The sequence below is a fragment of the Mesoplodon bidens genome (assembly GCF_964165515.1).
Source record: "Mesoplodon bidens genome assembly, contig: HAP1_SCAFFOLD_574, whole genome shotgun sequence".
NCBI classification, from domain to species: Eukaryota; Metazoa; Chordata; class Mammalia; order Artiodactyla; family Ziphiidae; genus Mesoplodon; species Mesoplodon bidens.
In genome coordinates, this window is record NW_027672205.1 from 3021 (window position 1) to 147199 (window position 144179).

General features: G+C 40.9%; 1 protein-coding gene across 1 annotated transcript; it reads left to right on the plus strand.

Moving 5' to 3' along the window:
* The first annotated feature begins 3607 nt into the window (after window positions 1-3607).
* Window positions 3608-65142, plus strand: LOC308610478 (putative helicase senataxin). Its single transcript, XM_081259602.1, has 24 exons — window positions 3608-4098; window positions 5333-5543; window positions 7515-7624; window positions 11140-11359; window positions 12133-12252; window positions 14913-15084; window positions 15219-15306; window positions 15804-18968; window positions 28483-28582; window positions 35317-35490; window positions 37808-38040; window positions 39101-39268; window positions 39950-40100; window positions 45272-45373; window positions 45563-45678; window positions 46877-46948; window positions 48647-48796; window positions 49972-50079; window positions 53347-53534; window positions 54156-54248; window positions 55936-56100; window positions 59559-59657; window positions 60260-60347; window positions 64354-65142. Exons 1-24 carry the CDS (start codon window positions 3922-3924, stop codon window positions 65101-65103), a joined length of 7020 nt encoding a protein of 2339 aa, XP_081115728.1. The 5' UTR covers window positions 3608-3921; the 3' UTR covers window positions 65104-65142.
* The last annotated feature ends 79037 nt before the right edge of the window (window positions 65143-144179 follow it).

Here is a 144179-nt window from a genome sequence, read left to right on the forward strand (position 1 = left end):
ACATTGTGTCAGGGGTTACCAACACGACTTAACCACTGGTGATGTTAACCTTGATCACTTGGTTTGAGGTTGTGTTTGCCAGGTGTCTCCACCATAAGTGTGATTTTCACTTTGCATCCTTTCTTATTTGGAAGTGTTTCACCAAGTCCAGCCCTCGCTCAAGATAGGGTGGGATTAAGCTCCACTTCCTGGAATGGGGAGTATCTGTATATATTATTTGCAATTCTTCCATAAGGAAAGTTTGTTCCTTCCCCCACATTTGTTTATTCATTCATTTGTATCAGTATGGATTCATGTATATTTATACTGTGGGTTATAATCCAATATTACATTATTTTGTTACTCAGATTGTTTCAGCTTTGGCCGCTGGGAGCTCTTCAGGTTGGTGTCTATTATGTCCCTTTGACATGCCCCCATCCTTTTGTGTTTTGTGCACTTTGTTTCTGTTCCGGGCTTCCCTGGTGGCTCAGTGGTTGAGAGTCTGCCTGCCAGTGCAGGGGACACGGGTTCGAGCCCTGGTCCTGGAAGATCCCACATGCTGTGGAGCAACTGGGCCTGTGCGCCACAACTACTGAGCCTGCGCTACAGAGCCTGCAGGCCACAACTACTGAGCCTGTGCTCTAGAGCCTGAGAGCCACAACTACTGAGACCGCATGCCACAACTACTGAGGCCCACGCACCTAGAGCCCGTACTCCACGAGAGAGGCCACCGCAATGAGAAGCCCACACGCCACAACAAAGAGTGGCCTCTGCTTGCTGCAGCTGGAGAAAGCCAGCACGCAGCAACGAAGACCCAACACAGCCAAAAATAAATAAATTAACATTAAAAAAAGTCCCCCACTATTATTGTGTTACTGTTGATTTCCGCTTTTATAGCTGTTAGCAGTTGCCTTACATATTGAGGTGCTCCTATTTTGGGTGCATATATATTTATAATTGTTATATCTTCTTCTTGGGTTGATCCCTTGATCATTGTGTAGCATCCTTCCTTGTCTCTTGTAACATTCTTTATTTTAAAGTCTATTTTATCTGATATGAGTATTGGTGCTCCAGCTTTCTTTTGATTTCCGTTTGCCTGGAATATCTTTTTCCATCCCCTCACTTTCAGTCTGTAACTGTTCCTAGGTCTGAAGTGGGTCTCTTGTAGGCAGCATATATATGGGTCTTGTTTTCGTATGCATTCAGCGAGCCTGTGTCTTTTGGTTGGAGCATTTAATCCATTCATGTTCAAGGTAATTATTGATATGTATGTTCCTATTACCATTTTCTTAATGGGTATGGGTTTGTTTTTGTAGGTCGTTTTCTTTTGTGTTTCCCACTTAGAGAAGTTTCTTTAGCATTTGTTGTAGAGCTGGTTTGGTGGTGCTGAATTCTCTTTGCTTTTGCTTGTATGTAAAGCTTTTGATTTCTCCGTTGAATGTGAATGAGCTCCTTGCCAGGTAGAGTAATCTTGGTTGTAGGTTCTTCCCTTTCATCACTTTAAATATACCGTGCCACTCCCTTCTGGCTTGTAGAGTTTCTGCTGAGAAATCAGCTGTTAACCTTATGGGACTTCCCTTGTATGTTACGTGTCGTTTTTCCCTTGTTGTTTTCAGTAATGTTTCTTTGTCTTTAATTTTTTGTCAATTTGAGTACTGTGTGTCTTGGCGTGTTTGTCCTTGGGTTTATCCTGCCTGGGATTCTCTGCGCTTCCTGGACTTGGGTGGCTATTTCCTTTCCTATGTTAGGGAAGTTTTCGTCCATCATCTCTTCAAATATTTCCTTGGGTCCTTTCTCTCTCTCTTCTCCTTCTGGGACCCCTATAATGTGAATGGTGTTGCATTTAATGTTGTCCCAGAGGTCTCTTAGGCTGTCATCATTTCTTTTCATTCTTTTTTTCTTTATTCTGTTCCACAGCAGGTGAATTCTACCGTTCTGTCTTCCAGATCACCTATCCGTTCTTCTGACTCAGTTACTCTGCTGTTGATTCCTTCTAGTGTATTTTTCATTTCAGTTATTGTATTGTTCATCTCTGTTTGTTCTTTAATTCTTCTAGGTGTTTTTTCTTTAATTCTTGTAGGGCTTTGTTAAACCTTTCTTGCATCTTCTCGATCTTTGCCTCCATTCTTTTTCCAAGGTCCTGGGTCATCTTCACTGTCATTTTCCTGAATTCTTTTTCTGGAAGGTTGCCTATCTGCACTTCATTTAGTTGTTTTTCTGGGGTTTTATTTTGTTCCTTCATCTGGTACAAAGCACTCTCTGCCTTTTCATTTTGTCTGTCTTTCTGTGAATAGGGTTTTCCTTCCCCAGGCTGCAGAATTGTAGTTCTCCTTGCTTCTGCTGTCTGCCCTCTGGTGGCTGAGGCTACCTAAGAGGCTTGTGCAGGCTTCCTCATGGGAGGGACAGGTGGTGGGTAGAGCTGGGTGTTGCTCTGGTGGGCAGAGCTCAGTCAAACTTTAATCTGCTTATCTGCTGATGGGTGGGGTTGTGTTCCCTCCCTGCTGGTTGTTTGGCCTTAGGCGACCTAGCACTGGAGCCTACCTGGCTCTTTGGTGGGGCTAATGGCGGACTCTGGAAGGGCTCCCACCGAGGAGTACTTCCCAGAACTTCTGCCACCAGCGTCCTTGTCCCCACGGTGAGCCACAGCCACCGCCCCTCCTGCCTCTGCAGGAGACCCTCCAACACTAGCAGGCAGGTCTGGTTCAGTCTCCTATGGGGTCACTGCTCCTTCCCCTGGGTCCCAGTGCTCACACTACTTTGTGTGTGCCCTGCAAGAGTGGAGTCTCTGTTTCCCCTAGTCCTGTCAAATTCCTGCAATCAAATCCTGCTAGCCTTCAAAGTCTGATTCTTCAGGAATTCTTCCTCCCGTTGCCGGACCCCCAGGTTGGGAAGCCTGACATTGGGCTCAGAACCTTCACTCTAGTGGGTGGACTTTGTGGTATAAGTGTTCTCCAGTTTGTGAGTCACCAGCCCAGCAATTATGGTATTTGATTTTATTGTGATTGCACCCCTCGTCATTGCAGCTTCTCCTTTGTCTTTGGATGTGGGGTATCTTTTTTGGTGAGTTCTAGTGTCTTCCGGTTGATGATTGTTCAGCAGTTAGTTGTGGTTCCGGTGCTCTCGCAAGAGGGAGTGAGTGCACATCCTGTACTCCGCCATCTTGAACCAATCTCTGAAATTAATTTCATTTAACCCTTTTTACTTGAGTTTGGATGGTGGAGGCTCTGATGGTAGTATAAAACCCCAAATTGGAGACAGTTGAAAACTGTAAGTTTCAAACTTAGTAGGAATAGTTTTGTAGCTATTATATTTGCAGCCATTACAGTTTATACTGCCTTGACGAGCAGTGAGTTATGGGCAGCAGTTCATACACACATGTGCAAATTCATGTGTATATATACTTCCAAACCAAGAGAAAATTCTTCTCTATATGAGTTTTTGTTATTGGTATGGACTAATATTTGGGGATTTCTAAGGTTTCCAGGGATTTCGGGAGCAGGGCCTCAGGGAATGTGAAAGGTTTCCTGAGCTTTTCACTTGACTCCAGTACATGATTAGAACACTCCAAAATCTGTACTTTGAAAACATTGATAATTCTATGTCTCTGTATATAATTTCCCATCAGTACTGTATAGTTTTGAGCCGGCTTTATAACACAGCTGTATGTTGCCTTATGATGTTTATTACTAACTGCTTTCATTTCATTATTTTTCATGTGTCACAGGTAAAGTTTTTACGAGTAAGCTCAGATTGAGTTTAGCCAGTGATTGATAAGCTGGCCAGCAGAATGTTCTGGATGTGGTCGAGGCACATTGTAAGTTGAAGACATGATCATTAGTAGGAAATGTACCCATTCTCCACCAGAATAGGCCTGAAGTGTTGTGTGTTTTTTTTTTTTTTCTTTAGTCTTTCCATGTCTTCTTTTCTGGATACAGGTACAGAATGAGCACATGTTGTTGGTGTACACCAGGTGGTATTTCCACCATTGACTTCCTGCAACGCTATGCATCCAAGACCCACTCCAGTGAATTTCAAACAGCTGATGAAGACCTCTGCTACTGCTTAGAATGTGTGGCGGAATACCACAAAGCAAGGGATGAATTGCCATTCTTACATAAGGTACTTTACATTAATTGGGCAGTATTTTTCAGAGCTTGATAACTAGGAAGAGAATAAATTTAAACTCTGTTGGAAGCATTCAGGGAACTGAAAACGTGATTTAAACTGTGAATGCTAATATACGTGTAGTATGTAACTCATAGCCTGGTAGATAGTAGGTGCTGAATAAATGCTTATTGATTGATGGAATTGAATTGAAATCTAAAGCAGAATTTTATAATCCTCCACTTTTAGACATTTTGATGTGAAACAGTTTCATGAAATGAAGTGACGTATGGGGTATTTTTGGGTTCATGTTTTAATGTCGTTGTGTTTGACTTTCTTAACAACCAGGTATCTGAATGGCTTGGGTTATTCTTTTATTGGCTAATAGTTCTCTTTTTCCCCTCTCTTCATTTTTTAATGTTAAGTGCTATAAATCAATAAAGACAAACATTTTTTTCATTCACAGGAACCAAAGTGAAACATATAATTTTAAATATGTGGCTTTGAATATTGGTTTATTATATTTATCTGGTGAGAAATGGAATACAGACCATAGAGTTACGTATAATAATATAGAAGAGAGGAGGGGATGATAAGTTATGAACATTTTGAGGAAAACTTTACGTTTACAAAGTTGCCTAGCGATGAAGCTAACCAATGCCTTTATGCTAAAGCTGATGTTTCAAGGTAATTACCTATGGCTGGAACATAGGAGGGAAGTCAGAGAAGGCCCAGCTTGTGTAAAGAAGCTCCAACTTCTCATTTCCTTTTCAATAGAGTATAGTTGACAGTGCTGTTGATAACAAAACTCTGCAAGAGCAATGTTGTAAACATCTCATGCTCTATGTACTCATGTTCATGTATCATAAAAGCCACTTTTATGTTCAGTGACTGTTTTCTTTAAATCTAATATAATTTTTTTTTTTTTTTTTTTGGTACGCAGGCCTCTCACTGTTGTGGCCTCTCCCGTTGCTGAGCACAGGCTCCGGACGCGCAGGCTCAGCAGCCACGTCTCACGGGCCCAGCAGCTTTGCGGCATGTGGCATCTTCCCGGACCGGGGCACGAACCCGTGTCCCCTGCATCGGCAAGCGGACTCTCAACCGCTGTGCCACCAGGGAAGCCCTGGTACTTCTTTAAACTTCTGAATTTTTATGCTTAGGAAAAGGCTTTCTAGAAGGATCGTCACATCCAGTATATTTTGTTGCTAATAAGATATAAAGCACACTGCCCGTTTTTCTTTTCCTGTAGGTTTTATGGGAATTAGAAACCTCACGTCTCATAAATCACTTTGAAAAGGCCATGAAGGGAGAAATTGGAGACGATGACGAGTTACATATAGTAGACAACAATGGAGAGGCACAGCTGTTTGACCTTACTGGCCAAGACTTTAAAAATAAGCTTCGAGTTGCTCTTCTTGAAATACTGAAATATCCTTATTTGCTTTTACATGAGCGTGTTAGTGAGTATCTTGGGTGTTTCACAGTTGTATCATTTTTATATTTTAAGAATTGTAAGAATTTGGGTTTATCTATATTGAAAATCTGTTTCTTAAACATATACTTAGGATACTTTTTTTTCCAAACGTTTTATTTTGAGCATTTCCAAACCTAGAAAAGTGAATTACACAGTGAATACCATATACACACCACATAGATTGTACAGCTGCTGATATCTTGCTGTATTTGCTTCATCACATATTTATTCTTCTATCCATTCAATTAATTTTCATTCTTGGAATTTGTCTGTAGCAGGGTTTTTCATACTTGGAACTGTTGACATTTTGGACTGGATAAATCTTGGTGTGTGAGGGACATGCTGTTTATTGTAGGATGTTTAGCAGCATCCCTGCCCTCTCTCCACTAGATGCTGGTAGTGACTTGCTCTCCCCATTACCCTAGTTGTGACAAGCAAAATTGTCTCCAGATATTGCCAAACGTCCCTTGGGAGTTGGGGGTCAGGGCCAGTGGGGGACAAAATCGCCAGGTTGAGAACCACTGGTCTGTAGTAGTTTTCAGTAATCACAATGGCATAGCATATTATGTCTGCCTAGATTTTGGCCATTTATATTTGCATTTCTTAATATGAATCTCTTGAAGACATTTTCCTGATCTGTCAAATCTAACGAAATAACAGTACCTTTAAGGCACCCACTACTGTATCTAGTCCACATTCAGATTTTCCCAGTAGTTGCAAAATGTGTTTTTTGGATGATTTATTTAAATTAGAGTCCAATCAGGGACTGTGCATTTGGTTCCATTTGGTTCCATATTTCTTACATCTCTTTTAATCCAGAATAGTTTACTTTTACGTATGTGTGCACAGGTATAGATATAGTTAGATAAATAGATAGATGGATAGATAGATAGATAGATATTTTTTTTGTCATAACTTTGACTTGCTGAGACCAGATGGTTGCCCTAAAGAATAATGTGCTTCCTGGACTTTTCTGATTTCTTCCTTGTCATGTTATTTGACTTGTTTCTCTATCCTCTGTATTTTCAGTAAATTGAAAAGTATATCTAAAGATTTATTAGATAAATCAGTTCTTTCTAAATAAATTCAAAATAACTAGATTTTTAAATTCGAACAAGTCATTTTTCAAACATTTATTAAAGAGTACCATATCCAGAAAACTATATAAGCTTGATTTTTCATAAACTAAGCATACTTGTGTAGCTGGCACCCAGGTCAGAAACAAATCATCATCAACACACCAGAAGCTCTCCTCTTACTTTTCCAGTCATTGTCCCTCCTTCCCAAAGCTAACCACTGTCACTACAATATTCTTTGAAGCTTGACAAAATAAAGTTGATTCATCTGATATGGTAAACGTATGAGTCTATTCAGTATACTTTTGAAAGAGTGATGAAGAAATTTCCATGAAGCAACAGGGATTAAGATAGTGCTGGTACAGATAGACTCATGGAGCAGTGTAGAGACTCCAGAAGTAAACCGAATATATTTGGGGAATTTACTCTTTGCTGATGATAGCATTTCAAACCACTGGAGAAAATGGATTACTCAGTAACTGAGAGTAGGACAAAATAGCCATTTGTGGGGCAAAGCTGATTTTATCCCTGGGGTACAAGATAAAGTCCTCATGGATCAAAATGTAAAATGCTAATGGAATTGGACCTATAGCCATACTTCTAAGAAGGTGCTCTCTGGAGATAATTATGCCCAGTGTGAAAAAAGATGTTTGTACTAGGAAAGTCAGAGCAATTCATAGGCACACACTATGATCAACCTACCGGTCTTTCAGCAGCTAAATATCATTCCTACATTTACAGCAATTTTATGCCTCAGTTTAAAAAAAAAAGGAGCAACTTTTCATTTACTTACAGAGCAACTGAAGGAGCCAAATTTAGGGAATCTTGATACGTTGATAAGATTTATGTCTTATGTTTACTGCCTTATTTTTTCTATTTAGATGAATTATGCGTTGAAGCACTTTGCCGGATGGAACAAGCTAACTGCTCCTTTCAGGTTTTTGACAAACATCCAGGGATCTATTTGTTTTTGGTCCATCCCAATGAAATGGTGAGTGTGAGTGTTAGGCAGTGGAAGAGGGGATATTTTATTTTTGCACCTATATTACAGATAACTATAATAGAGGTTTTTGATGTGTACTTTGTTTAAAATATTTGCCAAAGTTATTCTCTTGTTGTTGTAACATTACTGTAGTTCAGGAGGGGGTGCTGGGGGGCTCAAAGAAGAGGGTTAAAAGAGTAGGGAAACAGTTCTGACAGGTGATGCTTCAGTTTAAAAGACAAATGAGGGAATAATCTGAACTTTCAGTGTGTTGACCTGAACTAACGAAGAAGGAGAGTTCTCTCTTGCTTTTCTTGCTTGCCTGCCCCGCTCCAAGCACATGGAAATACCAGTTAAAACACTTGAAATAATTATTTTGCTAATAGATGAGATTTTTAACAGGTGATGGGGTAGAGGGGAGAACAAGGAGATTCAGTTCTTAGGTGCCAAACAGGAAGAGGAACATGAGAATCAGAACAGTAGGTAGACAGAAGCAGAGAGCAACACCAGAGGCTTGGAACCTGACTTTGAGCTGATTGCTCGAGTTTGAGGACTTAACATCATGTGGCGAGGCAGCGTGTGCAGTAGGACCTGTGCACATTGGCCTCTAGAACTGAGTTACAACGTTAAGACAATAGCCACGAAGGGTTGCTCTGCCAATAGAAGGATAGTAAAGAGGCTTTTTTTTTTAAGTGGCGAAGAAAGAACACGGTAATGGGGTTTCCAGTCAGAATGGTGGTGAATTTCTGTCTCCTTTGTGCCAAACCCAAACAATGATAGAAAAGAATTCAAAAAGTGGAATTCTAAAAGGTATAGTCCCACTTTTTAAAGGGTAAATGTTTCTTTGGACCAGTAATGGAACAGAAATACAAAGTGATACATGGTGGAAACCTGTATGTCGGCCTGGGTGGCTGTAGGTAGCAGGGGACTGAGTTTGTGCATGATAATAAGAATTACAAGTCTACTCCAGGCAAGGGTAGAACCAGAGTCGAGGCCTGTGCTTAAAATAAGGGTGGGGCTTTCCTGCCTGTGAAAGAAGACTGACAGAAAGTACAGCCAGCTGCTCTCCGGGACTGGCTTTCTTAAAGCTGCAAAGCAGTAGAGGAAGCAGGTCCAGCTGAGCAACCAGGACCTGGGCCAAGAACTTGCAGACTGGGTGACTGGGTCTGCAGGGCCAGGAATGACTGTATTCTTCATTATATATGTGTTTTTGTAGGTGAGGAAACTGAGTCAGGAGACTTAACCACAGTTACACAGGCTAGTATGGTGACTGGGATTTGTATATAGGCAGCCTGATCCAGAGCCCTAATGCTTTTTTTAAAGTTTTTATTTGAAAATACTTTAAAATTTTCAGAAAATTCTCAAAAATAAAAAAAGTAGAAAACACCTGTATATTCTTTAGCTGTATTCACCAATTACTAATGTTTCACTCCATTTGTTCTATCATTTGCTTTCAGTTAACTACAAAGCTGTTTGTTTTCTGACCATTTGAGAGTAGGTTGCATGTATCATAGCCTTTTGCCCCTAAATACTTCAGTGTATATTTCCTAAGAATAAGTATATTCTCACAATATTATAAACTTCAGTGACTTTAACATTGACACAGTAAGGTCTGTTTTCCAGTTGTGTCGTGTGATCCAGTGTACTTTGTAGCATTTTCCCCCTGTACTCCAGTATCCAGACCAGGATCAGGATTTACATGTAGTTGTGTTACATTAGTCTCCCTTAATCTGTAACATTTCCGCAGCCTATCTTTGTCTTTTATGACAATTACATTTCTGAAGAATAGTCATTTCTGCCTCCCTCCCATTTACAAAAAATAGAATGCTTTTCATTTTGGGTTTGTCTGATGCTTGCGCATGGTTAGGCTTCGGTTATATGTTCCAACTGGAAAACTACATAAGTGAAGGATGTTATGTCCTTCTCAGGCTGTCAGATATACGGCATGCCATATCATCCGGCCTCTCATGGTGATGTTAATTTTGATCATCTAGTTGAGGTGTTGTCCAGTTTCTTCACTGTACAATGTCTATTTCTTAAGTACTCTAAGATCACATAAATACCTTACTCCTCACCAAAATGTTCTCCTAAATTTAGCATTACCTGATGGTTCTTCCCTGAGCCAGTTTTTCTAAGATTGCAAAATAGTTTCAACCCCAGCACTTTACACGTTTACCAGTCAGCACTTGACATTGATTATACTATAATCAAGAGCCATTTTCCCTGCTCTTCATTTATTCATCTGTTTATCATAAGTTATAGACTCATTGATTCCTTTGTATTTTTTTTCGATAGCTTAAAATCCATTACTTAATTATGTTGGCATAGAGCCCATTCTTTTGTCCACTAGTTCTATGTTTTGCAAACTTTTCTGCCCATAACCTAAGTAAAAATATTCTTCATCGAGTTCACACACATATAGACATACGTGACCTAAACATTTCACAAAACAGTACTTACTGTTACTATGAAGGAAGCCCACTGATTTTTTTAAAAAAAATTTATTTAGTTTTTAAGGTTGGTTGTGATCACTAAATTCAGTTTGTAGTGCAGAATAAATTTAAAATCACTTCCCTATGCTATATCGCCATGTAGAGGTGACCTTTGATTTCTTCTGAGGTTTCTCTTTTCATTTTTCCTTTTTTAACTTTCTATTATGGAACATTACAAACATACAAAAATAGATTGGTGTAGTGAACCCCCATATATCCATCACTGTGCTTCATCTGTTATCAATATGTGGTCAATATTCTACTCCTGTTTAGTTACCGCAAATCTTAGACATCAGAGCATTTCATCCATAAAATACTTTAGTTCGTGTATCAAAAAGGTAAGTGCTCTTTAAAAAGAACAATTACATCGACACACTTATAATAATAATAATAATATATTTCTAGTCAGTATTTGAGTGGAAGTTACTCTCTCAAAAATGCTTTATCAGGGTTAGATCAAATCAGGATCAAGTAAGGTTCACATGTCGCATTCCAGTTGACCCTTGAGCAACAGGGGTTTGAACTGCATGGGTCCTCTTATACACAGATCCTTTTTAATAGCATGTAGTATAGTACTACACAGTTCGAGGTTAGTTGAATCCATGATGCAGAACCAGGATATGGAGGGCTGCCACCTATGTTATATTCGAATTATATTAGTGTATTCAACTACGCAGAGGGTAGGTGCCCCTAACCCTTGTGTGTTGTTCAAAGTTCAATTGTAATTAGTATCTTCCGTCTTTTTTTTTTTCTGTCATCATGGACCTTTTGGTTTATTTCCTTTAAATGTCTGAAAATCATGTATTTTTCCTAAAGTACTTTATTCTATATGATAGTTTTTTTCTTCCAGTTTTATTGAGGTATAATTGACATACAGCACTGTATAAGTTTAAGATATACGGTGCAATGATTTTTTTAAAGTATTTGATGTATCTTGTGTCCTCTGTAATCTGTAGAGAATCTTATTTTAACTGTATTCTTTCTGTAGACAATTGTGTGTTAAATGAAGTAATGAATGTGCTAAACTTTTAGGTTTCACGTTGGGCTATCCTGACAGCAAGAAACTTGGGGAAAGTGAACAGAGATGATTATTATGACTTACAGGAGGTTTTGACTTGCCTTTTTAAAGTTATTGAGTTGGGGCTTTTCGAAAGTCCAGACATTGATACTTCTTCTGTCCTTGAGAAGGGTAAACTGATTCTTCTGCCTTCACACATGTATGATACTGCCAACTACAAAAACTATTGGTTAGGTGAGTATTGTTCCTACACACATATAATTAGTATTTTCCAATATTTCTTACGATTATCCTGCAAGGGAAGGGATCTCTTCTGGTAATCTGATCAAAATTGCTAAATAAAGGATTTCATAGTTCACAATTCTTGTTCTGTCATTAAATTGACTATTACAACATCTTGTCTTTAAACATTTCTTATCCTAGAAATCATCTGTGTAAGAGGTACATTTTCAAGTATGGCAAATAGATCTTTTATTTAAGGCAGTATTAGATGTTACCGTATTAGCACAGCAGCTGAACTTAATAGGGTTTTGATCTCTTGAAACAGAGGTTTAATACCTCTTTTCCCATCTGTAAAATATTTCCTGGGAGAAAGCGATACTAACTTTGGTTTTCATCAAGTTGTATATTGACTTAAAGTAGTTCTGTCCTACTTCATTGATTCAGAGTCTTACAGTCATGTGTATATTTGGCAGTGACTGGTACTTGAAATATAGTGATCTTAAAATTTAAGGGGTCTTTGATATTATGAGATGCAAATTGTGTGGTAGTCATTTTGGAAATGGTTTTCTAACCAGGTTCGTGCCATTTTCCCTTTTTATTCAGTCTAAAGTTCTGTTCTTAGGAGGAGGAGTTGTATATGAATATCTCAGACTTCAATGTCTGAGGCACTGGATACTGTTTGGTTTCATCTTACTGTCTTGTTATTCTTTTTGCCAACTAAACTGGAGAAGACATTAGAACAGTTTTATTTAATCAATTCAAGAAAACTATACGTGATCTTACAGGTATCTGCATGTTGCTGACCATTCTTGAGGAGCAAACCATGGATTCACTGTTGTTGGGCTCAAACAAACAGAATGATTTTATGCAATCAATACTTCACGCCATGGAGAGGCAATCAGATGGTAATAAACTTTATTTGCTGACTATTGTGATGATGGTGCACTTTGAAAATACTAGTGTCACTGTAAGAACTTGGGTGTATGATGTGGAGGAAAGAAAGAATGACCGTTTTATGGTTTTGGTCACAGAGTCAGAATTTTTAATTGGAAAGGACCTTTAGAGTTTAACTCAGCACGTTACTTTCATAAAAGAAGAAACTGAAGCCCAAGGAAGTTAACTTACTTTTGAAAAAAATAATTAATTAATTTTTGGCTGTGTTGTGTCTTTGTTGCTGTGCATGGGCTTTCTCTAGTTGCAGCGAGTGGAGTCTACAGATTCCTTCTTTAACATCTTTATTGGAGTATAATTTCTTTACAATGGTTTGCTAGTTTCTGCTGTATAACAAAGTGAATCAGCTACACATATACATATATCCCCATGTCCCCTCCCTCTTGCGTCTCCCTTCCACACCCCCATCCCACCCATCTAGGTGGTCACAGAGCACCAAGCGGATCTCCCTGTGCTCTGTGGCTTCTTCCCACTAGCTATTTTACATGTGGTAGTCCATGCCACTCTCTCACTTCGTCCCAGCTTACCCTTCCCTCTCCCCGTGTCCTCACGTCCATTCTCTATGTCTGCATCTTTATTCCTGTCCTACCCCTGGGTTCTTCAGAACTTTTTTTTTAAATTCCATATGTAAGTGTTAGCGTACAGTATTTGTTTTTCTCTTTCTGACTTACTTCACTCTGTACCACAGACTCTAGGTCCACCTACCTCACTACAAATAACTCGATTTCGTTTCTTTTTTATGGCTGAGTAATATTCCATTGTATGTATAGCCACATCTTTATCTATTCATCTGTCGATGGACACTTGGGTTGCTTCCATGTCCTGGCTCTTGTAAATAAAGCTGCAGTGAACATTGTGGTACATGACTGTTTTTGGATTATGGTTTTCTCAGGGTATATGCCCAGGAGTGGAATTTCTGGGTCGTATGGTAGTTCTATTTTTCGTTTCTTAAGGAACCTCCATACTGCTCTCCATAGTGGCTGTATCAATTTACATTCCTACCAATAGTGCAAGAGGGCTCCCTTTTCTCCACACCATCGCCAGCATTTGTTGTTTGTAGATTTTTTGGTGATGGCCATTCTGACTGGTGTGAGGTGACACCTCATTGTAGTTTTGATTTGCACTGCTCTAATGATTAGTGGTGTTGAGCATCCTTTCATGTGTTTGTTGGCAAACTGTATATCTTCTTTGGAGAAATGTCTGTTTAGGGCTTCTGCCCATTTTTGGATGGGGTTGTTTATTTTTTTGATATTGAGGTGCATGAGCTGCTTGTAAATTTTGGAGATTAATCATTTGTCTGTTGCTTCATTTGCAAATATTTTCTCCCATTCTGAGGGTTGTCTTTTCATCTTGTTTATATTTTCCATTGCTGTGCAAAAGCTTTGAAGTTTCATTAGGTCTCATTTGTTTGTTTTTATTTCCATGTCTCTAGGCGGTGGGTCAAAAAGGGTCTTTTATGTCATAGAGTGTTCTGCCTATGTTGTGGCAGGCGGATTCTTTACCACTTCACCACCAGGGAAGTCCCCTCTTTAAGAAACATTCCATAATTGTCTTCACCTAACTAATGACTTTCTTCCTTATTTGAGAGCTTCCTAGACATAAGACAGCTTCAGTAGAGGATAAAAAAGTATATGAGCAGTTCTACACGAACGACTATGATAAAAAAAAAAAAGTAGACTCTAAGAGCCCTGAGGGAAATAAAGCAGAAAGTTCTAAGGTTGACAGTAATTGGGTGAGTTAGAGCACTTGCCTCCTAAGAATACTGCGGAAGATGACAGGTGGTGCTAACAGTGAAGCCATTCTGGTTCTCACTTGGAAAAAGCCAGCTATCTGTTTTTTTCTGTAGGTGGTGTATCTTTATGTGAGTGTCAAAAATAAATCTGGAAAGAAAGAGTAAGATCTTACAGATGCTTGACTGAGGGCTTCTAATTTCCTTAGAAGACATTAAGGAGCAAGTGAAGGTCTTTGAGCAGGGCAGTGTTTTGCCCCTGCATGTAGAGAAGAGGGGAAGGACCGGGCATAAGAGTGTGTGAGTAATGGGAATTCCTGCCAGTTGGATGGAATGGAGATAACAACAAAGCCTTGTTGAGAATGGATGGATAAAGAGTATGTATCTCTGCTTATCCAGTGGATGAGGGGTTCAGTCCTTTATTCCAACTGAATGACACACACAATTCAGGATTTCTCATATCATGGACTTTGTTTAGATCTGAAAATACCAAGTTTTTCTTTCTCTCCCTTTTTTTTTTCTACTTTACCTCTGTTATTTATTGAAGGATGGGAGTATAAAGGTCTGGAAGAAGCAGAGGAGGAACGATTCTTTCAGGTTGGCAAATAGGGTGAGAAAGTTGAGTTTATCTGGACTATCTCAGTTTGTTCCACACAACAAGATTTCTTAACAGAGGTGTATTGCTTTAAAAAAAAAAATGCAGACATTATTTAAAAGTTTGCCAGGTTTCTAAAACCTGTAGTTGACAAGACTTTACTTTAAATTACTTCCTGCTTTGCTTTCAGTTTTGTTGCTACCCAGGTAAAGAATGCTTAATTCTCAATATATTTTAGTCCCTTTCTCTAATTGTGTTGTAATTTGGCAAATTACTCCATTGTGTTTCAGATGATAGTGTGGATCCTTTCTGGCCAGCGTTACACTGTTTCATGGTGATTCTGGATCGTCTTGGATCTAAGGTCTGGGGTCAACTGATTGATCCTATTGAGGCATTTCAAACCATTATCAACAATGTGAGCTACAGGAAAGAGATCCAGAACATACGGAACAGCTCTGTGAGGTTCGTTCAGTTCCTGTGTCAGGATTTCCAACAATCTGTATGAGGAAGTCTACTATAATTGACTTTAACAGTAGGATTTTTCTCTTCTTTTTACCCTTCATTTCAGTAATTTCTATTTGTTCTTAATATTTAAGGACCAAGTCAGAACCGGAGTCATATTTAGATGATATGGTGACTTGCAGCCAGATGGTATACAATTATAACCCTGAAAAGACCAAAAAGGTATAAAACATTTTGAGAATTCAGATGATATTGTATTGCCTTTATATTGTATAGTCAGTGTTTTACGTGGTTAGTTGCATTGCTGATTTTATGATATGTAGCTATTCTGAATCAACTGTTGCATAAAACAGTTTCTGATTGAACAGTAGCTCATGAGGAAAAATGGTCTGTAATGAGAGCATGCACAGTTTGAGAGATTAATTTTTAAGTACATTTTGGAAGGGTAGAACATTTATGGCATGAGGGAGATAAATCACATGACTAGAAATCGAAACCAACTGAAGGAAAGAGGTCCAGAGTACATGGAGGTTTTGTAAATTTAACCTTTTCATGAAAGCTTCACCTCAAAATTGGACTGTTTTCAATTTCTTGGGGGTCCATATATGTACATCAACACAGGAAAGTTGAGCAGTGTATTTTCTTGTTGGCAACTTTTGTGTTAAACCTGTCATGAATGGTGCTTGTTTATCTGAATGTCAGTATCTCTTTCATTTTAGGATTCAGGGTGGAGATCAGCCATTTGCCCAGATTATTGTCCTAACATGTATGAAGAAATGGAAACATTAGCTAATGTGCTTCAGTCAGATATCGGTCAAGACATGCGTGTTCATAACAGCACGTTTCTGTGGTTCATCCCCTTTGTGCAGTCCCTCATGGATCTTAAGGATCTGGGTGTGGCTTATATAGTGGAGGTTATTCATCATCTGCATTCTGAAGTCAAAGACGTCCTCAACCAGACGGACGCCGTGTGTGACACAGTCACTGAGTTTTTCCTTCTGATTTTGGTGTCAGTGATTGAACTGCATAGAAATAAAAAGTGTTTGCATTTGCTGTGGGTTAGTTCCCAGCAGTGGGTGGAAGCCATCGTAAAATGTGCCAAGCTTCCCACCACCGCGTTTGCTCGGAGTTCTGAGAAGTCATCTGGAAACTGCTCCAAAGGCACAACAATGATATCTCTGTCACTGCATTCAGTGCCATCTAACTCTGTACAACTTGCTTGTGTGCAGCTGATCAGAAGTCTCCTTAAAGAAGGCTATCAGCTTGGGCAGCAGACTCTTTGTAAGCGATTCTGGGATAAGCTCAACTTACACCTACGAGGAAATATATCTTTAGGTTGGCAGTTGACTAGTCAGGAAACCCATGAGTTACAAACTTGTTTAAAGCAAATTATTAGAAACATAAAATTCAAAGTGCCTCAGTGTAGCACTTCTGTGGATCTGACTCCTCCATGTAAAACACCTCCTGCATCTTACAATAAAGAAGAAAGTGAACAAACAGGGAAGAAGTCTAAAAAACAAAGGCACTGTCTGGAAAACTCCAGCCCAACATTCTCTAAAGAACCGATGAAAGCTGATGCATGTGAAGTGAAAGAGAGTATTTTCAGCAAGGCACATAATGCCATAGAAGAGGATAATGAGCAAACTTATCTAAAAGATTTGAAACTCAAAGACCATCTCTCAGCTGAGTTGTGCTTGAAGCCGAGTAGTAAAAGGCTTGTGAATGAAAGAGCTCGAGGCCAAGTTAAAATAAGTACAGGGAAGCATATGTCTGTAAAAGAGAATTCCTCATATACCCCACAGAATTGTACTTCAAGAAATGGTCCAGAAAAGGTATTTGACAGAGGAATAATCACATCAACAGGTTTGTTGACTGATTCTAGCAATGACTCTCTGGAAAAAGTGTCCACATCAGATGAGGATTTATCTTTAAAGGATGATGCTCTTGGCAAAACCTCAAAAGCAAAAACTAAGGCACATAAAGATGAAATCTGTGCTAAGTTATTGCATGTAATGAAAAAGCAAGACAGGAAAAGTACCACTTTAGAGGAAAACCTGACTGTATCTAGCATTGAAAGTTTCTGTTCAAAGAAAGATACAGGAGCTCAGAAAGGAGATGGCTTCATACACAATCTCTCTTTAGGCCCTAATGGTGTTCTGGATGATAAAAATGGACAACAAAAACCTGAAAACAGTTTACTGCTGAAAAAGAAACAAGTACAGGAAGAAGAGTTGGGCATTTTCTCCACCCCTGATATCAGTTGTCAAATACTAGAATGTCATGTTGGTAATAAAGATTTGGTCTCATTCACAGAAATGACCAATATTTTTGTGGAGAAAACACCTCCCTTTAAAGATCCTGTGACTGGACTTGAATCAAGAGATATGGGAATTAGCAAGAGTACTGTTGAGTTTTCTTCTGATTTAAGAGAACAGGTCCTTAGCATCAGTCCTAAGTCTGACCCTTTAACAGATTCTCAGATAGACAGAGACCTCCACATATTATCTTTAATAGTTCAAGCCAGTGTTATTAAGTTCCCATCAGGTTCAACCCAAAGAAGTTTATCCCAGCTACAAAGAAAAGTTAAAGATGATAGAAGATGTTTGACAGCCAACCAAAATAGTGTCAGGGAAACCTGCTCTGGACACGTCATTATTATTTCAGAATCTGATGAAGATGATGATGATGATGAAAGAATTGTGGGTTTTAAGAAACACATTAAACAGGGTAAGACATGCATTGAGAAAGGATGTCCAGAGCATCATACTTCAATAGCTAACACAAATGTGGAACAGAATGTAATAAAGGAAGAAAATACAAGGTCCCTTTTGCGGTTTGAGGAATCGGATTCTCATTTTTTTGAGTTTGAAAGTCCATGTGAAGTGTTTTCAGTTCGGCAAGATCAGAGACCAGACAACAAGAATTCAGTTCAAGAGAATGAAGAGAATTCGTGCTTGACTCATGTAGAGGATATCACAGATGATTGGGGTTATGGTCCAGCTTATGTACCTGAAGAGGTCATTAAAAAAGCAGCAGAGGCAGCTTTGAAGGAGGGAGAACCTGAATCCAACAGTGACATAGAGGAGGATAATATATTTTTAACACAATGTGATCCAGAAGATATGGATTTATGTTCACAAATGGAGAAAGAGAATGATGAACTCATTGAAGTAGTTCATGGAAAAGATACAGTCCAGGTAGAAGAAGATTCTGTGAGTCGGCCTCAGTTGGAATCTTGGAGTAGCACAAAATGTAAATACAAAGATTGTGTGGAAACACTGGAAAACCAGGGTGAATACTGTTCCAAACACTCTGAAGCTAAAGCAGCAGATGAAGATACATTTCGTAGACCTGGCTTGCCTCTCTCTTCATCTAAACCTTCGAGACCTCCCACTGCTAAGATATTTACCTCCAGTAGTACTTCACGAATTGCTGGTCTTTACAAGTCTTTGGTAAATACGTCAGCGCTCTTACCAACTCTGCAAAATAAGTCAAGTGGGGTACAATCTGCTTTGAAAGTACCACAGCCAGTCTCTGTGGTGTCTCAGAAGCCAGTGGCTGAAATGAAGGGTTTGTGCAACGTTCTCCAGTCTCATACTCCAAATAATTCCAACAGGCAAGGCTACAAAGTTCCATTTTGTGAAAACAGATCTTTTTCACCTTCCTCTCCGGTAAACGTTTTCTTGTCAGCACAGTCCATCTCTGACACCTTCGTTAAAGAGGTCTTAAAATGGAAATACGCAATGTTTGTGGACTTTGATCAGTGCGGACCCCCTTCAACTCTTTGTCAGTCCATCACAAGACCTGTGCCTGTGAGATTTCAAGATGGTAGAGATTATTTTAATGTGTTTTTCCCTTTGATGATCCTGAATACTTTTGAAACTGTAAGTATATGTTCTAATCGTATACCTTCAGACTTTGAAATTACGTTTCTTTACCATGCTGAGTACGGCTAAAATAACTGATCGCATTTTGATTTAGATGTAGCTTGTAGATTTCATGTTGAACAGACATTGTGCCCCACACTGTTCTAGATGCCGGTGATACAGAGGAAACCCTTAAACTCTGCCCTTCTGGAGCTTACAGACACAATTCAGAGTGCTAGTTTACCAAGTCCAGAGGTGGCACAGGAGGAGGAAACGTTTTTCGGTGTAAAATAAGGGAAGACTTCTCAGAGGACATAGTCTCTCATCTGCGTTTATTTTTTTGAAAAGTAGTGTAAACCTTTACTGAAGTTTTCTTGAGGAGGTAGCAAAGGGCAAGTTACACTGGTCAGCACAAAGCAGTAAATCCCAAATTTCTCATCTGTCTTCCCAACTTCTTAGGCCTCATAGCAGCCTTTAGCTGCCCCCCTACCCCAACACATCCCATTCTGGTTCTTCTCTCTTTCTTACTGCCTGACTGGGATTGCCAAGAAAAATATAGGATTCCCAGTTAAATTTGAACCTCAGAAAAACAGTAATTCTTTAGTGTAAACATCCACCTGCACTTTGAAGGATGTTTTTGGTGTTCTCACAGCAGGTCGATTTTTCCTTTTTTTCAAATTGGTTAAAAAACAAAAACCCAAAAGGTGAGTGTGCAACAAGACTCTTCAAAACCAAGAGCACTGAGGTAAATACCCACGTATTCAGTCAGCAGATCCTCGGGTGCCTGATACTTGCCCAGTATTATCACAGACCTGGCGGGGGTAAAGTGGTGAACACGACAGACAAGGCCTCTGCCTTCTGGGAATGATCATTTCAGATCGGGACAAAAGGCTCTAGAGTGCTCTAGAATGATCTAGAACAAAAGGGAGCAGGCACTTGAGACTGAAAGGTGAGACGGCCTCTGTGAGCGATGGTATTCACACCGAGACCAGAGTGAGCAGAAGGAGTTGGCCATAGGAAGTATATCGCAGGCAGAGAGACTGCAAAGATCCAGCTTAGAATTGTTAAAGGCAAAGGAGATGTACTGCACAAAGAGGCAAGTTGGTGTCAATTTATGCCCTAAATTTCAGCCATTGTCGTAAGAATTATTTTACTGGTGTTTCAGAACCATTAGAAACAACTAACTGATAAAGGCTCTTCAGTCTCTCTCCTTAAGAACAATGTGAAATAGTATTACAAGAATGATTTTCTTACCTTACAAAATCGTTAGTTCAGTGAACAGTGTATACAGTTAAATAAGCTGGGGAATATACAGAGATTTTCTTCATCTTGGAGCTTATTTTTTTCTTGAACGTTTATCCTTTCCAGAAAACACTAAATTGCTTAGAGGCCATTCATAGCCCTTAAATTTAGGACACATTTGTGATTTTATTTTTCCCTTAGTTCAGAAGTATTTATATGTTTATCTTTAAGATTTCTTCCTTCAGGACATTTCTGTAGCCAGAACCTTTTCAAAACAGAATGAGCACAAGTTCCGTTTGTATATACACAAAGTTTAAGATAGTCAAATACTTGTGGAAGGCCCATTATTAAAAAAAAAAAAAATCAGCCACTCTCACCTCCCCAAGTAATTATTTTTGATCCTTGAGGGATCCTTTTGTTATTTACTTCCATATTTCTAAATAACATGCCACTATTTTGACTTGTTAATTTTTCAGTACTAGACATTTTCTGTAATTACCCACTACAGGAAGTACCCTCTCTTCCCAGCCCTGTGTTCACACACACCTCTCCTGTTTTCCCATCCTCACTATGGAGTAGTCTTGTAATTTTTAGGTCAGTATTTGTTATTATTTTGACGATATAAAAGGTGTCCACTGGGCTTCCCTGGTGGCGCAGTGGTTGAGAATCTGCCTGCTAATGCAGGGGTCACAGGTTCGAGCCCTGGTCTGGGAGGATCCCATGTGCCGTGGAGCAGCTATGCCCGTGAGCCACAAGTACTGAGCCTGCGTGTCTGGAGCCTGTGCTCCCCAACTAGAGAGGCTGCGATAGTGAGAGGCCCACGCACTGCGATGAAGAGTAGCCCCCGCTTGCCGCAACTAGAGAAAGCCCTCGCACAGAAACGAAGACCCAACACAGCAAAAATAAATTAATTTAAACAAAAGAGAATAAGGTCTTTGAATTAAAAACAAAAGTGTCCGCGACTAAGTCATGTGGTAGTTGTAACTACTTTTCGTTTCCGACTCTTTGCTTTCTCTGGATTTATTGTTTACTTAATTTTCTATGTACTTATTACTAATTTAGCTTCAGGCTGTCTCTTGGATGTTTAGGTCTCTCAGTATGATCAGGCACATCAGATAGTTGATAAATTTCATCTTCTTGGTTTAGGATGGTTAACCTGAAATGCTCACCATCCTCATCCTAGGGCTTGCATTTCCTTCTTTCCTGTGTTGGATCTTTGTCTCCTGTACCCAGGGTTGTCTGTTTTTGTCACCCTCTCATTTTAGTAAGGCACATCCTTCAAGCTTCCTGAGAAAAGAATGTGTAGGAGATAAATTTTGAAACTTTGCATGTCTTAAAATTTCTTTCTATTTTGCCATCTCTGTCTTTGTTGTTGTCATCGTCATTCTCCTTCCTTGGAGACTTTCTCAGCGTCCAAGTCTATTGAAAAAAATTTTGAGCATATTTTTAGTTTCACAGTACTCTTGTCCTCTCATTATTCCTTTTTATAGGATTGTGTGCTTTCTTCATGTGCACAGTATTTTTTACTACCTGAAGTTAATTAATGATAAGTTTAAAGTTAGTTGAAAGTTTTCTTCTCTTTTCATTGTCCCTGTTTTCCCAGTTGCTTTTTTCCTATTCATTTTAGTGTCTACAGACCTTTCATGTTAACTCCTTTCTTCACATGTCTAATGATTTTTGTTGGTTTACTCACATTTAAGAACAGGATACTAACAAGCAGATGGGAGCATTGTTCATAATAGCCAAAAGTTGTAAACAGCCGAGATGTCCATCAGGAGATGAATGGGTAAACAAAACATGGTATATGCCTACAATGGAATATTAGTCTACTATTAAAAGGAATGACCCGTTCTATGTACTTTTACCTGTTCTTTGATGAGCCTGGAAAATATTATGCTAAGTGAAAGAAGCCAGGTACAGAAGGCCACACATTGTGTAATTCCATTTATATGAATTTTCCAGAATAGGCACATCCGTAGAGACAGAAAGTGGATTAGTAGTCGCCAGGGGATGGGTGAGGGAGGGGTGTGGGAATTAGGACTGACTGCTAATAGGTATAAGGCTTGTTTGGGGATGGTGGGAATGTTCTGGAATTAGATAATGGTGATGGTTACACAAAATAGTGAATGTACTAAAAACACACTGTAGTGTGCACACTTTAAAGTGGTGAATTTTATATTGTGAACTATATCTCAACTTTTTAATGCTATAAGAAAAGAGGATGCATTTAAATAATGACAGGTCAAAAGAGATGCTTAGGAAAAGAGATACTTTTACTAAAATGGTCCTTTATTATTTGCACTGTGGAAGTCAAATGTGATCTGAAGGACACCATCACATGGTGAAATCCAAATTAGTTTCATTCTTTATATTAAGATTACATGCTTAGGTATAGTTATAATATATATTTTGTTACATGTAATATTTTAAAACCGATTAGAAGCTCTGAGTGAAAGGGATAGGCTTGTTGACCATTTGGCATTTTATTGGGAAGCCTCATCCCCACCCTCATGTCACTGTTTTTAGTCTTTTCTTTTCCCCTCTTAGTGAGGTCAGATTTCCCCAAGAAGAATCTTCAGATCGACTGCCTGGAAAGCATAGGCTTGATGGGGAGCTGACTGTGGGGTGAGGGTGGGGGCAGAGGGAAAGGTCCAGGCATTCAGTATCTAAATATTTGCTTAATTCCCTGTTTAAAAATTATTTTATTTTATTTTTAAAATTATTTTATTTATTTTTGGCTGTGTTGGGTCTTCGTTGCTGCACGTGGGCTTTTCCCTAGTTGTGGCGAGGGCTTCAGTAGTTGTGGCTCAAAGACTCCAGAGCGCAGGCTCAGTAGTTGTAGTGCATGGGCTTAGTTGCTCCACGGCACGTGGGATCTTCCCAGACCAGGGATAGAACCCGTGGACCCTGCATTGGCAGGCAGATGCCTAACCACTGTACCACCAGGGACGCCCCCCCCCACCTTTTTTTTTTTTTTTTAAGTACAGTATCCCCTCTCTATCTGCTGCCCCACAGGCAGAGACGGTCACACTTTATAGAAGTGAAACCACTCTAGCTTTTTGCTAGGAACAGGGATGGGCAGTCTCCCTTCAGCCCTCCTCCTCCTAGAGGTGTATGTCAGACACTTCCTTCTTAGAGTTCAGCTTCTTGGACTTGCTGAGTTAGTTAACCATTCATCCATCTGCTTACCAGCTTCCCAGATTTTGATACTCTTGCCTCGTCTTCTGTTCTCTTCATCCTAATGAATTAATCCTGTTGTGAAAAATCCCTTGGGTGTTTTAGTGGGGTTTCAGGGGAATGAAAGGAAATGCCTGTGTTCAATCTGTCATCTTTACCATGAAGTTTTATCTTGTTCTTTTTTTCTTATTTTTGCAATCTTGTTCTTTTTCTTTAACCATGTAGTGAAACAGCATTGTTTTAGCATTTCTAGTTTATATAGGCCAACATTTATTAATGGTATTATTAATATACCTTGATTCCTTTTTTTTTTTCCCACTGTAACGTGTGGCTTGTGGGATCTTAGTTGCCTGACCAGGGATTGAACCTGGGCCCTCAGCAGTGAAAGCACTAACAACTGAACTGCCAGAGAATTCTCAGATACCTTGATTACTTTTAATGTTTATTCTTTCTTATAAGCCAGAGACTGTGGCATCAACCACAGTCTTGGGCCAAGGCTTCTTATCCTCATTTGGATGTAATTTGACTTCATAATATTGTTTGTTAATGGAATGCTGAAGTGTGTTTAGAGTCCTTTGACAGAAATGTGGTTGGTATCCTATTTAGGACATGAAACGCAGTGTTTGGTTATCCAGTTCTTATGTCTTATTGCAGGTGGAATGCAATGACATTGCGTAGAATTATCCCTTGCCCCAAAGGGCAAACGAGCAAATTCAACTTGTAGAAATATGAGTCTCTTGAATAAAAAAAAATTCCCACAGGACTCAGAGGCAAAAAGTATACAAGTCAATTTTCACAGCAAAGTAAAGGAGCTGTTACAGTGGAGGATTCCTGGACTGAATGTCAATATTATGACATAGTATGAGTCTGTTTCGTGTTTGGTAATTGCAATCATTGTTGCTTTTGTTGTGGTCATCCATTTGCAATGCTTGGTGTCAGTTTATTTATCTCTTGTAAAAATAAAATACAGTGTGTGGGGGGAAAAAAGAAATATGAGTCTTTTGTGCACTGATGTGACTGATAGAGGATATATTAGTTTTTAATCCTTACGTTTAACACACAAAAATATTAGATAAATGTGCACTATTTTGACAGGGACCAATTGTTTTGGTCAGTTTTGGCAAATACTCTATTTTCTTAAAGTTTTGGTTTGCTGGCTCTGTCTGCAGTCCCCTTCGGTTACCTGTGTGTGCGTGCACGTGTATGCAGAGTGTAATTGGCAGCTGCTTTTTAGGTTGTGTAGACAAGGAGCAGGCAGAAAGGGGGCCCTTCTGGAGTACCAGCTGTGATTCTTAGTGCCCACACCCCTTATAGGGAGAGTGCACCATTTTTAGCTAATTTCCTGTTATAATTTGTTCTGTGAAGGAAACAAAACAGGTTGATATGATGAGCGACATTGGGAGGCTGCTTTTGAGATCGGGCTGAGAGCCAGGAGAGGAGGGTTTTGTGCAGAGGAGGGGGGAGGGTCAAGACTATAATGCTTTGAAGTAGGCCTAACTGAGCATATGTGAGCAAAGAGATTAGGCTGATGTGACTGGAGTGAGGTAACTTAGAGGTAAAGGGAAATGAAGTAAGATTGCAGAAATCAGTCAAGAGCTGGATGGTATACAACCCTGTAAGTGCAGGTTGGGGTTTCATTCTCAGTACAGTGAGAAGATGTTGGAGGATTTTTAGTTGGTTGGTGTTTAGGCTGGGGGAGTAGCAATATGTAATAGTTTACTTTTTTGTTTTAAAGAAAACATTCTTAGTTGCTCATTAGAGAATAACTGTAGAAAGGTAAGCATAGATGCAGTAGACCTGTCGGGGGCTATTATAATAGCCCAGGAGAAAGATGATGGTAGCTTGATCTAGGTGGTAGCTATGGAAATAAAGAGAAGTGAATTCATTGGGCGTAAATTTTGGAGATAGTACTCAGTACTTATCTTTTTTAAATATATATAGAAATTTATGTGATTCATTTTTGGCTGGGTTGGGTCTTGGTTGATGCACACAGGCTTTCTCTAGTTGCAGCGAGCTAGAGAACCTCTGCATAGCATCCCCCATTATCAACATCCCCTACCAATGTAGTACATTTGTACAACTGATGAACCTACATTGACACGTCATTACCACCCAGAGTCCATAGTTTTCATTAGGGTTCACGCTTGATTTGTATATTCTAAGGGTTTGGACAAACGTATAATGACATGTATCAGTCCTTTAATATCAGCGTACTTTCACTGCCCTAAAAATCCTCTCTGCTCTGCCTGTTCACCCCTCCACAGTCTCAACCCTGGCAATCACTCATCCTTTTACTGTCTCCATAGTTTGCTTTCTCCAGCATGTCAAATAGTTGGAATCACACAGTATGTAGCCTTTCCAGATTGTCTTCTTTCACTTAGTAATGTGCATTTCAGGTCCTTCTGTGTCTTTTCATGGCTTCATAGCTCATTTCTTTTTAGCACTAAATAATATTCCATTGTCTGGTTGTACCATAGTTGGTTTATCCGTTCACCCACTGAAGGGCATCTTGGTTGCTTCCAAGTTTAGGCAGTTATGAATAAAGCTGCTATAAATATCCATGTGCAGGTTTTTAACGTAAATATAAGTTTTCAGTTCATTTGGATAAATAGTGAGGGCACTATTGCTGGATCCTACAGTAAGAATATGTTTAGTTTCATAGGAAACCACCGAACAGTCTTCCAAAGTGGTGGTACCATCTTGGGAATTTCCTGGTGGTCCAGTGGTTAGGACTCTGCACTTCCACTTGCAGGGGGCACAGGTTCGATCCCCGGTCAGGGAACTAAATCCCACAAGCCACGTGGCTCAGCAAAAAAAAAGAAAAAAAAAAAAAAGGTGATGGTGCCATTACATTCCCACGAGCAATAAATGAGAGTTCCTACTGTTCCACATCCCCGTCAGCATTTGGTCCTGTCAGTGCTCCAGATTTTGGCCATTCTAATACGTGTGTAATAGTATCTTGTTGTTTTAATTTGCATTCCTTTGATGACATAAGATATGGAGCATTTTTTCATATACTAATTTACGGTCTGTATATCTACTTTTGTGAGGTGTCTGTCCAGGCCTTTTGCACATCTTTTTCATCAGGTTGTCTGTTTTCTTACTGTTGAGTTATTTTTTTCTTTTTTAAATAAATTTAGTTTATTTATTTTTGGCTGCATTGGGTCTTCATTGCTGTGCACAGGCTTCCTCTAGTTGCAGCGAGCAGGGGCTACTCTTTGCGGTGTGCGGGCTTCTCATTGCAGTGGCTTCTCTTGTTATGGAGCACGGGCTCTAGGCATGTGGGCTTCAGTGGTTGTGGCATGCGGGCTCAGTAGTTGTGGCTCACGGGCTTAGTTGCTCTGTGGCATGTGAGATCTTCCTGGACCAGGGATCGAACCTGTGTCCCCTGTGTTGGCAGGCAGATTCTTAACCACTGTGCCACCAGAGAAGCCCTTCTCCTTCACTTTTAAAGGATAATTTTTCAGCATTCCGAATTCTAGATTGGTAGGATTTTTTCTTTCAACAGTCTAAATATTTCACTACTCTCTCCTTGCTTGCATGGTTTCTGAGGAGAAGTTAGATGTAATTCTTATCCTTCCTCCTCTATAAATAAGGTGTTTATTCCCACAGGCTTCTTTCATGATTTTTTTTTCCTTTATCTTTGATATTTCATATTCCTGAAGGTTGAATATGATATGCCTAGGTGTAGTTTCTGGCATTTATTCTGCTTGGTCTTGGAGCTTCCTGGATCTGTGGTTTGGTGTCTGATGTTAATTTTGGAAAACTCTGGGTCATTATACCTCAAATACTGCTTCTTTTTCGCTCTCTCTTCTTCTCGTATCTCCATTATGTGTATGCTGCATCTTTTGTCATTATCTCACAGTCTTGGATATTCTGGGGTGTGTTTTTTTTTACCCATTTTTTTCTCCTTGCTTTTCAGCTTTGGTAGCTTCTATTGCTGTAGCCTCAAGCTCAGAGATTGTTTCCTCAGCAATGTCCAGTGTAGTAATGAGGCCATCAGAGGCATCCTTCATTTCTGTTACAGTGTTTTTGATCTCTGGCATTACCTTTTGATTCTTTCTACTTTACATCTCATTCATTACATTACCCATCTATTATTTCATGGCCTCCTTTTTTCATTAAACTCTTAGTATATTAACTATAGTTTAAAAAAAAAAATCCTGGTCTGATAATTCCAGTATTCCTGCCATATCTGACAGGTTTTAGTGCTTCTTTATTCTGTGCAAACTGTGTTTTTTGCCTTTGAGTATGCCTTGTAATTTTTTGTTGCAAGGCAGACGTAATCTACTAAATAAAAGGAACAGCAGTAAATAGGCCTTTAGTGATATAGAAATGAGGTATGGGGGAAGGAAGACCATTCCATAGTCCTATGATAAGGTGTCACTCTTTTAGTGAGCCTTTGCCTCTGGACTAAGAACTTTACACCACATGCTTCTTAGTTTCCCCCCACCTCCTTGGGTGAGACAGGATGGTTAGAATGGGCTGGAGCTGGTTTTCTTCCCTCAAGTAGTTTAAGCTCTGATAAAATCCCAGCAACTTTGACTCCGGTAAAATAGCATCTCATAGATCAGGCCTTGTTAAGAAGGTCAGGAATGCTCTGGTGTATTACACAATGGTTCCTTTACCCCAGTCCCCACCAACCCCCCACCCCCGCTGGAAGCACACAGGGAATTTTCTCCAGTGTTCACTGTGAGGGCCTGTTCGAGCTCCTAGAGGTAAGACTCACCAAAGTGTGGAGTCCCTTTTATGACTGGGTCCCCCTAGAGTTTTTAAGAGAGGTCATGCTGAGCCTCCAACAGTTTGTCGCATCCAGTTCAGGATTTCCTCCTGGCATGGAGGTTTCTACTTAAGAGTTTTCTGCGCTGGCAAGTTGTGATTTTCTGTATCCACCTTTTTGTCTCTTTTTACTTGTTAGGATGGAGTGGCGACTTCTAAGTTCCTTACATGCCAAGCTGGAAACCAGAAGTCCCAAATTAATTTTTAATGTTTGTGTCACACAGGAGTTCTAGGTTCTGGATTTTATGGTTGCTTACTTTGGAAAATTTTGCCGTTTAACATTGGCTTTTCAGATGTTTTTGCTTTCTTAAGTTGCTTTTTTTGCTTTGCGTAGGTGGCACAGGAATGGAACAGCTCTCCAAACAAAGAGAAATTCCATCAGTTGCATTTACGAAAATTTCCTGCTGATTATAAAAAATACTGGGAGTTTGTGGGTGAGTTCTTTCTTATGTAACTTGGGCTCTATCATATAATAATTGGAGATTGCTATTTGAGGGAACATAATAAGTGCTTGCATTTTCTGGGATATAGGTTTCCTGAGGTGAATTTGTAAGCTCTTACAAAGAGTATGTTTAAAGTCTTTACTTAATGAGGATAATTACTGGGACAGTTATAAAATTCATGGTTTTAACCATTGTGCTAGCAGAATACCACAGGCCAAAGTGTCCCTAGATGCTGGGCAAGGGAGAGAGAAGGTGAGTGAGGGAGTTTGATTGGCGGGGGCGGAGGGGGTGTTGACATGATCGTGCGTACAGATTCTGAGTAAATCTCTCTGCCGTCTCTGCTCTCACTTCATGAGTTGTCTGGAGCAGGTGTCACAGTTATGTCTTAGTTATAAAGAAACCAAGCATTTAGAACCCTTTAAAATAAAAAGTATAAATTCTCCGTCTGTCTCCTTCCCCCTTGCAGTCCATCCCACTCCATAGATTCACTTAAGAAAAAAAGCGTGTACATATATTTGGGGGGGAAGGTATTATATGTTCACTGTAGATTATTCAGATAATATTAGCCAATAGTAAAATAAACATCACTCACAGTTCCCATCATTCAGAGATCATCTTATGAACATAGTATTGTATATCTTACTGCTAGACTTCCTATTCATCTGAGTGAAGGGTGGGTGGGTAGGGTTATTTTACCTAAGTGACTTTTTTCATGTATTTATTCAGCAAATATTTACTGACTTTATACTACCTGATAGTGTATGATTCTAGATGCTAGGTATGTAGCTGTGATGAAAACATAAAATTCCACCTTCGTGAAGCTTACATTTGACTTATTTTCATTTAGTCTATTATAAATGTCTTTTCAGAGATAAATAATAAGAGCATGTTCAGTGTTTGTAGTTATTCCATTGTAAGTGTATTCCATAGTTCTCTTTAACCAGTAATTTCTAGTTAGACATGTACATTACTTATGATTTTTTACTGTTACACTGAATAAATCCCTTTGCTAGATCAAACAGTGTGTGCATTTTAAGACTTTCGGTTCATATTGCCTCTGTCTACCAAAAAGAATACCATTTTCACTTCTGACATAAGAATGTAAGAATGTATCTCTTCTCATTTGCTAGTTTAAACTTATCCCTCAGTTTTATATGGAACATGTATCTCATTTGAAGTTGTAGTTTTTGTCCTCAAATCTTTATTGGTCTTTTATATTCTTGGGGGGGGGGGCGGATAATTGTCTGTTCATGCCTTTTGTCCTTTTTTTATCTCTTAGGGAGGTTATTTTCTTACTTGTATGCATTGTTAATTTTTTTTCAATTTCATTATTTGCTGTTCAGTTTCACATGCACTTTTTGAGGCAGACAATTTTTATCTTCACATGTTCAAAAATACCGTATTTATTTCTTTACTGTTCAGTTGGTTTTAGAAATCAGATAAATACTTCCATATTTTCTTGTAGTAGTTTTATATTTCTTTCTAATATTTAAATCACTGGTTTATCATCCATTTATCTTGATGGTATGATAGAATCACATAGCATTTACTCTTGTGTCTGACTTCTTTCACGTAACATGTCTTCGTAATTCATCAATTTTGTGTGCATCTTTGGTATTTTTTTCATTGCTGTGGTGGTATTTCAATATGTGACTGTGTCACAATTTTACTGTTGATGGACATTTTTATGATTATTATTTTAAAGAAGTTTTTTTTGTCAGTGCCATGCAGCTTGTGGGATCTTAGTTCCCCGACCAGGGATTGAACCCGGGCCACAGCAGTGAAAGCGCCGAGTCCTAACCACTGGATCGCCAGAGAACTCCCGTTAATGGACATTTTTTCAGCAGTTTAGGCCTGTGTGTCAGGGCTCTCCAAGTCCATGCCCAAGTTCAGTGATTCGCTAGGAGGACTCACAGGAATTATATTCATGCTCATGGCTGTGACTTACTATGGCAAAAGGATACAAAGCAAAATCAGCAAAGGGAAAAAGGAAACCAGGAGCAAGTTTCCAAGAGTCATTTCCCAGCGAAGTCACACAGGACACACTTAATTTTCCCAGTAGTGGGCTGCGACAACCCATGTGACACATTATCTACCAGGGAAGCTTAGAGACCCAGTGCCTAAAACACCCTCTGCCTAGCCCACATTCATGACTTTCACAAGTAAAGTGGGTGTTTGACATAAGCTGTAGAGAAAAAAATTGGCAAACAGGTAAGGTACAGTGAGCCATTGTCATCAGCAAATGATGAGAGCTGTCTGGAAAACCAAGTTCCCAGATTCCAAGGGGGCCAACCTTGTAAGCAGGCCTTTGTAATGAGAGCAGCCTCAGGCCTTCTTCTACACACAGCATTTTATGAATAATGCTACTATGGTCATTCATGTGTCTCTTCGTGTTATGCGAGGGCATTTTTGTGGAGTCTGTCTCCTGAAGTGGGTCTCAGAGTCTCAGGGTATTATGCATGAGCTTAACATGAGTAGATAATGCCAAGCTAGTCATGCAGAATGACACACCCCACCAGCGTATGGAAGTCACGTTGCTCCATGTCTCTGCCAACACATTTGTGTTGATTGTGCTGTTCATTTTAGCCATTGTAGTGTGTGTGTATTGATGGCCATTTGTGGTTTTATTTTGTAATATCCTGGCTATCAGTGAGATTGAGCACCTTCTCATATATTTAGTAGATGCTCAAGTAACCTCTCTAGGGAAGCACCTATTAAAGACTCTTGTTCATTTTCTGTTAGTTGTCTTTTCCTTACTGATTTGTAGCAAGTTCTTTATGCAATCTGGATATAAACCATCCTCCCACTTTGGCTTGCATTATGTCTCTCTTAGTGATGTCTTTAAAATTCTTATTTTATTCTTGTTTAGACTTTATTTTTTAACATAACAAATGCATCTGTGTATTTTTTATGGTTAATGGTCTGTGCCAAAGGTTTAAGAGACCTTTCCCTGCTGCAGGTCATAAATATATTATCTTAACATCTAGAACAGGTGTCAGCAAACCACAGCTTGCAGATCTACCCTGTATCCTGTTTTTATACTGCCCAAGAGTAAGGTTCTTACATTTTTTTAAGCTTTTGAAGAAAAGATGATGATGAATATGCAACAGACACCATGTGTAGCCTGCAAAGAAAAATCTGGCTCTTTACAGAAAGTTTGCCAATCCCTTTTCTAGAGGCTTCGCTGTTTTGCCGACCTGGAATGGATTTTGTACACGAGTAAGATGTAGGGGCCATGTTTCATTTTTTTTTTCCCTAATGGAGATGTAATTACCCCAGTAGTGTTTATTGAAAAGATTATCCTTTCTCCATGGTCTGCAGTGTCATATTTGTTACAAATCTAATGTCCATTTAATGCACTCGCCTTTTTCTGGACTCCTTTCTTCTTTGTTGGATCATTTGCCTACCTTTCTGCCCATATCACATTGCTTAATTTTACTTAATTAAGCTTTATTATAAACATTAATGAGCAAGTCTGCTTACCTTGTTTGGCCTTAAGAGTACGTTGGCTATTCTTGTCCCTTTGCATTACCATGTAAGTTTTAGAGAAAAAAAAGATGTGGACATTTGTTAAGAATTGACATCTTTCTAATACTGATTTGAATACGATACATACTGTCAGTTATTTAGGTTTACTTTCAGTAATGTTTTACAGTTTTCTAGGGAGAGGTTTTGCAGATCATCATTGGTTAGATTTTTTTTCTTTTGGTGTCATAATTATTTAAGTGACTATCTCTAATAGAGATGGACCTAAAAATTCATAGTATTTTTGCTGATAATTCATTATTTTGTTGCTAAAGTATGAACCATGATTTCTTAATATTAGATAGCTAGACAGTGTTCAAGTTTTCCGTTTCCTCATAAAGAACAATTTATTTCAGCCTGCTTGAATTAAGATCCAAGTTAGGTCCACTCACTGACATTGTTAATATGTCTTCTTCAATTACAATTGTCTCCTTCATGGATCCCTCCCGCTTTGTAATTTATTTTTTGAAGAAATTGTGTTGTTGACCCTGTAGAATTACAGGGTCTGTGTCTGTGTCTTGCTGATAGCATCCCCCTGGTGGTGTTTAGTATGTTTTTCAGTCCTTTGTACTTTTTGTAAATTGATAGTTGGATCTAGAGGCTTGATCAGTTTCATTTGACCTAATATTTTTGGCAAAACTAGTTCATAGCTGAGGTTGGTGTGTTCCTTTATCAGGAGGTGCTTGATCTCTAATTTCTCTTTTTGTAATACTTATAACCGTTGATCCTTAATGCCTAGATTAATTATTTTACTAAAGGATACAAAATGGTGATATTTTTATTTGATCATTTCTTCATTTATTTGCTATTGTAGTTCTGTAAAGAAAAAGTGCTCCATTTTATTTGATTACTCAGTAGTATACTTTATAAAGAAGGGTAGAATAAGTATTGATACTTGACTCCTGACCAGTTTTCAAACTAATGACTTAATTCTCTGCAAGTGCTGGGTTGACCAGTGAACTTTAAAAAAATGTTTTCTCGTTATGAACACATGGACTTAAATACACTTGTTTCAAGTCTTTGTAATTGGTTTCTTCAAGTTGGCTCCTGAGCCCTTTAGACAGGCTAGTCTTTGAGAGCTTTCTTGCTACCTGATATAACCGATACCATCTATATGTTTTATCCTGTATGTGAGCTTTCAATTTTCTAAGTAGCCGTAGTATCTTTGGGTAGAAAAAGTTATTTCAAGATCAGTATTGGCATGTTATATGCTGTTTACAAGTAATACATGTAAACATAAGGATACAGAAAGGTTAGAAGAGGAAGATTGGAGAAAGCTACTCATGCAAACCCAACTAAAAGAAACTTGTTTTGCTCTGTTAATACCAGACTAAATAGACTTTACGGCAGAAGAGCATTATTTGAGATTAAAAGCGAGTATTTCACAATGATAGCAAGTTCAGTGAACAGAAGATAGGACCATTTTGAATACCTAATAACATATATAAAGAAAAAACTGATAGAACTAGAGTGTACTCTTTACATATATGTGAGACCTTTGAACCATTCATTTTTTCTTTTCTTTTAGTTTGGAAATTATACGTCAACTTGTACCTCTTTTGCCATTTAGTAGTTTAGGTGAAAACTTAGAGCGTACATGATTCAAAGTTTACAGATTTCATTGATACTTTAAGTGTCTCCATAGATAAGGCAAAATCTTAAAAAACTTTAACCCTGTTTATCTGTTCCACTTTGTATATTATTATTGTTACGTATTTTAACTCTATATTTTAAACTGTGTTATACATACAGTTGGTCCTCTGTATTTGCGGGATTTGCGTCATCGGATTCAAGCGTGGATTGAAAATATTCAGGGAAAAAAAATTCCAGAAAAACATGTTTGCTATGCACCAGCACCTATTTACATACCACTTATGTTGGATTTACAACTATGTCCATAGCGTTTGCATTGGATTAGGTATTATAAGTAATCTAGAGATGATTTAAAGTGTACTGGAGGATGTGCGTGGGTTATATGCAAATACTATGCCGTTTTACATAAGGGACATGAGCATCTGAGGATTTTGGTGCCTGCGGGAGTCCTAGAACCAATTCAAGGACTGTACTCTGTGTAGTGCCTTGTGCAGCCCTTTTTTGTTTGTTTGTTGATTCTAGTAGTTCATGTATTCTCTCCTGGTGCTTTGCTTATTTCTAATATGTTGGTCATTGTCTTTGGAAAGCTATTTAAAAAATAATCAGGGGCCTAGGATGATAGGATGTCCTCTTCCAGAGAGGATTTTTCTTTGCTTCTGCCAGGATTCTGGGAGTACTAGCAATGTGGGATCATCTTAATCCGGCTTAAAGGATTGAGCTTTCCTGAAGTACTCGGGTGAATTGAAGCTGCCTTCATTGTTGGGTGTAGTCCTTCATGGTCCCTACCTGAAGCTTGAGGGCTACCAGGATGCCTACTTTATCTATGCAGGCCCTGGACTCCAGTTTTTGTCTCTTTTTTTTGTACAAGGCTATCCCAGGTACTGCTCAAATTCCTGGCTGCCACTCCCTGAAGAGTTCAGATGTTTCTAGGGAAAATACTGGGCTGACCCTTACGGATCTCCACCTTCTTCTGGATCTCAACAGAGTGATTCTTCATTGTTGTATTTGCTCTCTGATGCCTTCAAATAGACATTTCTTACATGATGCATTTTTAAAATTCTTTTTTGACTTAGTAGTTCAGTCTACTTAATCCTAGTACTTCGTGCTTTGGTTCAGTATGTTGCTGCTGGATTTGGCAGTTGGTACTGAACTTTTTTTAATTTTAGAGCTTGCTCTGTTTTCCCAGCCCCATTTATTTTACTACTGTCCTTTCCCCCTTGTTTGAAATGCCACTAGTAGGCTCAAAATTCTTACGTGTACATGGATCTGTTTCCAGATTTTCTCTCGGGATTTTGAAAGCAGGGCACAAAAGTGAAAATTCCTTGATTAAAAACTAAGGTAAACTTCAAGGAAAAGAAATGTATTAGCTACTTTTGAATATTATGACTTCATCTATTTTGGCTTTGTAGCAGGTTTTAAGAAGACTTTTATAATGCTATGTGATCAATATTTGTCAATGCTGACTAGCTTAGACTATCATTTTGAAGTATGTACAAAGTCCGCTAGTGCTGTATACTTGCTTGAACTTAGTACAAGCGTTTAATATCCTTTAATCTCATGTAAAATAATTCTGTTAGAATAAATGCTGGCTTCTTCTTGTGTTATAGTTTATCTTGAGGAATGTGAACTAGCTAAACAGCTTCATCCAAAGGAAAATGATTTGGTGTTTTTGGTTCCTGAAAGAGTAAATGGAGAGAAGAAGGATATAGAGAGACATCGCCTGCAAGTTCCCCGTGAACATTACTGTGGCTATGTTCATACGTTCCGCCGCACTTCAGTCAGTAAGTACCTAATGAGACATGGAAGAGAAATCTGTCAGCAGCTCATCTTTTCATCTCCCTCTAAATTAGGCTTTACTAGCCATGTATTTGCTATACATTTACCAGCCCTCTATTTGCTGTCCATTTACCAGATGTATGTTTGCTCTATGTTTACCAGACTGTATTTGCTAGGTTGATTACTTACCATTCAGAGTCCTCTTTTAGTTTTTCTAGACTCAGCTGGAAAAGGCCCAGCACGTATTGCTTTAGACTTAGGATTTTAAAGCTTTCTTTTGTAATGTCTTCTCCTTCTAGTAAATTCCTTCATCTGTCAGTGTGTTTGTTATAAAACAGACAGTTTGCAAACCATCTGTTTGTTAAATCACATTCCAGCCTTGGTTTGGGGGCTAATTATTGATGAGCAGACCAAACACAGAACTAATTGTAAGGCAACTGGAGGGGTTTACTGTTTCATCACTCCCATCCATTGTGGTGTAGGGACTTCTCTCCCTAAGGTAGCATAACAAAAATAATGTTAGCTTGAATTTAAGGACTACTGACTGTGTGCCAGCCAGTGTGCCCTGTCCTTCCTGTACACATTTATCATCTTTTCCCAGAGCCCTGCAAAGCAGAATGGTTTGTTCCCTGCTCATTGGGAAATCAGAGTTCAGGGATGTTAAGTAACATATCCAAAGGCATCCTTACTATTAAACACTCGGTCCAGAATTGAAACCTAATTTTGTTTGACTACGAAGTCCACATGCTTGATATATGCCAAGCTGCCTTTTTGACATTGCTGCTCTCTTAGTCTCTGTTACGGGAAGAGAATATGTGATCATTATTCCTTCCCCTTTTTGTATCATACCTTAAAAATAGCAACAAAGCTCTTAGAGTTTAACATCGTGCCGCATCCTAACTGGTGTGCCATGTCCACTATTGTGTGGTCAGAGCTCAGTTCTTTGTGCAAGATGCGTTGAGCACCAGGGATATCTAGCTTCATCTGTGCTTTCAACTCTTACAAGTGGTTACATTTGCCAAAGTTCTGTTTCTAAGATTTAGCAATGGTTTCTGTCTCCTTCCCGGAACTCCTCATGCATCCAACTACCTGACATCTCCATTTGGAGATTATTAGACATTTCAAACCTACTCCAAAAGGAAGCACTTGATTTACTGCCTGACATCTGCTGTTGCTCTGGTTTTTCCCCACTCAGCATGTGGGACCTCCATCCCATTCTTCCAGTTGCTCAGCCCAAAACCTCAGAGTCATCCTCGAGTCCTGCTTTCCCTCGCACGCTCCATCTAATGCATCAGGAAGTCCTGTCGGATCTTCCTTGGCCATATATCCTACATCCAAGTGCCACCTCTCCTGCTGCCTCCTGGCCCACGTGACCATTCACTTTTACCTAGATTTTAGCCTCTTAAGTTGTCTTCTTGTGCTTTTTCCATTGCAGTTTATTCTTCATTCGCGATAAGTGATTCTTTTAATGTGTGACTTAGCGTGTGTCACTTACCTGCGCGGAGCTGTCCCGTGCTCTTGACCTGACTCAGAGTCATGTTCAGAGTGGTTAACTGCAGAGCCCTCTGAAGTGTAGCTGCATTTACCATCTTGGTCTTCTAGCTCGCTTCTCCCTGCTTTTCCTTCTAGCCATTCTGGACTTCTCCCTGTTGTGAAAATAATCCAGGCACCTTGCTGCCCCATTGTCTTTGCAGTTGCTGATTCTCTGCCTGTAACCCACTTTCCCCGGTTACGGGCATGGCTCACTCACTTAATGCCATGGCTCTGCTCAAATATCATATCAGGAAAACCTCCCCTGACTCTCCTGTCTACAACAACACTCCCTCACAACCCTCATCACTTCCTCATCCCCCTTCTCGGCTTTCTTCCTAGCACTTACCATCACCTGACATGTTTATTTGCTTATCTGCCCCCTTCTTCTAAAAAATAAGCCTCCAGAGGACAGGAATGTTGCCTGGTTCTTAGGAGGCAGTCAGTAGATACTTACTGAGAAAATTATTTAAATGATGTATAAAAAACATGTTACAGGGCTTCCCTGGTGGCGCAGCAGTTGAGAGTCCGCCTGCCGATGCAGGGGACGTGGGTTCGTGCCCCGGTCTGAGAAGACCCCACGTGCCACAGAGCGGCTAGGCCCGTGAGCCATGGCCGCTGAGCCTGCGTGTCCGGAGCCTGTGCTCTGCAACGGGAGAGGCCACAACATTGAGAGAGGGCTGCATACCACAAAAAAAAAAGTTACAAAACACCTTGTTCTGAATAACCTTTTTAACTGGACACTGTTATTCACTGGTAACTGAAATTGCTTTTTCTCCTTCTTGATAATAGTGCGTAATGGGAAATCTGAGTGTTCCCTTTCCATCCAGACTCAACATAATTTACCAGTCAATTTAAATGAATTCGTGAAATGTCTTGTAATCAGCTCTCTGGTGACTACACAGAGGAAGTTGAAAGCCATGTCTTTGCTGAGTGGTCGGAACCAACTGGCCAGAGCCGTTCTGAATCCAAACCCCATGGACTTCTGTACAAAAGATTTACTAACTACAGCATCTGAGAGAATTGTGAGTGACAGTCATTTGATAACAGGGAAAGTCAGAACATTTCATGTCAAGATGTTAAAGCATGTTATTTTTATCTGTCACACATTCCCTGTTGTCTACAACAAAGACATAGTCACCATGTGTGCCCAGTGACGTTTTTAGTGCTTAGTTTTCTTTAATATTGCAAAGTAGTTCTTTGCGTTAAGTTAGTCAGCTTACCTCAGGAAAAAAGGTAGAGTCCAAAAAGGAATTGAAAACATGCTTGCAGAGCAGCATTAAAATGTGAGGTGAACATCCTACTTAACTGTTTGTTAGGTAATTAAATACAGGAGTAAGAGGAGGTTTAATGGAATGACTTTTGCATTTGAATGATCAGTGGAGCATTGACTGGTACTGTTGTCAGTGTGACGACGAAGTTGTGATTTTTGTGTGAACACATATTTCTCATTGTTGTAAGAGTTGGGTGTAAGTTCCAGGAAATTAACACAGAGACAGGCGGAAGGAAAGGAATGTTATTTGAACCCCTGTCTTGTGTTAGGACTTTCATATGCATTTTCTCAGTCAGTTCCCACCCTCTAAGGAATCCCAGATTTAATGATTGTCAAAGCCTGAAGCCCAGAGAGGTTAGGAGTTTAGAGACCTAGCGTTTGAGTGAAACTGAGGTGTAGACTCAGATCTGACCCCAAATCCCTGTTGTTTTGACTGTATCACTTGTGTTAGGAAAGGAAGTCTTGGAATGTTTTTACTGTCTAAAGAGAGGATTGACTAAAATGGGAAGAACCACGGAATAAAAAGAAGAAAAGTACAAAACAGTTTATTGTGATCATCTTTATAAGAATCACAAATAAAAATATAGTTGTTGTGGTTGTAGGTGGACTGAGGCCTGTAGACTCATCAGTAGCTCTTTCCAGTAGTGAAAGTGGTTCTTAGATTAAGGGTCATTTTGGGGTTTTGCCTGATCATCACCAAAGCTTCTGTCTGACAAAGGTCAGCAGCAGTTCAAACAGATGTCTTCCACTCTCTCGCTCTCCTGTGCCATCCCAGGAAGAACCGCTCGTTCTCACTAGTGTCTTTTGTATAGATTGCCTACCTAAAAGATTTCAATGAAGACCAAAAGAAAGCGATAGAAACTGCATATGCCATGGTGAAACACTCCCCAGCAGTTGCCAAGATCTGTCTGATTCATGGACCACCCGGGACAGGAAAATCAAAAACCATTGTGGGCCTCCTGTACCGCCTACTGACAGAGGTAGAGTGTGCACGAGGGCATCTGTGCCCTTAATTGAGTATGTTGTTTTACTTTAACGTGTAAATAAGTACTAAAGTGTGTTTTTCCCTTCACTTCTGTGTATCTTTTTGATACTGTGTGGAACTATATCAGATAAAGCGGTAGCAGAGGTAGAGAAGGTTATAAGAAATAAAAGGAACAGAAAATGTTATCTTGTGTGAAACTAATTCTATGGGCTAGAATAGTGGTCTTCGGGCTTTATTATAGGTCACGGCTAATCCCAGGAGACAATCTTGAATGTATTCCTGGGTTACATTTTGGATTGAACATTGAATAAAATAAGTGGATAGTAAGGTAAGGCTCAGAGAAGTTAGATTTTATGCCAGAGTAATTTTTTTTTTTTTTTCGGGCACACCATGCGGCATGTGGGATCTTAGTTCCCCGACCAGGGATCAAACCTGGGCCCTTGGCAGTAAGAGCACTGCGTCCTAACCACTCGTTGGCCAGGGAATTCCCGGCCAGAGTAATTTTTTAACATCAGTGTAAGATGTAGGTGCTTTTATTTACTTTTAACTATTTATTAGGGGAACTTTCAAATATATGTGACAGTAGAGAAGAACTATAACACTGCACAATAGAGCTTATCAGTATTGTTTGTTTTTTTTTGTTTGTTTGTTTATTTGTTGCAAATTGTCGAACCAGAAGAGGGGGCATTCAGATGAGAACTCCAATGCCAAAATCAAACAAAACCGTGTCCTTGTGTGTGCACCTTCCAATACAGCTGTTGATGAACTTACGAAAAAAATTATGCTTGAATTCAACGAGAAGTGTAAAGACAAGAAGAATCCTTTAGGTATGATACTTATGTGGGCTTTTCATTTGTTTTTGTTTTCAGTGTTTAGTGTGGTAACTTTGAATGACAAAGAGCAAGCCAGTTCTGGTCATTTTTTCTACTTGAGGCTGTGGCCCATGTGTACTTACTGCTTTGTTTACTGAATATTTTGGAGCATTTATTCTGTGCCAGGCCCTGTGCCGTTTGAAACACCTTAGAGCAGCCCTTGATTCAGTTGTGTAGGGGTTAGGGAAGACTTTTAGAGGAAATGATATCTAAGATGAAACTTGGAAGAGCAATGAGGAAGTGAAGTGGGGAGAGGACTCTGGTGGAACTTACTGTACATAAAAAGGACCAGAAGCCAGAGAACCGTGGATGGTTCAGTCTAGCTAGAATATAACGAGGTCCACCAAGGCAAGGGCTTTTAAAAATGTGTTCATTGTAGTAACCCCCGTGCCTGGAACAGTGCCTGGCACTCAGTTGGGACTTAGTAGATGTTTAGTGACACAAAAGCTAGAGCAGTCATCACTTATGGTTACCGAGTGCTCACTATGTGTCAGTACTCAGAGTAATCCTCTGAGCCATGCAATAAATAACCTATCTACATTTTATAGGCGGAGAAGCTGAGGAGTTGAGATGTAAAGTATACCACAGGGACAAGTCTTTTCAGTACAGTTGACAGATTGAAGAGCATTGCCACCGAGGATTCGGAATGCTTGAGCGAATGTGTAAAGTCATTTCTGTGCCCTTAACCTTAACACCTCCTCTCACACCAGCCATCCTGAGTGGCGTGGTTATGGCTCTGGGTCGGGCTGCTCTTCTAAGCACATGTATCTCGTCTTCCCTAAGCAAATTTTATTTTCCTTGATGTTACCTGGCAGTGACCTAAATCAGTTAAGATTCAATTAGGCTTCAAATAATAGACACTCCAACTACAGTGGCTTAACTATGATAGAAGTTTATTTCCTGCTTACTCAGAAGCCCAGAGATGGGCAGCTGAGGGATGATACTGGCGTGATGACTCTACTTCCGAGTCTTCAGAGACCTAGGGTCTTTCTACCTTGTTGCTGCACTACGTGGGACCCCCCCACTCCTTAGTGCACCTCATGGTCAGAAACAGCTGCTCCAGCACCAGTAGTCCCATCTAGCAAGTGCAAGGAAAAAGGGACAGATATACTAGCTGTGCTTTAAGGAAAGTTCTGAGACGCTGCCAGTAGCACCTCTGCTTATTTCCTTTTGGCCAGAACTCAGTCCCGTGGCCACACCAGCTGCAGGAGCAGCCAGGATGTGTCGTCTGTCTTCGCAGGGATCACACATATTTCCCCTTTTATTGCACATGTATTAGCTACATCTAGAGGTCATTTGCCTTTAAAACTGAAAATGCATTGTGAACGGCAACTTTTCTACTCACCATTATGTTTGTGAGAACTACGACTTTATGTATCGCTGTATATGGATACGGTCATTCATGTTAACTGCTATAGGGTGTCTCATCTATGAGTGCACAGTTCATTCGTTATCCATTGATAGAAATGTAAGTTCTTTCCCTTTTTTTTTTTTTGTTATTTCAAACTTAATTCCTGTACTTGTGCCTGTTTCTCCAGTGCAGGATGAAAACGTTTACTGCCGTGACTGAGTTGTATTGTGTTGTACTGTACAGCAGCTGAAGGGAGTACACTGGAGTACTGTGTTCTTACTCACGTCTCCTGAGTATTCATACAGGCTGCTAGGGCAGTGCTTTCACACTGTGGCTTGTGACCAGTTAGTGGATTGTGAAATCAGTTTAGGGAGATCAGAACCAGCATACTTACACAAGATAAGATAGAACAGAAGAGAACAGAAAAGATTAGAGTGTAGGTAGTGAGGGGTAAAGTATTGTTTTGTGAAACCTGTTTTATTGGTGAGGTATGAGTGTACTGGCTTTCAATGTGAAGTGTACCTCATACTATAGATCACGGTCAAAAGAGTTTATAAAAACACTGGTCTAGTGTATATATACCTAGAAATGAGAATGCTGGGTTGAAGGATTTGTGCTGATTCTAGATAGTGCCCGGTTCTGCTCCAAAGTAGTTGTATCAAATTATACAACCGAGAACAGTTCCCGTGTGGTTTTCACTTTCCTTTCCCTGAGGGAGGGTAATAAGCCCTTTTTCAGGTGTGGGCTGACAACACGAGAAGGCTGGGACGAAGGTGGCACAAGTGTAGTGTCTAGGTTGGATTTTTAATATTTTTGTTAGAGAGAAAATGACATCTCTTGTCAGTAAAGACGGCTTTTTTCTTCTTATTCAGTACTTTCATTTTTGCTTCTTTTCACTATGTCCAGTGGTCCTGGGTGTCCTTTACAGAAATACCTTGGACATCTCACCATTAAGTGTGATGTTTGTTCCTGGGGTTTGGTATATACGCTTTTATCAGGTTAAAAAAGTCCCCACCTAATTAGAGTTCTTTAATGAATGGGTGTTGAATTTTACTGCATGCAGTATTTTTTCCTTCATATACCCCTCCCCCTCACCATATGGCAGTGCAAGCACAGAGTCCTAACCAGGGAATTCTGCTTTTCTTTTCTTTCTTTCTTTCATTCTTTCTTTTCTTTCTTTTCCTTTCCTTTTTTTTTTTTTTGTGTGTGGTACGCTGGCCTCTCACTGTTGTGGCCTCTCCCGTTGCGGAGCACAGGGTCTGGACGCGCAGGCTCAGTGGCCATGGCTCCCGGGCCTAGCCGCTCCACGGCATATGGGATCTTCCCGGACTGGGGCACAAACCTCTGTCCCCTGCATCGGCAGGCAGACTCTCAACCACTGCGCAACCAGGGAAGCCCCTTTTCTTTTCTTTCTTTTCTTCTTTCTTTCCATACCCCGAGGCTTAAGGGATCTGAGTTCCCCGACCAGGGTTTGAAACCAGGCCCATGGCAGTGAAAGTGCCGAGTCCTAACCACTGGACTGCCAGGGAATTCCCTACAATGCTTTACTAATTTGAAAATACCTTTGATTCCTAGAATAAGGTCTGCTTGGTTGTGTACTATTATTTTTTTACCACATTGCTGGATTGCTATTGATTTTTTTAACTGACGGCAGCCTATAATTTTTCTTTGTCATATCTTTGGTTTTAGTATTGAAGTTATACAGACTTTAAAAATGAAGTTATACAGGGCTTCCCTGGTGCCGTAGTGGTTGAGAGTCTGCCTGCCGATGCAGAGGACATGTGTTCGTGCCCTGGTCCGGGAGGATCCCACGTGCCACAGAGAGGCTGGGCCCATAAGCCATGGCGGCTGAGCCTGTGCGTCTGGAGCCTGTGCTCCACAATGGGAGAGGCCAGAGCAGTAAGAGGCCCGTGAACCACAAAAAAAAAAAAAAAAAAAAAAAAAGAATTTATACAGACATTTATTTGGGATGTTTCATATATGACAGGGAATTACCTGTTACTTGAAGGTTAATTTGTTTTTAGTGTTGTTTTTTGGGGGGCTTCTTGTTTGTTTGTTTTTTGTCTGTTTTTTGACAGATGGGTAAGTTTCTGTGTGCTGAATGTCTTTAATTGTTGGTTTATTCAAGTTTTCTACATTTGAGTGAGTTTTGCTAATTCATATTATTCAAGAAAAATCTCCACTTCACCTTAGGTTTTCAAATATATTGGTATAACATTGTTCACTGTATTCTCATTTTTAAAATCTCAACTGTATTTTGGTTGGGTCACCTTTGTCATTCTCTGTATTATGTGTTTAGGCTCTAAGTCCACATGTGGCATGGGCCTATAGTTGGAAAGTCCTAGAAGAGAGTTTTTTTTCCCAGCTAAGCCCAGGCCAAGATAGATTCATGTCGTTTTCATCCCTCCACCTCTTCCATGCCCTCTTGCTTTCTAGTGGACGTTAAAATCCAAGCCCCCATTATACAATTTCTATATGTTGATTGGAATGGTAGTTTTGCTGATGTAGATATTTGTCAAACTCTGTAGAACTAAGGATTTTTAAATCTCTGCATTTGATTGTATGTAAATGAAAAAACAAACACCTAAGCATCTAGAGAGTGACCAGCCCTCACCCTGTTCCCTCCAGGGAAGCCACAGCAGCTCAGGGGCTTTCACCTCTGTTTTTCACCTTTCTCTTTGTTTTTGGCCCCTAGGAATTTCTCTTACATCCTTCTGAGCTCACCCTGCAATTTAAAGGATGTCTGTTTTAATTTCTGGAGCATTTTTAGATGCTTATAGTGGCTATAAATCTCATCCACCTTTCTGGTAGAAACACAAGTTAGCAATTTTGACACCTTCAAGTAAATGTTGGTCAGAGAAGATGGCTTCAAATTTTAGAAGAATGAGCTGAACTAGGAACAAAAATATGTGTGAACAGCTGTATAATGAGTTCATTTATTCATTCAGTGTATGTTTATTGTACTTACGTGCCAGCTGCGGTTCTAGGCTGTGACCAAAACAAAACCTGGTTCTTATGGGACTTGGATTCAGTGGAAGGAGATAGCAAACAAGTATGTGATGTGTCAGATTGGGATAAGTGCTAATAAACGCTGCATGATTGCTATAGTTTAGTAGTTCAGTGAAGCAGTGGGAGACTTTTAGATTAAATAATATCTGAAATGTGCTAACCTAAAATTAAAATGTGGTTAATAAACCAGTTAAATGATGCTGACAGTTTTTGGAATTACCATATTCCAGAATTTCCAGCATCTTGTGTCCCTTAGATCCTGGAGTGGCATTGTGATGTGGAACAGTGTTTCAAAACCGTGGTTCTCAGTATTCTGCAGAAAAGCATTTGATGGTCCTGTAAGATTCTGTTTGGGGAATTCAGACCTGCATTAATAGAGAAAAGTCTTCATCTTCGAAATATCCTATGGTCAAGAAATTTGTTTTATTTTCACTCGCCATTTCCCAAATACATTTTACCATGGAGTGATGTATAGAACATAGTTTGAGAAGCATTAGTGTAATAGAATCTCAACTCTGCAGTGTACTGCTTGTGCAACCTCAGTAGCTTTTATTAGGTGGAAATAAATTCTTGCCTTATAGGATTCTTATGAAGCAAATCTAAAAGAATGTGTGTGGAACCTCTAGCGCAGTTCCAGGTATTTGGTTGATTAATAGTTCATGTTAGCTCCTTTCTCTGATTGTTAATATATTTGCTTAGAAATAATTATTATGTACAGAAATTGACAGCATTCTTATTAACCTCTAAGTGTGACTTCTATCAACAGGAAACTGTGGAGATATAAATTTAGTACGTCTAGGTCCAGAAAAGTGTATTAATACTGAGGTCCTAAAATTCAGTTTGGAGAGCCAAGTTAACCACAGAATGAGTAAGTACTGAATAAAGGTATATATAAATTGATTTCTGTTTCTTTTTGTATGGTAGAAAATGGCATGGGCATTAAAGGTAATTTGGAGACCCTAGAAGTAGTCTAGTTTTGAAAGCTAGTTTTTCTTCTCATTTGTATGCATATGTGTGTATTTGTTAGAATCAACAGCTTTTTATCTTTTTTTTAAAGAAAAAGACTTACCTTCTCATATTCATGAGATTCACAGAAGAAAGGAATTTCTAGATCATCAACTAGCTGAACTTTCTCGCCAGCGTGCTTTATGCCGAGGTGGAAGGGAACTACAGGTATCTAAACATGTCTTGATCAGTGTTTTTTAAAAGCTCATAGATAAACTAGTTGGTGAGTATTTGATGCCATTCTTTCATTGTGGAATAGCATAATTTGTGTACAAAAATGTACACAGAGATGGTATGCCTTACATTAGGGGTTAAACTTTTTTTAAAAGAACAAGATAGTAAATATTTCAGACTTTGCAGGCCACGTGCAGTCTGTTTTAGCCACTGAACGCCACTGTTAATAGCATGAAGGCAGAGTAGATAACACGTAAGTGATGCCCCAAGGGTTGGCCTGCTTAAGCAGAAAGCGTACCTGCAGTACTCTGAACAGAACTGAATCATACACACTATTAAGAATTTATTGGACTTCCCTGGTGGTCCAGTGGTTAAGAATCTGCACTTACACTGAAGGGAGCTCAGGTTCGATCCCTGCTCAGGGAACCCTAGTTCCTCATGAGCATCCCTCATGCTGCACAGGGTGGCCACAAAAAATAAAAGAATTTATCAAATTAGCACCTACTGATTGAAGCATGGGGTGCTGGTTGTCGGGTTGCTGGACAATGAGCTGATGTTTAAAAACAGACCACAAGAGAAAGCGAAATAGAGAAGTTTATTTTCACAGGTCTTGAGGGAGGTATAAGGCATGTCTCGTGGGGCATGACAGGCAGGTCAAGGGAGAGTGCAGACAGAGAGAGGCAGGCCCTGGCGCACATGTCATTATCAGAGTCCATGCGTGGAGTACTTTGGGGTTCCCAGGCTAGGGCTGGATTGGCCAATTTTAACTGAAAGAGCAGGGTTTTGGTAAGTAGCTTAGAGGGTCTCTTATCTAAAGGGCATATAAGGGGAAGGCACTGGATGGCAGAGGAGACTGTTGATCACAAGAGCTTATGTTGGCTGGTGGGCCGGTGACTCCACGGGCTGCCATCTAGGGCGTGCATGTGTGTGAAGGGGCCTAGTGTTAGTTTGGGGTCTCTGCAGGCTGCTTGGCCAAACAAAATGGATGCCAGGGCATCAGTACCATGGAGTAGCTTAGCTAAACTCTGACACACAGCAATACAGAAAGACTGGTATAGAGAAAACACACTGGGTGAATCAGTTTTTCATTGGTAAAGTACTGGCTCACCCTTTTGAAATGTGAGGCAGTCCATTGGAAAGCATTTTAAAATGCTTAATTTAATTTTAATGATGGCATTCTGATTTTTTCCAGAGGCAAGAATTAGATGAAAAAATGGCCAAAGTTTCACAAGAAAGGCAGGAGCTTTCTTCTAAAATTAAAGAGGTAAGTAGTTCACGTGTAGCACTTTACTGGTATTACTTTTTCTTTTTTAAAATTATGAAATAGTTCAGACAACCTGTGGTCTTTTCTCAATTACATTTAAAAATTTGGGGGAATTCCCTGGCTGTCCAGTGGTTAGGACTCTGCTTCCATTGCAGGGGGTGTGGGTGTGATTCCTGGTCAGGGAACTAGATCCCATGTGCTGCAACTAAGAGCCCGCATGCTACAACTAAAAGATCCCTCATGCTGCAACTAAAAGATCCCACACGCTGCCGGGAAGATCCCACATGCCACAACTAAGACCCAGCGTAGCCAAATAAATAAATAAATAAGTAACTATTTGAAGATACAGGAAAAAAAAAATACACATCTGAATTCAGGTAGAGTGACAGTGGCTGGGATGTGGCCCAAGAAATATAAGCACCTTTTTTCTCAGTTTTTGGCTGAAAGCATACACTCCTTTTACTTGTTTCTGATCACAAAAAATCCTTCTATAACATGTATAACTTTTCCCAGTTTTCTTTGGATATAAAAATATCAACTAACATTTATATTGGTCAAAGCTAGAATGAGCCAGGTGTGTACCCCATCACCAGCATGCAGCCCTTAATGAAATGAATTGGCGGTCAGGGAAAGAGAGGGTAATACTCAACCGGTAATGGTATTTGTATTTTTGAGCTGTGGTTTTCCTCTTGAATGTATTATTGACCTTCTCTGTGTGGCTAAATAAATATAATTGAACTTAATGTGTATTTCCACTAGCAGTTTGTTTATTTAAATCAAAAGTTATGTGGAAAGCTTTTTATTAAAACTTTAAGCTGAGCCCAAAATTAATCTTCCCACATTTAAGGATGAAGTCCATGTTTACCTGTATTATGGTTTTTGCCGCTGATCACATTGTTCTGTGGGCCATTAAATTAATTGTCCTTGGCAGTTTTACTCATTAGATAGCTGAGAGGAGAGGTATGTGACAGTTAACATGTGAGCACCAGAAGGCCACAGTTGCCACCCTCTCTTCACATACATGCCTTGGCCTCCATGGTTGAATCTATCACATGTTCAGGGATGATTCACGACAGCTTTTTCAGGAGGGGAGATAGGCTACCTGAATCTATGATGAGAGTACTAGTTTATTAATTTGAACACTGAATGATATGCATTGTGAGGTGTCATTCATACTGTTAGTCTCCATCACAGTTTATTCCATTATAGTCTGGACCAAGGTTGTTGGATTCCACTGTGGAACTAGAATGCTTGTCAGTTTCACAGGCGTTTTTGTTGGTACTATCCCTTATAAAAGAACAATATTACATACTTAAAAACTAACAGCAAAGTGTATGTTCAGGCTTAGTTCTGATCCTGGTTTTACTCAGATAATTGCTTCACAACTCAGTAGAATTACTTAATCTTTGCTTATTCTGATACCTTCCCTCATACGTCAGGCTGTAAGAATTGTAATCCACTTCGACCAAATTAAACCTGAATAAATTTTTCTTAATGTGCTTATTATTAACTCATGTTCTGAGATTAGACTCCACTGCAAAGTGTTCTTTCTGGTGGCTTCTGATTATCTTGAACGTTTCTTCTCTTTTCTAGGCTTGAGGTTCCTACCTAACATTTACTAGACATTATTCTGCCACATAATAAGTGTAGTTAAGAATTTATATACAACTGAATGTTGATGAACTTTTATTCTCTTAGGTTCAAGGATGCCCACAAAAGACACAGAACATCATCATCTTAGAGTCCCACATCATCTGCTGCACACTGAGCACGAGTGGTGGTTTGCTGCTCGAGGCTGCTTTCCGTGGGCAAGGGGGTGTCCCCTTTAGTTGTGTCATTGTTGATGAGGTCAGTAAGCAGTCGGCCATACAGCTTTGCTAGGAGTAAGGAGTAAGTCTTAGATGAAGAGTGGCTGCCGAGATGTTGACAAAGTGGTCTTTGCATCTGATTTTGACCTGCCATTACATATGTATTCTCTTATGTTGAAATACGCTGCTAATGACCCACCACGATGAAAATTGCTTTTTCAGTATCGGGACTGTAGTCTTAGCGATTCCTGATTGTTCTTCATAAAATCCCTCCCAAGGATTATTCTAGCTCCTGCTTGGGATATCTCTGGTTACCTTTTTTTTTTTTTGTTGTTGCGGTACGTGGCCCTCTCACTGTTGTGGCCTCTCCCGTTGTGGTGCACAGTCTCTGGACGCACAGGCTCAGCGGCCATGGCTCATGGGCCCAGCTGCTCCGCGGCATGTGGGATCTTCCCGGACCGGGGCACGAGCCCGTGTCCCCTGCATCGGCAGGCGGACTCTCAACCACTGCGCCACCAGGGAAGCCCTCTGGTGACCTTTTGAAGCATTTTTAATATAACTCTGGACAGCTCTGAGCCACCGTATTTTCAGCTAACATCTTTATTTCTACTTCATTCATTGAGCAAACATTTATTGGGTACCTACTGTTTGCCAGAATGTAGAGCCAGAAGACAAAAGAGATGGAAAATGAGGTACAGAGAACCCATCCAGGAGATCCAAGATCCAGTATTCACCAAAACGAAGGAATAGAAAAGGTGGAAGTGATGAAATAATTGAAGGAAATGCCATTGAATTGAAAAGAAGCTTGAGTCTTGCAACTGAAGCGGCCTACTGAGGAGCAAGGAAGAGAGAGGGGGTGGGGCACACAGACACACAGTCCCCCCAGGCATGTGCCCAGCAGGGACAAAGAAGACAAACTGGGGACATGACATGGCCCTTCTTGCTTATGGGCTGCTTCCCAGGTGGTAGTGGCACCTGAGTGGTGGCTGACTTCAAAACGTGTGTGGGTCTTTTTCCCCCGCTTCGGCATTTAGAATGTTTTTGTTGTTTTGTTTTCTAACCAAAGGAAGTTCTTATTTTTGATCTTTGGTGCAGAAGGAGAAAGTGTATGTTTCTGAATGGTTAGGACACTTGTGAATTGGATAGACTGTATATGGATAAATAAATAATAGAGATAATTCTGATTATGTCTCCATTCTGTACTCTCTTACCAAGGCCGGACAGTCTTGTGAAGTTGAAACTCTTACTCCACTCATACATCGTTGCAACAAGCTCATCCTTGTAGGAGATCCTAAGCAGCTCCCTCCCACAGTCATTTCTATGGTATGTTTTTTCACATTCGTGTTGCTTTAAAGTGGTAGGGGCTTGTTTGGGTTTTTTTTTTTTTTTTTGGGCGGCGGGGCGGTCTTTCTTGGATCATCATCTCTTATTTGCAAGGATAAATAGGGAATGGCTGAGAAAAGAGAACCACTGTTGAGAGCCTTCATAGTGAAAGTCTCCGGAAATGTTCCTTTGTTCATAATGTGCTTATGTGTGTGTGACAGGAGCAGTGTGAGTGTCACAGACCAGAAGTTTAGGAGGAGGATGTCCCATGTGCAGTGGGCTGTTCCTTTGGGAAAGGCAGTGTGCAGCTGTTCTAAGGGCTGTATCTGATTTATTTTAGTAACATAAACACCAAAACAATAATAATAGAAAAACTTTAAAAGCAGGGAATAGAATCCAACCTCCTGATTTATCTTTCAATATGTGCAAATTTGAGGAAAACAGTATAAAGAGAAATTATTCTTACAGTAACGTTTTCAATTTTAGGATTCTGTATCCTATAGCACAGGAAAATGCCGGTGTCCCTCACATCCTCTGAAAGGGAAGGTGGTGAAAGGAAAGAGGTTGTGGGCTGTGCTTGTGGGAAGATGAGCACCAAAGTTGTGGTTCCCTTCACTTCGTTTCTTAAATCTCACTAAAGATGGCTCCTAGAAATGCACAGCAGAATCAGGATTCAGATGTTTTGGGTAATCTTCATAGGTCTAGATGACGGTTTTGAAGTTTAATGAAATTTGAGCATTTTACTGATACATAGATTATTTGTACAAATATAGAGTAGTGGCTGCATAAACTGTCCCAGAGAACAGACCATTTTCACAGCATTTCTGTTACGTTATGGAAAGAAAGCAGGTTTTTTTGGTTAGTATTGTTTTTGACTTTGGAATCATCAAAATGATAGTGCAGTTCTTTGACGTCTGAACACTCGTGCGTGACTGTTCAAGGGAGTAGCCTAGGAGCGCCCATGTCCCTGAGTGAAAACCTTGTCCATAGGACAGAGCTGCTGTGGGGGGTTCTGCTTGTGGAGACCTAGGAGGAGCCAGCTCTGCCCTGCATTCCTTGAATAGTTGCAGTATTTCAGAAACCTACTGATTTAACTTCCTGAAGGGCCTTAGCACGTGGTTAGTGAAAAGGGTTGTCGATAGGCCTCAACTTCACTGTCTCCTTTGGTGATTGATTAAAAACAGCAGAAATGAGAAAAATCCATTTGGGCTTTTCTTATTGTTGCAAAAATAATAGAGGCTTATTGAGAAGATTCAGAAAATAATTACAAAGTTAATTTTCTCAGCATGCCTTTCTAACCCTAGGGATAAGTACTATGAACAGTTTAGTGAGTATTTGAACAGTTTGTGGGCATGTGTGTGTTGACTTTTTTTCAGTCTGTGTTCATTGAGTGCCAGGCTAATTCAAGCACTGTTTTTAAGTTCTGGCGTCATGACAGTGACGAAAATTGACAAAAATCCCTGACCTCTGGCTTCCCTGGTGGCACAGTGGTTGAGAGTCCGCCTGCCGATGCAGGGGACACGGGTTCGTGTCCCAGTCCGGGAAGATCCCACAAGCCACGGAGCGGCTGAGCCATGACTGCTGAGGCTGCGTGTGCGGAGCCTGTGCTCCGCAGCGGGAGAGGCCACAACAGTGAGAGGCCCGCATACCACAAAGAGAAAAAAAAATCCTCGCCCTCATGAAGCTGACATTCTAGTGGGTAACAGACAGTAAATAAGTTACTAGATTCAGAATGTCAGATGGCTATAGGGAATGTATAAATTTGTGTATATGTATGTAGGTTTTTTTTTTTTAATTTATGGCTGTGTTGGATCTTCGTTTCTGTGTGAGGGCTTTCTCTAGTTGTGGCAAGTGTGGGCCACTCCACATCACGGTGCGCGGGCCTTTCACTATCGCGGCCTCTCTTGTTGCGGAGCACAGGCTCCAGACGCGCAGGCTCAGTAATTGTGGCTCATGGGGCCAGCTGCTCCGTGGCATGTGGGATCTTCCCAGACCAGGGCTCGAACCCTTGGGTCCTGCATTGGCAGGCAGACTCTCAACCACTGTGCCACCAGGGAAGCCCTGTATGTAGGTTTTGACCTTGTTTAAAGGTGGAAGAATCAGTCTGTACCAAATTACCTTTTTTTCCAGTCAGTAAATAGATCAGGGATATATGTTCATGTCAAAACATAAAAATCTCCATCATTTTGTAGGATGGACTCAGTTTTTTTTTCTGGAAGTAGATGTGTTACCTCATATAAACCTCTTTCTTTTTTCACAGAGTGAAATAAATGAGGTTTTTTAGCTAACTTGAATAGATAAACTTTGGGGGGTATAGATGAAATTGCCAAATGTCTACTAAAAATATTCTCTTTAATTATACAAACCTATTTAATATCACATATGTAAATAATCACATATATAACTAATATAAATAAGAAGTAACGCCTGTTTTCTCCACTCTGATAGTTTGTGAAACAGGTTTATTAAAACTTTGCACATACATCTTCAACGCTCATATTGTCAACGTCACTCATAAAGATTGCATCATCCTAGTGGGTTTTCCAGAGCACATTTTTTGCTTCTAGATTATTTAAGACGTAATACTTTTTGAATCTTGATATGATGCTACCATTGAAAAGTATATCCCAAGGCACGACCGTGATAACATTAAGACAGTTTTCTTCGTTTGTCAATTAAGTCACTGTGTTTCAGATCACAGGTTTGTAACCCTTTCTTGGATTTATGAAATCAACTTAGTTGCCTGTGTCCTCCACTAGAATGTAAGCTCTGTGACATTTGATCTTCACTGTAGACTGTCAGCACCCCAAATTTTAGCTGCTTGGTATATGATGGATGGATGAAGAAAGTGGTCTTTCAGAGGCTTATTTACAATGGCATTCATTATTTCTAGTTGTGATAGCATAGCCCAGAAATAATTGTTAAAATCTGGGTTACAGTTCTTTGCTGCTTTTATCATTGATTCTTTCAGGTGACCCCTGTTAGCACCTATAAAATAGCGACAGTTGTGGTCATTCACAAGATCACATCTCGTTCATAAGCAGTATGTGGGTTTTCTAAATAAGGGGAAAATACCTTAACTTTTGTAGTCAAGCTACATGGCTTTTCTAGGGCTGGAGTCGGAAATATCTTCTCTCTCTGAATCTTTGGTTGTTGGTAATACCTTGTACATTTGAGAGCTCAGTGATTGTTTTTTTTTTTTTTTTTAATAGTGGGAAAAGTACACATGAATTCTTGCAGATTATTGTTTTGTTTTCCTCCTTTCAGAAGGCCCAGGAGTATGGCTATGACCAGTCGATGATGGCCCGCTTCTACAACCTTCTGGAAGAGAACGTGGAGCACAACGTGATTGGCAGGCTGCCTGTCTTACAGCTCACCATTCAGTACAGGATGCACCCAGACATATGTCTCTTCCCTTCTAATTACATTTATAACAGGAACTTGAAAACAAATAGGTGAGCTCTGTTCATTGCATGTTCACCTGTTTTATTTGTAGGTTTGGCTGCTTAGGAAGAATAGCTCTTTTGTTGTGCTTTTAGGTCTTGTTATTAAAAACACAAAGGTTTAATAATTTTAATTACAAAAGTCCTATTGATTGTAGCAAATGCAGATAAATGAAAAGAAAGGGATAAACCCAACCCCTATTGATACTACCCAGAAGTAATCACTGGTAACATTTTGTTATATCTACTTCCAGTCCTTGTACTATGCACATCTTTTTTTTTTTACTTTTTCTCCTTTTTTTGGAGGAAAAAAGCACACCATGCTCTACATAGTATACTGTAGCATGCATTTTTCACTTACTGTATTATGAGTAACTTTCCAATCATGATTGTTATATTTTAATTTACATGGGTCATTCTCCCTAGTACTAGAATAGAAATGAAATTCACCTGCTACCTCTCACTAAAATATGTTATTTACAAGTATTTAATTTTATTTAAAAAGAAGGTCCTTCTTGTCCTCTTAACTTTCCCTTGCTCTCTTCCACAGAAAGAACAAATAGTAATAATAATTCTAAAACATTTTCTCTTGTAATTTGACTTGCATTCTAAATGGTGGCTGCTCTTTTGTAGAATGACAGAGACCATTCGGTGTTCATCTGACTGGCCATTTCAACCCTACCTCGTGTTTGATGTTGAAGATGGTTCAGAAAAGCGGGATAATGAGTAAGTTCTCCTTTTTCTTCAGTCCCCACTGATGGTCCCAGAATTTTTGTATTGTTTCTGTTCATATTTAAATTCAAAATACTTTCCATATAAATCTCTCTGCCTAGTGCCAGTGCACAATCATTTTCTTTTAGCTGGGTTGATAACTTCACCTTTTCAATCATAAATTACTGATGTCTTTATATATTTCAGTCTTGATTTTTTTTTTCTTAACTGGGTAATGGGGGTTATGTTACCTAAAATGCGGTCAGCACTTCAGTAGATCCATGCTGAGATCCCAGCTATGAGTAAAACAGACGTGGCCCCAGTGCAAGGCTGCTGTGGTCCAACAGGCGAGACAGACATTAACCAGGCCATCACCGTGGTGATTAATGGTTCCAGTTGGGTTAAGTATTGTGACGGATAAGTACAGATACAGTTGAATCAAGGTGTGAGGCAGAGGGTGGACAATACTTCCAGCATGTTGGATTGTGAATCAGGTGGTTTGTGAATGACAGCACAAAAGGAGCAGTGGTTGCTAATTAGCAAGCATCTCAGAGGAGCCGGGGCTTCTTGTGAGAGAATAAAGGAGGAGGAGCCCGGAGGCTGCATTTGTTAGCACAGATAGAAATGCCACCCCTGCATCATGACGTATGAAGAAATAGAAATTCCACCTCTGTGTCAAGAGAGAGCTGCAAAGCAAGTGGTGTCCTCCATGAGAATAAGATATTAGTTAATAGTGGTGGAAGGAGGGGCCCCTCAGTGAAGAAGTCAGAAATACGGAGCAGTTGGCTGGGGGGTTGCTATTCCAGAGGGACTGTGGAAGTTGTAGTGGGGTCTGTTGGAATGGAGCAGGGGATTGAGAGTTTACCGCATAAGTATTATGGAGATGGATGGTCACGGGAAGAGAGTTGGCCTGAGAGGTGACCAAATAAAGCTTTCAGGTATGGAAAAGAAAGCTAGCTGACTGGCTTGTCCGTATAGTAAGTCTTGAAATTAGAATAGTGAATATTTAAGGCTTTAAAGTGAGACAGATAAGGTAGCCTCGGGAATAAAGTTGCGCGTGCAGGGCATCCCCCAGTGTGCACACATGTTGCATTTGGTATGGTGATGAGGGAACGCATTGTAGTTCAGGAGATGAGTTGGGAGTGCAGGATGAGGCCAGCAAGGACAGAGGACGTGATCCTGCTGTAGGGCCCCGTGTTTGTTCATCTCTGGGAGCCGGGTCACATTTAGTCCGTGTGGCTGCCATCCTCTCGGTCATGTGGTGCATGATCTGCATGACCTGTGGTGGGGAATGCAGGAAGGTAGTACATCTGAAGCACTTTTCTCAGTGTGGGGAAGATAGTCAATCCTTAATGTTAGCTATTCATTAGTCATATCTTCATTATTATTATGAATACTTTCGTTCTCACTGTGGCTATCCCTGTTTTAATAAGTGAAGAAACTGGTGCCTTAACATCACGTAACTCGAACCACTTTTCTCTCCTACAACTTTGTGTTTCACTGGGCAGTTATTTTTATATTTATTCATATGTACAATATTAATGGTCATTATAACAGCCTCTTTGAATCACTGCTGACTGAATAAAGATGAAACCTACCTATGTACCCTTTACTGTAGTGGAAAACAAAGTGGAACTTAACTTAGCAATTGGGCTGCTATTAGTTTTGATGTGTTGTATTTTTTTGTTTTCATCTTATTTAGCTCATATGTAAATGTTCAAGAAATAAAACTGGTAATGGAAATAATTAAACTTATGAAAGACAGAAGAAGGGATGTTACTTTCCGAAACATTGGCATAATAACCCATTACAAGGCTCAGAAGACGATGATTCAGAAGGATTTGGACAAAGAGTTTGATAGAAAAGGGTGAGGCATCTCTATTTTTACAGAGATTTTGAGTTTTTCTGTTGAATTAAAAAGAAGAAAGAGGGGATAGAAGGAAAGAAGCAAAGGAAACTTAACTCTAGGGAGTGGTCTTAGACCCTGGTAGTATAGAACAAGGAGACTAGGACCCTGGCTCCATAGACTTGTGCTGGGAGGGAGTGTGGTTACACGTGTCGCCCCTGCAGATGGAGTGCCTCCTGCCAGTTCAAATGTCATCACCGTTACACTTGACAATGGAAGTGACTGAGAAATTCTTCAGGCCTTTACCTTTAGTTGGATGACTTGTTATCTGAATTCTAACTCTACTGAGAATCATGTATTCACATTTTCCCTTACAATAAATTATTTAACCCTTTTAGTGCCTTCATGTATAGGGTGAAGATCATGTTTTTGTCTCCTTTATACCTCAACAGTAAAATAAAAAAATTAAATATTAGAAATCCATTAACTCAAAAGTTTCTGCACCTAGAAGCACACAAAGTACCAAAATTGACTCTAGGAAAAGCCAGAAACTTTGGATAGACCTATTAAATGTAAAAAGAGTGAGTTAGTAATCACTTTCCAACAGAGAAAAACAGAGGATCAGGCTTCACAGGTGAATTCTGTCCAACATTAAGAATTAGCACCTGTCCTATGCAAATGCTTCCAAAAAATAGAAGGGAACACTTTCTAACTCATTTTATGGGGCCATTATTACCCTGATACCAAAGCCATGGAGACATCACCAGAAAAGAAAACTATGGACCAATATCCTTTATGAATATGGATGCAGAAGTTCTCAACAAAATAATGGCAGCTGAACTCAGCAGCATATTAAAAGGATTATTTACCACAGCCAAGTGGAATTTATCTCAGGAATGCAAGGTTGGTTCAACATATGAAAATCAGTCAGTGTGATATACCGTATTAAAGGGGGAAACCCCACATGATGGTGATCATCTGAATAAATGTGGAAAAGACATGTGACTGAATGCAGTAACCTTTCATGATAAAGATACTCAACAAACTAGGAAGAGAAGGGAACTTCCTCAACCTAATAAAGAGCATCTATGAAAAACCCACAGCTAACACATCATACTTGATGCTAAGATTGAAAGCTTTCCCCCTATGATGAGGAAGGATGCCACTCTCTACTCTCTCTACTTGCACTACTTCTGTGCAGCACTGTATTAGAAGTTCTATGCAGAGCAATTAAGCAAGAAAAGGAAATAAATGGCATCCATATTGGAAAAGAAGAAGTAAAAGTGTCTCTTAACAAATGGCATAATCTGGGACTTGCCTGGTGGTCCAGTGGTTAAGGCACCATGCTTCCACCGCAGGGGGCATGGGTTTGATCCCTGGTCAGGGAACTAAGATCCTGCATGCTGTGTGGCCACAAAAAATCCAAAAACAAACAAACAAACAAAAAAACACACGCAAAAAGCTAACAACAATAACAACAAAAAACAAACGGCATACTCTTACATCTAGAAAAACCTAAAAAAATCTATGCAAACTACTGGTCCTTATAAACAAGTTCAGCAGAGTTGTAAGGTACAAGATCAGTATACAAAAATCAGTTGTATTTCTTTACACTCTAGAGAAGTCTGAAAAGGGAAATTTCTTAAAATTCCATTTACACTAGCATCATAAAGAACAAAATACTTCGGAGTAAATGTAACCAAAGAAGTGTGAGCTCATACACAGAAGGACAAAACGTTGTTGAAAGAATTTAAAGTACTAGATAAATGTAAAGACATTTCATGTCCATGGATCGGAAGACTTAATATTGTTAAGATGGCACCATTCCCCAGGTTGATCTACAGATTCATTGTTACCTCTGTCAAAATTCCAGCTACCTTCTTTTACAGAAATGGACAAGCTTATTCTAAAATTCACATGGAAGTGCAAGAGACCCTAAATAGCTTGACAGAGAACAGTGTTGGAGGGCTCACACTTCCCTCTTTCAAAATTTACTACAAAGCTATCAACACTGGTACTGTCATAAGGGTAGACATATATAGACCAATAGAATAGAAGTGAGATTCCAGAAATCAGTCCATACATTCATGGCCAGTTGATACTCAACAAGGGTGCCAAGCCTACTCATTGGGGAAATAATAGTTTTTCAACAAATGGTGCTGGAATAACTGGATATCCACCCGCAAAAGAATGAATTTAGACCCCTGTCTCACACTGTATAGAGTAATTAACTCAAAATGAATGAGTGCTCTGAGTCTAAGAGACAAAACTATAAAACTTACAAGGAAACAAAGGTAAATTTATATGACCTCAGATTAGGCAACAGATTCTTAGATATGATACCCAGGCACCAGTAACCAAAGGAGAAGTAAATTGGCCTTCATAAAAATTAAAAACTTATGTGTTTCAAAGGACACACTATCAAAAGAGTGAAAAGACAACACACAGAGTGGGAGAAAATACTTGCAAAATATTTATCTGACAAGTCATATCCAGCATATATAAAGAACTCATACAACTTAATAAAATGATAATCTAACTTTTTAAGCGGGCAACGGATGTGAAGAGCATTTCTCAAAAGAAGATAAACAGAAATCCAACAGGCACATGAAAAGCTGCTCCACATCATTTGTCATGAGGGAAATGCAGATCAAAACCACAGTGAGGAGATATCATTTCACACCCACCAAGATGACTATCATTACAAAAAAAAAAAAAAAAAAACAATAACAAGTTTTGGAAGGGATGTGGAGAAATTAGAATACTTACACATTGCTGATGAGAAACTGCAGAAAACAGTTTGGCAGTTCCTCCTAAAGTTGAACATAGAATTACCACGTGACCCAGCAATTCCACTCCTAGGTACATACCTGAAAGAATTGAGAAAGGGTTCACACAAAAGCTTGTACATGAATGTTCGTAGCAGCATTATTCATGATAGTCAAAAAGTGGAAACAACCCAAATGTCCCAAAATGGTACATAGGTAAGAAGTAAATTGTGTATCTGTACAAGCGAATAGTCAGTCGTGGAAGGAATGAAGTACTGTTACCAGTCTACGACACGGATGAACCTTGAAAACATTATGCTAGGTGAAGGAAGCCCAACACAAAAGGTCCCATATTTTATGATTCCATTTATATGAAATTTCCCATGTAGAAAAGTCCATAGAGACAGACAGTAGATTAGTGGTTGCCAGGGCCTGGGGAGGGGGAGATAGAGACTGATGGCTGATAGGCACAGGGCTTCTCTCCTGGGTGATGGACATGCTATGAAATTAGATAGCGGTGATGACTGCACACTGTAGTGAATGGACTCAACACCACCAAATGGTGTGCTTTAAAATGGTGAATTCTGTGTTATGTGAATTCTACTCCAGTTTTAAAAGATAGCACTACAAAAGTAAGAAATACTACTGTATAAATATGTATATTTAATAATTATCTTTTTTCAGCAAATATGTTTCTCTCTTCGTAAATAGGCCAGCAGAAGTAGATACCGTGGATGCCTTCCAGGGTCGTGAGAAAGACTGTATTATTGTTACATGTGTCAGAGCAAATGCCATGCAAGGCTCAATTGGGTGGGTAACTGTCATCATTGATTCTTTGCTTGTTTATGATCCAGAGTTAGATCTTTTTAATCACTGTTAGAGAATACCATCATTTGCTCTATTTTCTTATATAAAAAATTGAGTAATATCATGAAGGTTTCTTTTTTAAGTTGTGAAGTTGATCCACTGTTAGGTCTGCTTCTCTTGGTACCTTGTGTATTAACCCATGTCACAGTGTGAATCTGTTGTTTCACTTGATAAGAGTGAAACAGATTATTGAATCCAGTATATTTTGCAGGGGCATGCTCCTCTCCATGGTATGTGTCATAATTGATCTACTATCATATTTTTAGGATCTTTGAAGGCTTAAAAATCATACCATTAAAATTTCCAATATCTCATCCAAGTCAAAATAGGAAATCGACAGACAGATGCATCACTTTGAAGGAAAGCACTGGGCCTCTTGTTTGTTTGCTGTCCTTAATGGGATTGCTTCTGTGTCGGGTCCTGCACCACGAGCTTAAAGCAGGAGCCCAAGAAAAGCTGTCTGAAATGCCTGTGTCTCACCTACACTGACATGCCGAGTCTTTCTGAAGAAAGAAGTAACTCTTTTTTTTCCTTCTATTGCTTAGGTTTCTGGCAAGTTTGCAGAGATTGAATGTCACCATCACACGAGCCAAGTACAGCCTCTTCATCCTGGGACATTTGAGGACCCTGATGGTAGGTACATTCTAGAGGACCGGGGAACTCCAGAGTTTGCTCATGATGACTGATACCGGGTTGAGGTTTTGTTTTTATTTTTCATCAAAGTGGAAATGATTTTGAGGCTACAAACAATAATGAGCCTCTTCCCACTGGTTGTTTTGTCCTCCAGCAGCTTCTTCCTGGGAGCTTTTATAATGCCTAAACCGCTCACCCTTTCTTAGCCCAAGACCCAGGTATCCGTAGTGTACTCTCAAGATGAGCTTTAAAAAAATTGTATCTACATCGTAGAATTGTTAAGAAGACATGTAAACCCATATATGTAAAGTGCTAGAAGATTGGTTAGCACTTAGTAAACACTCAGTAAATGTGGCTATTAGCCTAGCTTAATGCCAGAGAGAGGGGGAATTTGCAGGAAAGTGCTTGGATCTTCATTTCTGTCTTGGCACTTAGAGCAGCACTGCTTGCTGTTTCCCTTGAGGGGTGAGTGGCATCAGAGCTCATCCATGCGTACAGATACTCCTGTAGAAGGAGGGGCAAGTTTACATGTGTAGTCGACAAATAGTAATAGTACAGCTTAATTTGGTGAACCACAGCTAGATAAAGCATGTATTTGCCTGCCTCATTAGGTGTAATAACTCAGTTTCTCTAATTTCTGTATTTAACAGAGTCATTGTTTTATCTCAGGAGAGGTGCCAACTCAGTAGGATTTTCCCCTGTTTTGGTTAGTTCCACCAGAGGGCGCCCAAATACAGTCTTTCTCATTCAGCTCTTACCTAGATTTGTGGTCTTCAACCTTTGTTGTTTGTGTACCCCCTTGAAAGAATGTTTAAAAGCTGTGTATCCTCCGCTTTTAAGTTTATATTGAAAATGTTTCATCGTTAAGTGTTGATAAAGATTTTGTTTCTAATGTATTGTAAATATTTGACATTTTAAAAGAAAGCTATTAAAAATAAATCCATTATGCCACTCTTAAATATATCCAGTGGAATAGAGAGCAGTGCTATTCTTTCTGCTCTTTAAAATTGAATTGCCATTTATACTGTTTAGGATAAAATTCAGTGGGGGTAGTTTATATATTTTCATAATTAAAAGGCTTTCTGTTAATATGACTATTAGGCTTTTCTGCCACAAAAACTTTACATGTAAATTTGAAAATTTAAAGAATTGGTTTTCATAACGATTTGGGGAAACTGTGTGAAGGGTGTGTGGAACCTCTGGACTGTTTTGGTAACTTCCTATGAATGTATAGTTACCTCGAAGAGTTTTTTTAAAAAAATATATTTTTCCTGTGACCATAAGGATCTGAGTATTAACAAATGATATCTTGTCAGTTGAGTAACATATTAACAATTACTCTTTTCACACAGTTGAATTTTGATAATGTTCAAACCCGAAAAGTAAAATGTTTATAGAGTTGTGTCTCTTAGATGCCCTGATTGCAGGAGCCTTCATGGGCACCCCTCTGTTTACCACCCCCTCTATTTGACACCCAGGCGTGTTTACCTCCCCTAGCTGTGTGCCCTGTGGTCAGATTTGGGACAGGTGAGACTTGTGGTTGTGAAGGATGGAGTGGAAGGGCAGAAAAGCCCCAGGAGGACATAGGGAACTGGGGTTTGGAAGCTGAGGTTTGGAAATTGATTCCCAGAAAACGTGCTCACATCCCCCCGAGTAAGTCTCTGTGAGCCCCAGAGTCACCGTCACGCAGATTTGAAGACCACTGACGTCTAGCTGCAGTATAGACGTTATTATCTTCACTCTGGGAAGCCAGTGTGACAAAAAGAGACTGACAGAACAGAGTAGAAAAACTTCCACTTTATCATTTGGACTTCGCAATCCAACTTGCGTATTTGTCCTTGGGCTTCCCCCTTCCCGAGCCTCTTTTTTTTTTTTTTTTTTTTTTTTGGTTTTTCAGCCCAGTTTCCCTTATGGAGATAGAATCAGTGATTAAGGCACTCGGTTTCCTCTGAGAAATCAAGACTAATAGCCCCTTCTCAGAACTGTTTTTGTGATCTAGGGATTGGATTAAACAGCAAGTTTAGGTGCAGTAGAATTGGCAGAAATAGCAGCAAGGCCATCTGCTTTACATCTGCTTTCCAGCCACAGGGTAGGACTCTCAAGAGCTCTCCTGAGTCAGGGAGATCTGAGCCTGGTACTGCTTACATGCACCTTCCTGATGCATGCGGTCACCGTACCGTGCACTTGATTTACGTGACTTACTTTAAAAGGCCCTGTGAGGTCTGCATTGCCACCATAGTTTATCAAATCCAAGAAGCCAATAGTTATATAATGTGCGTCATTATTTTATGCTCCACTATTGAACTGTGACACTTTATTTTCACTTAGAATTTTTGTCTTATAGTGACTGAAAGAACTCTTTTAGACTTTAGACAGATTTTTTTGGGTTGGCCAGAAGGTTCATTTGTTTTTTTTTCTGTAGCATCTGAATGAACTTTTTGGCCAACCCAGTGTCATACCACTCTTGTTCATACCTAGGAAAAACAGCAAAATAGGTAGACTAAGATACCCCTGAAAGCATCTCACTCTCAGACTAACACTCTGGTCGTCCCCATTCACCATCCCATGTACCCTTGCTGACGCTCGAACCATTCCCTGTGCAGTCAGAGGCGTGTCATGAGAGGGCCCCACTGTGGTCCCGGGGTTTTTTCCAACTTCTGATCTCCATTCTCCAAGTTGTAGTGCTGGTACTTTCTTGTCTTATCAGAGGATGTCTGTGGAAAGATTTTTCAGGCAAGAGCCAGGACTCATTCTTTGTAGAAGTGGTTTGTTGACTAAAAGTCAAGAGGTTGTAGTCGCCCAGCCATGAATTCCTCCAGGATTACATACATGGAAACTGCTGTCTGGCCTAGAGGCACCCTAAAGTCAGAAATGGTAAAATGTGAAAATAAAGTGCATTTTATTTATTTTATTTTATTTCAATGCACATTTTAGAGTCATTTAAATAAAATACTATTCATACCTTACAGTGAGGAAACAGGCTCAGAGAGGTCAAGTGATTTGACCAAGGTCACACAGCAGGTCAGTACTATGTATGCAGCTTCACTGCTATACCCTTACCCACCTTCATGAATAGTGCAGGAGCCCCCATGAGGGGAGCTATCCTTTCCTTCTCTTTCCTTCAGTCTCTGTCTTTTTTTCCTCCCTCATACTCTCTCTTTCTTCTGTCTAAAGAGGCCCAAGTTCTGATGGTTGTAAAGAAGCAATTTATTGCTGAGGAAACTCTAAAAGGAAGAGAGGAGAGATGCGTGAGTTGGGTTTTTGTTTTGTTTTTCCGTTTAGATGTGCTTTTCATAATTTAAGCTCTTCTAGAAAAGAGACACAAGTGAGACGACATCTTTGGAATAGTTATCTCAGCAGATTAAGATGGTTTAGCCCTTGGGAGTTTGGGAAGCCTTTGGGAATTTGATGCAAGCTGTGGTCCTCTTTCTAGAACAGTCAGCATGCACTCAAGAGTTAGAGCTTTCTGAAACCAAGCCTTCCTCTTCCAGAATGTTAGCCTTGGCCGGAGACAGGCAAGACTCTAGGGTCAGCAGTGTCAAAGGGAACTTGGTGGGATGACGGAGCCCTTCTGTGTCTGTGTTGTCCAGGATACTAACCCTAGTCACATGTGTCTGCTGAGCACTTGAAATGTGGCTGGTGCAACTGAGGAAATGAATTTTTAATTTTATTTAATTGAAGATTAAAGAGCTACATGAGGCTACCGGCAGTTGGTACAGATTTGCATGACAGCTAATTCACCACGTGGCCTGAGTATCAGTGGTAAAATGATGGAAGTACTTTCTTAGAGGTGGTTCCCAGTGTTCTGTTCTAGCAGCATGGCTTTATAGTTTTGTATTCGACCTTATTTTTCCTTTCAGCCTTGTCTGAAAAGTAATGGATTCTTGAGAATCTGTTCACGAAAGTATACTTACTATTTGTTCAGAAGTGAAAGCTGGAACCTCTGCTTCCCAAGCATATGAGTGTTTCTTTGGGATGTAATTTTCTTCCTTCTCTTTGTTTCAAGGAAAACCAGCATTGGAACCACCTGATTCAGGATGCGCAGAAGCGTGGTGCCATTATTAAGACTTGCAACAAAAACTATAGACACGATGCAATGAAGATTCTGAAACGCAGGCCCGTACTGCAGAGAAGTCTGACTCACCCTCCTGCTATCACCCCAGAGGTGTCCAGACCCCAGGGCAGAGTGCCCAGCAACAAGCTAGACAGTGAATTTGCCAAGATGTCTCTTGCTTCTTCCCTGTACCCCTCACCCTCTGAGTCCAAAGAAGCCACTGTCACTGTTACTGCAAAGGACCCTGAAAGGCCACCCCTTCAGGACTGGCTTCGGGACCCACGACTGCTTAGGAGGATGGGCTTGGGCTGTGAAGCCAAAGGGAAGTGCCTCTGTGAGCTGCAGCCCTCGAGCCCCCAGTATCCTGGAGCAACGCCTCCCTCTGGAGAGCCAGGCTCCCCCGGAAGTCACCAGGATGTGACCAGTATCAGGCAGCAGGCCCCCGCCAAGGGAGCTGCTGTGAACAACCACAGACCTCATATGCAGTGTGATCCTCCAGCTGCTAGTACCAATACTTCCACGAGTGAGAGATGTGCCCAGGAAGGGGAGGCACTCAGCCACAGGAGGGAGACCAGGGCCTTCACCAAGGGGGATCAGGAGAGGCGTGGCTCTCTGAGCCACCACACAAAGAGGAACTCAGGCTGGGACGAGAGGGGACTGGAGGAGGAGGACAGTAGCTTGAAGAAGAGGAAGCTTTTGTAGTGGAGCCAAATGAGACTGTCAGCCACAAGCATTACTGCACATTTCAGATGACCAGCTAGTAGGACTGTCCAGATAAGATTATTTTTTTTTCCTTAAAGGGGTTTGTGTGCTGTTGGAAAACAGAAAATGTATCCTAACACATGGGCCTCTTGGTCATCTTCAGTACATTTTGTCAGTTGCAAAAGCTTTCAGAAGGCATTTGTGTATCAGTAATAATGTCCTCGAAGTCGAAGACTTAAAATGTTGATCTCTTGTTCTTCTGTAGGAAAGGTCAGACTGGAGGATTTTAAGAGGATGCTGTAAAAGTTGGAATGTATATTTGTATAGCAAATAACAGAATCCTCTTAAAATTTAATCTGGTAGACAGCTTTTCTTTCCCCTGCTTAAAATGTTAATCATTTTCAACGGAACCAACCTTATATTTAAAAAAAAAAAAGATGGGAGCAGGGCAGTTCCTTTCAGAGATTGTTGTAGCAAACAGACGTTTTTAACAGCCCAGGTGGCCTGAGAGAAGTGAGTCAATGCGTTGGGTCAGAGTCCTGTTAAACCAACTGGAGTGTCCTGGGCAAGACCCTGGGAAGCAGAGCTCTGTTAGGTGAAGTTCCACTCCTGCACCTTTTTAGACGAGGCACCTTGGCACAGGATGTTACATTTCTGTGATGAGTTTGTCTGCCCATTGTAGTCAGCACGTAGTTCTCTAGCTAAAATTCTCATTCTTCGTGAGATAGAAGAATGTGAAATGAAAGAATAATTCTTGAAATGTCATTCAGATCCCCCCAGCATATTGTGAATTTCCTGCAACTGGTGGGTTACAAATCCAGTGGTTGCCAAGTATTGGAGCAGTGCTGGGGTGGCTTGTGGAAGCCTGGGGATCACCAAGAGAATCCAACTCATGAAAATCTGGATGTTTAACATCTTCCCAAGGGATACTGGTCACCAGGCAGCTTGAGAACCAGTTAGGGCAGACCAGATACAATATTTTAGGCAGGAGAGAAACATCCTCTAAAAAGCGAAGGATGGGAGAGGAGTGCAAATGCTTGGGAGTTGAGAACAGGGAGAGAGTTGACAGATTGCCTGTCATCTTTGGAAACCATCGTAAGTTGACACAAATACACCGCTGTGGTGGAAGATCTGGTTAGAGGGGTTGTGCTTCTGTGAAAGGAGGTGGCCATGGTGGGTGGTGATTTGAGAGACTTGATGGAGGGCAGGGCTGCCTAATGTCAAAGTCCAGTTTTCCAAGCGCACACACACTGATGTTGAGGTATCACAGACTGAGAATCTGTGTTAGTAACAGTTGACCATTGTTTGAACTAGCGGTTTGTAGTGAATGCTTTGCAGCCCTAGTTAATTTTGGGGAGAAAGCATGCATTCCTGAAGACGAATGTGCACCATTTGAAACTTTTTCAGTCATCTGCTTTTTAAGCAAAAAGGGCTTTGTGTTCATCAGGAATTCTACTGAAGCAGGTTATTAAGAGCTTTCAAAAAAAAACATTTGGTTGCCAAAGGTTTAAGCATGCTACTTCTTTGTTACCCTTGTCCCTCCCTCTGGTTTCCAGACCTCTGCTGATGGGATTGAACACTCCTGTCACTCGGGGAGCACGTGCTCTGTCCCCACAGTTAGCCCCTGCTCCCTGTTGACAGAGGCGGGCTGAGCCCCACTCTGGGTAGGGGCTTCGTAAGCTTCCTGCCTGGCCTTTGGCAAGAAAGCTCATTGTTTCTTTAAGTTTACTTTCCTGCTATCTTGGTAAAATGCTTCATTTAGCAGACACTTGTAGTGACAATGTAGAGAATCTAAAACCTGTAAGCTTAGAGAAGAGGCATGCTGGAAAGAGCTTGGGTCAGGAACTTCTCCCACTCCGCTCACACAACACGTGAAGTAAGTGCTCCCCACCGTACGTACTTTGCTGCCCCACCCAAACGATGTTATTTCCAGTTAAGTTTGGTGCCTGTTCTCACACGTTGTGTTCACTTTTGGTCCACCTTCCACCTGGTCTGGCAACGTGAGAATTAGTGCATCATCTCTGGTAATGAGCAAGCCTGTGTCCTGACAGCCTCTCCCAGCAGGAAACAGTCATACCTGACATTGCATTGGAATCGATTGGTGGTTCCTGTTGATGTATGTATTTGCATGAAGCATTTCATATGTACAGTGTGGCCTTTCCTGATGTGGCTGTCATAGCAGTGTTGTTGATTGGTGGTTAACCTTACTGCAGGTGAAAAATGCAGCTGTTAGTTTCGTCCTTGCCCTGGCGTTAAAGAAAGTGGCCTTCTTTCAGTCTTAGTTCTTTGAACATGCATATATTGTACTTAAAAATTTGTTTTGCTTCTTTGTATATAATTTGCTTTGGATTTACTATGCATAGTTTATTGAGTTTTTGTTTTCATGTATTATCAGGAGGAAATTTGATAAGTACATGTGATTAACCTCCTGTAAATGAGTTTTACAACAAAATTGTACTAAACTATTTTCTAAAGTTAGTTGTACAGATTGATAATTTTTTTGCTGTAGTTTTGATTTGTTCTGTGCTCTGAATTCCTAGCTGGGATTTGGCAAGCAATAGCCCTGTTGTCTTTGTTAAAACCTGAACATTAAGGGAAAATGGCAGAATTAAAAGTGGAAACAAGAAAACTGACGTGGTTTAGGAGTTATGTGTTTTTGAATGAAGGTTCAAGGTACTTCCCAGATACTCCATTTAGTCTGCCATTAGATTTATTTTATGCCACAATTATCTGGTGGGGATTTGTTTTATTCAGGTTTCTCATCCAGTCCACAACCCCAGCTCTCCTTGCTTCTCAGCTGTTCTTGGAATCTTACCCGTAAGGTTGCAGGGTGCACTGTGGCTAGTTGTGGTGTCAGTTACACGTTGACGTTTGGTCCAGAAACGCACGCTCACCTCCAGGCTAAGATTGGGGAGCGGGTGAGAGAGGAGGGATGGATGAACAGTGACCCACGAAAGGAGCTCCCGGGGCGCCAATGGGGGCGCAGGGAATAGATGGCCAAGTTGGGGGTCACCACTGCTGGTTACAAAAGTACAACTCGTGTTATAAAAGCAGTGGCTTCAGGGGGTGCAGTCAGATGTGCTGTGCTCCGCCAGGACATGGGCACCATCAGCTTCGCTGTGCCTCCCACTCATTCCGGATGGAGGCACCAACCACCCACGAGCGTAAAGTGACATACGTGTTCTGGGGCGAGATCAGCTTGCCAAGTGACCTGATGGGAGGTGAGCGCTCTGCGATGGCCATTTTATTTGTGGAATTTGTTACTGCAGCAGCTGGAGCAGTGATTTTTAAAGTCCCTCCTGACCAACACGCGCTGTCACCACCATCTCCTGGGGTTCACCATTTATTTTTTGAGGAATAAATAATTCAGGGAGGAAACTAAAATTTAGCTTCAGCTTAAATAGAATTTCCAATGTTCTGCAGCACCGTGAAGGCTGGTTCTGTACACAGGGGATCCCTCCATGACTCTGAAAGGAACTGAGTTATCGTCACCCTGTCCTGCTGTACAGAAGGCATTTGCCAAGTCAAATGGCATAAATGGTGTCTGCAGTTGGAAGGTGCTCGGAACCACAGGAGCTGCCTTTGTGCTCTCTTTGTTAGAGCTTGGGCCCAGCCGTGCTGGTGGACACTGTTGCCTTTGGTCTAAGGAGTATTGCTGCAAATCAAATTGTTAGTAGTTTTCAGCCTGGGAGGTGCACTTTGGAGTCACCTGGGGGAACTTCAGAAAAATTCCCACTCCCGGGCCCTACTGTAGAATTCCTGATTTCATGGGTCTGGGGGCAAGTACTTGTCACCTTTTCCTTTTTTAAACTTAAGCTTAAACTCACTCTCAGGTGTTTCCGTCGAGTGGCCAGCCTTGCGGCCTGGCTCCTAAGGGTTCAGGAGGGAGGGGGAGCAGCCTTGGGGCCCATCGGGGTCACGTCTGCCTTCCTCAGTAATGGTCCCCCCACGGGCCCTGAGTGGGGCGAGGCCCACCACCAAAAACCAGCTGGCCATCTCTGCTTTTGTTCAGAAGGAGATTCCCAAGGGCTGCAGAGTGGGGCTGGGGAAGGAGGTCTGGGAATATATCCAGAGAAAACCATAATTTGAAAAGATACATGCACCCTGATGTTTATTGCAGCACTATTTACGATAGCCAAGCAACCTAAATGTCCATCCCCAGAGGAATGGATAAAGAAGAGGTGGTACATATATACAATGGGATATTACTCGGCCATAAAAAAGAACAAAATAATGCCATTTGCAGCAACATGCGTGGACCTAGAGATGGTCATACTGAGTGAAGTAAGTCAGAGACAAATATCATATGATGTCACTTATATGTGGAATCTAAAAAAATGGTACCAATGAACTTATTTACAAAACAGAAATAGAGTCACAGATGTAGAAAACAAACATGGTTACCGGTGGGAAGGGGAGGGGGAGGGATAAATTGGGAGATTGGGATTGACATGTACACACTACTATGTATAAAATAGGTAACTAGTAAGGACCTACTGTATAGCACAGGGAACGCTTCTTGTTAGTCTGTAACGGCCTCTATGGGAAAAGAATCTAAAAAATAATGGATATATGTGTATGTATAACTGATTTGTTTTGCTGTACAGCAAAAACTAACACAACATTTAAAATCAACTATACTCCCATAAAAATTATTAAAAACAAAACACAAAACAAAAACCACACTGCCACCATTCAGGTCACAGGGACCTCTTATTTGGGTTCCTCTGGTCAGAGGGATGGGTTTTCTATGAGGATTTTCCCACAGTCCCCGCTCACACGGGCCTCTTTCCCTGGTCCTCCAGAAAACTACAAAACATTGCTGCTGCTTCCTTTACCAAATACCCACCCTGGTCATTGCAAGTATCTGAAATAGTTAATTCTGATCTTTTTTTTATAGTCTACTGCCATAAAAAGGCATAAGGGCATCACTGTTTTTTTAAGTGCATTTATAAATTAAATCTTTTATTTTTTTAAATTAAACTTTTTTAAAGAAAAAATTGGAAAATTTTATTTGAGCCGAATTTGAGGATTCTAACCCAGGAAGAGCATCTCAGAAAGCTCTGAGAACTGTTCCCTAATTTTCTTTTTAAGCCCTTTAATTGCCACCTCTTCTAGTATTTAACCTGATCTAGTGAATCTAATAAACTCATAAACACGGTGAATCTCTAGTTCTTTTAAAAATACCATTTACATACGTACACTAATATGTATAAAATGGATAACTAATAAGAACCTGCTGTATAAAAAAGTAAAATAAAATTCAAAATATAAAAAAAGAAACCAGAAAACCTGAGGTTTCTTTTCCTCACATCAAAAAAAAAATAATAATAAAACAAAAAAATATCATTTAATAACAATGTTCTTAAATTTTCCATTTAAACCTAAACTGAGTTATTTAGTAGGTTTCTAATTGAAATAACAAAACTAATCTGAGATGAATATGCCAAATTCTCTTCAATGTTAAAAACGAGCCATCAAACACACTTTAACACATACAATTTGATCTAAAAACATCACTATCGTTTTAATTTACTACATCATCTCAGGTTTAATTTTCAGTCTTTACAAAGTTAGAAAGCAGCCACTAAGGGAAGTTTTTATCTTCCTGCGTGAATTAAGGTTGGCATCCCAAGCAAGTTAAAAAACAAATATGTGACCTGGGAATGGTGTATGTCCACAGTGATTCTCAGACCACTGATTGGCACAGACCTGGCTCTTAAAACTTTTGTGAAATAAATCATACACATCAGAGTGTATATAAGAGTGATGTAAAAGGAAAGACATAATAAAATAGACACTCATGTACCCCCCACCCCATCGTAAGTAACGGCACTGCTGACACCTGGAAAGGTCACTCCATGTTTCTTCCAGACACTCCGCCCCACCACCCCCTTCCACCTAGTTGTAACCCGAATTCTGAATTCTGTAGTTTGTATAAAGTTTCACTGCACACCCCCAAATTATATTTACTTAATTTTGAAGTTTATGTGTTATATACAATGGGTATTCTGGAGCTGACTTTTCTCCCCCTCATCCTTATATTTCTGAGATGACTAGCCGTTATCCACTCTTTTTGGGTGGAGGGTAGTATTCCATTTTAGGAACACACCCCAGTTAGCCCGTTCTACTCTGATGGACTTTGGGGTTGTTACTGCTTTTCCTGTCACATTCCTCTGGTACCCACGTAGAAGAGTTTTCCCAGGCAGTGCTCAGACCTTTGTCACGTAGGGACACAGGACAGGAAGGCACTCCAGAGCACCCAGACGTGGATGTTTCTGGGCTTGAGGCTGTGACATGAGAGCTCCAGACAGCAGCACGGTCAGATGCTCCCTTCCCCAGGAAGCAAGCCAGGAGGACTGCATGCCAGATGGGGACTGATTGGAGCCCCGCCCTTTGCATCATAATCCCCTTATCCCACCAGTAAACCCCTTGGTCACAGGAGCTAGACTTTGTGGGTTCCATTCTTAGTAACATAAGTGCCTTGATTGGAGTACTCCTTACCTAGCAATCTAAGGTAGTTAGGGGTCTAGAGACACATCCTGTGGTCCTAGCGATGTTGGAATTACACCCACCTCTCTGGGGCAGAGTTTCAGCGCCAGATGTAAATAGATCCCGGTAGCTGGGAACTGTCCACAATGTTATGGTTAGGTGGGGGTTATAGTTTTTTTTTCTGTATACGTGTATATATGTGTGTGTGTGTGCGTATATTTGAACAGAGTAAAGAGGCAATGGAACAGGAAGCATAGGAATTCTATGGAATGGGAGAAAAGATTTGCCAACTACATGACAGCTAAGGGACTAATGTCCAAACATAAAAGGACACAATTAAAACAAAAGCTGAATAATCTAATTAAAAAGTTGGCTGAACACTTTAGCAGATATATTCCTCTCATAGGAGACCTATGAATGACCAACAGACACATGAAAATTTGCTCAAGTTCTGTACTAGTAAGAGAAATGCAACATAAAACCACCAAAAGATATCGACTCACACATTTTATAGTGGTCATTATGAAAAAGACAAGACATAAAAGTGTAGTCAAGCATGTAGAAAAAAAGAGAACACTTACAGACTGTTGGTGGGAATGTAACTTAGTACAACCACTATGGAAAATAATTTGGATGTTCCTCAAAATAGTAAAAACAGTACCACCATATAACCTAGCAATTCCATTTCTGAATATACATATTTGAAGGAAATGAAATTAGTTACTTTACTGAGATATTTGCACTCCCTTGTTCACTGTATTAATATTTACCTAAAATATGCAAGGCATAGTCATTAACTATGTCATTGTTTATCAATGGTTAAATGAATCCTTTTAATGTGCTGTTGCATTCTCTTTGCTAGTATTTTGTGGAGGATTTTTGCATCTATGTTCATCAGTGACATTGGCCTGTAGTTTTCTTTCTTTGTGACATCCTTGTCTGGTTTTGGTATCACGGTGATGTTGGCCTCCTAAAATGTGTTTGGGAGTGTTCCTCCCTCTGCTATATTTTGGAAGACTTTGAAAAGAATAGGTGTTAGCTCTTCACTAGTTGTTTGATAGAGTTCGCCTGTGAAGCCGTCTCGTCTTGGGCTTTGTTTGTTGGAAGACGTTTAATCACAGTTTCGATTTCAGTGCTTGTGATTGGTCTGTTCATATTTTCTATTTCTTCCTGATTCAGTCTTGGCAGGTTGTGCATTTCTAAGAAGTTTTCCATTTCTTCCAGATTGTCCAATTTATTGGCATAGAGTTGCTTGTAGCAATCTCTCATGATCTTTTGTATTTCTGCAGTGTCAGTTGTTACTTCTCCTTTTTCATTTCTAATTCTATTGATTTGAGTCTTCTCCCTTTTTTTCTTGATGAATCTGGCTAATGGTTTATCAATTTTGTTTATCTTCCCAAAGAACCAGCTTTTGGTTTTCTTGATATTTGCTGTTGTTTCCTTCATTTCTTTTTCATTTATTACTCATCTGATGTTTTTGATTTCTTTCCTTCTGCGAACCTTGGGGGATTTTTGTTCTTCTTTCTCTTATTGCTTTAGGTGCAAGGTTAGGTTGTTTATTTGAGATGTTTCCTGTTCCTTAAGGTAGGATTGTATTGCTATAAACTTCCCTCTTAGAACTGCTTTTGCTACATCCCATAGGTTTTTGGTCGTCATGTCTCCATTGTCATGTGTTGCTAGGTATTTTTTGATTTCCTCTTTGATTTCTTCAGTGATCACTTCGTTATTAAGTAGTGTAGTGTTTAGCCTCCATGCGTTTGTATTTTTTTACAGATCTTTTCCTGAAATTGCTATCTAGTCTCATAGCATTGTGGTCGGAAAAGATACTTGATAGAGTTTCAATTTTCTTAAATTTACCAAGGCTTGATTTGTGACCCAAGATATGATCTATCTTGGAGAACGTTCCATGTGCATTTGAGAAAAATGTGTATTCTGTTGTTTTTGGATGGAATGCCCTATAAATATCAATTAGGTCCACCTTTTTTAATGTATCACATAAAGCTTGTGTTTCCTTATTTATTTTCATTTTGGATGATCTGTCCATTGGTGAAAGTGGGGTGTTAAAGTCCCCTACTATGAATATGTTATTGTCGATTTCCCCTTTTATGGCTGTTAGTATTTGTTTTATGTACTGAGGTGCCCCTATGTTGGGTGCATAAATATTTACAATTGTCATATCTTCCTCTTGGATCGATCCCTTGATCATTATGTAGTGTCCTTCTTTGTCTCTTGTAATAGTCTTTATTTTAAATTCTATTTTTTTCTGATATGAGAATTTCTACCCCAGCTTTCTTTTGAATTCCATTTGCATGGAATACCATTTTCCATCCCCTCACTTTCATTCTGTATGTGTCCCTCGGTCTGAAGTGGGTCTCTTGTACACAGCATATATATGGGTCTTGGATTTGTATCCATTCAGCTCGTCTGTGTCTTTTGGTCGGAGCATTTAACCCATTTACCTTTAAAGTAATTATCAATATGTATGTTCCCCTTCCCACTTCTTAATTATTTTGTATTTGTTTTTGTAGATCTTTTTCTTCTCTTGTGTTTCTTGCCTAGAAAAGTTCCTTTAGCATTTGCTGTAAAGTTAGTTTGGTGGTGCTGAAGTCTCTCAGCTTTTGCTTGTCGTTAAAGTTTTTAATTTCCCCATCAAATGTGAATGAGATCCTTGTTGGGTAGTGTAATCTGGGTTGTAGATTTTTCTCCTTCATCACTTTAAATATGTCCTGCCACTCCCTTCTGGCTTGCAGGGTTTCTGCTGAAAGATCCACCGTTAACCTTATGGGGAATCTCTTTTGTGTTGTTTGTTTGTTTGTTTGTTTTCCCCTGCTGCTTTTAATATGTTTTCTTTGTATTTAATTTTTGATAGTTTGATTAATATGTGTCTTGGCGTGTTTCTCCTTGGATTTATCCTGCATGGGACTCTGTGCTTCCTGGATTTGATTAAATTTTTCCTTTCCCATATTACGGATATTTTGAACTATAATCTCTTCAAATATTTTCTCAGTCCCTTTCGTTTTCTCTTCTTCTTCTGGGACACATATGATTCGAATGTGGTTCATTTAATATTGTCCAAGAGGTCTGTGAGACTGTCTGCAGTTCTTTTCATTCTTTTCTCCTTATTCTGCTCTGCAGTTTTATTTCCATTATTTTACTTCCAGGTCACTTATCCATTTTTTCTGCCTCAGTTATTCTGCTACTGATCCATTCTACAGTATTTTTAGTTTCATTTATTGTGCTGTTCATCATTACTTGTTTCTTCTTTACTTGTTCTAGGTCTTGTGAAATGTTTCTTGCATTTTCTCTATTCTATTTCACAGATTTTGGATCATCTTCACTATCATTATTCTGAATTCTTTTTCAGGTAGACTGCCTATTTGCTCTTCATTTATTAGGTCTGGTGGGTTTTTACCTTGCTCCGTCATCTGCTGTGTGTTTTTCTGTCTTCTCATTTTGCTCATCTTTCTGTGTTTGGGGTCTCCTTTTTGCAGGCTGCAGGTCCGTAGTTCCCATTGTTTTTGGTGTCTGTCTCCAGTGGCTAAAGTTCATTCAATGGGTTGTGTAGGCTTCCTGGTGGAGGGGACTCTGGTGCCTGTGTTCTGGTGGATGCAGTTGGATCTTGTCTTTCTGGTGAAAATTTCCAGGTCTAGTGTTGTGTTCTAGGGTGTCTGTGGCCTTATTATGATTTCAGGCAGCCTCTCTGCTAATGGGTGGTGTTGTGTTCCTGTCTTGCTAGTTGTTTGGCATATGGTGTCCAGCACCATAGCTTGTTGGTTGTTGAGTGAAGCTGGGTCTTGACATTGAGACGGAGATCTCTGGGAGATTTTCACCATTTGATATTATGTGCAGCTGGGAGGTCTCTTGTGGGCCAGTGTCCTGAATTTGGCTTCCCCACCTCAGAGGCACAGCACTGACTCCTGGCTGGAGCACCAAGAGCCTTTCATCCACATGGCTCAGAATAAAAGGGAGAAAAAGTAGAAAGAAGGAAAGAAAGAAGGAAGGAAGGAAAGAAAGCAAGGAAAAAGAAAAGATAGATAAAATTTAAAAAGTTATTAAAACAAAAATAAAAAATAATTATTAAGGAAAGAAATATTTTATAAGTAAAAAAAAAAATTGACAGAACCATAGGACAAATTGTGAAAGCGAAGCTATACAAACAAAATCTCACACAGAAGCATACACATACACACTCACAAAAAGAGGAAAAGAGGAATAAATAATATATCTTGCTCACAAAGTCCACCCGTCAAAATGGGATGAACCATTGTCTATTCAGGTATTCCACTGATGCAGGGTACATGAAGTTGATTGTGGAGAATTAGTCCGCTGCTCCTGAGGCTGCTGGGAGAGATCTCCCTTTATCTTTTTTTGTTTTTGTTGTCTGTGTTTTGTTGTTTGTTTTTGTTTTTGACCCTGGTGTGAAATGTTTTTTAAAAATATATTTTTGAATTAAGTGTACTTTCATTAATTTATTTATTTTTAACTGTATTGGGTTTTCATTTCTGTGTGAGGGCTTTATCTAGTTTTGGCAAGCAGTGGCCACTCTTCATTACAGTGTGCAGGCCTCTCACTGTTGTGGCCTCTCTTGTTGTGGAGCATAGGCTCCAGACGTGCAGGGTCAGTAGTTGTGGCTCACAGGCCTAGTTGCTCCACGTGGCATGTGGGATCTTCCCAGACCAGGGCTCGAACCCGTGTTACCTGCATTAGCAGGCGGATTCTCAATGATTGTGCCACCAGAGAAGCCCCCTTTCTCTTCTTTGCTCGCACAGCTCCTGTGTTTCCGCTATGAATTTGGCCCTGCCTCTGCATGTAGCTTGCCTGAGGGTGTCTGTTCTTCGCTCAGACAGGACAGGGTTAAAGGAGCCACTGATTCAGTGGCTCTGCCTCTCTCAGGCCGTGGGGATGGAGGCATATGGATGCAGGTCTGGCCTGTGGTGTCCAAATCTGGCGTGACTTTGCAGCAGCCTGAGGTGCACAATTAATTCTCCTGGGGAAGTTGTCCCTGGATCTCGGGACCCTGACACTGGCGGGCTGCTCTGCTTCCTGTTCACGGAGGCATGAGGAGGGACCTGTGCTTCTACACAGGATTCTAGGTGGTGGCAGCAGCAGCCTTAGCATCTCATGCCCATCTCTGGGGTCACGCTGATAGCCACAACTCGCACCCTTCTCTGGAGCTCCTTTAAGTAGCGCTCTCCTCACGCACCAGGAATCAAAGAGGGAAGAAAATGTCTCTTGCCTCTCTGGAAGCTCCAGACTTCTTCCCGGACTCCCTCCCGGCTAGCCGTGCTGCACTAACCCATTCAAGCTGTGTTCACACCGCCAACTCCAGTCCTCTCCTTGCGCTCTGACCCAAGCCCGAGTCTCAGCTCCCAGCTCCTGCATGCCCCGGCCATTGAGCAGACCAGCCTCTTGGGCTGGTGAGTGCCAGTCATCACCGATACTCTGTGTGGGAACCTCTCTGCTTTGCCCTCCGCACCCGTTGCTGTGCTCTCCTATGTGGTTGCAAAGCTACACCCCTCAACCACCAGCAGTCTCCGCCCACAAAGGGGCTCCTAGTGTATGGAAGCCTTTCCTCCTTCACAGCTCCCTCCCACTGGTGCAGGTCCCATCCCTATTCTTTTGTCTCTGTTTTTTTCTTTTTTTTTCTTTTGCCCTACACAGGTACGTGGGGAGTTTCTGGCTTTTTGAGAGGCCTGAGGCCTTCTGCCAGCGTTCAGTAGGTATTCTGTAGGAGTTGCTCCACGTGTAGATGTATTTCTGATGTATCTGTGGGGAGGAAGGTGATCTCCGTGACTTACTCTTCTGCCATCTTCCTGAACTCCCCCTCTATTTCTTTTTAAACAGAGAGGACAAAGGAAAAAATAGCAAACCAATGGTTTACCAGAACAGTTGGATTTAATCTTTTCTCATAAGCTTGGATGTGAGGCAAATTCCATGCTGGTGGGAGGGGCTGAGCCTTTCATACTATCACCTGAACCTACAGAGCTAAAGAAAGGCTGGTCTTTCCCACAGACAGCAGGGTACGGGCCTTTGACAAAAGAAGGATATGACACACTTGGATTAATAACTCTTTATTAAGAATTCCAACTCCAAACAGTAGAAAGCAGCAGCAACAACAAAAAGTCCTCAGAAGAACTTAAGGCTCAGCATTTGCGACAACTATAAGAGAAATGGAAATAGATTGATTTGACTGAGAATGAGGTAGATGGGTGTAGAGGGAATAGCGAATGGTGTATCGTACATAGGGGACATCCAAATCATTGCCGCTCTAGTTGCAGCACAGCTCAAGAAACAGTGCTTGAATGTGGTGTCCCAGCTTTTGCTTTGATACTCGTTTCACTATTGCTGACATCCTGGGGTGAGGAGAAAGAGAGTCTGTGAAGTAAACAGAGAGGAAAGACTTACAGAGACAAAGTTAAGAGAACAGTGAAGATGAGTTGCATAGCTAGCTGATGTTTCCCACCCCAGGCAGGACCTGTTTCTGTTTGCACACTGACCCAACTCAAGCCTGAGTTGATCTTTGATCTTACTTGCTGTCTTGATAAAGGAGTAGAACATAGATACACCCTGGAACAGCATGATGATCTCTAACTTGTACTCTGTCTGAAGAGGGTGGAAACGAGGAGGGGCAACAGGGTCACTGGGATGGACAGTACCAGTAACCTGGGCAACCACCACCACAGGTGCAGTGAGTGAAAGGGTCTTACCTTAAAATAGTCAAGGAACTGCTTGAGGGGCATCTCTTCACCATTAGGCTGCAGCCACTGTACCTCAAAGCAATCCCACAGTGACCACGCTGGTTGTAGTATTATGGGACAAAGCACAGAGTAAAGCACCAAGAGTAAAATGGGAGCAAGCCCTAATCATACGCTCCTCTTCATTTCACAAACATGCCAGTTCCATTCCTACTTTGCACAGGTTCAAACAATGAACAAAGGATACACAAAATTAAAAAAGCCTCTCACCAGGTATGATGAAAACTAGAGCCAGTTCTACCGAAATAAGATACACACAACTTCTACGCATGCACACACACACATAGCATCAATCACTGATGGGCAACACCAAAGGATTCTATATAAGCAAGCCCTTACCTGGTGATGGTGTGGGGCAAGGGGCTCAGAGAAACGGAAAAAAAAGGAAGGGCCAAGTTGATGAAGCTGTTCTTATAGGACTCAAGCTGTTGGTGTCCCTGAACTACCTTGTACAGCTCCAGACCTGCAAGGCCAACTATAGCTGCTATGACTGGAATGATCTTCCCTGCAATCAGCTTGATCTGTAATACAGAAGGTGATGAGAAGACGTAGTTGTTAGAGACGTTCAAGGTCTACAGAAGACTTCAAATGTGGCAGAGTTAAACTTGGAAAAGGATGCAAGGTTAGGTATAGACTATTGTAGTCTTATGCCGGTCAGCAGGGGGAATGTTATAGCTCTCTGCCCAGAGACTCGATACAGCCACAATGAAATGCATAGGAAAGTTGCTGTCATCATCCTGTTGTGAGTGGAGACAGAGGAAGAACAGGAGAGACAGAGTTAAGGAGAAAAAGTTTTCCTGGATACTGGGAACTGAGGTATATTCACCTCAATTACCTGCCAGACCAGCCAAATACTAGCCCAGACCACAAAAGATACTTGGGTCATCCGATGCAGGAGAAACGGGTCCGTGCACCAGTCGGGGAAGATCCCACATGCCAGGGAGCGGCTGGGCACAGGAGCCATGTTTGCTGAGCCTTCACATCCGGCACCTGTGCTCAGTAATGGGAGAGCCCACAAGAGAGAGAAAGCCACGTACCGAAAAAAAAACAACAACAAAAACAACATAATTACAGTCAGGCCTGTAATCCCCAAAAAAGCTTAGGGTGGCTCAGCCATTTCTCATACACGGTTGAGGTCCCCATCACAGCACCTTCTCAAAGTTGATGGGGTAGATCTTGAACCCAGCGAGGCTCTCTGGTTGGTCAGCATGGCTTGAGCTCCTGCAGGTGATTATCCACTGCGGAAAGGGAGGAAGTACACGTTAGTCCTTAGATACATGTTAAATCCCTGTTCACGGTCTGAGGTGCCAGCAGGAATCCAGGGTGGGGCAGAGATGTTCAGGCAGATAAAGGATTTGAAAAGGAGAGACATCATGGGAAAGAGAAAAGAAGGGGGAAAGATAGGGCAGAAAACATGTCAGAAAAGAAAAAGGTAGACAGGTGTGTGGGACATGGAGATATGTAGAGACACTGAGGGCAACAGGTAAAGCCACTAAGAAAGGATATAGACAGCAGCGTTAATCATGACAGATAAGAGGTGAAAGCACAGAAGTTGTTCACTGCTGAATGAGTGGACAGAAAAATGTGATCTATCCATCCAATGAAATATTAAGCCTTAAAATCCATTCCATTAAATATTAAGCCTTCCAAACTGGAAGTCTACTATATTTAAAGATGGTAAATCCTTTGTGTTTCTTACCACAATTAAAAAAAAAAAAGGGAGTCAATGAGAACATACTTCAAGAGAAAGACATAGAGAGAGATGGGGAGACATGAAGGAAGATACGAGGGAAAACAAGAGACAGAGGGATAAGAGATACAGAAAGGAACATAGGGGGAAAGTGTACAGACAGCAAAGAAGAGAGTAATATGAAATGGGAGAGACGTGAAAAAAATCTGAAGAGGGAGACCAAGGAGGATAAATGTGAAGATTATGAGAACGTTCAGAGAATGGGAAAGTTCAAAACACCTGAAAGGGAGACACGTAGGGAGATAAATAAAGAAAATATACAAAGAGGAGCATGAGAGAGTAGTTATTTCGGAAGGGAAATGCGGGGGTTACATCAGGAGGGGAGAGATATACAGACGAAGAAATTGAAGGATATATACAAAGAAGATGAAATGTAGAGGAAGACTTACAGAGCATGAGACAGAATACGGTAGAGGGGGGGAAATTTGAGTTGGGGGCTAGTTAGAGATGGAGAGATGAGGAGGGCTATCTAGAGAGGGAGATGAGGAAAGATATATGGAGGTTAAAAATAGGTTAGGCCTTCCCTGGTGGCCCAGTGGTTGAAAATATGCCTGCCAGGGCAGGGGACACGGGTTCGAGCCCTGGTCTGGGAAGATCCCACATGCCACAGAGCAAGTAGGCCCGTGAGCCACAAGAAGTGAAAGCCCTCACACAGAAACGAAGACCCAACACAGCCTAAATAAATAAATAAATCAGTAAATAAATAAATAACAATAGGGTAAACAGGCATACCAAAGAAGGGGGGAGGTGGATGAGGAGATCTATAATGAAATGAATCAAGGAAGAAATCAAGGCAGAGAGCCTACTGGTAAAGATCATATCCATTTGTCCCTGCATATGGACACAAAAAGAAACAGAGAAAGAACAAAACAAAGCAAACATACACACAGAAAAGAGCTGGACAACTGGTGCACCTGAGGGAGAAACAGTGGGAAGAACAAAGTAGTAGGGCATCAGAGAACTTGCCTCAACCAACCAACCTTATTTTAAATTGGAAGAAGCAAGGACCAAAGGACAGTGTGGATTAATCTCAGGCCTGAGATCTCAGAGCAGAGCCAGTGGCAAAACACAAGTACAGGGGAGGCTTGCATAGGTAGGTGATAAGTAGGATGCTAGCTCTAGGCCAACTAGATAAACATCCTCACCAACACACGAAGTGGTCTGCAGCTCCTGGTCAGAAACATGGATCTTGACACCAGACTTCGGGGTGAACTCAAGGACCTGCACAGACTGAATGAGTATGATCACAGAAGCTCGGTCCTGAGAGCCCCTCAGCCCATAGGCCTGGTCAAACAGGTTGGCAGCAGCTATCACCTAGTCCAGATGCAGGGGCTAAGAGAAGGCAAGGTATGGAGGGGTAAGCATATCAGTACTCACCTAAGGAGCTGCAGCCTCCTTCCCATCCACGTACCCACATTTGACCCGACTGTAGGAGACCTGAGGGAGGAGACTTCATTGCTGACATCAAAGATGAGCGTCTGTGCACAGACCAGAATGGGGCTCCTGAGCTTGTAAGCTAGGAAAACAGAAAGATGTGGGAGAGTGGGACCTGAGAGGAGAGGTCTGTCTCATAATTGTGACTCCTCATTTTCAAGCCCGGAAGTCCCAAATTAGTATATTGCTGGGCACTCCCTTTGTGCCAGACACAGAGCTATTTATGAAACTTTTATGGATTGCCAGTCGTGTAGTAACATATTTAACTTATTAACTTAGTAAATATAAATCAACCCTCATAGAACTCTCATGAAATTAGGTCACCATTATTCCAACTTCCTACATGAGGCTACTAAGGCACAGAGAGAAAATACATGATTAGTCCCAATATCAAATGCAGTTGAGACTTGAAGCCACCTAGGTCCTGTGCTCTTAACACCAAAATTTCTCTTCTAAAATCTCTATAGCCCTGACAGGGAATCTGGAATGACTCATGTCATATCTAAGGGAAATAGGTACCAAGTATGTTGCTTGAGAGAACAGGGCTGGGCAGGTAGAGGAGAGAGGTTGGGAGGAACAGGTCTTTGACTTCAAAAATCACTCACTTAATCATTTAATGAGATCTCTGGGACTTGGTGGTCTTGCCACAAATGGATGAACTGCAATGAACCATGTCAAAAGCGTGTAACAAACTGCTTCCAGTAAGCCTATTCTGACAAATGGAGCCCAGAAGAGTGTAATACCTGGTTCGGAGGAAAGCTACGCAGCAGCTGTCTGATGTTGTTGGAGCACTGGTTGTGCCAGTGCTAGTAAGACCACGTCACACAGTCAGCCCATGTATGTGGCCGCTGAAGCACCAGGCTGAGCTGCACAGCCTGCAGCACCTCTAGGGTTTGGATGCCTGCCAGGTGCAGTGTTTGCTCCACAAACTTTGAATCCCTATCAAGAATTAGAGAGGACACAAACTCAGAGTTACACAGTGATCCCAGAGGGAGCTTAACAGCATGAAAAGTCAGTGCTGACTCCCAAATGTATAAGGCCCAAGGAATCATTAGATTATTTGAAAAGTAGACCAGGTCCTAAGTGTTACACTGGTTACAGAATGCTTTGACTGACAGGCAGCAGACACGGTGAGCGAGGATTTGGACAGAATTACTCACATTAGGTACTGGTTGACGTTTTCTGCTGGCTGCTTGAAGAGACCTTCAAACTCATCCATGGCAGACAGAGCAAATCAACACTACGTGGGTTACGGGAAACAAATAAGTTTCTGTAGGCTTTAGGACCACCATCAGGAAATACAGCAAATAGGAAGAGCATGGCTGTTATGGGAGAACAGAGGAAGAAAACCCTCCCAATGTGTCTCCTCACATTTGTCAAGCCCTCACCACTTCAATGTAAAAACCTATGATCTTAATCTGGGAAGAGGTTTACACACAAGTGTACATTCATGCAGAATTTATTAAGATGTACACATTACCCTAGGTATGTCATGCATCAATTCAAGAAAAAGTTCACACCAAGAATAAAACATGAACGATCTCTATGCAGGTTCTGGGGACTGGGAAGAAAGTAAGATAGAGGTTTGACCCCTGTGAATTCGGAGGTCAATAAATAGTCACTGGTGAAGTGATCTGGAGCACCTTGATGCTCGAAATCCAGGTTCAAAGGCCAGCTGTGCCACAGTCTTGTGACAATCAGGCATATCTGTACTTGTGTTTCCAGATTTTAAAGACAAACACTGTAACAGTAAAACTACACCTCAGGGAGTTAATAAGAAATAAGCAAACATGTACACATTTAAAGCTTAGTTTGAAAGTCACAAGGGCATATTAAGTATACATGTTTTTCAGAATTCCTGTGAGAGTTACTACTGTCATTCCAATTTTACAGATAAGGAATCTGAAGCATGAAGTGGTTAAGTCCAAGGGCACATAGTATATTAGTTTTAAAATCCTTTTTATTGGCCTTTCTGCGTACTGGGTAGAGAGAAACACAATAATAGAACCATAACCTAGGAGAGGATTTATATGTATAGAAATGAACACATACACACACAAACACATCTTTTTCTCCGTCTCTCTGTATCTACACACACACACACACACACACACACACACACACCAACATGGGATGCATGGAAAGGGAGAAAGACACATACTGAACTGACTCCACAAGTATAAACTCATCCCTTCTGGAAGGAAAAGTGACAGACTGAACTGTTACTGCTCATTTTCTTCCTGTTCCCATACTTCCTAAACATAGCCTCAAAGACTGGGTTAAGAATCATTTTGATAAAAGGATGGTTATTTGTGGTTTGAAAGGGGACTGTAATTAGGGCCAAGTTCTGAGGACCAGTTAATGGGGTGCTTTTACTTTGTCAATGTACATGAGAGTTATGCTCTTTTGTATGTATGTGTACTATATAAACACAACTATGCTGACAAACTATTAAACATATTTTGGGAAACAATTAGAAAATTATTCCTAAATATGGACTTAATATTAGAGATATCTAAATAACTAGCAGAGATGATATTAAGTTAATTTTGTTCAACGACAAAATAGTATCCTGTACACAAAGAAACATATCCTCACCGTTTAGATATACACTTCTCACATAAAGTATTTCACATGGTATAAATAATACTTCCCTGTATGTTTGCAAAATAAAAATTTCAAGTTAAAAAAATCATTATGAAAAGCATTAGGCTCCTAGGTTTAAAGTGAGTGAAGAAGAGTTAAAGAGAGGGCAGATATTACATACACTGAGGCTTCATCATCGGAATAACAATAGTTTGGCAACTGAGACACTGTCCCAGTACATATCTGTTCCACCTCTTTCTCCCTGCAAGGCTGATCACCTGCAAAGTGTGCTCGATGACATTCGGGAAGTTCTTCAGTGTGCACCTGGGGATGGACTTGTCAGGAGGGTCCTGGCTGGAGCTGTATGACTCTGTCAGGAAGGGGATAAACCCTTACACATTACCCTTGGTACCCAGTGTGCCTGACTCCAGAAGAGGCTTTCGGTACAACACACAGCAGCAGTCCATATACGTGCCTGTGAGAAAGTTGCAGCAGGTGAGGGTGGGGAAAATAACATCAGGATAGGACACGGTGACACACACTCCCTAAAACACACACATTACTCTCGCCTCGTCCTCACCCATCCCCAAAACTCACGGGCATCCACATTGTCCGAGGCATTGTCCACACCATCCAGGTTTTGGAGGAATTTATCAATCATACACATGCTCTCTGTGAGGGCCCACACAGTTCTGATGGCTCATCACACGGATGTGTGCGTTTATCTGGTTCACAGCTGCAGCATCTGTATCAGACTTCAATTTCTGGGTAGTGATGGAGAAACAGAACTGTCATTCACATAATCACCCAACAAAACTTTACAGAGCTGTTCTGAAAACTGATTTAAGTAATGATGCACAAGACCTAGGCTCTGAGGTCAGGAGGCTCTGTGGTCTATGACAAATGCCACACAGCTTGGGCTGGGACAAATGAGGAATGGCGTGAATAAAAAAGGAAAACAGTGATACAATAGGAGACAATGGGTTGAGTATCTGTTCTTTTGTCTACCGAACATCCACTGTTTTTCTTTACTAGCACCACGAGTTGGAGTGCATTCACGCAAAGAAAACCAAGTCCTCTGAACATACAAAAACAAAAAGGATCCTCTGAAACCAAGTCAGATCACATTCCTCTCCTCAAAGCCCTCTATTGATTCCCACTTTCACTAAGGGTGAAATGAGCTGGTCCCTATTCCTTTGACAACCTTCTCTCTTACCATGATCTATCTCTGTCTCTACTCCTTAAACATAGCAGTCATATTCCAAACTCAGGGTTTTGCTCACACTGTTAACTTCACCTGGCATACTCTTCCCTGAGATTTCTTCCTGTTCTCGTATACCATCTTTAATTCTCTGCGGTTATACCACCTTTCCAATGAGGATTTCCTTTACCACACTGCAAACCACCCTCTCATGGCACTTCCAGTTCTATATCTTGATTTTCATTCTTGTCCCTACACTTTATGTTTCACCTTGTTATGTTCTAACCACATACAGTGCTATGGTATTTATTATTTGCTCTAGCAGTTGTCCAAAATGAAGTTAAAACAAAGTTTGCGGTTTCTTTTTTATCTGATGCACAGCTATCAAGATTTCCTACGTTTGATATTTAATCTGAGAACATTTTAAAATACTATTACTCCATTTAAAATTGGAGGGGCTTCCCTGGTGGCACAGTGGTTTAGAATCTCCCTGCTAATGCAGAGGAAATGGTTTTGAGCCCTGGTCTCGGAAGATCCCACATGCAACGGAGCAACTAGGCCAGAGCCACAACTACTGAGCCTGCACGTCTGGAGCCTGTGCTCCACAAAAAGAGAGGCTGCACTAGTGAGAGGCCCCCACACTGTGATGAAGCATGGTCCCCGATTACCACAACTAGAGAAAGACCTCACACAGAAAGGAAGCCCCAACACAGCCAAAAATAAATAAATTAATTAATTAATAAATATGGAATAATTCCATTATATAGTACAAACACTATGAAAGAAACTCCAATACAAAGCGTTAATGACAGGAGTCAATCTGTATTTACAGTTTTACAAATTTTACTTATATAATGTCTTAGAAGATAGCTGAATTTTCATTATTTACTGACTTTAATGTATTACATGTTTTGCTTGAAAGATGTCAGGGATATCCAGCCTCACAGAAAAAAAAAAATCAATAACATTTTCAGATGACTGTTGATATTTAAATATATATATGAAAACTTGACAAGCAATATTTCTTTAACGTTTAGTTGAAAGGTGAAATACTGATCCACATCAATACCCACTGTCTTTCTCTGTATTTTGAATGGCTCTTTAGTTAATGCACAGTTCTGTATCATCATGAATTGGTCTGGTCATTTGGAAAATACTGTGTTTTGGGGTTATGGACAGCCTCCTAGAACAGAGTGGAAAATTACCCTTTCACCTGATAAAATGAGGATAAAAAGGACATAATGTCTTAGTATTCTTAAAAGAGTTGTGATCTTTTGGACTTGAGGAAAGAGTGCTGCCAACCTCCACTGCATTAGAGAATCTCTCATTTACTATGTCTTCTCACTAGACAAAAGCAGAAACCTTTCATTTGCTATCTTATATATTCTAACTACTTAAGTAGTACCTAGTATTTGCATGATAAAATGAAAGGAAAGATAAACACTGGGCAGGCAAAATAACACTGAACTTTACAGAGACGCCCCAGATAGATCCCTCTATAATCTAGCTTCCAGAGTTCCACATTAGCCGTAACCAAAAACCAAAGAAAAAAAAAGATGGCTGGGGACAGGTTTAAACTCACAAATGAAAGATGTAATAAGTTTTCAATAAATATCTCCTGGAAGAAAGAGTGAGTGGTAGAGAAAAGAAATAAGGTAAGAACTGAAGGAAAGAGACAAACAAAAAGTCCTAAGGTGGGCTTCCCTGGTGGCACAGTGGTTGAGAGTCCACCTGCCGTTTCGGGGACATGGGTTCGTGCCCTTGTCCAGGAAGATCCCACATTCCATGGAGCGTCTGTGCCCATGATCCATGGCCGCTGGTCCTGAAGGTCCAGAGCCTGCGCTCCACAATGGCAGAGGCCACAACAGTGTGAGGCCCGCATACCAAAAAAAAAAAAAAAGTCCAAAGGCAATAAGACAGATAACCAGAAAAAGACAGGAGAAAAGTGAAAAACAAAGCTGAACCACATACCATATCCATTCCACTCACCTTGATATCACAAGGTCGGAACAGAAACTGTCGATTCAGATTGGATTTTACTATGGTGTCCATGTCTGTAATGGTGATTGCCACACCCTCCCCACAGCCTAGCCCAGTCATGGCAAAGGTCTTGAGTAGCTCACAGCCAACGGCCCCTGCACCCACCTGGGAGGTGGCCAAGAAGGGAGACACAAGATGGTTAGGGTCACTGGGTAACAAAACCACTCCTCACTCCTCACTACCCCTGCAGATGGCAAGAGAGGGTAAGAGGATCTATGACTGCATATTTAAGTCACAGTGCCATAAAAATCCATGGTCCTCTAAGGAAAGAGGCACAAGACCAGGATATAAAGGACCTGGTGTGAAGAAAATGGAAGAGGGATGAGATGAGGGTACAAGCCAACACCATCCCTTGTACACCACGAGGAGACTCCAGAAGAGGTGGCCAGAGCCTAGGGGACCTAAAGGTAGCTTTTGACCACAAGGTTCTCTCACCAAGAAGTATCTCTGCTTACCCAGCTTCTCTTGCAGGTCAGAGCCAAATACAGCCATGTGCCCATCATAATGGTTCTGGCACTGAGTCATGTGAAGGGAAGAGAGGGTTAGGGAAAAGCCACGTTAAAAAGATCCACAATAATGTCTTCTCCATGGGCCCAAATCACATATTGGAAGGCACGTGTCCTCTGTGAAGGCCTCTTTTTCCACAGGGAGACACTCAATGGCATCAAAGTACAGCTACTGTATAACAGGCATAAACTTTCCAGAGCAGCCCTGAGGAGTCGGTTAGAAAGAGAATGTGATCACTGGTTAATCAGAGCTGGAAAGCAAGCAGCAGGGCCGGAAAGGAACCTGGCCCAGGCCCAGCACTGTCCGTCTCCACTCACGCTGACCTTCATAAATTCCTGGGCAGCCACACAAGCAGTGAAGGAGTTGATGGGTGCCAGATCCCCAGGGGCCATATAAGCCGGCTTCTGGATGAGGTCTTCATCCAGACTGTTTTGCTACACTGCTGGCAGAGCTTGAGAATTCAAGCCTGTGCTAGGGTCACCAGTTCTGTTGCGTCCTCCTGGAAGGAGTAAAAGAACAATCACACCACTGTGGGGAGAGGGAGAGGGAGAAAAACTAAATAGATGAAAAGGCATAGAGCAGCTTTGGTTCAAGGACCTGGTTGGCTTGCCCACCCATCTACTTCATTGTGAGGCCGAGAGAGCTGGCCATGCTGAGCACGGAACTGGTGCAGGACCTGGAAGCCAATTTGTAGCTGAGGAGGGCGAGAATACTTGACAAAATTTGTTATCACAAAGTCCGGCTCTGCCTGTGAAGTAGGCAAGGTTTTCTGTGAGGAACAAGATATCAGAACCAAAAAAGTAAAAAACGTGGAGATGCCTGGAAGTCTACAACACACCCTCCTGCTCATAGTCACAAAGCTTATCCTCTTAGTTACTTTGACTTGACTGACAATGTCTCCACAGATGTAGTCAGAGAAATTGGAGGTATCACAGATACTAAAGGTGTAGGGACCTGGGGGATGAAAAGAATGAAGGGTTATCTGTCAATTCATTCCCTCCCAAGATCAACAGCACTATCAAAACAGGAATATGAAAACCTCCCACCTTCTTCCTCACCTAACACCCTCCCCCATACAGTGGGAGTTTGGAGTTAACAGATATAAGCTATTATATATAGAATGGGTAAACAACAGGGTCCTACTGTAGAGCACACAGAAATCTATTCAGTATCCTGAGATAAACCATCATGGAATAGAATATGAAAAAGAATGTATATATAGATAACAGAGTTACTTTTCTCTAAAGCAAAAAGTAACTAATTTTTAAATCAACATTACTTCAATTAAGAAATAAAAATAATGTATCGTACATCATAAAACAAAATCAAAAACAAAAACACAATGCTGATTTCTTCAGACAACACAGGTATTCTATGTCTAAATGCCACTCTAGAGAAAAAGAAGTAAGGCCTGAAAGGATCAGATGGCAACTACATAAGTTCTCTAGAGCAGACTCAAAAATATTAAAGGAACACAAAACGCAACTCCAAAACGCTAACATTCACAATTACCTTCCATCCATCAACACTTACCAGAAACTTACCAGCAACATCTGTGGCTTTAGTTTTCATTAAATTTGTAAAATTTTTGTCCATTATTTCTTCAAAAACTCTTTTGGCCCACCCCTTTCTTGGGAATTTCTTTGACATGTGAAATATATTTATAATAGATGTTTTAATGTTCTTAACCTGTGATTTTACATAACAGATGTGATTAACAAATTAACACACAAGAAAAAATTAGGAAGTTTAACAAAGTAGAAGAAACTATGCAAAATACAAAAGGTGCGTGTGGGGGAAAGTCAAACAAGTCAAGTGCCTTAATACTCATGTAATTGGAGTTCTGGAAAGAGATAATGGTATGGCAGTGAGCTCCGAAAGTAATATTTTCAAAAAACATGTGGGCAGAAGTTTTCCCAATTTGATAAAACTATAAACCCATATTTAATAAATATTTAATAAACTGCAAAAGAGACATGGAGAAAATTATACAAATGTATATAATGTATTATATATATATATATATATATATATATATATATATATATATATTTATATTTATATATATATATATATATATATATATATATATATATATGTGCTCTGTTTTTGCCGAATCCCATGTTTTGGTATGTTGTGTTTACATTTTCATTCACTTCAGAGTATTTTCTAATATCTCTTGGACACTGTTTGACTCTTTTATTACTTAGGAATGCGTTGTTTAATTTCCACATATTTACAAGTTTTCACATGTTCCTCCTATTATTGATGCCCATTATTCTTTCCTTTGTGGTCAGAGAACAATTTGGTGTGATTTAAATTATTGACACTTGTTTTGTGGCCTAACGTGAAGTCTATCCTGGAGAACATTCCTAGTTCATGTGAAAGGAAATTGTATTCTTCTGTTCTTGGGAGGAATGTTGTGTACATGTCTGTTAAGTGCACTCGGTTTATATCATAGTTTTGTTTAGGTCTTCTCTTCCCTTGGTGATCATATCTTTTGTCATTCATTTGGATATGCTGTTGAACCTATTTATCTCTCTCTCAAATTTTGTAAGTTTTTGATTCAGGTATCTGGAACTTTTTTGTTAGGTGAGCATTTGTGTATAATTCTTGTGTATTTCAACAGATTTACCCTTTTATCAATAATATATTATTAATCTAATATAATAATATAGTAATATATACTGTCCTTTGTCTCATTATTTTTTTTATGTAAAATCTGTTTTGTCTGTTGTTAGTATAGTCACTATAACTCTCTTTCGATTTTTCTTGGCATGAGACTTATCTTTGCAACATTTTACTTAAAATCTATTTGTTTCACACTAAGATTTGTCTCTTTAACAACATATACGTGGTCATGTTTTTAAAAAATCCATACTTACAATCTGCTTTTTAATTGGACATCTTCTAGTGTACCACTTTTATGGTTATTTGTTATTTCTTTTACTATATACATTTTAGAGCCATTTTATTAGTGGTTGCTCTGGAGTTAGGTTGTTATAAGGTAAACTGACAGTTTCTAACAACCTAGTTCACATTAATACCAACTTAATTTCAAAATATGAATTTTTTCTTTTATCTAGTTTATCCTTTTTCTTGTGTTGTTCTTATCATAAATTACATCTTTATACACTTTATACATCAGCACCAATTAATTTTTTTTTCCTGTGGAGTAATGTTTTAAATCAGGTAAGAGAAAAAAGTAACTGCATTAGTTTACTATTGTTACTGTAACACATTTTCAGGAATTCAATTGTTTAAAACATTACAAATTATTCTCTTAAAATACTACATGTTACAAGTCCCAAATCCATTTTACTGGGCTAAAGTCAATATGTTGGCAGGATTGGGTCCATCTGGAGGCTCTGCTAGGAGAATGTATATCCTTGCCCTTTTTTTTTTTTTTTTTTTTGCTTAGTGGTTGCCAGCATTCCTAGGCTAGTAACCCCTTCTACTACCTTCAAATACATCAGTTCATTATCTACTTCTGTCATCACATTAACTTGTCCTCTGTCACCAACATCTCCTTCATTCCTCTTATAAGAAATATTTTGATTAGATCCACCCAAGGTAACCCAAGAAAATTTCCCATCTGAAGACTCTAATATAATCATATATGCAAAGTTTTCTGCATAAAATAACATACATGTCCTGGGGATTAAAATGTGGGCATATTGGGGGACTATTATTCAGACTACAATCATACACACAAAAAAAATCGTTTAAATTATCCTCTGTATTTACCTATATAATTACTTTTACTGATGTTCTTTCTTTCTCTGGATTTGAGTTATCATCAAAGTGTCTTTCATTTTAGTTTGGACTCTCTCCAAGAATTATCTCATCTTGTAGGGCAGATAGTTAGCAATAAATCCTCTCCGTTTTGTGCTTATCTGGAATTGTCCTAATCCTGTCCTCAGTTTCAAAAGATGGTCTTGCTCCATATAAAATTCTTGGTTGACAGTTTTTGTTTTTTTTTCTTTTAGCACTATGAATGTATCGAAGTGTTTTCTGCCCTGCATGTTGTCTGATAAGTAGTCTTTTTTTTTTTTTTTTGGTTTAATTGAGAATCTCTTACATGCCATGGGTTGCTTCACAGTGCTTTCACAATTCTCTCTTGGTTTTTGGCTTTCAGTAGTTTATGATATGTGTTGCTATGGATCTCTTTGAGTTTAACCTGCTTTGAGTTTGTTTAGCTGGGCGAATCTGTATAATGATGTTTTGCATCAAATTTGGGATGTTTCTTGGCATTAATTCTTAAAACTTTCTTTCTGCCCCCATAATTATTTTGACAACTCCCCAGGTTAAAGTACATTCGCACTGGGTGACGTCCAAATTATGTCAAATATAGCCAGTCTTGCAAACGCAGAATTCCAAGGAACATCTCAGTCACATCAGATAATGATAAATCTTTGGAGATGAGGTTCTGAAAGAATTCTCACTTTGTTCTTCTCCTTCTGGTGGCTACTCGGATGCAAAAGGAATGCATACTCTTTCAATATGTACTATTATTAAGCTGGAAAAAAGGAGGATGGGATTGTGACCATTTAAAGTCTCTAGAGCTTGCTGATCTTACCAAGATTCAGTCATTTTTAAACACGTAAATACTTCCCTAGTTCCTGTGAAATTTTGTCAATTTCCAGAGTTCTGAAAAAGTTGAGTCTGACAACTTTGTAGGTTTGTAATGTAAAGAATTTTTGGAGGGCCTTACACTATCATCTTCTGACATAACTCATTAGCTGTCCTTTCTGAGGAAGAAACAATGATCCTTTCGTGTTCCAGCCCGCAGTTGGCACAAGAGAAGTGTTGGACCCTTCCAGTAATTCTTTCCATGATTATCAGCTGTGTGACCTGAAGACAGGGACCTCACTTCTCTGGGCCATCTATAAAATGAGGATAATGATTGTACCTTTCCCCATTGGTAGAGTTTAAATGACTAAATATGAATAAAGGGCTTAAAAAAGAGTGTGACACACAGTTCATACTACCTAATTAACATTAGTAGCTGGAATACTATTAAATTACCTGGTGTATTATGACACCTGATAAAGACTTACATTCACCACACTGTAAAGATCATGTAAGTATTTGCTGTTCTTCTTATCATCACCTTCATACCACCAGTGATGCTGAAAAAAAATTACCTGTGATCACACAGCTGGGAGAGAACAATGCTGGATTTTTCATTTAGAAACTTTGCAGGTAACTGACATACTGGACCAGAAGGCTTTCCCTTCCTCATATACAGAAGTATGTACTTCTTCGCTAGACACAAGGCTCACAACTCTATAACCCGTTAGGGAAAATTATACATAGTTTATGTACATGAATGAGCAAAGGCCATACTCTTCATGATAGATGTACAACTGTCCTAAATAGAGCCTCTCTAAATTGGGACTATAGTCTCCCTCATGAATAACCAATGCATGTAATTTTGCATGATAATATCTGTGTCCCAGCAGCACAACTGTTCTTTCTCCATTCCTGACAAGAAGGGCGCCATATGTTCATGAATGGTAGTAAAACTATAGAAAATGAAGTCCTAATGGTACCCTGTTTCTCTCCAGATCCTAGTTGACTATCTCCAGTATCCTTTCTTAGCCTGATTTGAAGACTATCTTTACGAGAAAAGTGATCTCCGATGAATCGAATCTTATTGACACAGATCTCCAAATGCTTGGAGGACCCTATAATGGAACTTGGGTCACAAAAGTCATTCTGGCAAGATCCCAACACTTGTACTAGGACCCTTACTTAAACAATATTCCTCAAATCCTGCCTTGATTAGAAATCTCCAATTTTACCCAAATCCACCTCCCTTTGGAGAACATTGCAAATACCATGTGCTATCGAAACATGGCCACCAATGACCATCTGCCAAATATTCCTAAGCCCTGGCGCAAAATGATATGCCCCCAAAGAGACATCCAAATCCCTCCCCTCAGTCCCTAAACACCACCTGTATAGGTCCCCTCCAGAATAGACATGCCCTAAATGGCACCATGGGCCATAGATGCAAAGACATACCTCAGGGTATACCTGAAGTTTAGATCCTTTCTACAAATGACATGTAGGCTTTTAGACAACTTGAACTCCTCTTGACTCATGAAACACTCTTATTTACCATTGCAACAAAAAGAATAGGAATAAACATACCCGGGGAGAGAATAGAGTTGTATGCAGAACACTATAAGATGCTGATGAAAGAAATGAAAGATGATACAGACGGAGAGATATGCCATGTCCTTGGGTTGGAAGAATCAACATTATAAAAATGACTATATTACCCAAATCAATCTACAGATTCAATGCAATGCCTATCAAACTAGCAATCGCATTTTCCAGGGAATCAGAAGAAAATATTGCACAATGTGTATGGAAATAAAAATACACCGAATAACGAAAGCAAACTTGAGAAAGAAAAACGGAGCTGGATGAATCAGGCTCCTGCACTTCAGACTATACTACAAAGTTACAATCCTCAACACAGTATGGTACTGACAGAAAAACAGAAATATACATCAATGTAACAGTATAGAAAGCCCAGAGATAAACCCACTCACATATAGTCATCTTATTTTTGACAAAGCAGGCAAGCATATACAATGGAGATAAGACATCCTCTTCAACAAGTGGTGCTTGGAAAACTGGACGGATACATGTCCAAGAATGAAATTAAAACACTCACTAACACCATACACAAAAATAAACACAAATGGATTAAAGTCCTAAATGTAAAGTCAGACATGACCAAACAATTAGAGGAAAACTTAGGCAGAACACTCTATGACATAAATCACAGCAAGATTCTTTTTGACCCACCTCCTAGAGAAATGGAAGTAAAAACAAAAATAAACAAATGGGACCTAGTGAAATTTAAAAGCTTTTGCACAGCAAAGGAAACCATAAACAAGACCAAAAGTCAACCCTGAGAATAGGAGAACATATTTGCAAATGAAGAAACTGAAAATGATTAATCTCCAAATTTTACCAACAGATCATGCAGCTCCAAACCAAAAACACAAACAACAATCCAAAAATGAGCAGAAGATCTAACTATACAGTTCTCCAAGGATGATATACAGATTGCCATAAAACACATGAAAGGTTGCCCAATATCATGAATCATTAAAGAAATGTAAATCAAATCTACACTGAGGTATCACCTCACATTAGTCAGAATGACCATCAACAAAAACGGTACAAACAATAAATTCTGTAGAGGGTGTGAAGAAAAGGGAAACTTCTGGCACTGTTGTTTGGAATGTAAATTGTTACAGTCACTACGGAGAAAAGTATGGAGGTCATAAGAAACTACTACTAGAAATAGCATATGACCCAGCAATCCCACTACTGTGCTTATACCCTGAGAAAACCATAATTCAAAAGGAGTCATGGAACACAAAGTTCATTACAGGTCTATTTACAATAGCCAGGACATGGAAGCAACTTAAGTGTCCATGGACAGAAGAATGGATAAAGAATGTGTGGCATATATATATATAAAATGGAATATTACTCAGACATAAATAGAAATGAATTTGAGCTCTTTGTGGTTAGTTGGATGGACTTAGAGTCTGCCATATTTCGTGAAGTAAATCAGAAAGAAAAAAGAACAACTGTTTGCTAAGATTTATGTACGAAATCAGAAAAAAAAAAGGTTCTGATGAACGTAGGGTCAGGAGAGGAATAAAGATGCAGATTTAGAGAATCGACTTGATAACACTTGCAGGGGCAAGGATAAGCTGGCACGAAGTGAGATAGTCATATAGACGAATATACACTACCAAATGTAAAATGGATAGCTAGTGGAAAGCAGCTACATAACACAGGGAGATAAGTTCAGTGCTTTGTGACCACCTAGCCGTGTGAGATAGGGATGGTGTGAGGAAAATGCAATAGGGAGTGGATAAGGTAGTATATGTATACCTATAGCTGATTCACTTTGTTATACAGCAGAACCTAATGCAATATTCTAAAGCAATTATACTCCGATATAGGTGTTAAAAAAAAGGAATATGTTGTCTATAAGAGCCATTTTAACTTTAAGGACACACATAAGCTAAAGGTGTGGGAATACAAACTGATAGTCCAAACACTTTCCAAACAAGAGCAGGACTGGCTCTCCCAATCTCATTTAATACAGATTTTCAGTCACAGTAGTTCAGAAGTGATAAATAAGGTCAGTATAAAATAATAACGGATCAATTTATCAAGAGGTTATAATAATTGTAAATATATAGGTACTGAATGTTGCATGATTAAACAAATATTTAAATCAACCATTAAGAGATCTGATAAGAGAAATCAACAGTAAAAATAATAATACTAAGGAACTATATTATCCCACTTTCTACCTTAGAAAATTAATAAAGACACAGAAGGTACCTAATAAACTTATAGAGAACTTCCATTCATCAGAACCAGAATCCACATGCTTCTTAAGTGCTGATGGAACATTCCCCCTGATAGTCACTGCCTTGGCACATAAAGCAAGCCTTAACAAATTTAAGAAGATCAAAACCACACTGAGCATCCTGTTTTATCATAACGTTATGAAGCTAGAAATCCGTAACAAGAGAAAAAGTGAAAAATTCCTAATATGTAAAATTATACAGCACACACTGGAAATATCTATGGGTCAAGGAAGAAGTCAAAGGGGAAATCTGAAACTACCTTCACATAAACAAAAATGACAACATACCAAAACTTTAGGGATGTAGCATAATCAATCTAAGGAGTGAATTTTTAGCATTCATAACTTCTTTTATTAAGAGAAAAGAATGATCTTAAATAAACGACTTATCCTTATACATGAAGGCCTAGGAAAAAGGAACAAATTAATTTCCAAGAATAAAAGGAAGAAATATGAAAGTTTCAAATGGAAATGAATAAAACAATAATCATATAATTATTTAAAAACTGATTCCAAGAGCTGGTATTTGTAAAGCATAATAAAATTGACAAAGGTTTAGCTAGACTAATGAAGAGAAAAAAGAACTTAATAAAGAAATCTTTAATTGAAAGAGGATAAATTGTGATTGACACCATAGCATACAAATCATAATAAAGAAAGCTAAAAAACAGGGTCACACAAATGCATAAATCTCCACTAACTCCAATGTACCATGTTGCAAGACCATCATGAAGAAGAAAAAAAAAAAAGTATGTCTTGATCATACAAATGATGAATTAGAAAATTGATTCAGTATTCAAAACTCTCCAAACAAAGAGAAGTCGAGGATCAGATCGTTTCATGGGTGAATTCTACTGAACATTTAATGAAGATTTATTGCCAGGCCTTCCTAACCCTACCAAATAACTAAAAAAGAGGAAACATTTCCAAACTCATTTTATAAAACCAGCATTTATCTGATTAACAAAGCCAGATAAAGATATAACAAGGGAATCACAAAACAAAACAAACAAAAAAACGCAGAACTTACAGGCCAATATACTTGTACATATTGATCGAAAAATTCTCAAGAAAATTCTAGCAAACCAAATTCAATAGCACACTAAAAGGATCAACATGATAAGGTGGGATACCTCCTGGGGATGTAAGGGTAGTTAACATTTTTAAATCAATGCTTTTAATTAACCACATGAATAACATGCGGAAGAAATGTTTGAAAGTATTTTTTAGACTTTCTTGAATAAAGCTCTTAACTAACTGTGTAGCGAAGAAACATTTTAAATGTAATAAAGGTCATATATTAACAAGCCCACAGCTAACATCATATTCATGGTGAAAAGCTGAAAACTTTTCCTCTCAGACAGGAACAAATAAAAAATGCCCACTATCACCACTCCTATTCAACATAATATTAGAATACATAGCCAGAAGCATTAGGCAAGAAAAAGAAAAGAAAGGGATCAAAAGTGGAAAGGAAGAAGTAAAAATGCCTCTGTTGGAAGATAAAATATGCTGTATGAAGGAAATCCTAAAGTCTCCACCAAAAACCGCATGAAATTGTTAGAACTAATAAACAAATTCAGTAATGTTGTTGGCTGTGAAACAAAAATACCAAATTAGTTGCATGTGTATACACTAACAAGAAAATAGCTGACACAAAAATAAAGAAAACACTTCCATTTACGGCAGTACCAAAAACAATAAAATGTTAGGACTACATTTAAGCAAGGAGACAAAAATATCTGTACACCTAAAAATATGACATTTACAAAAACTGAAGAAGACACAAGTGAATAGAAACTTATCCCATGTTTCTGAATTGAAAGAATGAATACTGTTCAAATGTTCACGCTACCTAAAGCCATCTATAGTTTCAATTGAAACCCAATAAATTTTCAATGGCAATTTTCCTAGAAATAGAATAACAATCCTAAAAATTGTACAAAACAACAAAGGACCCTGAAAATAGCCAAAACAATTTTCAGCAAGATAAACAAAGCTGGTTGCAACTCACTTTCTGGTTTCAAACTATTATACAAAGTTATGGTAATCAAAATAGTGTGAAGTTAGCATAAAAAAGACAATAGACCAATAGAATAGGACTGACAGCCCAGAAATAAACTCAGCCATGTCCAGTCAAGTAACATTTGACAAGGACGACAAGAATAAACAATGGAGTAAAAATAGACTTTACACTGAGTGGTGTTGGAAAAACGGGATATCCACACGGAAAACAATAAAATTGAACATGCATCTTAGACGATTCAAAAATTAACACAACATGAACAGAAATCACAACATGCCTAGAATTAAACAGAAAAAAAAATCTCCAAGGCATTTGCCTCAGCAATGATTCTTTTGGGTATGATACCAAAAGTAGAAGGAACAAAAGGAAAATTCAACATGTGTGACAACATCAAATTTAAAAGCCTCTGCACAAAAAGAAACTTGAACAGAGTGAAGAGGCATTGAACAGGAGGCATAAGAATTCTCCTATGGAATGGGAGAAAAGATTTGCCAACAACATGCCTGCTACGGGACTAATGTCCAAACATAAAAGAATTCAATTAAAAAAAAGTTGAATAATCTAATTAAAACGTGGGCTGAACACCTTAGCAGATATACTACCTTCATAGGAGACCTACAAATGACCAAGAGACACATGAACATTTGCTCAACATCTGTAATAGTAAGAGAAATGCAAAATAAAACCACAAAGGGATGTCAACTCACACATTTCCTAGAGGTTATTATGAAAAAGAAAAGACAGAAAAGTGTAGTCAAGCATGTAGAAAACTGGGAAAACTTACAGACTTTTGGTGGGAATATACCTTAGTACAACCACTACATAAAATAATTAGGATGTTCCTCAAAGTACTAAAAATAATACCACCATATAACCTAGCAATTCCATTTCTGAATATACATATTTGAAGGAAATGAAATCAGTTACTTTACTGAGATATTTGAACTCCCATGTTCACTGTATTAATATTTACCAAAATATGCAAGGCATAGACACTAACTGTTTATCAATGAATAAACGGATTAAGAACTGTATATATTACCACAATGGATATTATACAGCCATATAAAGAAAATCCTGCAATTTGTGACCACATGAAATCAACTTGTGGGCATTATGCTTAGTGAAACAATCAGAGACATAAAGACAAACTGTGTGGTCCCACTTATTTATTAAATCTAAACAGCAGAGGTCATCAAAACAGAGAGTTGATATGTATTTAATAGGTGTGGGTTTGGGAAAAATAAGGAGATGAGAGTCAAAGAGTACAAATGTCCTGGTATAAAATATGTAGATTCTTGGGATCTAAGTTACAGCATAGTGACTTAGTTACCAACAGTTTATTGCATATTTCAAGGTTACTAGGAAAGTAGATCTTAAATGTTCTTACAGCACACACAAAAAAATGGTAACTATGTGAGGTGATAGAAGTATTAACTAACATTATTATCACATTATTTCACAACATAGATGTAAGTCTAATCATCATGCTGTGTACCTTATAATTACCAAGGTTATATGTCAATTATATCTCAATAATGTTGGGGAAAATGTATTAAAGATAGGACCTAAATGTTTCAAAGCCTTTGAGTAAAGATAAGGAACAAACTTCTCAAGATTGGCCTTGGCAATAATTTCTTGACAATGACAGCAGGAGAGAAGGCAACAAAATCAAGATTTAAGTGAAGTGAAATTGACCTGAAACATTCCTACATAATAAAGGAAACAATCAACAGAATTAACAGGCAATCTATAGAATAGTATAAAATATTTACACACACGTACCTTAGAAGTGGCTAATATCCAACATACATAAGGAAAGTGCAAAACCTCAGTAGTGGGATATCACCTCATATCTGTTAGATTGGCTATTATCAAAAAAGAGAAGACAGCAGGCATGACAAAAGGGAACCACCTTACACTCTTGTTGGGAATGCTGTTTGGTGTAGCCACTCTAAAAAAGAGTTTGGAGGTTCCTCATAAAACCAAAAATTAGAACTACCAAATCATCCAGAACAAAATCTTTGGTTATTTATAAAATGGAAGGAAAAATGCCGACTCTAAAAAACACCTGAATACCATGTACACTGCACCATCATTCTCAAATGCCATACCAGGATAACTACACACTTAGCCTGAATAGATGGATAAAGGAAAGGTGCCCCAGCAAGTTATTTTGTGTGGCAGGAAATAAAAGTGGCACATTAAAAATATATTCAGGCATACTAGAAATAAAATGGTGCCTTTGTAACAAAGTGGGTGCACCTTAAGGGCACTATGTTAAGTCAACATCTCTAATAGTAAGAGATGTTGAGAAGAAGTATGATGAAAGAAGAAGTAAGAAGTACTTAAGAAGTAAATCAGACAAATAAAAACAAAAATGGTGTAATCTCACTTATAGGAAAAAAAATTAATCTTCGTTGCAGGTTTTTCTCCTTCATCACTTTAAATATATCCTGCCAGTCCCTTCTGGCTTGGAGAATTTAACAACTGTCCTTCACAATCTCTTCCAAAATATAGCAGAGGGAGGAACACTCCAAAACTAATTCTATGGCGCCACAATCACCCTGATACCAAAACCAGGCAAAGATATAATAAAAAAAAGGAAAACTACAGGCCAATATCACTGATGAATATAGATGCAAAAATCCTCAACAAAATGGTAGCAAACAGAAGCCAACAGCACATTAAAAGGATAATACACCATGATCAAGTGGAGTTTATTCCAAGAATACAAGGATTCTTCAATATATGCAAATCAATCAACGTGATACTTCATATTAACCAATTGAAGGAGAAAAACAATATGATCATCTCAATGGATGCAGGGAAACTTTCGAAAAAATTCAAACCCAATATATGATAAAAACCCTCCACATAGTAAGCATAGAGGGGAGTTTCCTCAACATAATAAAGGCCATATATGACAAACCCACAGCAAACATCATCCTCAATGGTGAAAAACCGAAAGTATTTTCATTAAGATCAGGAACAAGACAAGGTTGTCCACCCTCACAGCTCTTTCTCCACATAGATTTGGGCGTTTCAGACGCAGCAATCAGAGAAGAAAAGGAAATAAAAGGAATCCAAATCAGAAAAGAAGAAGTAAAGCTGTCACTCTTTGCAGATGACTTGATACTACACATAGAGTATCCTAAGGATGCTACCAGAAGATGAATAGAGCTAACCGATAAATTTGGTAAAGTAGCACAATACAAAATTAATGCACAGAAATCTCTGGGATTCCAATAGGTTAATGATGGAAAATCTGAAAGAGAAATTAAGGAAACACTCTCATTTACCATTGCAACAAATAGAATAGAAAGAAACATACCCAGGTAGACAAAAGACCTGTATGCAGAAACCTATAAGATGCTGATGAAAGAAATGAAGGAGGATACAAAGAGATGGAGATATATACCATGTTCTTGGGTTTGAAGAATCAACATAGTGAAAATGACTGTATGACATAACGCAATCTACAGAGTCAATGCAATCCCTATCAAAATACCAATGGCATTTTCGAGGGAACTAGAAGAAAAAAATTCACAGTGTGTATGGAAAAAAAAAAAAAAAAACATGCCGAATAGCCAAAACAATCTTGAGAAAGAAAAACAGAGCTGGATGAATCGGGCTCCTGGACTTCAGACTATACTAAAAGCTACAGTAATCAAGACAGTATGGTACTGGCACAAAAACAGAAATATAGATCAATGGAGCACGGTAGAAAGCCCAGGGGTAAACCCACAGATATATGGTCACCTTATTTTTGATAAAGGTGGGAAGAATATACAATGGAAATAAGACATCCTCTTCAACAAGTGGTGCTGGGAAAACTGAATGGCTACATGTACAAGAATGAAATTAGAACACTCCCTAACGCCATACACAAAAATAAACACAAATCGATTAAAGGACTAAATGTAAGGTCAGACACTATCAAACACTTAGAGGAAAACATAGGCAGAACACTCTATGACATAAATAACAGCAAGATTCTTTTTGACCCACTTCCTAGAAAAATGGAAATAAAAACAAAATTAAAGTAATGGGACATAGTGAAACAAAAATTTTTCACAGGAAAGGAAACTATAAACAACACGAAACGACAACCCTCAGAATGGGAGAAAATATTTGCAAATGAAGCAACTGAAATAGGATTAATCTCCAAAATTTACCAACAGCTCATGCAGCTGTAAACCAAAAAACACAAACCATCCAAAAATGGGCAGAAGACCTAAATAGACATTTCTCCAAAGATGATACCCAGATTGCAATAAAACACATGAAAGTTTGCTCAACCTTTCATGTTGAGCATGAATCATTATAGAAATATAAATCAAATCTACAATGAGGTATCACCTCACACTAGTCAGAGGAGCCGTCATCAAAAAATCAATATACTATACATTCTTGAGAGAGTGTAGGGAATAGGAAACCCTCCAGCACTGTTAATGGGAATGTAAATTGTTACAGTCACTATAGAGAACAGTATGGTGGTCATTAAGAAACTAAAACTAGAACTAATATATGACCCGACAATCCCACAACTGTTCATATACCCTGAGAAAACCATAATTCAAAAAGAGTCATGGACCACACAGTTCATTACAGGTGTAATTACAATAGCCAGGACAGGGAAAAAGCTAAGTGTCAATCGACACATGAATGAATAAAGAAGGTGTGGCATATATATATACAATGGAATATTACTCAGAGATAAAGAGAAATTAAATTGAGCTATTTGCAGTTAGGTGGATAGACTTAGAGTCTGTCATACTGTGTGAAGTCAGAAAGAGAAAAAGAAAAACACTTTGCTAACACATATATATGGAATCTAAAAAAAAGTTTCTGATGAAGGTAGGAACAGCACAGGAAAAAAGATGCAGATGTAGAGAATCGACTTGAGAACATGGGGAGTGGAAAGGGTAAGCTGGCATGAAGTGAGAGAGTCGTATGTACATATATACACTACGAAATGTAAAATAGATAGCTAGTGGAAAGCAGCTGCATAGCACAGGGAGATACGTTCAGTGCTTTGTGACCACCAAGCTTGGTGGGATAGGGAGGGTTGGAGGGAGATGCAAGAGGGAGTGGATATGGGAATATATGTATACCTATAGCTGATTCATTTTGTTATACAGCAGACACTAACACAACATTGTAAAACAATTAAATTACCATATAAATGATAAAAACAAACAATATGTTGTCTACAAGAGCAATTTTAACTTTAAGGACACACATAAGCTGAAGGTGAGGGAATAGAAACTGATAGTCCAAACAGTTTCCAAACAAGAGCAGGACTGGCTCCCCCAATCTCAGGTAATACAGACTTTCAGTCAAAATAGTTCACAATTGATAAAGAAGGTCAGTATACAATGATAATAGATCAATTTATCAAGAGATGATAATAATTGTAAATATATATGTACTGAACGTTGCAGGATTAAACAAATATATAAATTACCCATCAACAGATCTGATAGGAGAAATCAACAGTAAAACTAATAATGGTAAGGGACTATATTCTCTCACTTTATACCTTAGGATATTGATAAAGACACTGAATGTACCCAATAAAATTATATAGAAGTTCCATCCAACAGAATCAGATTCCACATTATTCTTAAGTTCAGATAGAGCATTCCCTAGGATAGATGCTGTCGTGGAATATAAAGCAAGCGTTAACAAATTTAAGAAGATCAAAACCACATTAAGCAACATTTTTGATCATAATGTTATGAAGCTAGAAATCAATAACAATAGAAAAAGTGAAAAAAAAACCTAATATGTAGAATTATACAGCACACACTGGAAAAATCTATGGGTCAGGAAAGAACTCAAAAGGGAAACTTGAAACTACCTTCAGATATAGAAAAATTACAATATACCCATACTTCGGGAATGTAGAAAAATCAGTCTAAAGAATGAATTATTTTTAGCAATCATAAATTCTTATATTAAGAGAAAGGAATGATTTAAATAAACAACTTAAACTTATGCCTGAAGGATTAGGAAAAATGAACAAATTAAGCACGAGGAATAAAAGGAAAACGTAAGAAAGATTCAAATGGAAATGAATAAAATGAATATCAGATAATTAGGAGAAAATGAATGCAAGTGATGGCATTTGGAAAGGATAATAAAATTGACAAGCTTTAGCTAGACTAACAAAGAGCAAAAAAGAGCTTAATAAATAAAACTTTAACTGAAAGAGGAGAAATTGCCACTGACATCATAGCACACAAATCATTATAAAGGATGATAAAAAACCGGGTCACACAAATGGATAAATCTCCAAAAACTCCTATATAAAATGAAGCAAGACAATCATGAAGAAGCAAAAACCAAACAAACAAAAAATATCTTGATCATACAAATAATGACTTAGAAAATTGAAGCAGTATTCAAAACTCTCCCAACAAAGAGAAGCACAGGATCAGTTAGTTTCACTGGTGAATTCTACTGAACATTTAATGAAGATTTATTGCCCGTCCTTCCCAAACTCTCCCAAATCACTACAAAAGAGGAACCATTTCCAAACTCATTTTACTAACCAACATTTTCCTGAATAACAAAGCCAGATAAGGAAATAACAAGGGAAACACAAAACAAAAGAAAACAAAACAAACATACAAACAAACAAGTGAAAACCACAGAACATACAGGCTAATATCCTTTTATATATAGATGCAAAAATTCTCAACAAAATTCTAGCAAACCTAATTCAATAGCACAATAAAATGTTCAACATGATAAGGTGGGATAATTCCTGGGGATGCAAGGGCAGTTAATGTTTTTAAATCAATAAATTTAATTTATGACACGAATAGCATGCAGAAGATATGTTTGAAAGAATTTTCTAAATTTTCTTGATTAAAGCTTTCAACTACCTGGGGAGAGAAGAAACATTTTAAATGTAATAAAGGTCATATATTATCAAGGTCCCAGCTAACATCATATTCATGGTGTAACGCTGAAAACCTTTCCTCTAAGACAGGAACAAATAAAAAATGCCCACTATCACCACCCCTATTCAACATAATACTAGAAACACTAGTCAGAACCTTTAGGCAAGCAAAAGAAATAAAAGGGATCAAAAGTGGAATGGAAGAATTAGAAATGTCTCTGTTTGAAGATGACATATTACGTATGCAGGAAATCCTAAAGACTCCACCAAAAACCCCGTGAAACTGTTAGAACTAATAAATGAATTCAGTAATGTTGTTGGATATGAAATAAAAATACAAAATTAGCTGCATTTCTATACACTAACTAGAAAATAGCTGACAGAAAAATAAAGAAAACACTTCCATTTACAGCAGCACCAAAAACAATAAAATCTTAGGAATACATTTAAGCAAGAAGACAAAAACATGTGTACACCTAAAAATATGATATTCACAAAAACTGAAGAAGAAACAAGTAAATAGAAAGCTATCCCATATTTCTAAATTGAAAGAATGTATACTGTTAAAATGGTCATGCTACCTCAAGCTGTCTATAGTTTCAATGGAATCCCAATCAACTTTTCAATGGCAATTTTCCTAGAATAGAATAACGGTCCTAAAAATTGTACAAAACAAGAAAGGACCCTGAAAATAGACAAAGCAATTTTCAGCAAGATAAACAAAGCTGGATGAAACTCACTTCGTGGTTTCAAACCATAATACAAAGTTACGGAAATCAAAATAGTGTGAGACTAGCATAAAAACAGACAATAGACCAATAGAATAGGACTGAGAGCACAGAAATAAACTCAGCCATGTCCAGTCAACTAACATTTGACAAGGATGACAAGAATAAATAATGGAGTAAAAATAGGCTTTACACTGAGTGGTGTTGGAAAAACTGGATATCCACATGGAAAACAATAAAATTGAACATGCATCTTAGACGATTCAAAAATTAACACAACATGAGCAGAAATCACAAAATCCCTAGAATTAAACAGAAAAAAAATCTCCAAGACATTTGTCTCAGCAATGATTCTTTTGGATATGATACCAAAAGTAGAAGGAACAAAAAGAAAATTCAACATGTGTGAAAACATTAAATTTAAAAGCCTCTGCACTAAAAGAAACTTGAACAGTGAAGAGGCACTGAACAGGAGACATAGGAATTGTCCTGTGAAATGGGAGAAAATATTTGCCAACAGCGTGCAAGCTACAGGAGAATGTTGAAACATAAACACTCTCAGTTAAAAAAAAAGCGAAAAATCTAATTAAAACGTGGACTGAAGATCTTAGCAGATATATTCCCGCCATAGGAGACATACAAATGACCAAGCAACACATGAATATTGGCTCAATATCTGTAATAGTAAGAGAAATGCAAAATAAAACCACAATGAGATATCAACTCACACATTTCCTGGTGGTTTTTATGAAAAGGAAAAGAGAGAAAAGTGTAGTCAAGCATGTAAAACACAGGGAACACTTACAGACTTTTGGTGGGAATGTAACTTAGTACAACCACTATGGAAAATGATACGGATGTTCCTCAAAATACTAAAAATAATACCACCATATAACCTAGCAATTCCATTTCTGAATACACATATTTGAAGGAAATGAAATCAGTTAACTTACAGAGATATTTGCACTCCCATGTTCACTGTATAAATATTTATCTAAAATGTGCAAGGCATTGTCACTAACTGTTTATCAATGATAAAAAGGCTTAAGAAATGTATGTTACCACAATGGGTATTATACAGTCATATAAAGAAATTCCCGCAATTTGTGACCACATGAAATCAACTTGCAGGCATTATGCTTAGTGAAACAATCAGACATTAAGACAAACTGTGTGGTCCCACTTATTTATGAAATCTAAATGGTGTGTTCATCACAAAGAGAGTTTATACATATTTAATAGGTGTGAGGTGGGGAGAAACAGGGAGATGATTGTCAAAGAGCACAAATTTCCTGTTATAAAATGTGTAAATTCTTGGGATCTAAATTAAAGGATAGTGACTTAGTTACCAATACTTTATTGCATGTTTAAAAGTTACTGGGAATGCATATCTTCAGTTTTCTTACAGAACACACACACAATTGGTAACTATGTGAGGTGATAGAAGTATTAACTAACATTATTATCATATTATTTCTCAACATAGATGTAAATCTCATCATCATGCTGTGTACCATAAAACTACCAACGTTATATGTCAATTATATCTCAAAAGTGTTGGGGAAATTGCTTTAAAGATAAGACCAAAAAGTTTCAAATCCATTGAGAAAAGATAAGGAACAAAGTTCTCAAGATTGGCCTTGGCAATAATTCCTTGGCTATGACAGCAGTAGAGCAGGCAACAAAACCAAAGTTAAGTGAATTGAAATTGAACTGAAACATTCCTATATAATAAAGGAAACAATCAATAGAATTAAGAGGCAATCTACAGAATAGCATACAATATTAGAAAGAAATACCTGATAAGTGGTTAATGATGAACATATATTAGGAAAGCGCTAAACCTCTGTAGTGGAATATCACCTCATATCTATTAGATTGTCTATTATCAAAGAAGAGAAGATAGCAGGCATGACAAAAGGGAACCCTCCTACATTCTTGTTAGGAATGCTGAATGGTATAGCCGCTCTAGAAACCAGTTTGAAGATTCCTCAAAAAGCTAAAAATTAGAACTACTTAATCATCCAGAAAAAAACTCTTTGGGTATTTTTATAAAGGAAAGAAACACACAAAATCATAAAGACACCTGCATCCCATGTACACTGCACCATCATTCTCAAATGCCATAACAGGAAACAACAAACTTAGGCTAAATAGATGGGTAAAGAAAATGTGGCACAGAAAAGTATTTTGTGTGGCCGGAAAAAAATGTGTCACAATAAAAATATATTCAGGCATAGTAGAAGGAAAATGCTGCCTTTTGTAACAAAATGGCTGCACCTTGAGAGCACTATGTTAAATCAACATCTCTAATAGTAAGTGATTTTGAGAAGAAGTACGACGAAGAAAGAAGCACTTAAGAAGTCAGTCAGACATATAAAAACAAACATGGTGTGATCTCACATATTTAAAAAATATATATATCTTCGTTGCAGGTTTTTCTCCTTCATCACTTAAGATGTCCTGCCAGTCCTTCCTGGCTTGGAGTGTTTAACACCTGTCCTTCTAAAACTCTTCCAAAATGTAGCAGAGGGAGGAAAAATCCAAAACGAATTCTATGGAGACACCATCACTAATACCAAAAGCAGACAAAATATCAAAAAAATAAATGAATAAATAAAACTGCAGGCCAATATTACTGATGAATATAGATACAAAAATCCTCAACAAAATAGTAGCAAACAGAATCCAACAGCACATTAAAAGGAAAATACACCATGATCAAGTGGGATTTATTCCAGGAATACAAGGATTCTCCAATATATGCAAAGCAACCAATGTCATACACCATATTAACAAATTGAAGTAGAAAACACATATGATCATCTCAATAGATGCAGAGAAAGCTTTCGAAAAAAATCAACACCAGTTTATGATAAAAACCCTCCACATAGTAGGCATAGAGGGAAGATTCCAGAACATAATAAAGGCCTTATATGACAAACCCACAGCAAACATCGTCCTCAATGGTGAACAACTGAAAGTATTTTCACTAAGATCAGGAACAAGGCAAGGTTGCCCACCCTCTCAACTCTTATTCAACATAGTTTTGGATGTCTCAGCCACAGCAATCCGAGAAGACAAGGAAATAAAAGGAATCCAAATTGGAAAAGAAGAATTAAAGTTGTCACTCTTTGCAGATGACCTGATACTACACAGAGAGAATCCTAAAGATGTTACCAGAAAATGCCTAGCGCTAATCAATGATTTTGGGAAAGTAGCAGGATACAACTTTAATGCACAGAAATCTCTGGGATTCCTATAGGCTAATGATGAAAAATCTGAAAGAGAAATTAAGGAAACACTCTCATTTACCATTGCAACAAATAGAATAGGAATGAATATACCAAGGTAGACAGAAGACCTGTATGCAGAAACCTATAAGACGCTGATGAAAGAAATGAAAGAGGATACAAAGAGATGGAGAGATATATTATGTTCTTGGGTTGTAGGAATCAACATAGTGAAAATAACTATATGACCTAACACAATCTACAGAGTCAATGCAATCTTTATCAAATTACCAATGGCATATTCCAGGGAACTAGGAGAAAAAATTACACAGTGTGTATGGAAACAAAAAAAGACACTGAATACCAAAAGAACTCTTGAGAAACAAAAACGCAGCTGGATGAATCAGGCTCCAGGACTTCAGACTATACTACAAATCTACAATAATCAAGATAGTATGATACTGGCACAAAAACCGAAATATAGATCAATGGAACAGGATAGAAAGCCCAGAGGTAAACCCATGCACATATGGTCCCCTACTTTTTGATAAAGGTGGCAAGAATATACAATGGAGATAAGACATCCTATTCAACAAGTTGTGCTGGGAAAACTGAACAGCTACATGTACAAAAATGAAATCAGAACACTCCCTAACACCATACACAAAAATAAACACAAATGGATTAAAGTCCTAAAAGTAAGTTTCCACACTATCATACACTTAGAGGAACACATAGGCAGAACACTCTATGACATAAATCACGGCAAGATTCTTTTTGACCCACTTCCTAAATAAATGGAAATAAAAACAAAATTAAACAAATGGGAACTAATGAAACTTAAAACATTTTTCACAACAAAGTGAACCACAAACAAGACCAAATGACAACCCTCAGAATCAGAAAATATTTGCAAATGAAGCAACTGACAAACGATTAATCTTCAAAATTTACCAGCAGCTCATGCAGCTCTAAACCAAAAAATACAAACAACAATCCAAAAGTGGGCAGAAGACCTAAATAGACATTTCTCCAAAGATGATACACAGATTGCAATAAAACACATAGAAGGTTGCTCAATATCATGAATCATTAAAGAAATATAAATCAAACTACAATGAGGTGTCACCTCACACTAGTCAGAATAGCCATCAACTTCAAAATTCTACAAACTCTAAATTCTGGAGTGGTGTATGGAAAACAGTACCCTCTGGCACTGTTAGTGGGAATGTAAATTGTTACAGCCACTATGGTGAACAATATGGAGGTCATTAACAACCTAAAACTTGAACTAATATATGACCCCACAATCCCGCTTCTTTGTATATACCCTGAGAAAAGCATAATTCCAAAAGGGTCATGGACCACAAAGTTCATTACAGGTGTAATTACAATAGCCAGGACAGGTAAACACCTAAGTATCAATTGACAGAAGAATGGATAAAGAAGGTGTGTCATATATATACAATGGAATATCACTGAGCCATAAATAGAAATAAAAATTGAGCTATTTGCAGTTAGGTGGATAGACTTAGAGTCTGTCATACTGTGTGAAATGAGTAAGAAAGAAAAAAAAGACAAACTTTTTGCTAATATATATATATAGGGAATTAAAAAAACATTCTGATGAATGTAGGCGTAGGACAGCAATAAAGATGTTGATATAGAGAATTGACTTGAGAATATAGTGAGTGGAAAGGGTAAGCTGGCATGAAGTTAAAGAGTCGTCTGTACATATATACACTACGAAATGTAAAATAGATAGCTAGTGGAAAGCAGCTGCATAGCACAGGGAGATACGTTGAGTGCTTTGTGACCACCTAGCTTGGTGGGATAGGGAGGGTGGGAGGGAGATGCAAGAGGGAGTGTATATGGGAATATACCTATAGCTGATTCACTTTACTATACAGCAGAAACTAACACAACAGTGTAAAACAATTATATTGCCATATAAATGATAAAAAAAACAATATGCTGTTTAAAAGAACCATTTTATCATTAAGGACACACATAAGCTGAAGGTGAGGTAATAGAAATTGATAGTCCAAACAGTTTCCAAACAAGTGCAGGACTTGATCTCCCAATCTCAGGTAATACAGACTTCTAGTCAAAGTAAGTCACAAGTGATAAATAAGGTCAGTATACAATGATAATGGATCAATTTATCAAGATAAAATAATAATTGTAAATATATATGTACTGAACGTTGCGGGATTAAACAAATATTTAAATCAACCATTAAGAGATCTGATAGAGGGCTTCCCTGGTGGCGCAGTGCTTGAGAGTCCACCTGCCGTGCAGGGGGCATGCCTTCATGCCCCGGTCTGGGAAGAACCCACATGTCGTGGAGCAGCTGGGCCCGTGAGCCATGGCCGCTGAGCCTGCACGTCCGGAGCCTGTGCTCTGCAGCGGGAGATGCCACAACAGTGAGGGACCCGTATACCCACCCCCCCCAAAAAAAAAAAAAAAGGATCTGAGAGGATAAATCAACAATAAAACAAATAATAGTAAGTGACTGTATTATCCCACTTTCTACCTTAGAAAATTAATAAAGAAACAGAATGTACCTAATAAACTTATAGAAAACTTCCATTCAACAGTACCAAAATCCATATTCTGCTTAAGTGCTGAAGGAGCATTTCCCAGAATGGACACTGTCTTGAAACATAAAGCAAGCGTTAACAAATTTAAGAAGATCAGAATCACATTAAGCATCTTTTTTGATCATAATGTTATGAAGCTAGAAATCAATAACAAGAGAAAAAGAAAAATCCCTTATATGTAAACTTATACAACACACACTGGAAATATATATGGGTCAAGGAAGAAGTCAAAAGGGAAACCTGAAACTACCTTCAGATAAACGAAAATGACAACATACCAAAACGTTTGGAATATAGAAAAATCAGTCAATGGATGAATTAATTTTAGCAATCATAGATTCTTCTAAAAGAGAAAAGAATAATCTAAAATAAACCACTTGTGCATATACATGAAGGACTAGGAAAAATGAACAAATTAAGCACCAGGAATAAAAGGAAAAAAATAAGAACAATTCAAATGGAAATGAATAAAACAAATATCAGATAATTAGGAAAAACTGAATCCAAGTGTTGGAATTTGGAAAGGATCATAAAATTGACAAGATTTAGCAAGACTAACGAAGAGAAAAAAAGTGCTTAATAAATAAAACTTTAACTGAAAGAGGAGAAATTGCAGCTGACACCATAGCATACAAATAGTTATAAAGAATGCTAAAAAACTGGGTTACAAAAATGGATAAATCTCCAAAAACTCCTATATAAAACATAGCAAGACAATCATGAAGAAGCAAAAAACAAACAAACAAAAAATATCTTGATCATACAAATAATGACTTAGGAAATTGAAGCACTATTCAAAACTCTCCCAACAAAGAGAAGCCCAGGATCAGTTAGTTTCACTGGTGAATTCTACTGAACATTTAATGAAGATTTATTGCCAGTCCTTCCCAAACTCTCCCAAATAACTACAAAAGAGGAAACATTTCCAAACTCATTTTATAAAACCAGGATTTTCTTGATTAACAAAGCCACATAAGGAAATAGAAGGGAACACAAACAAAACAAAACAAAAAGCACAGAACTTACAAGCTAATATCCTTGTACATATAGATGCAAAAATTCTCAACAAAATTCTAGCAAACCAAATTCAAAAACACACTAAAATGTTCAACATGCTAAGGTGAAATAATTCCTGGTGATGCAAGGGCAGTTAACATTTTTAAATCAAAAATTTTAATTTACGACACGAATAGCATGCAGAAGAAATGTTTGAAAGAATTTTCTAAATTTTCTTGATTAAAGCTTTCAACTACCTGGGGAGAGAAGAAACATTTTAAATGTAATAAAGATCATATATTATCAAGCCCACAGCTAACATCATATTCAAGATGAAAAGCGGAAAACTTTTCCTCTAAGACAGGAACAAATAAAAAATGCTCACTATCACCACTTCTCTTCAACATAATAGTAGAATCCCTAGCCAGAACCATTAGGCACGGAAAAGGAATGAAAGGGATCCAAAGTGGAAAGGAAGAATTTAAAATGTCTCTGTTTGAAGATGACATATTCTGTATGCAGGAAATCCTAAAGACTCCACCAAAACCCCATGAAACTGTTAGAACTAATACATGAAATCAGTAATTTTGTTGGATTTGAAATAAGAATACAAAATTAGTTGCATTTCTATACACTAACAAGAAAATACCTGACAGAAAAAAGAAAAAAAAAAAAAACACTTCCATTTACCGCAGCACCTAAAACAATAAAATGTTAGGAATACATTTAAGCAAGGAGACAAAACCATCTGTACACCTAAAAATATAACATTTACAAAAACTGAAGAAGATATATGTAAATAGAAAAGTATCCCATATTTCTAAATTGAAAGAATGAATACTGTTAAAATGTTCACGCTACCTCAAGCTATCTATAGTTTCAATGGAATCTCAATCAACATTTCAATGACAATTTTCCCAGAAATAGAATAATAATCCTAAAAATTGTACGAAACAACAAAGGACACTGAAAATAGACAAGGCAATTTTCAGCAAGATAAACAAAGCTGGGTGCAACTCACTTCCTGGTTTCAAACTATTATACAAAGTTACGGTAACCAAAATAATGTGAAATTAGAATAAAAACAGACAAAATACCAATAGAATAGGACTGAGAGCCCAGAAATAAACTCAGCCATGTCCAGTCAACTAACACATGACAAAGAAGACAAGAATAAACAATGGAGTAAAAATAGACTTTACACTAAGTAGTGTTGGAAAAGCTGTATATCCACATGGAAAAGAATAAAATTGAACACCCATCTTAGATGACTCAAAAATTAACACAACGTGAACAGAAATCACAAAATCCTTAGAATTAAACAGAAAAAAATTCTCCAAGGCATTTGTGTCAGCAATGATTCTTTTGGATATGATACCAAAAGTAGAAGGAACAAAAAGAAAATTCAACATGTGTGAAAACATCAAATTTAAAAGCCTCTGCAAAAAAGTAACTTGAACAGAGTGAAGAGGCAGTGGAACAGGAGGCATAGGAATTCTCCTATGGAATGGGAGAAAATATTTGCCAACAACATGCCAGCTACAGGACTAATGTTGAAACATAAAAAAGACTTAGTTTTTTTTAGAAAAGTTGAATAATCTAATTAAAAGGTGGGCTGAAGATCTTAGCAGATATATTCCCCCCATAGGAGATGTACAAATGAGCAACTGACACATGAACATTTGTTCAACCTCTTTAATAGTAAGAGAAATGCAAAATAAAACCACAATGAGATAGCAACTCACGCATTTCATAGTGGTTATTATGAAAAAGAAAAGACATAAAAGTGTAGTCAAGCATGTAGAAAACAGGGAACACTTACAGACTTTTGGTGGTAATGTAACTTAGTACAACCACTATGGAAAATAATATGGATGTTCCTCAAAATTCTAAAAATAATACCACCATATAACCTAGCAATTCCATTTCTGAATATACATAATTGAAAGAAATGAAATCAGTTAACTTACAGAGATATTTGCACTCCCATGTTCACTGTGTAAATATTTATCTAAAATATGCCAGGCATAGTCACTAACCGTTTATCAATGATTAAATGGATTAAGAAATGTATATATTACGACAGTGGATATTATACAGTCATATAATGAATTTCCTGCAATTTGTGACCACATATAATCAACTTGCAGGCATTATTCTTAGTGAAACAATCAGAGACATAAAGGCAAACTGTGTGATCCCACTTATTTATGAAATCTAAATGGCTGATGTCTTCAAAAAAAAGAGTGTATACGTATTTAATAGGTGTGAGGTTCGGAGAAATAGGTAGATGATAGTCAAAGAGCATAAATTTCATGTTATAAAATGTGTAACTTCTTGGGATCTAAATTACAGGATAGTGAGTTAGTTACCAATACGTTATTGCATGTTTAAAAGTTACTCGGAAAGTAGATCTTAAATGTTCTTACAGCACACACACAAATTTGGTAACCATGTGAGGTGATAGAAGTATTAACTAACATTATTATCACATTATTTCACAGCATAGATGTAAATCTAACCATCATGCTGTGTACCTTAAAACTGCCAACGTTATATGTCAATTGTATCTCAGAAATGTTGGGGAAATTGCTTTAAAGATAAGACCTAAATGTTTCAAATCCATTGAGAAAAGATAAGGAACAAACTTCTCAAGATTGGCCTTGGCAATAATTCCTTGGCTATGACAGCAGTAGAGCAGGCAACAAAATCAAAAGTTAAGTGAAGTGAAATTGAACTGAAACATTCCTATATAATAAAGGAAACAATCAACAGAATTAACAGGCAATCTACAGAATTGCAGAAAATATTAGAAACACATACGAGATAAGCAGCTAATAACAAACATACATTAGGAAAGTGCAAAACCTCTGTAGTGGAATATCACCTCATATCTATTAGATTGTCTATTATAAAAAAAAAGAGAAGATAGCAGGCATGACAAAAGGGAACCCTCCTACATTCTTGTTGGGAATGCTGATTGGTGTAGCTGCTCTAGAAAACAGTTTGAAGATTCCTCAAAAAGCTAAAAAAGTAGAACTACTAAATCATCCAGAAAAAATCTTTGGATATTTTTATAGAGGAAGGAAAATCACCGAGTCATAAAGATACCTGCATCCCATGTACACTGCACCATCATTCTCAAATGCCATAACAGGAAAACAACACACTTAGGCGGAATAGATGGAAAAAGAAAATGTGGCACAGAAAAGTATTTTGTGTGGCAGGAAAAAAATGTGTCACAATAAAAATATATTCAGGCATAGTAGAAGGAAAATGCTGCCTTTTGTAACAAAATGGGTGCACCTTGAGGGCACTATGTTAAGTCAACATCTCTAATAGTAAGAGATGTTGAGCAGAAGTACGACGAAGTGAGAAGTACTTAAGAAGTAAGTCAGGCATATAAAAACAAACATGGTGTGATCTCACATATTTCAAAAAAAATTAATCTTAGTTGCAGGGTTTTCTCCTTCATCACTTAAGATGTCCTGCCAGTCCTTTCTGGCTTAAAGAGTTTAACATCTGTCTTTCTCAAACTCTTCCAAAATATGGCAGAGGGAGGAAAAGTCCAAAACTAATTCTATGGAGACACCATCACTGATACCACAACCAGACAAAGATATCACAAAAAAAGAAACCTGCAGGTCAATATCACTGATGAATATAGATGCAAAAATCCTCAACAAAATAGTAGCAAACAGAAGCCAACAGCACATTAAAAGGAAAATACACCATGATCAAGTGGGGTTTCTTGCAGGAATAAAAGGACTCTTCAATATATGCAAATCAATCAATGTCATACACCATATTAAAAAATTGAAAGAGAAAACACATGTGATCATCTCAATAGAAGCAGAGAAAGCTTTTGAAAAAAATTCAACACCAGTTTATGATAAAAACCCTCCACACAGTAGACATCGAAGGAAGATTCCACAACATAAAGAAGGCCATATATTGCCAGAGTCCAGCTCTAGTGAGTCTCGGGGTACCCGAGGGATGGATAGCTTCGGCAAAGGAAATAATTCTATTACACTTCTTAAAGTATCAGCATTGCATGTTTCTCTTTCTCATGTCTTTATTCTTCATTCTTCCTCTATTGTTTACAATCACAGGTTTATATATTGTAGTTGATTACATTACCAGGTACGTGGCCAAACAATCTTAGCACAATCAAACCTGAAAATGTTCTATAAAGATTTTTTAAAACAAACATCCCCTAGTTTCTAGATGTCCTATTAAAATATTTCCCCAAGTTCCCATTAATCACAGGTTGTTTCTTAGTAACCAAGCCAAGCAGTTCTATGATTATTTCAATTGTAAAATTTGGAGCTACTTGTTCCTATTTTTCTTCTTGCATGTGCATCCTTTTACAATGGTTCCAGGAAAATATTTACAATGTACCTGCATGCTCTTTCTCGTTGTTTCCTTCAACTGAGACAGTGTTTTCTCCCTATCCGGGCAACGAATTCTGCTCTAGTCATTTGTTTTTCTATAATTAATTTTCCTTTATAATAGAACCATAAATTTCCTATGTCATCATCAGGAACTCCAGCCCATGGCCGTAACTCCATACTAGAGGGTGTTCTTCACAAAAACATCCCCTTAGCTCTAGGCTCTTAATTCTTTACCATTTACACAGGGCTTTAGTGGGTACTTCCCATCCTATGATAGTTTCAGGAGGGGGAGTCCTAGAGGAATTTTTTTTCACCTGGAGCAACATCCCCCCAAAATTGCCCCTGTATGTAAAGTTATTATCATAAAACATACAACGGAGCTGTAGTCCACCTGACTGGCACGGCACTGCCTTGCAGTTTTGCCTTCCGTTGCTCATGACTTTGTCATGGTGCAATGCCTCCAGGATGGCTTCCGACATCACCCCCTTTTTTATTTTTTAAAAGTGCAGTATGTAGCTCCACAGAAAGTTGTTTGATGCTTTTAATAATTATTCTAATGAGGACTGGAAGTAAAAATATCAGAATTAGTACAACAACTGCCATGATTCCTCCATTAATGAGCATTGAGAATAAGGTTTTATGTGACACAAATGACTTAATACTTTCAAAAAATTTCTGAGCAGACTGTGCCGGAGATAAACCTAAGTTTGTATTTCCTATGTCATGAATCTCTTGATGTAATTTAGTAGGGTCTAAACTAGCATCTGTTTGGTTCCAAACTCCCATAATATGAGTACGAATTTATTCCCAAGAATATAATGATTCATTCACTTTTAGAGGAGTAACACAAATCCATCTATATTTTTTATGACACCTCAAAGCTAATCTTACTTTGAGCGCTGTTAATTCATGCCCTATGTGTAAAATTGCTTCTTCTAAGGCATCCACCTTTGCTTCTAACTTTCTGTCTATAACTTCCTGAGTAGCCAGAGCTAAAGATACATTTTTGAAAGCTCATTTACGTGTTGAGCTGTATGTACATGTTGAGCTAAGGAACTTATTGAAAGAGAAAGTGATGCTATTACAGCTATAAATGTAGATATTGCTAGAATTAAAGCTGCAACAAGTCTCTTTGAATGTAATAAAAGTTCAGTTTCATGCAAAACATGTAAGCCATAATCATCATACAAGGCAGATGATAATTTTACAGGCAACATAATGTATGGAGGTCGTTTAAGAATCATTAAAACTTGTACATTCATAGAGGGATTTATACAACTTGTCGAAATACAATCATAGCAATGTGTCCAAAAAGTAGAATCAGAAGTATTATAATAAATATTTAGATCCACATATTTTGGGGCTACCAAGAATACATAAGGTGCTGACACACAAGCCTGCATAGAATAAATGCCCATATTTTTAGGTCTATGAAGAATAACTGGTGGTGGTGCAGCAATAGCTTTCCAAAGCTGGGTCTGTGCATAATACATACTCTCTTGAGCCATAGTTAGTATAGGAGGCACACATCCTCCAGTGTGCCATCTATTAACAAGCATAGAAGCAGGAATGAGTGAATTATTCCAATCATAACGTGCATGATGTTGTAAATAAGATCTATAATCCTTACATGGATCAGGATTACTCCAATCATGCACATTTTTTGTGGTATCCTCTATGGGAATATCAATTCTTGAAGAATATATACAATAATTCCATGTAGGAAATCTTGTATTGGTATCTACAGCGTCCCAGTTACTATCCAATTGGTCTTCCGGAGATTGTAATATAGATGATTGTACTCCTGTATGGATACCATAAGGAGGATTACAAGGAAGAAATTTTAAAGATGAGAGGAAGGTTGATTATAAGTTGGATCTTCTCCAGGTGCTAGGTAAATCAAAGACCAAAGAAGTCTCTTATTAGATTGACTCAAAGGAGAAGCAGTAAGCTGTCCTTTAAGAAAAACCGGTATACATCCATCCTTACGAGAGGCTACAGAGTTATTAATTGATGGAAATATAAAACATATAGTATGGAACCCTGATTTTCCATGAAGTGTAAAATTATTATTTGTTTTAAATTTATTATATGGATAGGAGCTTATGGCTCCTCCCATTAACCTGGGCATAGTAGTAGACACTGGTATACCCTCATTATCCCAGGCTACAGTTTGTAAAATCGGTGGATCAGGGAGATATGTCCAATAAGATTTATCCAAAGCATTTCCCCTAGTTACCTGGCAGGCCAATATAGCAAGCATAGCAACAAAAAGATTTCCAGGTGTTAAGGTAGCTCCCTGGACTGTTATCACTTTCTTGGCGTCATCAGCAAGTTGTTTAATCTGACCCCAAGTTAGTGGATTCGAAGTTCTTGTAGAGATGGCTTGCGTCTTGCGAGGTCTTGGGTGCGGATGCGGAAGACAAAGAATTGGTCTCTCTCCAATGGTGAGCTTTTGTATCTGCTGCAGCAGCGGTTCTTTAGCTGATGGTGATTCATTAGCTGACGTCTCCGGCTGTGGTGCCTTGTGCCTGACTGGGAAGTGGTAAGGCGGGGTCGGAGGGCCCGACATGTCTGATGAGACGGTCAGGCACCCACAACGGCGAGTCAGCGTCCTGTGGAAATACACAAGCATACCCTCAGCCGCTGGTTAGAAAATATCAGGTCCTTTCCATTGACGAGTGAGCAGATCCTTCCATTTCACCCTATGTTTAGGTTTATTAATATCGGGATTCCAATGCCTCATCATGGCAGTATTACCTTTTGAATCAGTACACAAATCATGTAATACAAATAGTGTGTGTTGAAGATGTGATGTGGAGAAGTGTATTTGAATTCCCCTTGCTGTAAATTTGTAATTTGAACTTTTAAAGTATGATGGGCTCTTTCCACTATTGCATAACCCTGAGGATTATAGGGGATTCCCATAGAATGGGAAATATTAAATTTTTCACAAAAGTCTTTAAAAGCCTTAGAAATGTAGGCAGGAGCGTTATCAGTTTTTAGAGCTTTTGGAATGCCTAGAAAGGCAAAACAGAAAAATACGTGTTGCATAACATACTTAAAAGCTTTCCCGGTTCTTGCTGAGGCAAGAATTACATGAGAATAGGTATCCACAGAACCATGTACATAAGATAGCTTTCCAAAAGTTGGCACATGAGTTACAACCATTTGCCATAACATATTAGGTAATGATCCTCTAGGGTTGACCCCCATGGGCAAACTGGATGAATAAGTTGGACAATGTGGACAATTTTTAATTATAGATTTGGCTATCTCCCAGGGCAGCTGAAATTGATATCACAGAGCTACGGAATTTTGATGACGCAAATTATGTGAAGCTTGTGCCTCCTCAATACAAGGGAAAGCGACATTTCGTGTCAAAAGGTCAGCTTGGCGATTACCTTCACATATGATTCCAGGCAAGTTAGAATGTGACCTTACATGACCGACATAATAATGTAAAGAACGTGCCCAAACTTGTTTTTGTAAAGAAGCTCACAGTGATAGTGCCAATGGTGGCGGTGCCCACGGTGACACTGCCCACGGTGACAATGCCCATGATGACAGTGCACATGGAGACAGTGCCCACGGTGCCATTGCCTATGGTAACAGTGCTCACAGTGACAGTACCCATGGTAAGAGTGACCACGGTGAGAGTGCTCATGTTGATAATGTCCATGGTGAGAGGTCTCATTTTGACAGTCCGCATTGTGCCAGTGCTCATGGTGACAGTGCCCATGGTGACAGTGACCATGGTGAGAGTGCTCACGGTGGTAGTGCTCACAGTAATAGTGCTCATGGTGACAGTGCCGATGGTGACAGTGCTCACAGTGACAGTGCCCATGGTGATAGTGCCCATGGTGAGAGTCCGCCCATTGATAGTGCCCATGGTGGCAGTTCCCATTGTGAAAGTGCTCATGATGACATTGCCCATGTTGGTAGTTCCCATGGTGACAGTGCTCACGGTGATAGTGACCATGGTAACAGTGCACATGGTGGCTGTGCCCTTGGTGACACTGCCCATGACGACAGTACTCATGGTGACAGTTCTCACGGTGATAGTGCCAATGGTGACATTGAACATGGTGGCACTGAAAAACGGTGACAGTGCCCATGTTGACAGTTCTCATGATAACAGTGCACACGGTGACAACCAAAGCAGACAGTACTCACGGTGACAGTTCTTATGGTTGCAGTACACATGGTGACAGTGATCACAGTGATAGTGCCCATGGTGGCAGTGCCCACAGTCACAATTCTCATGGTGTAGTGCTCACAGTGACAGTGCCCATGGTGAAAATACCCAGGGTGACAGTACTCATGGTGAGAGTGCTCATGGTGATAGTGCCCATGGTGACAGTGCCCATGTTCACAATTCTCACAGGGATAATGCCTATGCTGAGAGTACCTAGGGTGACAATGCCCATGGTGACAGTGCCCATGGTTTCATGCCCATGGTGACTGTGCTCATGGTGACAGGGCTCATGTTGGCAGTGCCATAAATAACAGTGTTCATTGTGGCAATGCTCATGGTGACCATGCTCATGGTGACAGTGCCCATGTTTACAGTGTTTATGATGATAGATATCACAGTGTCAGTGCCCAAGGGGACAGTGTCCAGGATGACAAAGCACATGGTGATACTTCCCATTGTGACTGTGGCCATGGTGACATGGCCCATGGTGACAGCATCCAGTGTGACAAGGCCCATGGTGACAGTGCTCATGGTGACCATGCCCATGGTGAAAGGGCCGATAGTGAGAGAACCAATATTGACAGTGCTCATGGTAAAATTGCCCATGGAGACATTAGCCGTGGTGATAGTGCTCATGCTGACAACTCCACGGTGACAGTGCCAATTTTGATGGTCCCCGTGGTGACAGTTCTTATGTTGAATGTGACCTAGGTGACAGTTCTCACGGTGACAGTGCCTATGGTGAAAATTCTCATAGTGACAGTGCTCACGGTGAGAGTGCCCATGGTGTTATTACCCATGGTGAGAGTACTCATGGTAAAAGTGCCCATGGTGACACTGCACATGGTGGCAGTGCAAAATGGTGACAGTGCCCATGGTGATATTGCTCATGGTGACACTGCTTATGGTCATAGTTCTTATGGTGATAGTGTGTATGGTGAAACTTGACACAGTGACAGTGCTCATGGTGACAGTGTTCACGGCAATAGTGCCGATGGTGAATGTGCCCATGCTGACAGTGCCCCTAGTCACAATTCTCACGGTATAGTGCTCATGGTGACAATACCAGGGTGACAGAGCTCATGGTAAAAGTGCTCATGGTGACAGTTCCCATGGTGACAGTACCTAAGGTGACAATTCCCATGGTGAGAGTGATCATGGTGAGAGTGCCCATGGTGACAATACACAGGGTGTCCTGCCCATGGTGACAGTGATCATGGTGAAACTGCTCATGTGGACAGTGCCATAAATGACAGTTCTCACTGTGGCAGTGCTCATGGTGACTGTGCTCAGAGGGATGGTGCCCATTGTTACAGTGCTTATGGTGATAGAGGTCACGGTGGCCGTGCCCATGGTGACAGTGCCCACGCTGACAAAGCCCATGGTGATACCTCCCATTGTGACAGTGCCCACAGTGAAAGAGCCCACGTTGACAGTGCCCAAGATCACAGTGCCCATAGTGAGAATTCTAATGTAGACTGTGCCCTTTGTGACAGTGCCCACTGTGACAATGCCCATTGTGACTCTGCTCACGGTGACCGTACTGATGCTGACAGTGCCGACGGTGATAGTGCCAATAGTGAGAGTGCTCACAGTGAAACTGCCCATGGAGACACTGCCCATGGTGATAGTGCTCATCGTGACATCCCCTCGGAGGCAGTGCCAATGGTGAGAGTCCCCGTGGTGACAGTTCTCATGGTGAAAGTGACCCTATTGACTGTGTTCATGGTGACAATGCTCAAGGTGATAGTCTCCATGATGACAGTGCCCATGGTGACTGTTCACATGGTGACAGTGCCTATGGTGATAATGCAATTAGTGACAGTGCTCATGGTGAGAGTGCCCATGGTGATAGTACCCATGGTGAGAGTCCTTACGTTGATAATGCCCATGGTGGTAGTTCCCATTGTGAAAGTGCTCACGATGCTGGTGACCATGATAACAGTGCACGTGGTGGCAGTGCCCTTGGTGACAGTACCCATGATGACAGTACTCTTGGTGACAATTCTCACGGTGATAGTGCCCATGGTGACATTGCACATGGTGGCAATGAAAAATGGTGAGAGTGCCCATGGTGACATTGCACATGGTGGCAGTGAAAAATGGTGAGAGTGCCCATGTTGACAGTTCTCATGGTGACAGTGCACATGGTGACAACCCATGCAGACAGTACTCACGGTGATATTTCTCATGGTTGCAGTACCCATGGTGACAGTGCTCACAGTGATAGTGCACATGGTGGCAGTGCCCATGGTGACAGTGCCCATGGTGACACTGCCCACAGCACTATTGTCTATGTTGACAGTGCTCATGGTAACAGTGCCCATGAGACAGTGAGTAAGGTGAGAGTGCTCACAGTGATATTGCCCATGGTGACAGTCCGAATTGTGTCACTACCCAGGGCAACAGTGCTCGTGGGGACAGTGACGACAGTGAGAGTGCTCACGGTGATAGTGCTGACGGTAATAGTGCTTATGGTGACAGTGCAAATGGTGACAATACCCATGGTGACGGTACTCATGTTGAAAATACCCATGGTGGCAGTTCTCATAACGACAGTTCTCATGGTGACAGTGCTCATAATAGCAGTTCCCAAGGTGGCAGTGCTCGTGGTGACAGTGCTAATGGTGAGAGTGCACTTGGTGGCAGTTCCCATGGGGACAGTACCGATGGTGACACTGTACATTGTAACAGTGCCCATGGTAACCGTGCTCACGGTGATAGTGCACATCGTGAGAGTGCCCCTGGTGGTAGTTCACCTGGTGACAGTGCTAAATAGTGACAGTGCACATGCTGACAGTGCTCATGGTGATAGTGCCCATGGTGACAGTGCTAATGGTGATAATGGACATTGTTACAGTGTTCATGGTGACAGAGCCCAAGGTGGCAGTGGCCAAGGTGACAGTGCCCACAATGACAGTGCCCTTGGTGACAGTGCCAACAGTGACAGTGCCCATGCTGACACTTCTAACGGTGGCAGTACGCATTGGGACAGTTAGCATGGTGAGATTTGTCACAGTGATAGTGCCCATTGTGACAGTGCTCACAGTGACAATGCCCATGGTGCCAGTTCCCATAGAGACATTCCACATGGTCACATTTCTCAGAGTGCATGTGCCTATAATGATATTACCCATCTTGACACTGCACATGGTGGCAGTGCAAAATGGTGACAGTGACCATGGTGACATTGCTCATGGTGACTTGGCTTACATTGATAATCCTTATGGTCACAGTGTGCATGGTGACACTGCACAGAGTGACAGTGTTCATGGTGACAGTGTTCACGGTGATAGTTCCCATTGTGAGAGTGTCCATGGCGACAGTGACCATAGTCACAAATCTCATGCTGTAGTGCTCACAGTGACAGTGCCCAAAGTGAAAATGCCCAGGGTGACAGTACTCATGGTGAGAGTGCCCATGGTGACATTGCCCATGTTCACAATTCTCACAGTGATAATGCCTATGGTGAGAGTACCTAGGGTGACAATGCCCATGGTGACAGTGCCCATGGTGTCATGTCCATGGTAGAGAGCACTCATGGTGACTGTGCCATGTTGGCAGTGCCATAAATAACAGTGCTCATTGTGGCAGTGCTCATGGTAACCGTGCTCATGGTGACATTGCCCTTGTATACAGTGTTTATGGTGATAGATGTCACGGTGTCAGTGTCCACGGGGACAGTGCCCACGCTGACAAAGCCCATGGTGATACTTCCTATTGTGACAGAGCCCACCCTAACAGTGCCCATGGTGACAGCGCCCAGTGTGACAAGGCCCATGGTGACAAGGCTAACGGTGACCGTGCCAATGGTGACAGTGCCGATGGTGAGAGTGCCAATAGTGACAGTGCTCATGGTGAAACTGCCCATGGAGACATTGCCCATGGTGATAGTGCTCATTGTGGCAGTGTTCATGGTGACCATGCTTATGGTGACAGTGCCCCTGGTTACAGTGCTTATGGTGATAGATGTCACAGTGGCCATGCCTATGGTGACAGTGCCCATGCTGACAAAGCCCATGGTGATACTTCCCATGGTGACAGAGTACATGGTGACAGTGCCCAATATCACAGTGCTCATGGTGAGAGTGCTAATGGTGACTGTGCCCATGGTGACAGCGCCCATTGTGACAACACCCATTGTGACAGTGCTCACGGTGACCATGCCGCTGATAACAGTGCCGATGGTAATAGTGCCAATACTGAGAGTGCACAGGGTGACACGGCCCATGGAGACACTGACAATGGTGATAGTGCTCATCGTGACAACCCCTAAGAGGCAGTGCCAATAGTGAGAGTATGCATGGTCACAGTTCTCACGGTGGAAGTGACCCTGTTGAAATTGCTCATGGTGACAGTGCTCAAGGTGATAGTCTCCATGTTGACAGTGCCCATGGTGACTGTTCTCATGGTGACAATGCTCTTAGTGACAGTGCTCACAGGGACAGTGCCCATGGTGACAGTGACCACGGTGACTGTTCTCAACGTGATAGTGCCCATGGTGACAGTGTTCATGATGACAGCCCGCATTGAGGCTGTGCCCGTGGTGACAGTTCTCAGGGTGATAGTGCTCATGGTGATAGTACTCACGATGACATTGCCCAAGGAGACAATACTCACGGTGTCAATAATCATGGTGAAAGTGCCCATGGTGGCAGTTCTCATAGGGACAGTTCTTGTGACAGTGCTCATGGTGGCAGTGCTCGTGGTGACAGTGCTCATGGTGGCAGTGCCCATGGTGAGAATACCAATGGTGACACTGCACATGGTGACAGTGCACATAGTCATGGTGCCTCTGGTGGCAGTGCAAAATAGTGACAGTGCCCATGGTGATATTGCTCATGGTGATAGTGCCCATGGTGAGAGTGCCCATGGTTACCATGCTCATTGTGACAGTGTCCATGGTGACAATGCCCCTGGTGACAGTGCACACCGTGAGAATGCCCATGGTGGCCGTGCCCATGGTCAAAGTTCTTATCATGATAGTGCTCACGGTACCAGTGTTCATGATAATAGTGCCCACGGAGGCAGTGCCCACAATGAGAATGCCAAAGGTGAGAATACTGACTGTGACAGTTCCGATGGTGACTTTTCTCTCTGTGATAGTGCCCTTGGGGAGAGTTAGCATGGTGAGATTTCTCACGGTGATAGTGCCCATTGTTTCAGTGCTCATAGTGACAAGACCCATGGCTCCAGTGCCCATCATGGCATTGCTCATGGTGACAGTTCTCACGGTGACAGTGCCCATGGTGATATTACCCATGGTGACAGTACTCAGTGATAAAATGCTCATGGTGACAGTGCCTAAGGTGATAGTGCACATGGTGGCAGTGCAAATGGTGACAGTGCCCATTGTGACATTGCTTAATGTGATAGTTCTTGCGGGGATAGTGCACATGGTGACACTGCCCACCGTGACAGTGCTCTTGTTGACAGTGCTCACAGTGATAGTGCCAGTGGTGGAAGTGCCCATCGTGAAAGTGCCCATGGTGACCTCTCTTATGGTGAGAGTGGTCAGAGTGTCAGTGCTCATGGTGAAAGTGCCCATGGTGACAGAGCTCACGGTGACAGTGCCCATAGTTATAGTGTCCATGGTGACAGTACTAACAGTGAAATTGTCCATGGGAACCTTGCCCATGGTGACAGTGCCCATGGTCACAACCCTCACGGTGAAAGTGCTCACGGTTACAGTTCCCATTTTGACAGTGACGACCGTGACAGTTCTAACAGTGATTGTGCACATGATGACAATGTTCATGGTGAAAGTTCACATTGTGCCAGTGCCCAAGGTGACAGTGCTCATGGTGACAGTGCCCAAAGTCACAATACACATGGTGACAGTGCTCAGGCTGACAGTTCTCATGGTGATAGTGCCCATGGTGACAGTGCACATGGTGATACTGAGAATGGTGACAGTGTTTGTGGTGACAGTGGTCATGGTTGCAGTACCCATGGTGATAGTGCTGAAACTGACAGTGCCCTTGGTGATAGTGCCCATGGTGAGAGTGCTTACATTAATAGTGCCCATGGTGGCACTTCCCATTGTGAAAGTGCTCATGATGACAGTGCCCATGTTGGTAGTTCCCATGGTGACAATGCTCACGGTGATAGTGACCATGGTAACTGTGCACATGGTGGCCGTGACCTTGGTGACAGTGCCCATGATGACACTACTCATGGTGACAGTGCTCACCGTGATAGTGCCCATGGTGACAGTGCCCATGGTGGTAGTGCACATGGTTGCAGTGAATAATGGTGACAGTGCCCATACTGACAGTTCTCATGGTGACAGTGCACATGGTGACAGTGTTCATGATGACAGTGTTCACGGTGGTTGTTCCCATGGTGAGAGTGTCCATGGTGACAGTGCCCATAGTCACAACTCTCATGGTGTAGTGCTCACAGTGACACTGCCCATGGTGAAAATACCCAGGGTGACAGTACTCATGGTGACAGTGCTCAATGTGATAGTGCCCATGGTGACAGTGTCCATGTTCACAATTCTCACAGTGATAATGCCTATGGTGAGAGTACCTAGGGTGACAATGCCCATGGTGACAGTGCTCATGGTGTCATGCCCATGGTGACAGTGCTCATGGTAACAGTGCTCATGTTGGGAGAGCCATAAATAACAGTGCTCATTGTGGCAGTGCTTAAGGTGAGCATGCTCATGGTGACAGTGCCCATGGTGACAGCGCCCAATGTGACAAGGTCCATGGTGACAGTGCTCATGGTGACCGTGCTCATGGTGACAGTGCCCACGTTTAAAGTGCTTATGCTGATAGATGTCACGGTGTCAGTGCCAACGGGGACAGTGCCCACCCTGACAAAGCCCCTGGTGATAATTCCCATTGTGAAAGTGCCCATGGTGACAGTGCCCAGTGTGACAAGGCCCATGGTGACACTGCTCATGGTGACTGTGCCCATGGTGACAGTGCCGATTGTGAGAGTGCCAATAGTGACAGTGCTCATGGGGAAACAGCCCATGCAGATATTCCCTATGTTGATAGTGTTCATGGTGACAAGTCCACAGTGACAGTGCCAATGGTAATAGTCCCCGTGGTGACAGTTCTTACATTGAATGTGACCATAGTGACAGTTCTCACGGTGACAGTGCCTTTGGTGAAAATTCTCATAGTGACAGTGCTTATGGTGAGAGTGCCCATGGTGATATTACTCATGGTGACAGTACTCATGGTAAAAGTGTCCATGGTGACACTACACATGGTTGCAGTGCAAAATGGTGATAGTGCCCATGGTGATATTGCTCATGGTGACATTGCTTACGGTGATAGTCCTTACAGTGATAGTGTGTATGGTGAAACTGCACACGGTGACAGTGTTCATGGTGACAGTGTTCATGGCAATAGTGCCGATGGTGAGAGTGCCCATGGTGATATTGCCCATGGTGAGAGTCCTTACGTTGACAATGCCCATGGTGGTAGTTCCCATTGTGAAAGTGCTCACGATGCTGGTGACCATGATAACAGTGCACGTGGTGGCAGAGCCCTTGGTGACAGTACCCATGATGACAGTACTCTTGCTGACAATTCTCACGGTGATAGTGCCCATGGTGACATTGCACATGGTGGCAATGAAAAATGGTGAGAGTGCCCATGTTGACAGTTCTCATGGTGACAGTGCACATGGTGACAACCCATGCAGACAGTACTCACGGTGATATTTCTCATGGTTGCAGTACCCATGGTGACAGTGCTCACAGTGATAGTGCACATGGTGGCAGTGCCCATGGTGACAGTGCCCATGGTGACACTGCCCACAGCACTATTGTCTATGTTGACAGTGCTCATGGTAACAGTGCCCATGAGACAGTGAGTAAGGTGAGAGTGCTCACAGTGATATTGCCCATGGTGACAGTCCGAATTGTGTCAGTACCCAGGGCAACAGTGCTCGTGGGGACAGTGACGACAGTGAGAGTGCTCACGGTGATAGTGCTGACGGTAATAGTGCTTATGGTGACAGTGCAAATGGTGACAATACCCATGGTGACGGTACTCATGTTGAAAATACCCATGGTGGCAGTTCTCATAGCGACAGTTCTCATGGTGACAGTGCTCATAATAGCAGTTCCCAAGGTGGCAGTGCTCGTGGTGACAGTGCTAATGGTGAGAGTGCACTTGGTGGCAGTTCCCATGGGGACAGTACCAATGGTGACACTGTGCATTGTTACAGTGCCCATGGTAACCGTGCTCACGGAGATAGTGCACATCGTGACAGTGCCCCTGGTGGTAATTCACCTGGTGACAGTGCTAAATAGTGACAGTGCACATGCTGACAGTGCTCATGGTGATAGTGCCCATGGTGACAGTGCACACGGTGATAGTGGACATTGTTACAGTGTTCATGGTGACAGAGCCCAAGGTGGCAGTGGCCATGGTGACAGTACCCACAATGACAGTGCCCAAAGTGAAAGTGCCAACAGTGACAGTTCCTATGGTGACCCTTCTCACGGTCACAGTGCCCATGGGGATAGTTAGCATGGTGAGATTTCTCACGGTGATATTGCCCGTTGTGACAGTGTGCTCCGTGAGAAGGCCTATGATGCCAGTGCCCATAGAGACATTCCGCACTGTCATATTTCTCATGGTGAAAGTGCCTTTGGTGATATTACCCATGGTGACAGTGTACGTGGTGGCAGTGCAAGCAGGTGACAGTGCCCATGGTGATATTGCTCATGGTGACTTTACTTACAGTGATAGTCCTTATGGTGACAGTGCACATAGTGACAGTGCACACAGTGACAGTGTTCATTGTGACAATGTTCATGGTGATAGTTCCCATGGTGAGAGTGTCCATAGTAACAGTGCCCATAGTCACAATTCTCATGGTGTAGGGCTCACAGTGACAGTGCCCATGGTGAAAATACCCAGGGTGAGAGTACTCATGATGACAGTGCTCATGGTGATAATGCCCAGGGGACAGTGCCCATGTTCACAATTCTCAGAGTGATAATGCCTATGGTGAGAGTACCTAGGGTTACAATGCCCCTGGTGACAGTGCCCATGGTGTCATGACCATGGAGACAGTGCTCATGGTGACAGTGCTCATGTTGGCAGTGCCATAAATAACAGTGCTCATTGTGGCAGTTCTCATGGTGACCGTGCTCATGGTGACAGTGCAAATGTTTACAGTGTTTAAGGTGACAGAGGTCACGGTGTCAGTGCCCATGGGGACAGTGCCCTTGGTGACAAAGCCCTTGCTGATTTTTCCCATTGTGATAGTGCCCACGGTGACAGCGCCCATGGTGACAGCACCCAGTGTGAAAAGGCCCATGGTGAGAGTGCTCATGGTGACCATGACCATGGTGACAGGGCCGATAGTGAGATGGCCAATAGTGACAGTGCTCATGGTGAAACTGCCCATGGAGACATTGCCCATGGTGATAGTGCTCATGGTGACAACACCACAGTGACAGTGCCAATGGTGATAGTCCCCGTGGTGACAGTTCTTACATTGAATGTGACCATGGTGACAGTGCTCATGGTGACAGTGCTCAAGGTGATGGTCTCCATGTTGACGGTGCCCATGGTGACATTTCTCATGGTAACAGTGCCTATGGTCAAAATTCTCATAGTGACAGTGCTCACAGTGACAGTGCCCATGGTGATATTACTCAAGGTGACAGTACTCATGGTGATAGTGCCCATGGTGACACTGCACACGGTGATAATGGGCATTGTTACAGTGTTCATGGTGATAGAGTCCAAGGTGGCAATGGCCATGGTGAGAGTGCCCACAATGACAGTGCCCATGGTGAAAGTGCCGACAGTGACAGTGCCCATGGTGACACTTCTCACGGTGACAGTTCCCATGGGGACAGTTAGCATGGTGAGATTTCTCACGGTGAGAGTGCCCGTTGTTACAGTGCTCACAGTGACAATGCCCATGGTACCAGTGCCCATAGAGACATTCTGCATGCTCACATTTCTCACGGTGATAGTGCCTATGGTGATATTACCCATGGTGACACTGCACATAGTGGCAGTGCAAAATGGTGACAGTGCCCATGGTGATATTGCTCATGGTGACATTGCTTACGGTGATAGTTCTTACGGTGATAGTGTGTATGGTGAAACTGCACACAGTGACAGTACTCATGGTGACAGTGTTCATGGCGATAGTGCCGATGATGAATGTGCCAATGGTGACAGTGCCCATTCTCACAATTCTCACGGTATAGTGCTCATGGTGACAGTGCCCATGGTGTCAATACACAGGGTGACAGTATTCATGGTGACATTGCTCATGGTGATAGCGTCCACAGTGAGATTGCCCATGTTCACAACTCTCACGGTGATAGTGCCCATGGTGACAATACCCAGGGAGACAGAGCTCATCAAAAATGTGCTCATGGTGACAGTCCCATGCTGACAGAGCCTAAAGTGACAATTCCCATGGTGACAGTGCTCATGGTAATACTGCCCATGGAGACATTGCCCATGGAGATAGTGCTCATGGTGACAACACCACGGTGGCAGTGTCAATGGTAATAGTCCCCGAGGTGACAGTTATTACATTGAATGTGACCATGGTGACAGTTCTCATTGTGACAGTGGCTATGGTGAAAATTCTCATAGTGACAGTGCTCACGGTGACAGTGTCCATGGTGATATTTCCCATGGTGAGAGTACTCATGGTGAAAGTGCCCATGGTGACACCGCACATGGTGGCAGTGCAAAATGGTGACAGTGCCCACTGTGACATTGCTCATGGTGACACTGCTTACAGGGATAGTCCTTACAGTGACAGTGCACATGGTGACAGTGCCCATGTTCACAATTCTCACAGTGATAATGCCAATGGTGAGAATACCTAGGGTGACAATGCCCATGGTGACAGTGCCCATGGTGTCATGCTCATGGTGACAGTGCTCAGGGTCACAGTTTTCATGGTGGCAGTGACATAAATAACAGTGCTCATTGTGCCAGTGCTCATGGTGACCGTGCCAATGTTTACAATGTTTATGGTGATAGATGTCACGGTGTCAGTGACCACGGGGACACTGCCTAGGTTGACAAAGCCCATGGTGATACTTCCCATTGTGACAGTGCCAATGGGGGCAGAGTCCATGGTGACAGTGCCCAAGATCACAGTGCCCATGGTGAGAGCGCTAACGGTGACTGTTCCCATGGTGACAGCACACAGTGTGACAATGCCCTTTATGACAGTGCTCACGGTGACCGTGCCTATGCTGACAGTGCTGATGTTGATAGTGCCAATATTGAGAGTGCTCACGGTGACACTGCCCATGGAGACATTGCCCATGGTGATAGTGCTCATCATGACAAACCCTCGGAGGCAGTGCCAATGGTGAGAGTCCCCGCGGTGACAGTTCTAACGGTGAAAGTGATCCTGTTGTAATTGCTCATGGTGACATTGCTCATGGTGATAGTTTCCATGTTGACAGTGCCCATGGTGACTGTTCTCACGGTGACAGTGCATATGGTGATTATGCCCTTAGTGACAGTGCTCACGGGGACAGTGCCCATGGTGACAGTGACCATGGTGACTGTTCTCACCATGGTAGTGCCCATGGTGACAGTGTTCACGGTGACAGTCCGCATTGAGGCTGTGCCCATGGTGACAGTGCTCAGGGTGATTGTGCTCACGGTGATAATACTCACGTTGACAGTGCCAAAGGTGACAATAACCACGGTGACCGTAATCATGTGAAAGTGCCCATGGTGACAGTTCTCATAGTGACAGTTCTTGTGATGGTGCTCATGGTGGCTGTGCTCATGGTGACAGTGCTCATGGTGGCAGTGCCCATAGTGAGACTACCAATGGTGACACTGCCCATGGTGACAGTGTACATGGTCATGGTGCATCTGGTGGCAGTGCAAAGAGTGACAGTGCCCATGGTGATATTGCTCATGGTGAGAGTGCCCATGGTTACATTGCTCATGGTGACAGTGTCCCTGGTGACAGTGCACACCCTGAGAGTGCCCATGGTGGCCGTGCCCATGGTGACAGTTCTTATCATGCTAGTGCTCACGGTAGCAGTGTTCATGGTAATAGTGCTCACGGAGGCATTACCCACAAAGAGAGTACCCATGGTGAGAATACTGACTGGGACAGTTCCCATGATGACTTTTCTCTCTGTGACAGTGCCCTTGGGGACAGTTAGCGTGGTGAGATTTCTCACGGTGATAGTGCCCATTGTTTCAGTGCTCATAGTGACAAGACCCATTGCGCCAGTGCCCATCATGACATTGTTCATGGTGATAGTTCTCATGGTGAGAGTGCCCATTGTGATATTACCCATGGTGAGAGTACTCAGTGATAAAGTGCTCATGGTGACAGTGCCTAAGTTGATAGTGCACATGGTGGCAGTGCAAAATGTTGACAGTGCCCATCATGACATTTCTTAATGTGATAGTCCTTGCAGTGACATTGTGCATGCTGACACTGCCCACGGTGACAGTGCTTTCGTTGACAGTGCTCATGGTGATAGTGCCAATGTTGGAAGTGCCCATCGTGAAAGTGCCCATGGTGACAGTTCTTATAGTGAGAGTGGTCAGAGTGGCAGTGCTCATGGCAAAGTGACCATGGTGACAGAGCTCACGGTGACAGTGCCCAAAGTCACAATACCCATGGTGACAGTGCTCAGACTGACAGTTCTCATGGTGATAGTGCCCATGGTGACAGTGCACATGGTGATACTGAGAATGGTGACAGTGCTAATGGTGACATTGGTCAGGGTTGCAGTACCCATGGTGATTGTGCTGAAACTGACAGTGCCTATGGTGATAGTGCCCATGGTGAGTGTGCTCACGTGAATAGTGCCGTGGTGGCAGTGCCCTTTGTGAAAGTGCTCATGATGACAGTGCCCATGTTGGTAGTTCCCATGGGGACAGTGCTCACGGTGATAGTGACCATGGTAACAGTGCACAGGGTGGCCGTGCCCTTGGTGAGAGTGCCCATGATGACAGTACTCATGGTGCCAGTGCTCATGGTGACAGTGCACATGGTGGTAGTGCACATTGTGGCAGTGGAAAATGGTGACAGTGCTCATGTTGTCAGTTCTCATGGTGACAGTGCAAACGGCGACAACCCATGCTGACATTGCTCACAGTGACAGTGCACATGATACTAGTACCCGTGCTGACAGTGCTCACAGTGGTATTGCCCATGGTGGCCTTGCCCATGGTGACACTGCCCACGGTGACAATACCCATGATGACAGTGCCCATGGTGACAGTGCCCACGCTGCCATTGCCTATGGTGATAGTGCTCACAGTGACAGTACCCATGGTAACAGTGATCACGGTGAGAGTGTTCATGGTGATAGTGTCCATGGTAACAGTGCCCATGTTCACAATTCTCACAGTGATAATGCCTATGGTGAGAGAACCTAGGGTGAAAATGCCCATGGTGACAGTGCCCATGGTGTCATGCCCATGGTGACAGTGCTCATGGTGACAGTGCTCATGATTGCAGTGCCATAAATAACAGTGCTCATTGTGGCAGTGCTCATGGTGGCCATGCTCATGGTGACAGTGTCCATGTTTACAGTGTTTATGGTGATAGATGTCATGGTGTCAGTGCCCACGGAGACAGTGCCCACGCTGACAAAGCCCATGGTGATACTTCCCATTGTGACAGTGCCCATGATGACAGTGCCCAGTGTAAGAAGGCCCATGGTGACAGTGCTCATGGTGACAGTGCTCATGATTGCAGTGCCATAAATAACAGTGCTCATTGTGGCAGTGCTCATGGTGGCCATGCTCATGGTGACAGTGTCCATGTTTACAGTGTTTATGGTGATAGATGTCATGGTGTCAGTGCCCACGGAGACAGTGCCCACGCTGACAAAGCCCATGGTGATACTTCCCATTGTGACAGTGCCCATGATGACAGTGCCCAGTGTGAGAAGGCCCATGGTGACAGGGCCCACAGTGACCGTGCTTGTGGTGATAGTGCCAACAGTGAGAGTGCAAATAGTGACAGAGCTCAGGGTGAAACTGCCCATGGAGGCAATGCCCATGGTGATAGTGCTCATTGTGACAACCCCTCAGTGACAGTTCCAATGGTGATAGTCCCCGTGCTGACAGTTCTTACATTGAATGTGACCATGGTGATATTGCTCATTGTGACAGTGCTCATGGTGACAGTGCTCAAGGTGATGGTCTCCATGTTGACAGTGCCCATGGTGACACTTCTCATGGTGACAGTGCCTATGGTGAAAATTCTCATAGTGACAGTGCTCACGGTGAAGTGTCCATGGTGATATTACCCATGACAGTACTCATGGTAAATGTGCCCATGGTGACACTGCACATGGTGGCAGTGCAAAATAGTGGCAGTGCCTATGGAGATATTGCTCATGGTGACATTGCTTACGGTGATAGTGTGTATGGTGAAACTGCACACAGTGACAGTGCTCATGGTGGCAGTGTTAACGGCGATAGTGCTGATGGTGAATGAGCCGATGGTGACAGTGCCCAGAGTCACAATTCTCATGGTGTAGTGCTCACGGTACAGTGCCCAGGTTGACAATAAACAGGAAGATTGTACTCATGGTGACAGTGTTCATATTGGCATTGCCCATGTTCACAATTCTCACAGTGATAATGCCTATGGTGAGAGTACCTAGGGTGACAATGCCCATGGTGACAGTGCCCATGGTGTCATGCCCATGGTGACAGTGCTCAGGGTCACAGTGCTCATGGTGGCAGTGCCATAAATAACAGTGCTCATTGTGCCAGTGCTCATGGTGACATTGCCCATGTTTACAGTGTTTATGGTGATAGATGTCACGGTGTCAGTGCCCACGGGGACAGTGCCAAGGCTGACAAAGACCATGGTGATACTTCCCATTGTGACAGTGCCTACGGTGACAGTGCCCATGGTGACAGCACCCAGTGTCACAAGGCCCATGGTGACAGTGCTCACGGTGATGGTGCCCATGGTGACACTGCCGATGGTGAGATTGCCAATAGTGACAGTGCTCATGGTAAAACTGCCCAAGGAGACATCGCCCATGGTGATAGTGCTCATGGTGACAACCCCATGGTGACAGTACCAATGTTGGTAGTCCCCGAGGTGACAGGTCTTACATTAAATGTGACCATGGTGACAGTGCTCAAGGTGATAGTCTCCATGTTGGCAGTGCCAATGGTGACAAATCTCATGGTGACAGGGCCAATGGTGAAAATTCTAATAGTGAGAGTGCTCATGGTGACAGTGACCATGGTGATATTACCCATGGTGACAGAACTCATAGTGAAAATGCCCATGGTGACACTGCACATGGTGGCAGTACAAAATGGTGACAGTGTCCATGAGGATATTGATCATGGTGACATTGCTTATGGTGTTAGTCCTTACAGTGAGAGTGTGTATGGTGAAACTGCACACAGTGATAGTGCTCATGGTGACAGTGTTCACGGCGATAGTGCCAATGGTGAATGTGCCAATGGTGACTGTGCCCATAGTCACAATTCTCACGGTGTATTGCTTACGGTGACAGTGACCATGCTGAAAATACACAGGGTGACAGTATTCATGGTGACATTTCTCATGGTGATAGTGCCCATGGTGAGAGTGCCCATGTTCACAACTCTCACGGTGATAGTGCCCATTGTGACCATACCCAGGGTGACAGAGCTCATGATAAAAGTGTTCACGGAGACAGTGTCCATGGTGACAGTACCTACGGTGAAAATTTCCATGGTGAGAATGCTCATAGAGACAGTGCCCATGGTGACAATACCCAGGGTGTCCTGCCCATGGTGACAGTGACCATGGGGACACTTTTCATGAGGACAGTTCCATAAGTGACATTGCTCATTGTGGCAGTGCTCATGGTGACCGTGCTCATGGTGCCAGTGCCCATGGTTACAGAGCCTATGGTGATAGATGTCATGGTGGCCTTGCCCACGGTGACATTGCCCACGCTGACAAAGCCCATGGTGATACTTCCCATTGTGACAGTGCCAACGGGGGCAGATCCCATGGTGACAGTGCCCAAGATCACAGTGCCCATGGTGAGAGTGCTAACGGTGACAGTGCCCATGGTGACAATACACATTGTGACAGTATTCATGGTGACATTGCTCATGGTGATAGTGCCCATGGTGAGAGTGCCCATGTTTACAACTCTCATGGTGATAGTGCCCATAGTGACAATACCCAGGGTGACAAAGCTCATGGTAAAAGTGTTCACGGTGACAGTGCCCATGGTGACAGTACCTAAGGTGACAATTCCCATGGTGAGAGTGCTCATGGTGACAGTGCCCATGGTGGCAATACCCAGGGTGTCCTGCCCACGGTGAGAGTGATCATGGTGACACTTCTCATGAGGACAGTGACATAAGTGACAGTGCTCATTGTGGCAGTGCTCATGGTGACCGTGCTTATGGTGACAGTGCCCATGGTCACAGTGCCCATGGTGAGACTGCTAATGGTGACTGTGCCCATTGTGACAGCACCCAGTGTGACAACGCCCATTGTGACAGTGCTCACGGTGACCGTGCTGACGTTGACAGTGCCAATGGTGATAGTGCCAATAGTGAGGGTGCTCATGTGAAACTGCCCATGGAGACACTGCCCATGGTGATAGTGCTCATCGTGACAACCTCTCGGAGGCAGTGCCAATGGTGAGAGCCCCGGTGATGACCGTTCTCATGGTGAAAGTGGCCCTGTTGAAATTGCTCATGGTGACAGTGTTCATGGTGATAGTGCTCAAGATGATAGTCTCCATGTTGACAGTGCCCATGGTGACAATTCTCATGGTGATAGGGCCAATGGTGAAAATTCTCATAGTGAGAGTGCTCACGGTGACAGTGACCATGGTGATATTACCCATGGTGACAGTACTCATAGTGAAAATGCCCATGGTGACACTGCACATGGTGGCAGTACAAAATGGTGACAGTGTCCATAGTGATATTGCTCATATGGATAGTGCCCATGGTGAGAGTGCCCATGGTTACAGTGCTCATGGTGACAGTACCCATAGTGTCAGTGCCCCTGGGGACAGTGCACACCGTTAGAGTGCCCATGGTGTCTGTGCCCATGGTGACAGATCTTATTGTGAAAAATCTCACCCTGATAACTCTCCCCAAGGGCACTGTCACACAGAGAAAAGTCACCATGGGCACTGTCACAGACAGTATTCTCCCCTTTGGCACTCTCATTGTGAGCACTGCCACCGTGACCACTCTTACCATAAACACTGCTACCGTGAGCACTATCATGATAAGAACTGTCACCATGGGCACAGCCACCATGGGCACTCTCACGGTGTGCACCGTCACAAGGGGCACTGTCATCATGGGCACTGTCTCCATGAGCACTGTAACCATGGGCACTCTCACCATGGGCACTCTCACCATGAGCAATATCACCATGGGCACTGTCACTATGCGCACTGCCACCAGATGCACCATGACCATGTGCACTGTCACCATGGTCAGTTTTCACCTTTGGTAGTCTCACCATGGGCACTGCCACCATGAGCACTGTCACAAGAACTGTCACTATGAGAACTGCCACCATGGGCACTTTCACCATGATTACTGTCACCGTCGGTATTGTCACCTTGGACACTGTCAACGTGAGTACTATCACTGTGAGCACTATAACCCTGAGCACTGTCACCATGGGCACAGCCTCAATGCGGACTGTCACCACGAACACTGTCACCATGGACACTATCATGGTGAGAACAGTCACCGTGGTCACTGTCACCATGGGCACTGTCCCCGTGAGCACTGTCACTAAGAGCATTATCACCATAGGCACTGTCACCATGAGAAGAGTCACCATGGGCACTGTCAACATGGAGACTATCACCTTGAGCACTGTCACCATGAGCACTGTCACCATGAGCAATTTCAACAGGGTCACTTTCACCGTGTGAACTGTCACCACGAGGACTCTCACCATTAGCACTGCCTCCGAGGTGTTGTCACGATGAGCACTATCGCTATGGGCAGTGTCTCCATGGACAGTGTCACCGTGAGGACTCTGTCAATTGACACTATCACCATCGGCACTGTCAGCATTGACACAGTCGCTGTGAGCACTTTCACAATGGGTGTTGTCACACTGGGTGCTCTCAACATGGCCACAGTCACAGTTATCACTCTCACCCTGGGTACTGTTATCTTGTGCACTGTCACCATGGTCTCTGTCACCGTGGGCACTGTCACAATGGGAAGTATCACCATGGGCTTTGTCATCGTGGACACTGTCACCGTGGGCACAGCCACCGTGACATTGATCACCATAAGCACTGTAACCTTGGGCACTGTTCAGCATGAGCACGGTCACCATGAGCACTGACACAATGAGCACAGTCACTTATGGCTCTGTCCACATGAGCAGTGTCACCATGATCACTGTCACCATGGGCAGGACACCCTTGGTATTGTCACCATGGGCACTGTTACCATGAGCACTCCTAGCATGGGAATTGTCACCTTAAGTACTGTCACCATGGGCACTGCCACCGTGAGCACTTTTACCATGAGCTCTGTCACCCTGGGTAAAATCACCATGGGCACTGTTACCGTGAGCATGGTCACTATTAGAATTTTCACCATAGGCTCTCTCACCGTGAGAACTGTCACCATGGTCACATTCAATGTAAGAACTGTCACCACGGGGACTATCACCATTGGCCCTGTCACTGTGGGGTTGTTACCAAGAGCACTATCACCATGGGCAATGTCTCCATGGGCAGTTGCACCATGAGCACTGTCACTATTGGCACTCTCACCATCGGCACTGTCACAATGGGCACTGTCACCATGAGCAGTGTCACCATGGGACTTGTCACACTGGGCGATGTCACCATGGGCACTTTCACAATGGGAAGTATCACATGGGCTTTGTCAGCATGGGCACTGTCCCCGTGGGCACTGACACCGTGACATCTATCACCATAAACACTCTAAACATGGGCATTGTCACCATGAGCACGGTCACCATGAGCACTGCCCCAATGAGCACTGTTATTTATGGCACTGCAAACGTGAGCACTGTCACCATGAACACTGTCCCCATGGGCATGACACCTTGGGCACTGTCTCCATGGGCATTGCCACACTAGGTACTCAAACCATAGGCATTATCACTGTGAGAATTGTGAACATGGGCACTGTCACCATGGGCACTATAACCCTGAGCACTGTCAACATGAGTACTGTCACCCTGGGTATTTTCACCATGGGCACTCTCACTATGAGCACTACACCATGAGATTTGGGACTATGGGCACTGTCACCATGTACACACCATGTGAACTATCACCATAAACACTGTCACCATGAACACTGACACTGCGTGCAGTGTCATCATGTGCACTTTCAGCGTAATGACTATCACCATAAGCAAAATCACCATGAGCAATGTCACCATGGGCACTATCACCCTTTTGCACTGCCACCATGTGCAGTGTCACCATGGGTAATATCACCATAAGCAGTTTCACCGTGAAAAATGTGACCATGCGGAATGTCTCTATGGGCACTGGAACCATGGGCATTGTCACTGTGAGCACTGTCCCAACAGGCACTATCACCATGGGAAATCTCACCATGCTAAGCGTCCCCATGGGCACGGTCACCATGAGAAGTGTCACCATGCACATTGTCACTGTCGGCACTCTCACCACGGGCACTGTCATTGTGGGCACTGTCACCATGGCCACTGCCACCCTGAGTTCTGTCACCATGAACACTGTAACAATGCCTATTATCACCATGTGCACTGTCACCATGGCACTATCACCATGAGCACTGTCAGCAAGTGCACTGTCACTATTTAGTACTGTCACCAGGTGACCTACCACCATGGGCACTGTCACGATGTGCACTATCACTGTGAGCACAGTTACCATAGGTACTGTAACAATGCCCAGTGTCACCATCAGTACTGTCCCCATGGGAACTGCCACCAAGAGTACTGTCACCATTAGCACTGTCACCACGAGCACTGCCACCTTGGGCACTGCTATTATGAGCACTGTCACCATGAGAACGGTCACTATGAGAACTGCCACCATGTGTATTTTCAACATGAGTACTCTCACCATGGGTATTGTCAGCATTTGCACTGTCACCATGAGAACGGTCACTATGAGAACTGCCACATGGGTATTTTCAACATGAGTAGTGTCATCATGGGTATTGTCACCATTTGCACTGTAACCATGAGCACTATTACTGTGAGCAGTATCACCATGAGCACTCTCACTATTGGCACTATCACGATCGGCACTGTCAGCATCGGCACGGTCACCGTGAGCACTGTCACAATGGGCGTTGTCACACTGGGCACTGTCACCATGGGCACAGTCACCATTAGCACTCTCACCATGGGAACTGTGATCTTGGGCACTGTCACCATGGGCTCTGTCACCGTGAGCCCTGTCAAAATGGGAAGTATCACCATAGGCTTTGTCAGCGTGGGCACTTTCACTGTGGCACGGCCACCGTGACATCTATCACCATAAGCAATGTAACCATGGGCACTGTCACCATGAACACTGCCACAATGAACAATGTCACTTATGGCACTGTCCACAAGAGCAGTGTCACCATGATCACTGTCACCATGGGCAGGACACCCTGGGTATTGTCACCATGGGCACTGTCACCATGAGCACACTCACCATTTGAGATATCACCTTAGGTACTGTCACCACGGGCACTGCCACCGTGAGCACTTTTACCATGAGCTCTGTCACCCTGGGTATTGTCACCATGGACACTATCACCTTGAGAGTTGTGAACATGGGCACTCTCACCGTGAGCAATGTCACCATGAATACTGTCACCTTGTGTATTCTCACTATGGGCACTGTCACCGTGAGCACTACACTGTGAGAATTGTGACTATGGGCACTATCACCAACGGCACATTCACCATCGGCACTATCGCCGTGAACAGTGTCACCATGAGCACTGTCACTGTTGCAGTTTCACCATACACACTATCACTATAAGGACTATCACCGTAAGCAATGTCACCATGATCAACATCACCATGGGCACTGTCACCATTTTGCACTGCCACCATGTGCAGTGTCACCATGGGCACTTTTACCAAGAGTACTGTCACCATGGGTAATATCATCATGGGCACTGTCACCGTGAAAATGGTCATTATGGTCGCACTCCATGTAAGAACTCTCACCACGGGCACTATCACCATTGGCACTGTCACTGTGGGGTTGACACCAGGAGAACTATCACCATGGGCAATGTTACCATGGGCAGTTTCACCATGAGCACTCTCACTATTGGCACTCTCACCATCGGCACTGTCACCATGGGCATGGTCACCGTGAGCACTGTCACCATGGGCCTTGTCACACTGGGCACTGTCACCATGGGCATTCTCACCATTAGCACTTTCACTATGGGTACTGTCACCAGGGGCACTACCACCATGGGTAATGTTATCAGGGACACTTACCAGGTGAGCACTTTCACCATGGGCACTGTCACCATGAGCACGGTCACCGTGAGCACTGTCACCATGGGCCTTGTCACACTGAGCGCTGTCACCATGGGCACTGTCACCATGAGCACTATCACAATGGGAAGTAACACCATGGGCTTTGTCAGCCTGGGCACTGTCCCCGTGGGCACTGACACCGTGACATCTATCACCATAAACACTATAAACCTGGGCACTGTCACCATGAACACTTTCACCATGAGCACTGTCACCATGGGCATGCCACCATGGGCATTGTCACCCTAGGTACACTCACCATAGGTGTTATCACTGTGAAAATTGTGACCATGGGCACTCTTACCATGGGCACTATCACCCTGAGCACTGTCACCATGAGTAATGTCACCCTGGGTAATTTCACCATGGGCACTGTCACTGTGAGCAATACACCATAAGAATTGTGACTCTGGGCACTGTCACCATGGACACTCTCAGCATGGGAACTATCACCATGAACACTGTCACCATGAACACTGTTACTGGGTGCAGTGTCACCATGCACACTGTCACTGTAAGGAATATCACTGTAAGGAGAGTCACCTTGAGCAATGTCACCATTGGCACTGTCACCATTTTGCACTGCCACCGTGTGCAGTGTCACCATGGGCAATATCAACATAGGCACTTTCACCATGAGAAATGTGACCATGCGGAATGTCTCTATGGGCACTGGCACCATGGGAATTGTCACTGTGAGCACTGTCACAACGGGCAGTATCACCATGAGAAATCTCACCATGCGAACTGTCCCCATGGGCACTGTCACCGTGAGAAGTGTCACCATGGGCACTGTCACTGATGGCACTGGCACTAAGGACACTGTCATTGTGGGCATTGTAACAATGCCCATTATCACCCTGTGCACTGCCACCATGGCCACTATCACCATGAGCACTGTCAGCATGTGCACTGTCACTATTTAACACTGTCACCAGGTGAACTACCACCTTGGGCACTGTCATGATGTGCACTATCACCATGAGCATTGTTACCATGGGCACTGTAACGATGCGCAGTGTCACCATCGGTATTTTCCCCATCGGAAATGCCACCAAGAGCACTGTCACCATTAGCACTGTCACCACGAGCATTGCCACCTTGGGCACTGCTATTATGAGCACTGTCACCATGAGAACTGTCACTATGAGAACTGCCACCATAGGTATTTTCATCATGAGTACTCTCACCATGGGTATTGTCACCATTTGAACTGTCACCATGAGCACTATCACCATGAACACTCTCACTGTGGTCACTGTCACCATGAGCACTGTCTCCATGGGTACTGGCACAATGTGGACTGGCA

Coding starts and splice junctions, on each gene's coding strand:
- LOC308610478 (XM_081259602.1), top strand. CDS start 3,922: ATGAGCACATGTTGTTGGTGTACACCAGGTGGTATTTCCACCATTGAC. Junction 7,625..11,139: donor TGGTCCATCCCAATGAAATG/GTGAGTGTGAGT, acceptor CTAAACTTTTAG/GTTTCACGTTGGGCTATCCT. Junction 60,348..64,353: donor GACATTTGAGGACCCTGATG/GTAGGTACATTC, acceptor CTTTGTTTCAAG/GAAAACCAGCATTGGAACCA.